Source organism: Sinohyriopsis cumingii, unplaced genomic scaffold, assembly GCF_028554795.1.
Source record: "Sinohyriopsis cumingii isolate HCF-2022 unplaced genomic scaffold, ASM2855479v2 utg000160l, whole genome shotgun sequence".
Taxonomy (NCBI): Eukaryota; Metazoa; Mollusca; class Bivalvia; order Unionida; family Unionidae; genus Sinohyriopsis; species Sinohyriopsis cumingii.
The window spans coordinates 1,659,943-1,804,121 of NW_028315873.1; the positions used below are offsets into that span (position 1 = coordinate 1,659,943).

Genomic DNA, 144,179 nt, shown 5'->3' on the forward strand with positions numbered 1-144,179 from the left:
ACAGCAAGCATGACATTTGTTTATATATTTTATATATCAAGCATTAAAGTTGCCGGTATACAATTTCAAACAATACCTTTCTCACTGATTATCATACACGAAAGATTACTTTGCTGCTTTCTATCATACAACACACATACATTAATATGGAGATATATGTGATACACCAAGCATTAAATTTGTCACTGCCATTCTTAATTCAAACACTACCTTTCGCATTTAGTATCATATCTCAAACATTAACTTGATGATGTATATCATACAACACACATTACCTTTGTCACGACCAATCCGTTGGCGTAACTGCTTAGAGTGGCCAAAGGCTTATACACACCTTGGTTGGTGCTCAATATTATGCAATCATACATCAAGAACATCCTTTGCCACAATCAAACATCAAATATATCATATATATATATATATATATATATATATATATATATATATATATATATATATATATATATATATATATATATATATATATATATATATATATATATATATATATATATATATATATATATATATATATATAATGACAGATAGAGAGATAGCGAGAGACAGTGTGTGTGTTTTGAGGTGTGTTAGTGGGTGTGCGGTGGTGATGGGGGTTTAGTGTGTAGGTATGTGTGAGTACGTTATTGGGCGTATGGTTTTAATGTAATTACGTCTACCGTGTGACTTACACAACTGGGGTTTCGAGATTAAATATTCGAATCCAAAGTTAATACTTAGGAGCCGAAACCCTTACGAAAGTTAACGGAAACTGAAAAATCCTGAATCCGGAGAGAATGGTTGGAAGTATTAGAAACAAGGGACCGTAGACGTTAACTATTTTTCTGTCATCTTAACGGCATGGACGACTAAGTACAGCACACTTTTGATGCGATGATGCATATGATTGACTGAATGTTTACAACACTTTATAAATAACTATATAAATAGTATAGATTTATGCAGTTCTTAAAAAATGTAAAGTATGAGAAGCATTGAACTGCTGTTGAAATCACGGACATGTTATTACAGAGAGTTCCACATGCAAAACAACAAACATTAGTTTAACAAAGTAAAAACCTGATTTGGAGTAAAAGAACAACCCTTGTAGACTATATTTCGTTTGTGAAGTCATATTTTGCAGTAAGGAACGGATAACTAGATTGATACATCTGTTTGTGTTACGAAAACAATTGGCGCAATGACACGCCTCACTGAGGAAACAAACATTGCTCAACGTACAAATTCAGAATAAGTATAAAGTAGAAATACAATGTGAAATACTCCTTATCTATTATAGATTACACAACTTATGAATCATTCCAATTTTGAGGCACTATTGTAATTATGTTTCGTGAGCGTTGAAACCACAATGAGAATGGATTAAATATTTAAGTGAATAATTGGTCTTAGAAATATGAATATTTCCAGACAATTATAAACCATGTTAAATGATGTATGTGCATTTGTGATGTTTTTACTAAGCGTTTACAATATGTTTCTTATTGCTAGGATGTTTGAAGTGTCGAAGTTTAGGGTGATGTCTAACACTAGGATATCATGCCGTTGACATAAAACAATCACACCCAAAATCATTATTTGGATCACATTGCAAACAGTCCTAGCACTGAACTCTAAATGCTGGAAACCAAGCGAAGTAGCTACTTGTGCCATTTAGAATGATGCAAATGCTCTTTTAAATATAGCACAATAACACATCAGATGATAGAAGCACACACCATTTTGTTACCTAACATTTGGTACAGCCCTTCGTATATTTCTGATTTTGTTTTGAAACAAAACATTTTTGCAGTGTTCCTGGCGTCGACCATGATCAGGTTGCAAGTGAGATATGGTAAATCCACTTAGTGAAAGCTGTACAGCTAGGCTAAAGTATTCTCTTTTTTTTCGGGCGGGGGGGATATGAGGCTGTTTAGATCTGCGTTCGCCTTCAGAAAAGACGATCTCTGAAATCTGCGTCAATGACGAGTACAAGTGTCTCTTCCCAATCAAAGCTGACCAGCTGAACTGTCTATGTTAATCCTTCAGGCACATGTTCATCTGTATTATCTATGGTAGAGTCTTCAGGCAGTTGACCAGTAAAGATCTTAATCCGGGACACGTCCATTGAGATTTTCAACACGAACCATTATAAATACCACATGCTTGAATGAATCCGTTTCGATCACACCTGTATTGGTTGTATAACAAATAAAAACTGCTACCTTTAAATTTTACTTCGTTCAGTCTGTTCTTTAGTATTAAATGAATATAAGAGATCTGATATAATTTTGATGTAATCATCTTTGGAATTACCGAATAGATGCGTACTAAGCTCTTTATAACTTCGAATTTGTGGGTATATCAGGCACATACAGTTTTTGACGAAATATAAATACATAGGTCATTTTAGACGCTGGTTCTTGGACATAACGAAATTCAAATCTCTGGTTCGACTATATTCACAACAGTAGCATGTTATGTTCATTGATTTCATCAATCTTGTTTTCTAGATATGTGTTTATTTTAATGAGAAAGCAAACCCGCGTATGCGCCTAATTCAATACACATATATAAATAATATTTAATAAAGCGTTTTGGCAACAAATATATAAAGTGCCACAAGATTTGGTACATGTTGTGTGATTATAAATACATGACAATCAGACACTTTAACATAGCAGTACATTTATGAACTAGGTCACTGATATTGCCATTAATATTTATCTCTTCGGTCAAAACTAATATTATATATATATATATATATATATATATATATATATATATATATATATATATATATATATATATATATGTGTGTGTGTGTGTGTGTGTGTGTGTGTTTGTCTGTGTGTGTGTGTGCGCGCGATTTAAAGTTGCACCAGCTTGTCGGGATTATGAATTACTGTCGTTTCTTTGGAGGAATATACATAAGATTACTATAATTTATTTAATGGTTTTTATTGATATATTGTATTCATGCTTTATAAAACCTATTAATATTGGTACACACACAAATTATTTAATATTAAAATGTTCGGAGGTCGCTCTATCCTCTATCAAACATTATTGGGTGTATGTTGGTCAGGCAGCAGACTAAACGACCTGATAATCGATAGGACCGGACGGAGAGTCAACAAGTGTTGTTACCTCACTACCAAGACTCCTTGTATGCTAAACTGTATGTTTCTCTCGTTGTCTGTATGTCTCTCTTCTGTATAGACGTGTATATTTGTCTATTTCGCTCTCTCTCTCTCTCTCTCTCTCTCTCTCTCTCTGAAGTTATGATTGGTGGAACACTGTAGTCGCACGAAGTAACTGAAAGGAGAAAGTAATAAATATATAATGTAAATAACTATATATTCGGTAGCAATGTCAGTTAAATATGAATAATCATTTAGATGAACTGTAAATATATTTAAAGTTTAAAATGAATCTTGATGGTCCCTCATTTTGATTAGTATTTATTTACAACTCGTGTCAATAACCTAGCCTGTATTTGAAAATCGGCGTTTGCGATGTTCCTTTTGTTATCTATCAGCCTATTTTGAAAAACATACCGTATATGGTCTAAGCGATGTATCGAAGTAAACTGATACAATGGTACGATGTGTGGGTGCAACCGATTCTTAGCCATATAGTTTGTGTCGGAACAGGTGTGCCTGTGGTGTATTTGGAGTTTAAATGTTGCTTTAATAATGTTTCAGTCATATCACTACGATTTCTGCATTGTTGCTGTTTACAGTGGTGTCAAGCACTGGGGCATCATGCGGCATAATTCATGATTATGTCTCGCCCAGTATTATTATCCTGACACCAGGGCGACCAGTCTTAAAACTAACCTCTTAATGCTGAGCGCCAAGCGTGGTAGCTGTCAGTTCCATTTATGTAAGTCATTGATACGACTCGGCCGGGGATCTAAACCACGTCCTCCCGCATACGAGGCAGAAGTTCTAACCACTAGGACACATGAGCGGTTGTTCGGAATAGGGATACACTGATAAGGATGAACACATATTAATTACCTTCTCTATTAAATGTCCGTAATATAGTTAGAATAGATTACCAATGTAGTATTTTTGCAAAATAAGCACCTTTATCACTGATAAGCTATCCGTTTTACTTCTTCATTCCTTGTCGTTTTCGTTGTCCAATCTTCTTGCCTATCTGCCTTATTTAGTGTCCAGCATCAACGTCGACAACCCGTCTATTTTATAGTTTCAAAGCGAACACTATCATGATAAAAACATTTGTCGTTATCAGTATCTTCTATAATAAGAATTCAGCTAGGCAGAAACAAAACGAACTCCTATGTTGTGTAATATAAATGCTTGTGTTTGATCTAGTACGTGAACAAAGTAGAACAATGTTGCTCTTGTTATATGTGTTTGTTTGTGTACCAAAGTCATGGAAGCTAGGTATGGATTGGTGAAGCTTGGTGGGACTTTTCGTATTATACTTATTTTTTTAGGTTTGTAGTAATAAATGTTCCAATGATATACATGTTACTTTCACAAACTACATTCTTCCCCCCTTCTGTGTGCCCCGAAAGGCCCAGTGGTCTAAAGCGCTCTCAGTTACAAATTACTGCCATATCCCCTCTGTCTGCGTGGGGTCGAGTGTCGGGTTCGGCCAATGTGGGTATGTGAGAAAGCTTGCCAGTATCTTTTCGATGGTAGGTGGTTCTTTCTAGGGATTTCCCGGGTTCTTCCTCCGACATGTATAGCCTATCACATGCTGAAAACAATGGCGTTAAACAATACAACAACAACAATTTACTCCTCTATGTTTTTCTGTGCACAGTACACACACACACACACACACACACACACACACACACACACACACATATATATATATATATATATATATATATATATATATATATATATATATATATATATATATATATATATATATATATATATATATATATAATAACAATCATAATAATAATGATAATAACAACAAAATACATATAGCAACATCTGTCCTTATTGGTCATTGGTTTCTAGGTCAATACAAATATTTTCCAGCATCCCGAATAAGTTGTGATAACTAGTTGAAACAAGATAGGTTTAAAACTTTAATCCATGTCCACACTCTCAGATTAGTCAGCTACCAGTTTTGCGTTGTTCATTGCCAGGTTATTGGATATATATATATATATATATATATATATATATATATATATATATATATATATATATATATATATATATATATATATATATATATCAAGATCTTTATAACTTATCTTCATTTTAAAACAAATGAAATATATTATGAAAATAACTCCAAACGTGTACTTTGGGACCGTGGACAAAGTTTATCGGAACGATTGCAATGGGAATTTTATCATTTCCAGTATGAAACTGAATCAGGGAAATCACAATGTTTATATATTCTTGTTCTTATTTATTTAAAGGTCACCTGCCATACTCCAATTTTGTCCTATTTATATTAGATTTGCATTACATGATTAAGAATTGTTATACTCGCACATGTTTTTATCAAGTGTAAAGAAGAAATAATTTAATTGATGCAGATATATGTAATCAACGCTGTTACTTCGCTTTAGTTACAATTTCCCACCTATATTTATTTTTATTTGCAAGATACCGACTTATAGTTAACCTGGATATCGTATAATCTTGGTCAGTTTGCAATAAGCAAATTACCATGCATCATCGTCATCATCTTTATTTCCTTCCATGGAACATCACATGATATAAGATTAACTCTTATAAACATAATCAATATATAAGTATATAAAAAAAATTAAAAATAGAAAAATATAATAATATTAGAAAACAAATTCTTACACTATATCAGTCAACAAAGTGTTCGCCAAATGAATCAGTTGCAAGTTTAAAAATACGTTCGAATGACGAAAGAAAGAATAGATGATAACAATGCAAGATAATTTGTTTTTTTCATTTTATTTTCAAAGCAGTGCATGTTTATCAATTTATTTTGTACAGTCTGCGTGTGTGTAAGTTTATGTGTCGGGCACAAATGAAACACAAAATTATTTCATTTCTAATTTGTACGGAATAATGGAACAAATATGAGTGCGATATTGACCAGCAATTACAAGCTTTCAATTTACGCGCTCAAACACTAAAACAATTTGAAAAATAAAAGCAAACAATACAATTCACTGTTGGGAGCTTCGGATTTCAGCAACTAAATACTGACAAAATGATCAACATTATTATCTCTCTCTCATGTGTAATCTAGTATGTATTTCATGCAGTTATGCTACAACGTAAAGCCTAACATTAAGTATAATTTGTATACAATCTCATGCACACTACCCTTAGCAAAATGTTTACTTATTATTTAGAATATTAACTGTTATTTATTTTTGTTTTATAAATGCTTATTTATAATTTGCCGAAGGACTTGAGAATGTCGTTGTGCAGATGTATATATGTGTTAGCATAACAAATGTATATAACTATTTTAATTAAAACAAGCAGGATATGACAATTTGTGTTTTCTCTCATAAATATGTACGTTACGAAGCACGATTATTTTCTTTTAAAGAAAATCAAAATTGTTTATTAAAATTCAGTTTTTTTCCCTTAAAAAATATTTGACATACTATTCACTTTTTTGTTGAAGAATATAAACGTAAAAACTATTGTTAGGTTTGGCAGAATTTGTATTTGGGAAAATTCACTATGATCCTGCATAAAAAAAAACTGTTCCATCCCTCCCCTGTTTGATCAGACATATTAAAAACACTTTTATTCTGGTAAACATGTCTTTTCGGAAAAAGAAAGAACGCTTTTTCTCAGCATCATCCTTTTAGTTACATCCGTATGCAACACAGTGCACCATATTTGCTTTACAAAGGCACGATATTACGCTTTATCACATAGACTTTTACGTAGTGAAATTAATAATTCGAATGGCTAAATTGAATAAATGAACGTCATATATGGTATGTGCACGCAAAAACAACCTATTATTTACGGAGATTGCCAAATATCTTTTTTTTTTATTTTATAAAGCAGAGTTTTAAGTCTAATTAAACATTCGTATGGTCTGCATGCATAACCAATGCGTTTCGTTTACAACTATGATAATATCTCACCTTTGTACAATATAGGGCGGCCGGTGACCTTTAACAACAACAAATACATATCGAAAAACAATTAACTAACTCTAAACAGTTCAAATTGTTTCTTCAAATTCGTATCACATCGGGATGAATTAATTTGTCTCAGCTATATAGAACTAATATATGACTATTGGTTAGCACGTTTTACATTATCACAGTTGACCATGCATTAATTTTGTTTCAAACATCGCCCAGAATGTCATTTGTTTTCTGGCAAAAACTTCATTTCTTAGAATTCCATCTAGTCATGCGAGCGTCTATTTCAACACTTATCTGAATGTATGATTCTATTGATAAATATGTCCATGAAAATATACTAAAGAAGATTTAAGGGCTGTGTGCATGGTGAAGGGAAGCTATTAATTTCTGCACTAGGTTAATGAGTCTCGTATATATATATACATATATATATATATATATATATATATATATATATATATATATATATATATATATATATATATATATATTCTTTAATGCAATTAGTAAAAGATTCAAGAACTACTGTAAACTGCACCGTATTGTTCAGTGGAAATATAAGACATCTCATGTGATACAGTGAACTGGATCAGTCCACAGATTCGACATTGTCAAATTTCAAACTTTAATTTCACAAGAAAAGTTAAATAACTTCTTTTCAAATTGACCGTTGTATCCCGTTAGATAATGATAGTAACATTTGTAGACCGATTGATTGCGCTTTGGAAGAAACAACACATTATCGGATTCATCCATCCTACCATCACCCGTATATAGCTATACATGCATTAGCTCATATATTTGTTACAAGATCAGGTATGGTAACTATGGAAATGATGCCATTAAATGAATTCACAGTAATTGGAAAAACCTTTCTGAATTATCTCATTTATGAAACACTTGTAATTGTACACATTTTTAATACTTCCATAAATAAACAGAACGCAACTAAGTGGCTCAGCTAGAAATAATACTCAAAAAATCAATAAATAATACCCTAAGACGTAACTTTATACGGCCTTGACCTTAACATCCATTTAGTTGAGGCGAGCGTATTAAAACACATGTCCAACAATGTAACATAAGCGCAGCAAAATTCAAATTAAGCTAAAGTAATTGCTAATTTTGTATCGCTGAGTAGATCTTATAATTTCTGAATGGCTCCCGAGTGATATTTCCACGTGTCAAGTTTAACAATTACGTGACGGATACTCCAAAGATTGTTTTTTTTCACAAATGTAGACTCTGAACTATGTATATTATTATATATGCTATTTGCTTGTGTTGTAACATCTTGAAACAATATATCATTTTCTCTTGAAAACTAGATTACTGTCCTCTTGTGTTAGCGGTTGCCACAGCTCCTGGTCTAGATAGTTCAACATTTCTGAGTACCAAACATTTCAAAAACAGTCACCAAACCCCTTTGCCATGAGGGTGATAGGAATAAGATTCAAACTGTTGGATGTCTAAACAGTCCATAACTTCCGAACACTTTCCGGATATAAAATTGACCTATGATCAGACTGATTATAAAGGGAGAAAAGTGTTATAAACAAACTTTTTCAAAATATCTACAATATTTTTAGTTTTAATATGTTCACAAAGGTATAGCCTCTGGAAACCTTTCGGACCAAAATATTATAGACAACGTGTATTTGTTATCTGATTTTGGTTTCAGGCAAAGGACCGATACGGTCTAACCACATTTTAACTAATGGTTATCAAATGCTGTAATCGGTTGCATATAGCCTTAGGTATCCTTTAAATGGGTTTTCCTGTCCTTTCACAAGTGTGTTAAGACGTAAATGCGCGGAACCATTCTTTTTCAGTTTTGATTCGTGTAAATGATTTCACACCTTGTGCTAAATCTTTATTGACGCCTGAATGACCAGCCAAGGGCGTTTCCTGTGCATATAATACAAATGTAATGTCGCTGTGACTTAGGTAAACATGATCATGGCTCATTGACCATTCATCATTAGAGAGTATCTATTATGTCCGCCATTTGCTCAGAAGGATCCCATATTTCACAAAATGTCAAGATAGTCATTGTGTGAATTCAGTGTCGCTAATATCCATATGAAGCAAATAGGTGCTCTCAGGATCTCATTTTGCTTGCGCATTGAGTGATCGTGGTTTATAGCTCTGATTAAAATCTCGAGAATAAGTAGTAAATATCGGATCACGTAGAATCATACCCTAGCAACAATAGACAAAAACAAGTAATTAACTAAAAATATTTCGAGTTTTTTGTGTACATTTCTGATGACATCGGGCTGAATTAATTTCTCTCAGGTACAAAGAACAAATGTATGATTATATGTTAGCAAATTATACATTATTAGGCGGGACCATGCATACACTTTGTTTTAAAGATCGTACAGAATATTTTTTGTTCTGGCATAAACTGCATTTGTTAGAATTCCACTTTCTTTTTGTCACGTGACGCAAGAATGTCTATTTCAACCCTTATCAGTAATATTGATAATATTGATACATTTGTCCATGAAAATGTACTAAATAAGATTTTAGGACTATGTGCAGGGTGAACGGAAGTGATTATTTTCTACACTAAGCTACTGATTCTCGTATAGTTTTACTCTTTAATGCAATTAGTAAATCGTACAAAAACTATTGTAAACTACACCGTATAGTTCATTGGAAATATCACATATCTAATGTGTCACCGTGAACTGGAAATGTCCACATATTCGTCATTGTCAAATTGAAAACTTTAATCTCACAAGAAAAGTTAAATTACGTCTTTTTGAATGACAATTGTAATCACTTAGAAGTAAATATGAGATATATTTAGACCGATCGATGATTCTTTGGAAAAGAAGCAACGGCGAAAATGAGCTAGTGAAGAAACAGCAAGAAAATCGATTCAGCCATCCATCCATCCCCGCAATTAGCTAGAAATGCATTACCTCATATATTTGTTTCAAAAGCGAATATGGTAACTATGGCAACTATATAATTTTCAGTGTAAGTGTTTGTGATGCAGACTAAATATCATTGATAAACTTTTACATTAATGATAACCTATAACGTTAGTATTTGCGTGAATATTTTTTTTGTAAACTGTTATCTACTGACTGGGAAGATGTTTAGCATATTGTCATTAATTGTATTTTAAGTATTAATAATTTTAAATAAATTATTACCATTTGTGCAAATGGTTAGTATGCTGTTTCTATCTGTATCAACAGTGTATACTGATACCACCTGTGTGAATATAGGTAGTGTGAATGATATTTCACCGCTGCATCTAGGTAGATGAAAATGGATTATGTTCCATTTTTGTAACGCAATTTCGTTTGCAGACATTTTATAGAGCTTCCGCTATTTTACGCCATGTCACTTACATATCCGCATACTCGTGAATAGAGATAATTTTAGTTCTTTTATTGTGACGACGATATATTATTACAAATCTTATTGTATTCATACGTATGTGGAATAACTTAAACTAGGAAATGCTATATTTTAAAATTAACGTATTTATCATGATCACAGACACATACATATGTCTTTGATTTTTTGTTATTTTAGCGTGTGAAGAAACCATAAATACAATACGATCATATGTAAAATATCAACGAAAAAGTAATCCACTTATTTAAAACACAGATACACACAAACGCACACATACAACGACACATTTCATTGTGCGGTCAAGATACGAATTTGTCAGGCGCCATCCAGATTTAGTTAATTCATAATAAAGTAAGTCCAATATTGACATATAATTTCGACAAACTGATAACAGTTTTTGTATCGACATATTAATTTTAGATAGTATGGTATATGGTAACATAATGTGCTAATTAGGACATCTTCGTAAGGTCAGCCGATGTAGCATGTTTGGCCTCGGTTCCTTTTTTCGATTCACCAATCATACATTTTTGTAAAAATAATTGAACCATATGGTTAGTTTTATTTTTTCTTCATTTTTCAAACCTAACATATACCATTTAATATTACTATTAGATCAAATGGGTTTAGAAACGGTTCCTGTAAATATAAGTCATCTCATTAATATATAGATAGATAAATAGATATATGGAGAATATTTGATTTTATATGGTTAATAAGTGACAAACGCAACGGTTTGCTAAAACCAGTCAGCGTTTTTTACATCGAAAATAAGACTGGTAGTGCAGATACTTTCCCAATCAAAACTCTGTCTCTTTAACATTTTTTTAAATACTAATTTATGATAGAGGTTCCTGATGTTAGTAGGTTTTGGGAATTCAGAGTTCAGTGATTCCTTGTAGGCGAAATTCTCTGCAAAGAATGAGTTAAGGATATTTGTAATTTACTATATGAACATACCTCAAAGAAGCTATCAACTGATTTTTAATTGGTTGTTTTTTGGTCTAGATAGTTCAATATTTCTGAGTTCTGATCATTGTTTAGACCAAAGTTAGTGAGGTCTGATTTCACGCCACCACTTAAATCTTTACTTGTGGGATACGTACAGAAAATGATTTATAGTTGTGTCAGTTTATCCTGACAGAGTGTTAATTGTGTAATTTAAGCCACTGACATTTGCCTAGCTTGATAAGGTACACACTACTTGGTCTGACGAGGAACCGGAGGTATAGACACAGAACTATATCACTGAGCAGAATACTCATTTCTTTTGTATATATATCATTCCTTCATTTACAACATTGTCAAGACGATTAATTTCTGAATCTTGGACTGTAACAAGTTTATATTTTAAGAACTTCAAAAATGTCAATGGACATTCAGTCAATCCACGAGTTTAAATGTAGTAAATCCTAAAGATTCGGGAAATGATTCAGTAACAGCAAACAGGAAGAAAGACCCTCGTTCCATTATTTCCCTGCATTAATGCAGCACGACATATACCATATTTTCCAACATTTGAAGTAAACATAGCCATACCAGTGAGCCATGATGGTCATATGAAGATGATTTAAACTGTTATATGACTAAATCATGCATTGCATGCTAAAAATGTCCTGAAATGAAATTGACATAAGATCAGACTAGTCAGATTTTGAAAGAGAGAAAATGTTTTAAAGCAAACTTGTTCAAATCATTTACCATAGTTTTAGTTGTAATATTCTCACAAAGGAATTACCTCTGGAAATCTTTCTGACCAACAGATTATAGTCAACGTGTATTAGTTATCTGATTTTGGTTTCAGGCAATGGACCGATACAGTCTAACCACATGTTAAGAAATGGTTATCAAATGATGAAATAGGTTGCATATAGCCTTAGGTATCTTTTAAATGGGGTTTCTTGTCCTTTCACATATGTGGCAAAAGGTAAATACGCAGTAACATTGTTATTCGTTTTTGATCCGTGTCAATGATTTCACACCTTGTGCTACATCTTTATTGACACATGAATGACCAGCTAAAGGTGTGTCCTGTGCGTAAAATAAATGTTTCATGTCGCTATGACATTTGTAAACATTTTAATATATAATTGACCATTCGTCAACAGCGGTTATCTCATATGGTCTACATTTGCTCATAATAATGTCATTTTTCACAAAATGGCAAGCTGGTAATTTTGTGAATTCATTGTCGCTAATATACATGTGTAGCAAATATGAGATATCATGATATCTCAGGATATCCTATTGCTTCCACAGTGAGCGAGCTTGTATCACCCTGATTAGAATTGTACTAAAAAGAGGATCACTTAGATTTATACCATATATATGATCAAGTGTCGGACCGATAAATGCGTGAACGAGAGTAATACATTCCTGATTAACAATATTATTTCCAACTGTGTATGTCGGAAGAGTAAGCTATGTTCATCCAATATCTTGAAAGATTGTAATACATATCGAGGAAGAGTATTGCTCACCATTGTGTAAATGGTGCTCAATGGTTTCATGCCACTTTAATGAAAATTCGTTCAGCGCATTCCGATTATTTCTGCCAACATTTCTAGTGTGTAATGATATTGCATTCGTTTAGATTCACCATCATCAACATCGCCTCTCATGTTGCTATCTCCCCAATCCATATTAATCTCATAACCAATGATGTCGCTGATAGTAATTACGACAACGTTTCCGTAATCTCAGTCAGTAAGGTAAGAGTATTGTCTTTATCAAAACTATGAGTGACGATGAAGATGTCATCTTTAGCCAAAACAAATGCTCTTCAGCAAACTAAGTTACACATTTTGCAGCAAATATTTAAAATAATGTCTTTGAATAATGCATTTTCTGTCTATCTCATTTTGACACTAACACACACTCGAATTTAAGAAAATTAATTTGATCGATATTAGGTGTTTTATTGACAAAACCTATTTATTCGGTGTCTATCTTTTTTGATATGTATAATCGGTGTGGTATGCTGCAATACAACATCAGGCCTTTTCAATATACAGAGTAAGACTGCATCTGTTTATGCTTGCGTGGCTGTGTCGGGGGGGGGGAGGTGTTTGTCCGTATATGTAACGTATAGATTAAAAATGTCAATTTTAGTCTTTTATCAGCAATGTTTCTCTGTAAAGAAGACAATGCTTTTATCGTTCTAAGATAAGGGCATTGATGTCTCGTTTGACATAGTTGTCTAACTTTGCATAAAGATAACATACAGGAAAGCTTTATCTTCTTGACGTTCTTTATTTTAAGTTTGGGTATCACGAGTTTCACTAAAGTTTTGAGAACTTCCTATCAAGTGCGTTATTATTCTTGTGACTACTTACTTACTCCAACTGAAATTGCTTTTCCTAATGTGTATAAGATTAAACATATACGTCCTAATGTGTTACTCATAGCACATATCAATATTATGCGTGTGTGTGTGTGTGTGTATGTGTATGTATGTCTGCAGATTCATGATATATGTAAAACGAACAACCCAGTTGATACTCAGACTGCATGTATATACATTTCAACATTTCACATTCATTGGCATTCTGATCCATTATTCTTTATTTCTAATTTTGTTGGTATATCGTTAGAATCTCATATCAATTCATAGATGTAAAAAGTGAGTACCCTGTTACGTCTTCTAATCATCTTCGTAATGGAAGCGGATACATTTATTCCGTTTGGTCAAGAAAACCCCACATTTCGGAAACGCTAAACATCACAATAGGTATAAGCTAAATATGTGTTTTGCGTTATTCTTTCGTTTCCAATTTATATGTATGGACAAAGTTATAAAGTTATTTTGCTAGCGTAACGTAATCAAGTACACCGAGATTCACGCGTGTGAAAACATGTAACTAAATGCATCGAAGATCAGAACTTATGTGCTATATCTAAAGTACAAAAACACATAAATCAGCAACTGTAATGGTAAGTATACTAGCGTTTGACATGCATAAGTGTACACTAAAGCTTTTTGTTTCAGTGTGTGTGTTGTACAGAAGGCAGAGAGACAAGCGTGTTACGTACGCATTCTCCAAATAGGTGCTTCTAATGTTGCATTTTCAGAGACACTGAGGACAATGCGCAAGAAGAAAACGGTGCAGCGAATCATATTATGCAAACCGTCCCAAAATCACACATAATGAAGACTGTATCATATGATTGGGAACAAAAAAAGAAACATTTCATAGTTTGATTTTCATAATATCTATCACAAAGAATATGCACACACCTTACATGTTTACGGCACAGCGAGGTTCCTTTAACGACTTTTGTGTTAGAGACAAATATGTATCTTTTAGATGCCCTGCTCTTCTCACTTGTCAAGGATATGATTACGTTTTCTTTTGGTTTTACAATATGTTATGTATTTCTACATTTTTGTCATTCCTTGTCGTTGATGTTGTCTAACGTTTTGTACTTTTTATTTATGAATGTTTACTGAAGTGATAACCACCGATGTACCTCTTGACAGCGACTATTGATTGAGCTACCTCATTGTGGTTCCAATGTCGTATAGACAAACATTTCATAGTTTAGGCCATGAAACTCCCTTGCTCATTTAGGAGTCAATACAACCTATTACATGAATTTCACCATTTGCATCGGCCGATACTAGAATGTTATGTCCAAAAATACAGTAGATCCTGTCACATTTGTCTCATTGTATGAAACCCAAACCAAACTATACATTTGGTTCATTAACTACCTATTCCTGAGTTTCAAATCATTTAGCAGCATAATGGTGGATTGTATGGGTCCCTTACGTAATAAAAAGTTAGGCAACCAATGCTTGTCAAACGCAATGTGTTCGTCGACAAGGTCTCCAGAAACAATTAATTTAGGTAATATTAAGATTAAATATATAGTCCTAGCTTTTATGAAGTTCTTTATCCTGCTGGCCTGCCCAGATCCAATCTGATCTAGATCCTAATTTCATGTTAGTGTTCTTACGATAAGTTGTGTATGAATTAGGTAAACAGGACTGTAAGTCCTTTCATAATACCCCTGAAAGCTAGGGACGTTGGGAAGATGTCACCAGACCTTAAAGAATATTGTAGTCATATTGCTTTGATACCAGAAATGAATGGTTCCAATGTATTCCATTACTGTTGTTTTCACGTTTGGGAAACAGTACAAGAATCCCTAGGAGTTAGATCACTTGGACTTGTTGTTTGGACACACTGTTTGTTGACCGTCGCGATGTTCTTAAAACATAATCTTATTTTAACAGATGGCTCAGACATTAATTGGTTTGATTATTTGTCTGATTTTTAATAAACAATGTCGAAAACATTATATGTGTCACGAAATAAACGTCAGTGTGCCCAATACAAAATAAATTACGCAAAATAGCACTTGAGAATAAAGCTGAATAATTCAAATTTATGACATTAGGTTGCAACATCAAGTTTTTTCCAAATAGGAAACAGAAAGTAAAATTAAGGCTCGCAGAATTACTACCTTTATAAACACAACTTAACTTAACTTAAAGACCTGATAATGTTTCCTACCTTAAATATTATCAGTATGTTTTTATGTTTTTAATTTCATGGTGCTTGTTTTTTGTAATCATATGATTATATTTGGTTTTATGTTATAAATGTTTTCTAATGTTGTAAAGTGCTTAGAGATTTTACATATTAGGACCAAAACAAAGTCCTCCTTATTATTATTATTATTTGTATTAGTATTATCATTATTATTATCATTATTATCATTATTATTATTATTACTAGTATTATTAAACCTTTCGATTTTTAGCAGATATCACGAAAATTCTGCTAAGACATTGGTCATGGAGGAAAGAGTTAAAACATAACAGGGCAATATATTAAAAACATTAAAAAGAAGCAAACAGAGTCGGATGTAGATCTTTGCTTCGAAAGACTTAACAAAACGAATAAAAATGAACGGAAGGAGGAGAAACCCAAATTTTAAATAAGATTACATGAACTATATTGCTTTTGAAAACACGTTAATAAAAAGGTTACAACTCCATAATTCAAGCAAAACAGATCAATATTGAAGTTACTTATATGAAATGACAGTTGTGTCTTACATTGCATACATGTCGTCAATATCTACTATAAGATCTAATTGTTTTGTTTGCAAACAAATACTATTACTGGCTAGGTTTACAGGCATATGTGATTCTTAAATATGAAGAACACATATGCAACTTGTTTCTAAAAATAAGCGGGATATTTGTAGTGTATACGGAAATTGCATGTTGCTAGAAAAATACTAAAATCTACGACATTAAAGTAGAGCATAATGACCACAATACAAACTTGATTTTGTGTAGGATGAATATTTATCTGAAAATAATATATAGTCATATGAACTATAGCAGGAGAAGGTTGCACACGAGACATGTACAAGTACATGTGACCTACTATTTGCAGGGACACATTTGCAGGTGTGTCATGATCAAGCGAAGTTACTGGATAGATCAGAGGAGATTGCGGAGATACTGTTTTGGTGACCGAAGATGATGTTTAAGAGATGTTACCGGCTCTTCAACAACACAGCGGGATTCAATTAAAACACGACTGTCTGTGTCCTTCGTAGTTTGCTGGAATCCTATCGCAATTAGTCTTACTATGTATTATACATGTATTTCTCAGTATCGGAGTTTGTATTGTCTCCAAATCATTCGAAATCATGTTTTTATTATTATAACGTACCGTCAGCGATACACTCCGTGAAGTTCCTGTCACAGGTTATCAGTATGTTTCGTTATGATGGACTTAAAACAAAGCACCGTACATTGGGTGACATATTTCGCTACCCGTCATCAATGTGTCCTTACGTACAGTGATTTGTCGGTGAAATAGACACAGACAACCAAACACAATGCTCACAATCTAACGAATAAACAATTACCTTTAAATCCACACCAATAATGCCAAAATCTAACACTTGTAGCACAAGGAAACAGTGGTAGAATAAATGTCCTAACGATAGACTGGTAATACATTTGTGGATATTGAACAGGAAATACTAATTGTGATATGATTCCCAGTGCGGTGTATAGCTCACTAAGCAATTGCATTATAGGTCCAGTACAATTCACCCATGTGGAGGAGATGTAACTTACCAAAATGTGGTTTATCAATAGAATTTGGATTAATGTTCAATATCCTATTTTCCGTTGATGTTAATTTTATAAAATATAAGTGCTTGGTTTTAAATAATTGTCATGTGTACACATGTTTCTAATCTCCAGCCCACTCGTGCGTTTCCAACAATTTTCAAAATTCTCCAATATGAAACACAATTGTCTAGCTAACCTCCAACTGTAACGAATTTAAACCTTATGAATGAAGCCAGCGAACTGGTGTACACTCGCGGAAACTACGGAGCATCACAAACCTAGATTAGTTTTGTTGGTAGAGCAACATTGCATAGTCCGGATCAAGAGGTAATAAAAGAAGACAGTAGTTTATACCGTAATGTTATGTTTAAGCTGCTTCTGTACTTTATTTAGAGTTTATTTTGGACATATTTTGATCGTAATATCCATTTCCTTAGTTAAGGAAACCATTAGTGTGGCCCTTCAATTTCTCATAGTGTTCTTTTAGTAATTTTCATTGCATACATATTTTATGACGGTTACATTTGTATAAGATTAAAATATTTAGTTATTGAAAATTAAGTCCCTGTCGTCTGAGGAAATTTGCTTGCATCTCCCGGTTGCATAATGGTTGAACGTTTAGACTTGGCATTGTAATACACTGCTGTTGCCAAGTTTTGTTTGGGTGATCATTGATCAAGTTTTTTTCTTACTGATTGTGCGTGGTCATTGTGTTTCTCGTGTATGCTCAAAAAAATAACTATAAGCTATATAGTAGGCATTGGTTTAGAACGCATTATTCTATACGTTTAATTCATCTCCCTCTTCCTGCTATATAAGTATCATAATCTGGATAATACGGAAATGCATGAAATTTAAAAATCTATACTATTAAATTTATCTCCCCTTTCTTTTCGTATCTTATTTCTAAAATCTATAACGAAAGTGTTTGCTTTAATTTAAATTTATCTCCATTTCCCTGCTGTATCTTATTTCCATAAACTGTATAGCACGTGTTTGCTTATAACATCTTAATCTGTACATTTACACTTATCTCTCTATATCTGCTATTTATTATTACTATAAACGGTTATGTACGCGATTGGTTATAGCTTTTTAATATGTACGACTAGATTTATCTCCCATTCCCTGCTGTATTCTGTTCCTATGAAGTATATATTTAGTGTTTGCTGAGAGCATCCTAATTCTTAATGTTAATTTTATATCCATTTTCCTGCTGTATTTTGATAAAATAGACTGAATTATACGTGTTTGCTTAGAACATACTTTAATGTTTCTTTAATTGCATCTCTGTTGCCCTTGGTTTGCTTATTGCTATACACTGTAGAGTACGTGCTTTTATATACTTCTGTAATCAATCAGATTCATTTAATCTCACATTTCCTGCTGTATTATATTAATGTAAACTGTATGGCACTTGATTGCATGTAACTTCTTAATGTATACTATCAGATTATTGTAATCAGATAGAGCAAGATAAGGGAGATAAATATAATATTATAAATTAAGATATTTTAAGCAAACACGCACAGTACAGTTTAGATCAAAATATTAGAACATCAACAGGAAGATAAAATGAAACGTATGTATTAGAACATCCGTATATGTCTATTTTATTGTATACCATTGTCCTTCTTCATCTTATTAAAATAAATTATATTCACCTTGTTTGCTTCGAACATCGTACTCGATATTGTTAAAGTTATCTGCCTTTTATTGCATTAGCTTATCATTATAAAGTAAATAGTACAAGCTTTTGTAGATTATCTGCATCATATTACATATATATCCCATTTCCTACTGTATTGTATTACTAAAAATTATATAGTACGTATTTCCGTAGAACATCTTAATAGATATTTAATGTTATCTTGCTTTGGCTGCTGTAATTTATTGCTATAAACTGTATTATACATGTGTGGTTGGAACTTCTTAATATATACAGTACTCGTAAATGTATCTCCCTTTCCCCGATGCATTGTACTTCTATAAGCTGTACAGTAAATGTTCGTTTAAAACATACTAATCAATAATAATAATATTATCTCGCTTTTCCTTTGTATCTTATTGCTATAAATTGCATAGTACGTGTTCATTTAGAACATCACTTTCTATTAAATTAAATGTATATCCCTTCTCCTGCTCTAGTTTAAAAAATAAAATAAAAAGTGTATGTTACGTGTTTGTTTAAAATATCTTGATATATACGGTTCAATTTAGCACCCTTTTCCATTTCTGTCGTATTATTATAAACTGTATATTACCTGTTTGCTATGAACATCTAAATATATAAGACTAATTATATCTCCCTTTCCCTGCTATAGTGGATAGTATGTGCTTGCTTAGAACATCGTGAACTATAACACGAAATGTATTTTCCTATTCATTCTGTATTGTATTACTACAAATTGTAGTGTACTTGCTTCATTATAATATATCAAACTATAATAATAAATTTGTCTCGATTTTCTTGCTGTACATTATTAGTATAACTTGAATATTAACTCCCTTATCCTAGTGTATTTTATTTCTATAAAATGTATAGTGTTTGATTAGAACTTATGAATCTATCAGTTTAAAATTAACTCCCATATCCTAATGTATCCTATTACCATAACCTGTATAAACATCTTTATCTATAATATTACATTTATCTCCCTTTTCGTACTGTATCTTATTCGTATAAACTCTATAGCAGGTGTTTGCAGAGAACATATTAATCTTAAAGTTTAACAGTATCTCTCTCTATCTTATTAATATAAACTGTCTTGTAGTTGTTGCAACATGATAACCGGGTTGGATATCGGTCTTACAACATAACTATTTTGATGGTCATACAATTCTAATGTTTATAACGAAAGACTTGAATGATCAATCAAGTACGATTAATATCTGGGTGAATATGATCCACATATTTGATAAGCAAACATAAAACGCACGGACTTAATAAAGAAAATACAAATAAATGACATTGCACAGTACAGCTACAAGAGATGCATGATTCACAGCGATATCACTACGTAACGATTGATGTGTTGTACTCAAATAGTAAACCAAATGCTATATTTTTCTCATATAGTAAAATGTATTCAGTCAAATAGTGAATTAGTGTATACAAATGGGACAGATATGCAAATTATCTTAACAGTCCCAAAACACACACCGCGTTTTAGAAAGCCCCAAAATTGTCCCACAGCTAAAAATTGACATACATGGTGTTACACACTCCGTCACCAACACACCCGGGTACCAGTCACAGTGGCCAATCAAGCCGTCAGTATTACTGATAGTCAATCAAGTAGTCAGCGCCCACCAATCTCGGCCAGCAACTCGCGATCACCTGCTCCTAGACCAGCAAAATCTTCCTCACCTCCACGGCTGCTATGGTCCAGCTTCACAGCTGCTACTGTCAATTAATAGGCTTACAGCAGATACCAAAACGACTCCGATCACTCCAACATTTGGCATCGCTCCGGTCACTCGGGTCACTCTGGTCAACTGAAAATACATATATCACTATGTAATATGCATGACACGAGCATATACGATAAAACGTTATGACCTTTTATACGGTAAGTTATACAGATTACATTATGTTCACAATAATTACAGAACAAAAGACAGGTTCTGGAGTAAACCTAACCCTACCCGACAAAAAGCCTACGGTACTAAACATTTCTTCACAAAATGCAGCTTTATATTGCTAATATGAATCCCTTGCTAAATTGCAAGCAAGAATGTACAGTCGCTAACCCTCCCGTCCTAAAATATAACCGATGTATAGGTCGGTTAAAGGTTACAAAAATTGAAGACTTGAAACCACTTTCGCCTCTTGTTTAGATCAGCAATATCTCAATAATCATTGTCATAAACATCATATTTTATTTCACGTTCGTAACGAAAGCTTGCCAAGACAAACATACTTTTCTCTTTTTCAAAATATCTTCCATCACTCGCACTTCCTTGAAAAAAATCGTGTCAGCATAGATCACTGAAACCTACTTATTTTGAAAATAATGCTTTGATTTTAAATTTACAGTTTATCATATATATAGCCACACACGCCATTTGAACTTAAAAATATTTATAATTATATTCATAATAATCATAATGATAAACATCAATTTCGAATTCTGAAATGGATTTTTTAAATATATTTACTAGGTATTTTGTATTTAATCTTAGGGTCAAATGATTTCAAATGTTATGCCTACGTTTTTAATTATATATCACATAGTCTTTATGAAACAGTAAAACATAGACTTGCATTAGGGTATGATAGTAGATGTCACGTATGTTTCAGATAATTTGAGAATCGTTGATAAATTAATATTTTATTTATTCGGGGTTTCCTTATAATATGAAACCTCATTTTGATGAGAAACCGTTGATACTGCAAAACTAAATTTAATTTCCACTGTTTTAGATGTGTGTTATGGGGTGTGTATAATTTGAGTCTAAGAAAAATCAGTCATGGTGATAAACCAGTTACTGAAAATAAGGATTCTTACATTTCGACCCAACCTAATGGCTTTCAGCGATTTATTTAGTTTTACTTTGTCACTGAATACCCTGTACCACCCGCTAGATTCGTTCATCTGAATATTGGTGTGTACTCTAATATTTAGTTACTTTGTTGGTTAAGCCTGCTGACTATATAAACAATATAATTAATGTTTCTAGAACAGAATAATAAACAACTTGCTTGACTTTCTTCGCCAATATACCCTGATTTTTTTAAATGAAACTTCTAATGGAACTGCCTCATCCCAAATTAAATAAAGTCGATGCAGTATTCTTACATTTGATAATATTTTAATATACAAATATAGAGGAATATATATAGGAAAGTTAATATTTGTTACATTCTGAATAGCGCAAAATAATACAGTCTAGGGAAGTGACTATTTGTTGACTTGATGTCATGCATGTAGAAGCTAGAAATGTTGCATACAGATTACATATATTTAACAATGTATCAATCTTCTGCTTGTTTTTTTATCTTTGTTGTCATACTTTTATTTAGCATGAGTGATGTTTTTACGATCGTCTGATCCTAATGTGTTTACAGGTAACAGAGGTAAGACAAGAGAGAAAATTTATATGTTCATTTCAATCTCTGATTTATAGGTAACGCGTAATTTTGAATGACAATTTAGTTTATATAATAATGAATTATGTTCTTTTGAGTTATGGCGTTGAAAAGAGCAGCTCTGGTTTAATATAGTTATTCTACATGGATCATACAGTCCCTTAATCACAACATATATATAGTTAATAGTTTGGCGTGAAGGATAATTCAATGCATGTATTATGGAAGTATATCACAACATATATATAGCTCATAGTTTGGTGTGAAGTATAATTCAATGCATGTATTATGGAAATATATAACAACATATATATATATATATATATATATATATATATATATATATATATATATATATATATATATATATATATATAAATATATATATATATATATATAGTTAATAGTTTGGCGTGAAGTATAAGTTAATGCATGTATTATGGAAATATTTCCCAACATATATATTTCTAATAGTTTGGCGTGAAGTATAATTTAATGCATTTATTATGGAATATATATCACAACATATCTATAGTTAATAGTTTAGCATGAAGTATAATTTAATGCATGTATCATGGAAATATATCACAACATGATATAGTTAATAGTTTGGCGTGAAGTATACTTTAATGCATGTATTATGGAAATATATCACAAGATATATATTGCTAATAGTTTAGCTGTGAAGTATAATTTAATGCATGTATTATGGAAATATATCACAACATATGTATAGTTAATAGTTTGGCGTGAAGTATAATTGAATGCATGTATTATGGAAATATATCAAAACATATATATAGTTAATAGTTTGCGTGAAGTATAATTTAATGCATGTATTATGGAAATATATCACAACATTTATATATATATATATATATAGTCAATAGTTTGGCGTGAAGTATAATTTGATTCATGTATAATGGAAATATATCAAAACACATATACAGTTAATAGTTTGGCGTGAAGTTTAATTTAATGCATGTATTATGGAAATATATCACAACATTATATAGTTAATAGTTTGGCGTGAAGTATAATTTAATGCATATATTATGGAAATATATCACAAGATATATATTGTTAATAGTTTGGATTTGAAGCATAATTTAATGCATGTATTATGGAAATATATCACAACATATATATAGTTAATAGTTTGGTGTGAAGTATAATTTAATGCATGTATGATGGAAATGTATCAAAACATATATATAATTAATAGTTTGCGTGCAGTATAATTTAATGCATGTATTATGGAAATATATCACAACATATATATATATATATAATCAATAGTTTGGCGTGAAGTATAATTTAATGCATGTATAATGGAAATATATCAAAACATATATACAGTTAATAGTTTGGCGTGAAGTTTAATTTATTGCATGTATTATGGATATATATCATAACATATATATATAGTTAATAGTTTGGCGTGAAGTATACTTTAATGCATGTATTATGGAGAAAGTAGCGTAAAAGGTTTTGTACTTAATGAGGACTATCTCCTTTAAAATTATACAAATTTTACACAAAATCTAACTGAATGGGAAACAAAGTGTATATAAATTAATAGTATTGCTTTAGCACATTCATGCTGGACACACATACACACACACAATATATATATATATATATATATATATATATATATATATATATATATATATATATATAATTTCCTTTAATGTGTTTGTAAGAGGTTTACTAGGTTTCTAGATGTAGATTATACGAAACAATGATAACACAAATGAAATGTACACACCTATTACTTTACACACTCATATTATAAGTAGTTACAACCAAATATTGTACAGTGAAACAAGCAAATATAAAAAAGCTTTCTTTTTGCATAAACATCGTGAATTATTATGCTTTAGTAAGCGTGCCTAAGTGTTTTGTATGAACATAATACGACAGCAGCAGGACAACGTAACATCATGGTCTATTTTCAATAAATATAGATTTCAGTACAAGCGCAATATATGTGTGACGTTTATCATTTTCTGAGACACTGTTCAAGGGTGATACTTCTGTGTCTTATTTAAGTGATCGCAAGATATTTAATTTTTTTTTCTTTCGTCATGTTTCTCTTTATGTGGGTCACAGCCTTAGTTTTAGCATTTGGCGTAATATAAAAGCATCACAACTAACATGGCCAGCTATATTAAATCTAGAATTTCATGGTTTGTCCACCATTTTTTGCGAGACAGTGTTCGCCGGGAGGGTGTTCCTGGTGCTGTTTATTTATTTACAAGTAGGGGAAACGTCCTCACCACGCAGTCTCCCAAACAACGTTGTTTCATATGGCGCCGCCTTTGTGACAGCCTGCTCCACTTTGGCTTGTTCCTCGTAGTGATTAGGCGTTTCCTCATCTGCACTTTGACTTAGTCAATGAAGTCAACTTGCAGACAAATGGATTCAAGATGAGCTAAACGATCGTGTGATCAGGGCCAGGGCGTTCCTCTTTATATCAGTGGATCAGATTTTTGTTCATCTCCCAGGTTGTGTCGTGCCCTTGACATACCACATGAAGACAATTAACGTTTCTTCCATACCGGATCGGTCGCAGCTCGGGTCAATAGTGACCGCGCCTTCCACTGCACACCATGACGGAGGTGACAAGTATGTTACTGGTGTATCCACTACCAAGATCCGTGATAGAGACAACATTATCATGGGTACATGAAACGTTATAACACTGAAGGCTGTGAGAAAGTTGAAATAACTTAGACATTAATTGGAGAGGAACAACTGGAACATTATTGATCTCGGCGAAGTTCGCTGAGAAAACGTCACAATCAGATTGATTACATTTTGGAGATAAAACAATTCTGCAGTTGACTTTTTCTCGCCTTAACACGACACTTTCCATGAGCAAATATTGGAAGTGACCTTGACGTATTAATGACAACATTTCGCCTCCACCTGAATACGGTCAACATTCTTAACCAACAAACAATCCGAGTTTTACTTGAACGACTGAAAGATCCAAAATTCGTTGTAGCCTTCCAAGCTAAGTTAGGATGTAAATTTGCAACTATGATAACTCTTGGCAGCCAAGATACCGACTGAGAGTCCTTAACAACCACATTCAACATAGTTGTGACTGGCACAGCTAGCAAGATCATGGGCAAATATCGTCGAAGAAAGAAAGATTGGGAAACAGCATTTCTCTTTGAACTATGCGACAAAAGAAAACGATTGAACTAAAAGGAAACAGAGATCAGTAAAGAGCTATAAAGTACAGAGAGATAAACAACATGATCAGGACAAGCATCAACATGGCAAGGGAATCCGGCATATATAGGCAATGCTGCAGAATTGAAATCTGAGTAGACGTGAAGACAAAATGGCATATCAACTATTAAAATATCTCACAACCCATTAATAAGGGTAAACTACCAACATCCAAGACAAGTCGGAAAAAATGGCCCACATATAGAACTTGATTCGATGGACATAATACTGTTCAGAACTGTGCAATCATAAGACCAAAGGAGATCCCGCAGTAGTAAATTGCCCTCAGACAGAATTAATTGATGCCAACCCAATTCTTCGTGAAAAATTTTAAGTTGCATTTAGGTCACTAAAGAAGGAATGTCAACCGGCATTGAAAACATACTAGCAGAACTAGTTTGAAGCATGAGGAAATGAGATAGTCACATTCCAAACAGCAATCTGCAACAATATTTGGCTGACAGGAGAATGGTCCAAGACAAGGACTCAATCCTTATTCATAGTGCTCACCAAAACAAAGAACCCTACAGCTTTGCCAAAATTGCAGAATCATCCGTTTGATCAATCGCATGCTGAAAATAATTCCCAACACACAAAAGCTTTAAGCAGAGAAGATTATTGCTGAAGAGCAGGAAAGTTTCTGAACAAGAAGGAACACCAAAGAACAATCTTCAATATCAGACTCGTTTGCAAAAAAATATCTTCATCTTCAAGGAATCTATATCAATGTCAATTTATTTTGAAAATTCCCGTTAATACAGGTAAAAAACTCAATGCTGGCTTTCCTGTGTAGGCAGACTTTATTAAAAAAAGATGAAAGAAATCGTCACACTTAAAGAATCCAAAGGAACCAAACTTGACTTCCATTTAGTCTGCCGACTTCAGAATACAAAATCGGCACTCTAAAAAGATGTCAAAGTCAACATTTTTCGCGGCTGGATTGCATTGTAATAAAATAATCTATCTATTTGATATCCTGCCTCTAAGTTTAAAAATTGAGTTTATTGTTTCATGCCGTTGTGTTTATCACCCAGGCTTCTATATGTTTGCCATATGCATTCATAATTGATGGTTGAAGGGCAAATAATATCCACAATAATAATTTGCTTTAATAATACTTTTGTAACCCATGCTAGCAAAACGATTAACATTTGCACTCGCATAGAATGTATTTTAAAATAATGATTCTTTATTTTTTTTATTTTCGAGATACCGACTTCTAGTTAACCTTGATACAATACAATCTGGGTCAGGGTGCAATACGTAACTTATCATGCGTAAATGGCACGTGCCTTCAAGCAATCGGGTGATAATTTCCTATCAATTGCGATTTTGTTATTTGACATAAGCGATTCACACTCCAGGATGAATACGAAAGCTGGCATCCACTACAGTTACGGATTTCTTGGATATATATTCTTTTAAAATAATTTGCGCATGATGAAAAAAGAAGGAATATATGAAAACAATGCAAGGTTATTTCTTTCAGTTTTCTTTCATTGAGGACAATGTATTTTGTACAGTGAGTATGTTTGCTTGTGTGTGTGGGGGGGGGGACGGGCACAAATTAAACGCAAAAGTATTTCCTTTCTAATTTGTACGGAATAATGGAGCAAATAGTATTGACGATATTGACCAGTAATGACAAGCTTTGAATTTACGAGCGCAAGCACTGACACAACTTGAAAAATAAAAACAAACAATACAATTGACTGGTAAGAGCTTCATATTGCAGCAATTAAATACTGACAAAATGCTCAACACTATTCTCTCTTATCTCTCATGTGTAATTTAGTATGTATTGTGTGCAGCTGTGTCAAAACGTGAAGCCTAAAATTAAGTATATTTGTTAAAATATCCAATCTACACTACCATTGGAAAATGTATACATATTATGTAGAATGTTATCTGTCACGGATTTTTATTTTATAAATGATTAATGATAATTTGACCGGAAGACTTGTGATTGTCGTTGTGTAGATGCATATATTTGTTAGCAAAACAATGTATATAAATATTATAATTAGAACAAGCACGATATGTCAGTTGTTGTCTTCTCTCATAAATAGTTATATTACGAACTATAATTATTTTCTTTCTACGAATATCAAAAAGTGTATTTAAATTTAGTTTTTTCTCCCTAAAACCTCTTTTACATAGCATCTACCTTTGTGTTGAAGAAGAAGAACGTACAAACAGTTGTTAAGTTTAGCCGAATTGTATTTCGAGTTGGGCCTAATTGTCTTTAGACCATATTCACTATAATCCGGCATAAATAATACAATTTTTCCCTCCCTCCCCTATTCGATCCCAAATATTATATAGAATTGTTGCGGCAAAGATGTTTTTTCGAGAAAAAAAAGAACGATTTTTTCCATCATCAATCTTTTGGTTACATCCGTACACAATTGTGCACCATATTTGCTGTTCAAAAGCTCGATCGTACGCTATATCACATAGACATTCACGTGGGCAAATTAAGCATTTGAATTGCTAGGTTTAATAGAAGGGATAAATGTACGTCATATCCGGTTTTGGTACACGGAAACTACTGATTGTTTACGGAGATTGACGAATATATATATTTTTTCATTTTGTAAAGCAAAGTCTTAAGTCTAATTAATCATTTGTATGGTCTGCATGCATATCCAATGCGTTTTGTTTACAAATATAATACTATCACACGTTTGTACAATATAGGTGGCCGGTAACCTTTAAGAAAAACAAATACTTATAGAAAAACTTTTAATAAACTCTAAATATTTCAAGGATTTTTGCAAATTTCTTATAACATCTGCTTGTATTAATTTGTCTCAGCTATATAGAACTAAAGTATGACTATTTGTTAACACGTTATACATTATCACAGCTAACGATGCATTAATTGTATTTTAAACATCGCCAATAATGTCATATTTTCCTGGTAAAACAAATTTCATTTGTTAGAATTACATCTGGTCATCCTAGTGTCTATCTCAGCTCGTATCCGAATTAATGATGATATTGATTAAAATGTCCATGAAAATCTGCTAAATAAGAATTAAGGGTTTTGTGCAGGGTGAAGCAAAGTTCTTAATTTCTGCACTTATGTAATGATTCTCGAACATTTTTACTACTTAATGCAATTAGCAAATCGTACAAGAACTACTGTAAATTGCACCGTATTGTTCAGTGGAAATATGAGACAGCTCATGTGATACCGTGAACTGGGTCTGTCCCCAGATTCGACATTGTCAAATTTCAAACTTTAAGTTCAAAAGAAAAGCTAAATAACTTCTTTTTAAATTGACCATTGTATTCAGTTAGATGATAATATAAATATTTGTACACCGATTGATTATGCTTTGGAAAAGAATCAACGGTGAAAATTATCATTTTAAAGAAACAACAAAAGATGGATTCATCCATCCAACCATTCCCCGTATACTGCTATACATGCAATAGCTCATAGATTTGTTTCAAAATCAGGTATGTTACCTTTGGAAAATATGCCATTAAAAGAATTCACAGAAAAACGTTTCTTAATCCTCTAATTTTTGAAAAACTTATAACTGTAAACAGGTAAAATACTTCCATAAATAAACAGAACGCAATTAAGTGAGTCAGCTAGAACTAATAATGAATAAATCAATAACTATTACTCAGGTAAACCCCACTTATAAAATACCCTAAGATGCAACTTTATTCAGCCTTGACCTTAACTCCCTTATAGTTGAGGCGAGCGTATTAAAACAGATGTCCAACAATGTGACACAACGCTGCAGAATTAAATTCATGCTAATTTGATTGTTATATTTCATCACTGAGTCGGTCTTAGAATTTCTGAATGGTTCCCAATGATCGTTCCATCTGATATGTTTAACGATGACGTCATGGATCGTCTAAATACTTTTGTTTCACAAGTGAAGAATCTGAAATATTAATATTATTATATATGCTACTTGCTTGTGTTGTAACATCTGGAAACAATAGATCATTTTCACTTAATAACTAGATCTCTCTCCTCTTGTGGTCTCGATTGCCACAGATCCTGGTCTAGATTGTTCAATATTTCTGAGTTCCGAGCATTGGTTAGACCATAATCAGTACGGTCTGATTTCACGCAACCGCTAAATCTTTACGTGTGGCATATGTACACAAAATGTATTGATGGATTAAAAGTGTTACCTTTATCTTCATACTCCATTAACATATTTGTATGTAAAAGATGTGTTAGTTTCGCCTGAAGGAGTGTTAAATGTTTAACTTTATAAGGATCATACTACTTAATATGAAGATTAACCCGATGTATGAACACGAGAGCCAAAATTATATGACTCAGCCGAAAACTCATTTTCTTTGTATTCATATATAAATCCCTCATTTCCAACAAAGTCAATAATATTAAATTCTGAAACTTAGTCAGAAACACGTTTCTATTTAAATAACTTCAAAAAGGTCAAGGACAGTAAGTCAAATTACTTGTTGAAATTGAGTAAGATCCTGGAACTGATTCACTAACATGAAACAGCAAGAAACAACCTCGTTCCACTTCTTCCCGGCATCAAGACAATATCTTATACTTAAGATAAATTTTCAAAATTTGAAGTACAGTTACCTAACCCCCTTGAAAATGAGGTTGATAGGAAGAAGAATTAAACGGTTGGTTGTCTAAATCATCCATAACTTGCAAAGAATATCCGGATATGAAATAGACCTATGATCATACTGCTTAGAAAGAGAGAAATTTGTTAAAAACAACTTAAAAAAATAAATATGTACAATATTTGCAGTTTTAATATTCTCACAAATGTATAGCCTCTGGAAATCTTTCGGAACAACAGATTATATACAACGTGTACTTGTTATCTGATTTTGGTTACAGGCAATGAGCCGATACGGTCTAACCACATTTTCATAAATGGTTATCAAATGTTGTAATTGGTTGCATATAGCTTTAGGTATCTTTTAAATGGGTTATCCAGACCATTCACATGTGTGTTAAGATGCAAATGCGCATAAACACTGTCTTTCATTTTTGATCCATGTACATGATTTCACACTTTGTGCTAAATCTGCATTGATGCCTTAATGACCAGCCTAGGTGGTTTTGTTAGCATATAATACAAATTTAATGTCGCTGTGACTTAGGTAAACATGTTGATGGCTCATTGACCATTCGTCATCAGAAGGTATCTCTTATGTCTCCCATTTGCTCAGAAGGATCCCATTTTTCACAAAATGACAAGATAGTAATTGTGTGAATTCATTGTCGCTAATATCCATATGAAGCAAATAGGTTCTCTCAGGATCTCCTTTTGCTTCCACAATGAGTAATCGTGTTCTATAGCTCTGATTAGAATCGCTAGAATAAGTAGTAAAAAGAGGATCAATGAGATTATACCCTAACACAAATAGATAAAAGCAAGTAATTAACTCAGAACATTTCGAGTTTTTTGCGTAAATTTCTGATGCCATCGGGTTGAAATAATTTGTCTCTTTTGCAAAGAACTAATGTATGATTATTTGTTAGCACGTTATACATTATTCCGGGGGAGCATGCATGCACTTTGTTTTAAACATCGCTCAGAATGTTAGGCTTTTCTCTGGAATAAACCGCATTTGTAAGAATTCCACTTTCTTTTTGTGACGTGACGTATCAATCTAGTCATACTAATGTATGTTTCAACTCTTATCAGTAATATTGATGCTATTGATACATTTGTCCATTAAAATGTACTAAATAAGAATTTAGAGATATGTGCAGGGTGAACGGAAGGCATTATTTCTACACTAAGCTACTGATTCTCGTATAAGTTCTATCTTCAATGCAATTAGTAAATCGTACAATAACTATTGTAAACTACACCATATAGTTCAGTGGAAATATGTGAGATCTCATGTGACACCCTGAACTGAATCTGTCCACATATTTGTCATTGTCAAATTAAAAACTTTAATTTCACAAGAAAAGTTAAATTAAGTTTTTTTTAATTGACAATTGTATTCCGTTAGATGAAAATATGGAGCATTTTTAGACCGATCGATGATGCGTTGTAAAAGAAGCAACGGCGAAAATAATCTAGTGAAGAAACAACAAGAAGATCGATTCATCCATCCATACCCCGTACTTAGAAATAAATGCATTAACTCATATATTTGTTTCAAAAGCGTATATGGTAACTATGGTAACTATGTCATTCTCAGTGTAAGTGTTTGTGATGCAGACTAAGCATAATTTATAAACTTGTACATTAATCATATAATATAACGTTACTATTTGCGTGAATATTTTTTGTGTAAACTGTTATAGACTGATTGAGTTGATTTTTAGCATATTGTCATTAATATTATTATAAGTATTACTATATTTTAATAACTTATTATCATATGTGCAAATAGTTTGTCAGTATACTGTTTCAATCTGGATGAACAGTTTTTAGTATATTGATACCACATGTGTGAAAATATGTAGTGCACATGATATTTCACCGCTCCATCTAGGTGGATGATAACGGATTTTGCGCCATGTCATGGTGTCATTTTTTGTTTTAGTAAATCATTTGCTGTTAGTATGATACAGCTTATTAAATATCGTTCCAACGGTCGCCCATCTTCATTTCCATCAATCTGTTGCCACAGGGAAGTTTGTAGTGATTATATCAGATGCCGTTTGGGATTTGTTATCAACCATATGATTAAAAACATTCATATGCATTTATTTGTTTAGTAGATGAAACAGTATGAATTTGTACCTTTTTCCTACTTGTCAGTTTTCTACACGTATAGATTACGCTTTACATTTAAATTGAATATATATATATTGTTACGTATGTTGAAAAACATAAACTATGAAATGTTATATTTTAAAATTGACGTATTTAACACGATCACACACATACATATGTCTTTGATTTTTTTTACATTTTAGCGTGAAGAAGTCATAAATATAATACGATCATAAGTACAATATCACCTAAAAGCTAAACCACTTACTTAAAACGCAAATACACACAAACGCACACATACAACGACTCATTTCATTTTCAGGTAAAGATACGGAAATATCATACGCCAACCAGATTTAGTTAATTCAAAATAAACGAAATATAAAATTGACATATATATATATATATATATATATATATATATATATATATATATATATATATATATATATATATATAGATTGATGGATAGAAAGATAGATAGATGTATAGATAGATAGATAGAGAGATAGATAGATATATAGATAGATAGAAAGATAGATAGATGGATGGATATATATATATATATATAGATGGATATATGGATTGATAGATAGATAAAAGATGTATATATATATATATTTATATAGATACATATATAGATAAATATAAATAGATATCTTTATATATAGATATATAGATAGGTATATAAATATATATATATATATATATATATATATATATATATATATATATATATATATATATATATATATATATATATATATATATATATAGGTATATAGATGGATAGATATATAGATTCATACATAGATATATAGATAAATACATATATAGATATAAAGATAGATACATATATACATAGATAGATAAATATATAGATAAATAAATAGATATGTACATATATAGATATATAGATAGATAGATAGATGTACAGATAGATAGATGGATAGATATATACATATATAGATATATACATATATATGTATATATATACATATATATATATTTAAATATATATAAATATATATATATATATATATATATATATAGAGAGAGAGAGAGAGAGAGAGAGAGAGAGATAAATATATATGGAAAATATTTGATTTTATATGGTTAATACTTGACTAACGTAACGGATTGCACATATCAGTTAGCGTTGTTTTGCATCGAAAATAAGATTTGTAGTGCACAGTTACTTTCCTAATAAAATTGTGCCTCTTTAACATTTTTTAAGTACTGATTTATGATAGTGATTCCTGATGTTGGTAGATTATGGAAATTCTTAGTTCAGTGATTCCTTGTAAATGTTTAAGGATGAGTTAAATATATGTAGTAGTCACTAAATGAACATACCTCAAAGTAACTATCAACTGCGTTTTACTTTGTTTTGTTTTTGGACTTGATAGTTCAATACTTATGAGTTCTGATCATTGGTCAGACCAAAGTTGGTACGGTCTGATTTTACGGCACCTCTTAAATCTTTAATTGTGGGATAGGTTCACCAAATGATGTACAGGATATACTATATCTATATACTCCATTAACATATTTATCTGTCATAGTTGTGTCATTTTATCCTGACAGAGCGTTAATTGTGTAATTTAAGCCACTGACATTTGTATAACTTGATAATGGCCATACTAAATGGTCCGACGAGGAACCTGAGGTATAGACACAGAACTATATCACTGAGCAGATTATTCATTTCCTTTGTATTCATTTCATTTCTTCATTTACGACATAGTCAAGACGACTGATTTGTGAATCTTGGGCTGAAACAAGTTTCTATTTTAAGAACTTCAAAAATGTCAACGAACATTCAGTCACTCCACGGGTTCAAATGTAGTAAATCCTAAAGATTCGGGAAATTATTTCCCTGCATCAATGCAATATGAAATGCATCATTTTTTCCAATATTTGAAGTAAACTTACCCAACCCGGTTGGCCATGAGGATGATAGGAAGAGGATTTAAACTGTTGGATGACTAAATCATGCATAGCTTGCTAAATATCTCAGTAAATGAAATTGACAAGACTGGTAAGATTTTGAAATAGCGAAAATTGTTATAACCAAACTTTTTTAAATCATTGGCAATAATTTAATTTTAATATTCTCACAAAGGAATAACCTCTGGAAATCTTTCGGACCAATAGATTATAGTCAACGTGTATTATTTATCTTATTTTGGTTTCGGGCAAAGGACCGATGCAGTCAAACCACATTTTAACAAATGGTTATCAAATGCTGGAATAGGTTGCATATAGCCTTAGGTATCTTTCAAATGGGGTTTCCTGTCCTTTCATATATGTGCCAATGAGACAAATACACAGTAACATTGTTTTCCGTTTTTGATCGTGTAAATGATTTCACACCTTGTGCTAAATATTTAATGACATACTATTGAGCAGCTAATACAAATTTCTTGTTGCTATGACATTTGTAAACATGTTGATGTCTAATTGACCATTCGTAACAAGCTGTTACCTCATATATCCTATATTTGCTCAAAATAATCCCATTATTCAGAAAATGGCAAGCTGGTAATTTTGAGTATTCAGTGTCGTTAATATCCATGTGAAGCAAATATGAAATCTCAGGATATCTCAGGATATCCATTTGCTTCCACAGTGAGCGATCTTTTATCACCTTATTAAAAATGTACTAAAAAGAGGATCACTTAGATTTATACTCCGCACATGATCAAGAGTCGGACCGATAAATGCGTCAGCGAAATGAAAACATTCCTGATTAACAACATTATCTCCAACTGTCTGTGCTACAGCCCTAGTCACTGCACAAGCTGTGCATGAACCAGTGATTACAACTTAAATTGGATAAACTGTTTGATACAGACAGGCCCCCTGCTTCATATTTACCTAGTCATAAATTAATATTCTTATTGGGCTTTGAAGTCACCGCTTCTACAAACACAACGACTAAGTCTGGTTTCAAATTATCACAATGGATAGGAATATTAATAAAGCCACATTCTATTCTCTCAATAAAAGTACTTTTATTGGAAGAAACTTCTCAGAACATGGCAAAGCAACTGATACTAGAAAAACACCAAAATTTAGCACACTCATGTGTTTAGTATTATTTTAATATAATTTGATAATGATTTTCTAGGCTGAATCATAAGCAGTTGATAAAACACATATCGATATGAATGGTTCCTAATTATCTACAATAAATTCGGATTCCTTTATTTTGAGCGAAGAAAGGTTTTAGAGTAGCTTTAAACAAACACAGCGTTTCCTTTCTTCTTACAATGTTTTGATTCATAAAACTAGTGTCATATAATTGGAAATTTTCTGTTCAAATTACTTGTTAATACTTGGATACATAACATGTGAACCCGACAAAGAATGAACCATCTAATACTTTATCAATCTACATGAAGTGTAGTCATTAGGTAAGAGTCCGTATTCAACCCTTTATTCATATACACACATTGGCTTGATAACAATGATAATAATAATAATAATAATAATAATAATAATAATAATAACAACAATAATCATCATCATATTTTGGATACTGGGCATTTATATAACCCATGTAACACCATTATACGACGTGCCTTATAGTTTTTGTAAATGTGTTACGCACTATGGGCATATATCATTTCCATTTTTGTACTCTATATATTTCCATGTGTATTGTATGACTCAGAATAGTATTACCGATGTTCTGGTAAGAGCATTCCAGATATACGGTATATCTCAGAAGAGAAGTCAATATATATTGGGTAACTAGGAAGAGTATTATAGATGTACCGATACATCGGAAGAGTAATCCGTATAGTATGTATATCCCGGACGAGTATAAAAGAAGCACCATATCTCGGAAGAGTAAGCTATGTTCATTAAATATCTTGAAAGTGTGTAATAAATATAGAGGAAGTGTATTGGTCGCCATTATGTAAATGGTGCTCAATGGTTTCACGGCAGTTTAATGAAATTTCTTTCAGCGCATTCATATTATTTCTGCCAACATTTCTAGTGTGTAATGATGTCGCATTCGTTATGATTCACCACCATCAACACCGCCTCTCATGTTGCTATCTCCCCGATCCATATTAAAATCATAAACTCATAATGTCACTGATATTAATTACGACAACGTTTCCGTAATCTCAGTCAGTAAGATAAGAGTATTGTCTTTATCAAAACTATGAGTGACGAGAAAGAAATCATGTTTATCCACAGCAAATGCTCTTCCGCAAGCTAACTTACAAATTTTACAGCAAATATTTACTGAAAGATCCGATATTTCCTTTCCAAGCCAGATCCATCTTTTTCAACAAGGTATTAAAGCCACGATACGAACTGTACAGTTTATGTGAATAAGATAAAGCAGGAAAAGGGAGAAAATATGATATTATAGATTAAGATTTTCTAAGTAAATACTTACTATATAATTTATTTCAGTACATTACTGTTATGAAAGGCAGATACATTGAATCCTATATATTAAGACGTTCTATGCAAACACTTACCATACTGTTTATGGCAATTAAATACAGCAGGAAAAGGGAGATACAATTAAACTTACACACTTATTTATAGGTTACTGCATTTGTATGGGAAAATATGAACGAGTTTTTGCATCGAAATGTGTAATCCAGATTGAGAACCTATGAATGGCTCGTATAATTCGGATTTCCAGAATTAAGAAAATACTTTTATTTTCTCAGGAAATTCAGGATGCAAAGCTGTAATTATATTTTATTTTGGCATTCTTATCTCCAGATAAAGAAGAGAGCATATGACTTGTCACTTGTATGTTATTTGTAAGGACCTTATTTTGCGTCTGTTATATACTGTAGCTAGCCTAAATCCGAAACATTGTACCAACGCGGAATGTGTCAGTCCATGAAAATTCTGTTTTAGTTCATTCAGAAACGAATTTGAAGGGACATAAAATGAATCGTATATATCAAGTCGTTCTATGCAAATACGTGATATACAGTTTAGAGCAAAAAATACAACAGGGAAAGGGAGAGAAAAATTAAAGTGTAGATTAAAATGGTCGAAGAAAACACGAATCATACAGACTCTTTTAATACGATGCAGCAGAAAATGGGAGATACACTCGATATTATAGGTAAAATGTTTTATGCAAGCACGTACTATATAGATCATACAAACAAAATAAGTAGGAAAACGCACATACATCATATCTTATTGATTAGGATTTTATGTAAAACACGTATTACAAATTGTACAGTAAAAAGCTGACTGAAGAAAAAGAAGACAACATTATAAATATAGATTAATACGTTCTAGGGAAACATGTAATATACAGTTTATGGTCATAAAATGCAGCATGAAATGGGAGACAAAATTAAACTAACTAATTATGATGTTCTAAGAAAACACTTACTATTCAATTTAAATCAATACATTATAGCCTGGGAAGGAAGATAAATTTATTCGTATATATTAAAACGTTCTAAACAAACAGGTACGATACAGATACAAGCCATAAACTACGGCAGGGAAAGGGAGATAATATTAAACTTATATATCTAGTTGTTCTAATGACTCACTGACTATACAGTTTATTGCAATAAGTTACAGCATGAAATATACATTTAATATTATAGATTAAGATTTTCTAATCATACACGTACTTTACATTTTACAATTATAACCTACATTTGGAAAAGGAAGCCAAACTAAATCTTATATATTAAGATGTTTTATAAAACAAGCACTATACAATTTATATATTTATTTTTAAAATATGAAAAGGGAGATAAATTTGAACATAAAGAGTGTGCTGTTATAAATTAGCACGTAACTAAACACTATATAGTAATAAGATTCATCAGCAAAAGGGAGATAAAGATAATCTTTGAGATTAACATGTTCTATAAAAGCACGTGCTATACAGTCTATACTAATAAGTCACGGCAGGAAATGGGAGATAAATTGCATATTCTAACAATACAATGTAGCAGTGAAATAGATAAAAACACCGATAGATTAAGATGTTATATGGAAACACGTACTATACAGTTTATATTTCTAAAATATAGCAGGAAAAGGGAGATTCATTAAACTCATACATTAAATTTCTTAGAAACACGTATTTTACAGTTTATTGTAACAAACTACAGCATGGGAAAGGAGATAAACTTAATCGTATATATGAAGATGTTCTAAGCAAAGGCGTAATATTCAGGTCACGGTGCTAACATACAGCAGGAAAATGGTGAAAAAATTAAACTTGCGTATTAGGATATTCTATGCAAATACTTCACATTCAGTTTATAGCAATACAATAGGAATCTTAGGAATCACGTACTATACAATTTTTATGAATAAACTACAGCAGGGAAAGGCACATACAATGAAACCTACATAATCATCATGAACACGATGTTCTAAATTAACACATATTTTTATGTAATATGACACAGTAGGAAAAGGGAGATAAATGAAATCTTATCGGTTCATATATTCAATATAAAAACGTACTATACAGTTTTGAGCATTAATCTAATGCAGTAAAAGGGAGAAAAATGTAAGATATAGATTAAGGTGTTCTAATCAAACACATACAATATACACTTAATTAACTAACTACATCAGTACAAGGGACATAAACTTAATTATATAGAGTAAGATGTTCTATACAAACACGTACTATACAGTTTATAGTAAATGGATACAAGTGTAATCGCATATAATACGATGGTCGAAGCAAACACGTGCTATTCAGTTTAAAGCGATAGAATACAGCAGGGAAATTGAAATTAAATTAAAATTATAAATTAATATGTTCGAAGGAAACAAGTACAATTCAGACTATAGAAGTAAGTTACAGCAGGAAATGGGAGAGATATGTAATGGTGTTTGTCAACATGTTCTAAGGAAACACTTACTATACACTTTATATCAATAACATACATCATGGAAAGGGAAAGGAACTGAATCTTATATATATAAAGTCGTTCTATGCAAAGACGTAATACACAGTTTATATCAATAACATACGGAGCGAAAGGGAGAAACAATTTAACATGTCGCATAAGATGATCTAAGAAAATACATACTATACAGACTATAACAATACGATACTCGAGACATTTGGAGATACTTTAAATATTATAGATTAAGATTTTCTAAACAAACAAGTAATATACAGATTATACTTATAAACTTCAGTTGGAATATGGAGTTAACCTAAATATTAATGGTTAAGTTATCCTAAGCATACATTTACTATACATTATATACGTATACAATACAGCAGAAAAAACAAATACTTAAAAATATATTTTATAGCAATAAATTACAGCTATAAAAAGTGATTGATTTAAGCGTATGTTCTAAGCGAAGACGTACTTTTCTGTTTATATTTAGAAAATACAAGAGGAAAAGGGAAATACTTGTAGACTTACATATCAAGATGTCTTAAGCAAACACTTACATTACGGTTTATAGGAAGAAAATAGAGCAAGGATCGGAAAATCAAATTAACCTTCTCGATTAAGATGTTCTAAGGAAACAAATATTGTACAGTTTTTAGTAATAAGTTATAGCAAGAAATGGGATATAAATGTATTCTTACTAATTAAGATGTTCAATTAAAACCCGTTCTATACAATTTATAGAAATAAGCTAACATAAGAAAAGGGAGATACATTACATTTCTAGATTAAGATGTTCTAAGCAAAGAGGTAGAAAGCACATCATAGCATTTAATAAAGCAGGAAAAGGAGATAAATGTAATCTTCCAGATCATTATGTCTAAGAAATCACATCTTATAACGATTATGGTAATATAATACAGCAGGAAAGAAGAGATAATGTAAATCATATCGATTAACATGTTTTAAACAAACACGTATTATAAAGTTTATAGTAATACAATACATATTGAAAAGGGAATTAAAAATTAAATGCATATATATGATAGCGTAAGCAAACACGTACTATACAGTTTATAGTGACAGGAACCAACAAATAAAGGGATATAATCGCAAACTTACATATTAAGATGTTTCAAGCATACACATATTATACAGATTATTGTAAAACATATAGCAGGTAGAGGGAGATAAAATTTTCGGCTCTGATTCTTCAAAATATTTTAAATGGAACACATTTTTTTTCACATCGTTTGCCTATAAAAGGTTACCTCTATTTGCATAGCCTATAATAAAACATAAATTTAGATTGTGTTTTGAGAGGAATATTTTGAATGTGATTATTATAACAACGTGACATTTGGAAGGAGAGAGTCTCAAGTCTATCTCTCTCTCTCTCTCTCTCTCTCTCTCTCTCAAACACACACACACACACAAGCACACACAATCACACACTTTCATACATACATACATACATACACACGCAAACAAACACAAGTGTGTACTACTATATTACGTTCTGTTTGTTGTTGTTGCTATTGTTGTAGTGTTTAACGCCATATGCAGCCCTGGATGTGCTATACATGGCCGCCAGTATAAATGGTGTGAGAAGAAACCGGGAAAGCCCAGGAGAGATTGACCAACCCTCGAGAGGCTGCTGAGAGACTTTCTCACAAACCGACAATGGCCGAGCCAGAAACACGATTCACAAAGAGTTGAGATGTCGTTGATCCGTAACGGTGAGCTTTGTAAAGCATTCATCTCTTCCGGGAACTTCTGGCGTTCTGGTGTGTCATATCCGATGATTGTATGAACATAAAAGCAATCTGCCTTACGTCATGGCATTTGTAAAAGCCACCTGAGCACATTTCTTGGTGTTATATGTTGACCTCTCCAATTTTCATATAAACCTCTTACAAACTATATGTATGGGTTGGTGTGCTTGCAATATTGTAGTTAAACTATTATATAAGTCCAACCCAGGCTATATTTCGTTGGAAGTTAAATTCAGTGAACGATATATGTAAAGCTCCGAGCCTGTAGTCAGCAATGACGACGGTTAGATGGTTAAATATACTAAAAATGTTGACACTCAATGAATAACGGTTTAACAACAATTTAATAGTCAAATAACTCAAATGTCCAATTAGACTTCTTCCACTCGACTCCTTAATACGACTATTGCGTCACTTGATTGGCAGTGTGAGATGTATTCCACTTGACCTTGTATTTCTATACAACTGTTGCATCCTAAATCTACCATATTTTGTTCCAATTCCTTATCCACGTCCTCCCCGACCCTTCTCCATATTCATTCTCATTCGCTAGACTCTTCCTCCTAGTCCACTTTCTCTGCTGCGACTATACACCTGTCGACTTCGACTGTCTCTGCAACAGTCGCAATTCCGTCTCCAAATCTTGAAGACTTTGTGCCCCATGGAACCAGAAGTGCTCTACCCTCTAAATGGCTTCCTGTACAAAAATGGACGGTACAATATTGTATTATTTGTTTGTCTTGCCTGTATTTGTTATTTGCCTTTGGCAAAGACTCATTAAGAGGCTCGGCTAGCTAGATACTACCTTTGCACTGTTCGTTGTCAGTTTTTTACACACACACACACACACACACACACACACACACACACACATATATATATATATAGATATATATATATATATATATATATATATATATATATATATATATATATATATATATATACACACATGTATATATTTATGTATATATATATATATATATATATATATATATATATATATATATATATATATATATTTATTTATTTATATTTACATGTGTATGTGTGCGTATGATTGTGTGTGGTTAATTGTCTCCAGTTCTAATGAATGTAAATAATGATGCGTCTTGGAAATTTCGATATGATTAATTTGTTTTTTTCTACTGCATTATTTACCTTATTTTTTAAGAAAAAACAACCTTGGTACATCACCTTTGTATACAGCTATATATTATTTTGATATGGCCGTCAATATATATGTTACAAATTTAACTATTGAAGTACTTATGGATGCCTCCATCAAGGTGAGTATTATTTTATATTGCTTACTATGCTATTTTCTTTGATTTAGGAATGATAATTAGATAGCACATGCTTTATAATAATATTATAATGACAAGAATTACAAAACACAGGATAACATTCGCAAATGGCCCACGATAAGACCTTTGAACATATAATGAAAATACAATGTTGTTACTATGAACAAATAATGAATATACTCCATCGTGAGTCGATAAGGCTGCATAGTACCTGTGATATGCTGAATTCAACTCCTGAATCCCAATTAGTTTCTGAATTTAGTTTTATTACGAAAAATGATTTTTTTCCTTCATTTTCGTGATTTGCATTAATTTGTTAAGTTTGTAACGTTGCATGCGTTCCACATGGCTGCATTTATATACTGGAAGGATTGCGAGTGTATTGCTTGTTGATAAGGATGACTTGCGTCGACGTAAAATCTATAATGATAATTCAATGCCCCATTATGACGCAACGTGATCAATCAAGGTTTTAGAATGTCTATTCGACAACATTTGCCATGTGGTTATTTCGTAAGCAGCTAACGTCACATTCAATCTTGTTTTGCGCATAAATAGTGACATTCATAATTTAATAAAGAAAATTCAAAACTCCTATGCAATGAACATTAATATAAATATTTTAATCTGATTTTTACCAATATATTTTAATGTAAATAGACAAAAAAAAAAACATTCATACCCTTTAAAATTGTTGAAAGAAATAATACGAAAAAAGTGCCATTTCTGGAGACAATATTGTCAAATCTTGAACAATGTTACTTGTATGACGATATCCTGCATAGTTGCAAATATACTGTTAGACGATGTCCTTATGGCAAAGTTAAAAAATACCCTATTAGATGAGGTCCTTATGGCATAGTTCAAAATATGCTATTTGATTATGCGAAGAGCCGCATGTACTCTTAGATGCACTGTCTACCAGTCTGATCCGCAATAAGATTAAATTAGAGTTTAGAAATTTGTTTGTGGTATTTTTCTTCATGTATCGGACGTTCAACGCCTTTAGCGTAATCATCATGTAAAATAATGCCACTACTATTCCTACTACTACTGAAAATAATAATAATAATAGCAGCGCTTAATTTATTTGCCTTTTTAATCACAATAATATAGTGAAGCATTAGTTTATGCAAATACTCAGTACCATTATATAATCAATAATATTAAAATATAACTTTTGATGATTCTTATGTAAGATCTCCTGGGTGATTGCTTCAATATTAATAATTTAAGACATCACGATGAAGTGAGGCTTGTCTATACTTTAAAAATTGATGAAGTGATGACAGTTTTAAATTTCAGCTGTAGCGAAATAATTTTCTGTGAATGACTTATACAATTCTCTCCAGGACTCATTGCATCCTTATGACATAAGCTATTATTATTAGATATGGTTTAATAATCATCGAATTTAACAGATATTAACTGATATAACTTGATACAAATTGCTGTGGTTTAAAGATATCCTATGCCATTGGTTATCTATATAACTATGCATTCTTGATCGTAGTAGTTGGTGAAATCGGAACCCAATATACCCGTAACGTCCTTTTGACGCCAAATAATACACTGGTATAAACAATTGGTGTTCTGACTGGCTTAGACAGGCTATATAATTCACTGCATGTGAAATCTCGTCTCAAATTGTATCAATGTAAACCTTAGGACGGGAGAAAATTTCATTTAGTATAAAAACATAAAGATCGGAAATACGTTAAACAAAAGACCAAACCAAATTGCTTTTCTTGCGAAACGCCAACATCTCAACTTTGAAAATGTGATTATGGTGAGATACTGTTTCGATATAATTCATTTGAAGGCTAATATTGTTATTAATCTGGAACATTTTACAAAATAGAATTAGACTCTCGAAGTCAATGCAGATTAATACGGAAAGTGAAAACAAAAAGCTTTGTAAAATTTAAGAAAAAAATTATTTCCCTATAATATGAAGAGAAAATCGAAATAAAAAGAACTTACGGTTTTACGATCAAATCCAAAAATAGCCCCGGAGTTAACAAAAAAATAAAAATGAAAATGTCTTTTAATCAAATTGCATGTGTTGAAATCCTGATGAAATCCAAAATGCAAGACGATGACGTCATTAATCGTCGGTGAAGTGCTGCACAGTCTCTTGTTGAATCATATAAAATAGCATTCTTTCTTTTGAATTATATATAAATTTTGATAACTGTCCCTTTTCAAGAATCAGTTGAGACCACAAAAAATGATTTTCTCGGAATTCGAATAATTTGAAGAAAGATACAATAATGAGTCCAAAAACTGGTTGCAACATACAACTCTTTATCTTTTCAAGTGCCATGACACTACTGACTCTTCTTTCACAAAACACCAATAACAAATCTTGTTACATCGCAAAACAGATGCACGGATGTTTGTCAATAATTTGCATATACCTGATTGATGCATTGCTATGTGTCACGTACTCCAAGTATGGACTCGATTTCCCTTTATGAATGTTACCTCGAGGACGAAAATAAAAGTTGTTTACTACAACTATCACTGGTTCTGAATCAAAGTCAGGAACTAGGTCAGCATTATAAACAAAGTTTCATTTTTAACTTGTTTTAAGAAAATGCAGTCAGATCGAACTGAATTTCTAGACAATGACAAATCCAGTAAATAAAGTTACATTACAATATCATGTAATAGAATAAAAACAATTTAAAATGTACAAACAATTAAATCAAATCAAATATAAATTAAATTAAATATGCATAACAATCCCCCATAAATAAAAGTAAACATTAATATAATAAAGCTTTCTTTTTAACATGGAGCTATTATGTTTGAAGAGGCATCAGGAATGGTGGACCCTACAAAGAGTCGGTGGTCCATCCGCGAAAATAAAACTTCCTACGAAAATGAAATTGCATGTTCAATTACGCCAAAACGAATCCTCTAACCTACCGAGAATGTTTTAACTGCGTTAGATCATTTTTTGAGTTTGTATTTTCGTTTTTGTTTACACACCGGCTAACCCAATATTTGTACTCACCTTTCCTGCTGCTGTCTCTCAACTGAAACCTGGATCAATACCTAACCGATATTGGGAGCGACATTCAGGTACATGTATCGTCATAAATCCATGTGGGGTTGCTATTGCACGGGAAAAGAAGCTTTTCAACTTGATTATATCCATATTCCCGGATAACCAATTCTAATTAATGTTTCGTAGTAGAGCATGTGTATCGCCTCCATTAAACACAAATATGATATGACAGTTATCTCTAATTAGTTTAGTGTATTTGTGTAATTCGCTGTGTAACGTATATAACATCAATGTTTTTGCGTCTGCTTGGAGAAAATATCCAAGCTGTATTGCTTGTCGAGCATCACGTTATCGCATGCTGCGAGATTATAAATAAATCCATTCAGATTATTTACAGATGGGACTTCATCAATATCGATCTTAAAATCAATAGTATTATTAGCATCCTTGTGCAACCATTATGCATTTCCATGTAAGTCTTTGAGCAGATCGTGATATCGTTGATCATCTAGGGATGGTGTCACTAAATATAACTAATACCATCGTAGACATCTATATCATATGAGGTAATACTTGCGTCTTACCAGGCCCAGATGTGCCTATGATAAGTGATCTGATATTGGTAGCGCTGGATGATGTTTGACTGGCTCTTGCTTTTGTGTCGCTGAAAAAGTAACAATATTTATGTTGTAGATGTACAATAATTACTATGGATTTATATTGTGTTGCATAACTACGTAGGTCTCAATGCACACTAGTCTTACTGTATTAAGTTACAGTAAGTTTGGAGTCTTGTGTTTTGTGAGATTAGCAGACAAACTTGGCAATGCATATCAGATACAAAGATACAATGCTAAAGAAGCAACACAGAAACAATGCAGACAATTTTTGGTTCTGCTATTTTTTGCTATATTACAGGACAAATATAATTAGGAGAAACATTCATTATATGTAAAATATGTGCATTGGTTTCATTCAGTCATCAATTTCATAAAATGGTAGTGTGATATTTATTGTCGACTGACTGCTTAAATTTGCGTAAATATATGCCAGATTTGAGAGATGTCACGTTTCTCGCTGCACACGCTACAAATGATCTTGCATAGTTTTCAAAAATCTAAGGGCGGGAAAAAAGGATAAAGCTAGTATATCTGAATTGTACAAGCTCGTCAACTCAAGATTTGTTTCAGCCAGCGACATATTCATTTGCAGTATGCAAGGGTGTAAGTTTTTTTGTTTTAAAGCAAATACAAAACAAACAGAAAAGATCACATAATTCTGGAAACTTATGATCACATTTTTGGATAGGCATTTTCAAACGGAACAAGTACCATTATCATTTTAATCGAACTTATTACGACGTAGAGAGAGATTAAGACTGATAATTTGTGTGTGTGTATGTGTGTGAGAGAGAGAGAGAGAGAGAGAGAGAGAGAGAGACTATCTTATTTCTGCTTTCAGAAATTATCACGACATAATTTTTCGTCCTATTCAGGCCCAATATTCCCATGTTAATGACACATTATCCCCAATGTGAAGGTCCTTTGTTCCTCATCTTAAATTACATTCGTCGCTAGACAGACCTATTCCATTGCCATTCATTATCCCTATCTTAAATTCCCTTTGCCCCTATACAGTCATAATACATTATATATCCCTATTAGACCAATCTGGTGTCCTGGTGGTTAGAGCACCTTCCGCGGACTCTGACGGTCGTGGGTTCGAACCCCGGCTGTTTCATGCCAAGATCTTCTCAAAACTATACGAGCAGGTGCCTCCCGTTGTCAGTGTGCGCGCGTATGTGTGTGTGTTTGTGTGTGTGTGTGTGTGTGTGTGTGTGTATAGTAGTAGTAGTATTAGTTTGCATCACCTCAGCACAAAAGAGTCTACATAGTGCAAACTAAAATTTAAGTTTTGAAAATGTTAAAATGAGTTGCACAATAATGGAAGACAAATCATTCTAAACAAATGCAAAGTTTAGTTACAAAAACAATAATACATAAAATGTAAACATATCAGATTTCTGTACAATATGTATAAAATAACGTATTAGGTAACACATGTATATCATTATAACGTGACTAAAATTCCTCGCATCCTTCAGCATGTACTTTAAACGTTTAAGGCTGTATCGAGTGGTACGTCCTCGTAAAGTTTCTTCATGCAGTTCATATTAAACTAATTGTGTCCCATAATTGTACTTAACAGTGAAGCTTATGTTAAGTTCACCACTCGATTTGATGGCCTTTTTGGATGCGAGTGATGTTCTCCAATTTCAAGAATTATATTTAAGCAGCGACTAAAGTCGTGCGCCAACCTGGTGTATGGGCTTAGTGATGATTGTATTGCTTACAACTGCATGCTTAGCAATAACTAATTTTGAAATAAACTTTTTTTTAAAAGTTCCATAACATAGTATTTTGGTATTTCAGGTCAAGTATTAAGTAAACTGCTTCCCTAAAAACATTATCGTGGTATTGGTAAGAAATATTGAATATCTAATCATGCTAAATCCTTAATATTTTCAATATTGTATCAGTTATATTATATTCTATCAGATACGTTAGTGAATTTCATGAAATAAGTACACTTGAAGGAAAATTGTGATATGATATATATTTTTTAAATCTAAAATGTAACACATTATGTACATGCATTTCAATACTCGGACTGTGACTCTCTATTGCAAACATTATTTATTTTCAATAAAACAGTTTTCCGTTGGGCTTCATGATGATAGTTACCGTTTTCTTTTCAATACGCACACGAACTTCTCTCTCTCTCTCTCTCTCTCTCTCTGTATCATCAGCGGTGTCAAATCATATCATCGGTAGAGTGACAATACCGTAAAGGAGTAAAATTGTCACCTTTCTATCGATCTGATTGTGTCCGCCACCAAAGTCTGGTCACCATGAAGAGTACATGTCCATAAATCATCATCCGATAATAATGTTTTGAAACATAATACGTATATGAGAAAATATAATTTCATAAAAAGTAATGAGAACATTCCCTTCATGATACATCTACCAACTCTTCTAACTCCAGGTATTGCATTATTTACAGGTTAACACAGTGTAAACGTTTAGTCGTACTGGCATATCTCCAGCTGTATTAATGATCTATAAACGAAACTTCTTAATGTAATGTCGTACGAAGGTTACCCCTGTGTGAAACATCTGTGTATATGCATACGTGATTGTCCTTTGAATATATATTGTCATACTCCCAGTGACAGTTCACGCATTTTACGGTCATGTGTATTCAGATGACATTACATTGCACGTGCATTTGAGAGATACAGTACTGATTGGTAAAGTTTTGTCGATATCTATATTCAGTTTAAACTTGTGAATATAATGGAATAAAAACTGTTGTCGAGAATATAAAAATCCCACTTGAGTAATTGAACGAATTATTAGATACCGTATTGTTTTGATGTAAACTATTTGTAAATGTTATATCGCAGCAGATTTGTGGTGGTTAGCTTGACAGGTAACAATACAGATTGACATAAGGGCTATGCTCGCAATATATCGGAAGATTGCAATGCTTAATCACTCACTGTTTGATGGCATTTTTATTTTTTACTTAGGAATCTCTAGGATAACGTTAATCAAAATGACTGTAATTATGTGACGCATTTATTAGTTTAAAAATTCATACTTTAATTTTCATTGAGCTCCCATGGTAAGATGGTATTCATTCGTCTTTAATGTTATATAACTCATGTATTATAAAATGTCATTCACTATTATATTGATATGAATGCGTTCTTAGTAAGTTTCATGCCGAGATTGCTTGAATATATGTCTTAAATGATATCGATCTTGTATGCTAAAATAGTGATGTCATAGTGTAACTAGACGTTTCTAGCAGTTGCCACATACATTCCTTTTTTGGTAATGAGGAGATGATGTGTATATCAGTTGATAGGCTGAGAACGGATCGCATTGGCCTTACTCTGATGAATTACGATAAGACGGCATCTGACATAACGGGAATGGAAATAAAGTTCGACGAAAAAAAATAAAATAATGACAAATACTTAGGATAAATTTCATTTATTTGAAGATAAAAGTAGCCCCATATGTGTATCACACGGTGGGAAAAGAAGACATACAGTCAAAGTACGGTTGGTGACCCGAAGAGGATGAGCATGTAAAGAGAAAACAAGAAAAACACTACGGCGACTCTGACTTGTCATCAATTTTGAATTGGTGAGAACCGGAAGCAACCAGGTTATTAATGCATGCTGAGCTAAAGAGTTTGTTAATTCACTTTAGTATGTGATGAAATTGGTATTTTTTTTAGAAAAGCAGAAATGCTAATTCAATTTCGTATGATTTTTTTAGTTCTATTTCCAAAAGAAGAATTATCATATATTTGTCATGTTCAATTTTATTTTGTTTATGCAATTTATTAAATTGTTATATTTTGTATACGGGGGCTCGTGCTGTTCTAGAACATATCCGTGTTAATCAATCCATTATTTCATATCTTATTTTATTATTTACTCGATCAGAGTAATACCACCAAGGTTGGTAATCTCCTAGATAATAACAACCAAAGCACCATAAATAGGGAACATATCTCCCCGTAATGCGGATATTCTCGCTTAATGATCGTCTCAAACTGCAAACAACAAAGATCCTGGTGTGCCGTAGTATAATGCATACTCAACAATAATTCTTTTTCTCATTACTCCAAATATCTGCAGAGACCCATACCTGCCAACACATTTCCGACGGCAGATCTGAAGCCGTGTCGGTTGCAGTTGTATTCGACTTATAATTGTAGTTGTTGAGAGCAATCAAAGCTAATTTGTTGAAGATTTGTTATATTTTTATATTCAGATTAGAACTGAGCATAATAATTCTAGAGGCAAATAGTGTTGTTCGTTCAGAAGACATCCACGAAGGCGACATATTAAATAACAACACATACAAAAACGTCAATGTACGACAAATATATACACAATTCTGGCAAGCAGGACAAGAAGATCGCTTCGTAAGTTAAATACCGTAATCCCACACATCATTTTATCACATGCACACAGAACATCTTTAAATATGAAGAGACTTTACATAAAACAGTTCCAAAGCGAAGCCCAAATATACTGATTGAAACCGGTAATAATGTAGTTTCAGTGATATAAAGGTAAAACGATATGCTGCAAATTCGGTAGCACGCAATTGGGGTAGAATGGTATTGAACGACGTCCCCATATTCCACATAAGTGATAAGCTTCTTAAGTTGTGACTCATGAAGGATGCAAACATGTATCGTTCAAAACAATTAGGATAGAACAAAGTATTATATATGGTCACCTAAGCTACGAACAGGGCAAGTCAATGCAAAACATAGTAGTTCTGACGATTTACAGATCGCGGTGTATGAAAGGGGGTTTAGAATAGCATATGATCGTTAGATACTTGCATATCATTATCAACTGTGTCTTTGTTTTCAACAGGAATCAACATTATCATACTTCCAAACCTACCTAAAGTTATAAGGGTAAAAATGGAGATTGGCAGCAACTAAATATCATTTGTTTCGAATACGATGTAGTTACTATGGAATAATTTGCAAACTTAGTCAATGAATGGATTTGCTTTTTTATTACTTCATGTTGTGAGAGGGAGAGAGAGATACACAGAAGAGAGAGAGAGATTTACAAACTATACGTTTGATTTTCCCGTAATGAACTCAAGGAATTTTCGATATTGTCCTAAAAAAGCGATTACAATGATTAATAAGAGTTTCATCTCCCATGAGATCTGCCTTTCTTCCGCGAGGGTGTCCAGCTGACAAATCAGTGTACGGAAGGAACCAACATTGTTCAACGACACAATATACATACATTTATACCGTACATAGAGCAATGTATACATGTTTTAAACTGCTGGCTAATGCATCAGGTTCGCACATATGATAATATATTTATTAGTAGTGTACTTAAAACAATTCACATTCAACAGCGTACAAACGATCACAAAAAGCAAATATGTTCCTTCAGATGCTTTGAGAGACAACAAAACCAACAACTTAATCTAATAATATGTACATTTTCGTCGTACACGCGTGCAACGTTACTTAGGGTCAATACTTGTTTTATAGGTAACCAACTGAACTAACATGTATCTCCTCGTAGATACGATTGCGGAAAGATTCACTAAAACCACAGAAAGCACGTTTACTTTAACCTAACTAATACTCATTTTCATGTGGATTTATGGCATGTTCCGTTTCTAACTGACACTCTGGTCTATGGAGCTTGTCAATTGTGTGGACGCTATCCATTTGTGTTCTCCAGCCATAGGGGTACGTGTTCAATTTGTATTGCATTTGAAATGTGAAGCCTATTCGGTTTTTAATGTCGTATCGTGAAAAGATGCTTTTATTACCAGGTAGGTTTGAATCGTTGTGAACTTCTGAATTGCATGTTGCTATTGGTTTCATTTTGTAGCATACATATAAAGATATTAATTCCGGATCAGGTTTTATGACCAGTTTGGTTTTATCGTAGCTGTTATGGGCTGTCTGAAGCTGTCAATATATGCATAGGGCTGTATATAGCTCTGCACGTATGTCTATCCGTGAGTCTGTGCGAATGGTGGATAAAATAACTGAGGGTGTAGCCAACACAAGTTTGCCAACCTATAATAGGAAAAGTTTGTGCTGTCGGTGCATATGCGTGCGGGTATCTCAATATATCTGTCTGGCAGTCTGTTTGTCGATATGGAAGATGATGCAAGACCATACGAAGAGGAAACCTCTAGCTTGCAAACTTGTGCGCATGGTCTATACATGAAGGGTGTGTACTGTCTACACAAGTAAGGGCCAACCCAATAATTCTGGAGAGCTGTGGGGTTTGGCAGTGAACTAATTTTACAACTTTTATACACACACACACTAACACACATACACACACACACACACACACACACACACACACACACACACACATATATATATATATATATATATATATATATATATATATATATATATATATATATATATATATATATATATATATATATATATATATAAATATAGATATATATATATATTAGTTCATTTTATATAAATTATCATCTTTCATTACATTGTGCTGTGTTGTCATTCGATCCAGGGATCCATTTATTTCTATCCTGTGACACAATGAACTCTTCTTTTTTTGATCAACGAAGTTTACAATTCATTTGTGAACTTGAATATAATTTTTACCCACTATTCTTCGTCCTGAAGAATGCTCGGTCTGTATCAGAAAATACGTTTGGATGTCGGATGTAAATTGATGGAAATACGTCCTGCTCGTCACCGTCACCTCCAACAAAAGAAGCGATCTCTAACTGATTACTGTACCTCGGTTTTTTTCCTGGACTATCTGATGGTGTTATAGGGTTTAACTCCATGTTTAGTACAATATATGAGGAACCCGGAGAAAATCCCGGAAAGAGCACTGATCCACTATAATCTACTGGCAAGATTTATCTCCTATCAACATTGGCCGCAGCTGAAAATCGAACCCACACAGACAGAGGTGAAACGGCAGTAATCTTTAACTTTGAGAGCTTTCGACCACTATGCCATTCGAGGCCCCTTGACAATCTGCTTCTCAAATCATTTTAGATAATCTAAAAGTTTTGGGAAATGCAGTGAAGTCATTCAAGGAATAAATCTGAATTGTACTGCAATTGAATTGTTTTATTTGTGAATTACTAGTATCCATTATGTAGCAAATATATTGCAAAGTAGAGATATTTATTGATTACACTTATCCATTATGATAAAACAATTATGCAGACTGAAGTTATAAAAAGTTCAGATTAGTGAAATATAGTTTGTATTATCTTACATTATTCTCATCTTATAACAAATCTACAACAGATGTTCCTCAAGGCGATGTGGCCACATCCCTTTGAGAATTATGTATATCTCATACAGATATGAGTAACGGTACAAACAATTTGTTTCATGATTAAGTAAGACCCGACATCATTTATTTTATTATAGCTTCATTTTTGCTTGTATCCATGTCAGGAACTCTGTGACCTTTGCATAGACTCCGGGCTTATTAGCCAAGGCACATCCATCCCCCCATGATGTGGCTCCTATAACTGTGTATTTACCTGAAAACAATAGTTTCAACTGTAAAATAACAATATAATGTCTGTTTTGAAAACTATAAAGAACTAAATGATATTTTTGAGCTCTCAGGAGATGATGTATGAAGCAGATTACATCGTAATACAATGAGTTCTTCAAGGTACTTTGGGAATTGGTCTATTAGATATACTGCCTCAGGAATGCAATGAATGTGACGTCTCTATATTACATTTTCCTAAGATAATGATCACAAATTTAGAAAATGATTTTCTGTGACATATAGGTGTTCCATTCTTGAACTTGTAAATTAATTTTAGAAGCCTGCCATAAAAAGGTGATTGTCATGGGTGTTCTCCATTACATTCACACATGATTAAGAAAGGTAATTCACAATTGCATCATAAGGAGCAAATCATTAGTAGGAACAGACTGAACGGGATCATTGATAAAATGCTTGACTAACTGCGTGCAACTGCATGCATGAGTACGTTTAGTAGTTGCATTATCTATGCTAAATATGTCAAGAACTTTGCTTATGTCCATAAAAGCATATATATATATATATATATATATATATATATATATATATATATATATATATATATATATATATATATATATATATATATATATATATATATATATATATATATTTCCTTCAGAACATACTTCCTCCGCCTCTGGATTTTCTGAATTAATACTACCCCCCCTTGTCACCACTTGCCTGTAAGCCATATGATTTTCTTTCAGTTTAAACTTGTGCTGTACCTCATTGAGAATGTCATGTGCTGTACATCATTGAGAATGTTACTGTGATGTACCTCACTGAGAATGTTATTGTGGCTACATGACAGTAGCAACCATTGCAATTTAAAGGAATTAATGTTGTAATAACTACTGTTTCTTTTCCTTTAATGCTGGACAGTGTAAACGTCTATACTTTTATGATCATGTTATACGATTATGCTCAAACCTTTTTCGTGTGTATTTGTGTTAGCATGGAATTTTCAAATGTAAGGCTTCTATTATCTAATCAATCCTAAATGAAAATAGAAATATGATACCAATCTGACATCCAATTTGGCCACCATGGCAGTCAACTATACAGACTAATTTCAATGTTACGTAGCTATTTATAGCACTTTGGGTTGTCCTGATTTATCGTAATAAGGTCATCATAATACCAGTCCTTCAACCAATGAAAGCCAAATTTATTCCTTTATTTTTTAAAAATATTGTTAGAATGATGTTTTCTTTTAACACATACTTCATATCTGCCTTCACTGACAGTGTATGTCTTATGCTGTACTCGTGACTATTTATAGAAGTGGTATTCTTAAAAATATAGTAATCCTTTCAGTTCGAATAGAAATAAACGCAATTCATTTTGATCACGAGGTAACATTCTGACCAATGGAAATGTTACTTTCCTTTACCAGCTACTGGCATTGCAAATGCATAGGGTTGACACCATAAGACAGCATATTCTATTTAATTGGTTTTAAATGAAAATAGTGCCAGTCTGATGTCAAACATGACCACAGCAACAGTCATATTGAAATCCTTACATTTGAACTCTTTCGAAATGAAGAGTCAGATTTTTATAGGATTTCAAATGTAGTCTTTGCTAGCTGTCTTGTTGATCCTGGATGGAATATATACAGCTCGTGTATCACAGGAGCCATCTCGAAACTTGTGTTATTACACTGACTCGAATATAAAAACCAAGATCCAGACAAAACTTTGCAAGGCAATATGTGGACTTTAAATCATTGATGATATGGTTTTGTATTTCTCGCTTTTGTTCTGTAAGATTGTCACCGAAGGGTTGCTTCTGTAATTGTTATAGTAAAATCCTAACGGGTAGCAGATCTGCCACTCAAAGAACTGACTACTCTAACTGTAGATGACCCCAATGCAGACTCCCACATCAAAACGGAATATATTAGCAATACATTATTACCGTTTATGTTACACACAAAAGGTCCCCCACTGTCTCCACTACAGCTATCCACACCTCCAGTATACAAGTAACCAGCACAAAACATCCGTGGAGTTATGCGATCTTTGTATACACGCTTACATTCACTATCACTGATGATGGGAACTACGGCAGCTTGTAGTATGTCTGGAAGCGATCCTGGAAAAGTATAAAAGCCATATCATATATTTTCCTATAAACTGCTCAACTACATGAATCATTAGACATTCAATTACTCAGAGCATAATTATCTTAAGAATTCGAACTTATCGGTAATAACAATGTTTTTTGTCATATAATGGTCACGTTATACAATGAGACTTGTGTCGATAGGTGGTAATTCAGTCCCCATATCCCTGTTTAGTGATGAACTTCGTTGTTAAATTCTGAAGATAGTTATGCTCTGAGTATGAGAAATTACTAATGAATTATCCCGACCAAGGAAGCAACCTATTTCAGTTGAACATCTAAAGCGCAGAATAACAGCTAATTCGGTCCACACTGTGAAATATATATCACATTGTGTTTATTTGGAAAGCTGTTGTCACCATGAAAACTATAAGATCTAATTATCATTCAGTTTTTAAATCTAAATTACCTAGTATAATATTCTCAGTATAATGATCCACACAGCTTTGAGATAAGTGTATAGACTCGATAGATTGAATCTAATTTGGGTATTTTGACTATTGTCTTCCAAATTCATTCATATTCTTGCAATCCCATATCCCAATATTTTACTGCAAGCAGGATGTTCTTCCAAACGTAATAGACTATCATTGTCATCTGTCACTCTCCTAGAGTTCTGAGTTTACATTTTCAGAAAACATGTTGGTATAAGAATCAAGCTTTAATAAGGAACAAAAGCCTCTTATATACCTTTCTTGGTATTTTTTGCTTTCTGCTATCATTATCATAACCTACAACATTTTTAGTATTAACTTATTTGGATTTCCTGATTAGATGCCACTAAAAGGTTCATTTATTTGTAAACTACTGAAACAGGTCAAATTATCTGAAGACTTTGTAACTCAAAAATACAATTATATATACAACACCCATAAAAGTTTATTCATGGTATTTTAATTTATCGCATCTTTCTAGCATATATATTCATGGCAAACTGTATTCAGCCACTATACCTGTATATATATATATATATATATATATATATATATATATATATATATATATATATATATATATATATATATATATATATATGCAAATGTATACAGTACATCAATATCCACACCTATATATCGATGGTAAACTGTATTCGTTTTATCAATATCTATACCAATATCAATATATACATGTATGAGCCACACCTGGTAAAATTCTTTCAAGTAAGTTTCGATAATTACTTTCAATAATTATCTATTTTAATTATTGGTAGCCACTGCAGTTGGAAAATCAACGTCATGGTACAAACCTGATAGATACCGACACTGGGTTGATACATGTATGATTTCTTCAGGTTCAGTCAAGCAGACAAGTCATTCCAATAATGTACTATTCATGGTAATGGAAGCCATATTTGTTGGCAGATTGGCATAATTGATATACAATAAATTTGAAAGATTTAAATTTGAAAGATTTTACTACTTTAAATCTTTGACCGCTGGCCTCATGACCACCTCTGTTTATTTTATCTAATATCGGTGTAATGTCTTCAATGGTGCAAGAATACTAGTCTAAAAATATGATAAGATTCTGCAAAGTTGCTGTTACAAAGATGTTATATAAAGGATTTCTCTTGTATTAGACAGGTCGCCAAGTGGTGGCTGGGTGACTATTACAAAGATGTTATATAAAAGATTTCTCTGTCTTTTAGTCATACGGCCAGTGGTTGCTGAGTGGCTACTACAAAGATGTTTTATCAAGTCATATAGTTAGTGGTTCTGTTGTGACTCTTGAACACTAATAGCGAAAACCAACAAGATTTGTAAAATTTAGCAAATGAATTTTTTCCTAGATTATAATTCAAAATGAAACAATGAACTTACATCATTCTAAATTAAATAACACTATATAATTAGTTTGTATCACACATCCAAATGTTAAAGATCTAACTGAATTATAGTGATATTCCGAACAAATTCCATTGTTGAATGTGTTCATGTTCCTGAATTCTTGAACATGGTGGTGTTCCAATGGCTTACATTTTCCTGATATGCTAAGTCTTTGAATTTGTCACAATACTATAATCCAAAATGTCCTTGTCTCAATTCAAGATAATTCCAAATACTCCGGTCCAAGAATATTATTGACGAGCAATTTGCATTTCCTATAAATAGTAATTTAAATACATTATTCCACAAAAATGAATAACCCGATATAACAATATAACCAATTCTACTTCAAGATGTTAAGAAAAGAATGAATCATGTTCAGATCAACAAAATTATATACCCCTCTTCTTGCCCTACGTCATAATTACCATTTTCTGGAGATACTCTGGCATTTATGGAAACTTCCATTCTAGAAGTGTCTAGGGTCAGAGTCAAAATTGAATATTTTAACTCAAATTATGTTAAACATGGTTATATTGATCATGATTGGGATATTTAGTCCGCAATCGCACAGAACATATTAACTATATATTATTATTGAACTTGACTTTAGCCTAAGGTCAATTAAGCATTATATATATATATATATATATATATATATATATATATATATATATATATATATATATATATATATATATATATATATATATATATATATATATATATACATATATATTACAAAACAACATTAAAAAGGTCAACAAATAATACAAATTAAATATTAATACCATTTTAGGAGAAGCAGAACAAAACAGATACAGCCTATTACAAATATTGAAAACTTGTTTCTGAAGTGTCACCGTCAACTCACATCATCACGAACCCCCGTGTTGGCAAATATGTTTCAAATCCATGTTGTTATATATTCTATTTGTTAAACATAGTATTAACTATGATCACTATCCCTCAGTTATTGCATCTGGAGTTCAGGTTACAGGGAAGCGTCCTTATTACATATGAAGTTGTAAACTTTGACCTCCTCTTTAACCTAGGGATGCAGCATCTGAAACCTGTATTGTCGTTCATCCTTTCTCATAATATAAGAATAGCATACATTATCACAATATCTAAATTAATGTAAAAGCTTAAACTGGTGGATATGATTGATTGTAATGATGGATATGATTAATTTCAATGATGCATATGATTAATTAAAATACGGATATGTGTTTACATGTAAACATGGATCCCTACACGGCTAAGGCTCATTTGGAGTACCTGACAGTGCACCTGCTTATGGAAATCTTGATGTCATGCAATGGAGTTAAGAATGTTCTAAGGGTAAAGCCGTGACCGTTATTTCCGATTGGCTTGGATAGGATTTAAGCCAATGGTTGTGTGTCTAGGTAAATGACTAAGTCTCAGATTAGTGGGTAGCACTTAACATTTGTGTATGTCTCGCCACTGGGTAAATGCCTACTTCATCCAGGTTTTCCACAACACAGTCAGACATGTGATATCAGCCACCAATGGGGAAAAGTCAAACGGGTCATTGTATATAGGCAACTCCTTATTACAAACCTAAGGCATTATAATAAGTACTAAAAATACTCAAAAGCAACAAGCTTTGTATAATTCAACAAATAATTTATTTTCCTAGAATAAAAAGTGACAATACAAAAATAACTTACTGTGACTATTCTAGAATTTTTAACACAAGTCCTAATGAAAACAGTCTAAATAAACTTTAGCGGTATTCTAAAAATCTAAAAATCTAAAAAAGTTTGTGTTGTGACAATGTGCGAATAGGCTTTTATGGAATCACAAAAATATAATCAAAAAATATATCCTTATTTGAACTTCATTATAAATCCAAACCAAAGTCCAGGGATATTAATTTAAAGCACTTTTTATTTCCAATACAGAATACTTTGAATAAAATAAATTTGTTCAAATCATCATTCTGCACAACAATATTACAAAAACGTGATTCTGCTCAGGTGTTAATATAACACTGAGTAATTGTCCAGTAAAGAAGATTTACATAAAAAACTAAGACTACAAAAAACGGATGATGGTTATTTTATATGTGTAAGTATTGACGGTCTAACAAATGAAAGGTTGATTGTATAGAGGGCTATAATTGTATATAGTTACGTTTTTTATGTTAATATATATCCACATACCAATTATTTATGAGCACCAGTGTAATAGAATAAAGGGTATTAAGAGTGTATTGAAACAATGGATGACAACTTACATGCTACCTAACGGCAGCTTCAGAAATCAGGTCACACTAAGTTCTTTATTAGTTACTCTTGATGAGATACATCAATACAAATGTCATATGTGTAGGTAGAAAAGGTTCCAATATACAACGGGCATAACGAAAAAACAAACGCAAGAATTAGCAACAAAAAAAAAAAAAACGCAATACACCTTATCCCGTAAATGTCGATTGCGTGGGGATGAAACACACAAAAATAATCGGGACAATACCTTATGGACTTGAGAATTCCAGGTAACTATGTTAGAACTATCAATATATCGTACCTACCTTTCAACAGAAATGTAAGCAGCAAATGTTTTGAGCACCAGCAAGCTTTTACTTACTCATAGACGTTTTCCCCCATCCTGTAATGTGGCACTGCATTCCCGCTGTGTACTCAGTGTTACTTTGTGGGAGGCATGCTGGCTGTACATAGTCATTGAACACAATGCCTCGCCCATCCTTGGGTCGAATCTTAAGAAGTGCCAGGTCATAATCATGATTTACATCTATAATTAATGCAAATTAGTATCAATACATTCTGGACTCAAACACAGGATGAAACCCGTTGTACATTTCTTATCAATTGAAAATACTTCATATCTTTTGTACTGACCATCTTAAATAGAATGTGGAAGTGTTTTTCAACTAAAATTTACTGCAAATATAAGTCCAATGTGCAGCACCGCAGAGAGCTGTTTGATACACTAATAATACACTACTGATGCATCACACTAAAATCAGTCCCGTTGCAATATATAGTTTGCTTATAATGCATCTCTTCCAAGAGTCATATATGAAAGAGGAAATAAACATTCAAACAAATAAATTTGGTAGCTGACAGTAACATTAGTAAATATATGGCGCTTTGACACATTTGATCTACATTGCTTCCAGCCTCAAAGACGGTACTTTTTGCAATTAAAAGACCTAATCATTGGACTTATGGTGTCATGTGCTTCAGTATATCCAAGGAAATATTTTTAAAATTCAATCAGAATAATGGCAGGGTAAAATAATAAAATTCCGAAAGATCATTAAAAGGTACTACTATAAAAGACTTAACAACTGCCATAATGTCCAAAATGTATAACAAATCAACCTATTTTGCCCATCATAATCACTAAAATGAAACATGAATGCGTTTCAAAAATAAAATATTTTACTTGCTTAACTTGCCATGTTTCTATCATAATAATTATACTTTTCCAATGTATGTACTTCTTACTAACACATTCATGCACTAATAATGAAAGCTAATGCTTTTTCTAGTTATTAATGTTGTTGTTGTTGATGGATTTAACGCGACCAGTATTAATGTTGAAGAACGAACCCGGGAAAAACCCAGGAAGACCCACCGACCCACGAGAAGCTACTGGCAAGCTTTCTCACATGCCCACATTGGCCGAATCCTAGACTCGATCCTACGCAGACACAGGTGAGATATCAATGATCCTAACTGAGAGCGCTTTAGACCACTGGGCCACACGGGGCTCTCTAGTTATCTAGTTATGGACACCCATTCACGCATTGATCATGCAAACACATGAATGTACTAATCGTACGCACTCATGAATGCACTAATCATGCACACAAAAACATGAACTTATCATGCACACACATGCATTCACTAATCATGGAAAAGCATGCTTGTTCTAGATATGCCAAACATACATTCAACAAGCATGCACACATATGCCTGTAATAATCATGCACAAACATACATACACCAATCATGCACACACATGCATTTACTATTCGTGCATATACATGAATCCAGTAATCATGCACACACATGAATGCATTATTTATGTACAAATATGCATGCACTAATCATGGAAACGCATGTTTGTTCTAGTTATGCACACATATGCATGCATTACTAATTCACATATATGCATGTACTAGTCGTGCGCACCCATGAATGCACTAATCGTGCATACACATACATGCACTAATCAGGCACACATATGTATGTGCTAATCATGGAAATGTGATTAATGATGTGCACACAAGAAAACACTAATCATGCACACACACATGCTCATACCAATCATGCACACACATGTATGTACTAATCGTTGACCCACATGCATTCACTAATCATGCAGAGATGGTAGAGATCCGTAACGGAGAGAGCTTTATACATCTCGGTCACACGGGGCCCTCTAGTTATCTATTTATGGACACACATGCACGCATTATTCATGCAAACACATGCATATACTATTCGTACGCACCCATGAATGCACTAATACTGCAAACACATACATGAACTAATCATGGAAACGCATGCATGTTCTAGTTATGCACAGACATAAATGCAATAATCATGCACACACATTAATGCACTAATCATGCACACACACGCATGGAATAATCATGCACACACAGGAATGTACTAAACATGCACACACATGTTTTCGTTAATCATGCATCATGAAAAATGAGAACATCTGCAAATAATGTAAAGTAAATACTGGTAAACGTATATCTAATGAGGGAAAACATGTCACTCAGTTATACTAATGAATTGACAATGGTTTTGTCATAAGAAGTAATTGAAAAGAAGCATTATAATTTCACAAAGATTAATTGTTATATGTATTTATTCCTGCTTCAAGATTAGTTCATTCATCTCCTAAATCCCTATGCAGTCTTTACCTTTTACTGAGTTACATTCATCCCATCAAATTAAAAACACAGATGTACACATAGCTGTAGAAATATGATCATTTTTGGTTATACTAGTTATGTGATGTTATTTTCACTGAAGATATCTGAGCAGAGTATGAGTGCATTTGTTCAGAAAAATACCCATCTTAAACACAACTCTAAATAAATGACCTAGTAATGTTTTTTGAATATCTGTATCTCTGATGAATGATGAATATACTTGATGAAGACATGAAACGTGCATTAAATTAAATCATTTTTTTTTAAGTCTAGACATAAAATGACCATGATAATGTTTCCCTTATAGATCATAATACAGCAAAATGTAGAACTCAGTCTTTTAATTTACATTTCATGTTACAGATGCTTGTGATGACATTAAATACAACAAAATGAAAATCATATTGCATGTGTTGGCTTGATTTATATTCACACATGATTTTTCTTTTGAATTTTGAATTGATCTTTTCCATCATTGGAAATGCTTTCATATTATTCATTTTGAGGTGCTACTTTGAATCATATGACATGCTTTTACGTTATTCATATTGAATTGTAATTTTATTCCATAAGACATGTTTTTATATTATCAATTTTGAATTGGTCTTTTATTTTATAGAATATGGCTTTAGCGACGTATTCCTCCTCAACTTCCATAATATATGCCTTTTTTAAGCTTTGTATATCCAGCTAACTGCATATGTCTCTAATATGGGTCATGATTAGAAATGGTCTTACAAAAACTATTATCTATGTAATTGATAGAAAACTATCAAACGTATATACCAGTATATTTACACTATAATGTATATTTTAATCCTTTTGAATCAATGTTGGAAATATTCTTGTAATATATATGGATACGGGCTACAACATGTTTATCCTAAAGCAGGTACAGCATCCAATATATATTATAATGCGATACAGCGAAGTGTGAGATAGACATCCGCCGTTACCATTATATCGCTCATGGGTGAAGAAAGAAGCAATCCTAAACTCCTTCTCATGGCTATCATAACCCGTGTTATCGTGGTCACCTGTTCTCACAATGATTTCATCACTCCTGAGACCTCTATGGAAACAGAAACATAAAATTATACATGCTATTTATACAAGTAGACATCGCCTTTATGGCAGAAAAATGGGAATGGGAAACCTAAAACTAATGTCCAAAACAGTTAAAGCAACTCAAGAGAAGTCAGTGTATTTTACTTTTCTGTTCTTCTTAAAAACTCACTAATATTTTTGAAAAAATTAAAAACACCAACCCGTATGTCTGGAGTAGCATGCATGTCTTGATGCCCAATAAGTGGTACGGTCAGACATCATATAAAAGTCTTATTTTGAAAACACCATGTCAGTATGACAATCAGTTTAAGGGAAGAGGCATTAACAAGACTGTCACGATGGCCATTATGTTAGCCATATTGATTGTGAGATTAGAACAATTAACTATAACTATAACTGGACATTATAAGAAGTAATCCAATAACATTTTTAAGCCATAGTGAATGTACAATCTGCACCACTTATGACAAACTAAATATCATAGGTCCTTTATTACAAGTAAACTTTCCAATAAAATATTTTTCTCCTAGAATGCTTACCTGATTACATTGAAATCAAATATATATGCCTACTATTTCCTCATAACTGCCCGCTCAATTATGGAAATTTGGCTGTTGTTATGCCCATGTTATGTAGAATTTTACATAGCTGTTTGATTTCTCTTTTTCAGTTGCTTAATTTAACTACACAGCCATAACAACAAACTTGTTCTGAAAACAGTTGCTCTAAAAATGAAGACGTTCATGATAACGTTCATCTCCAAGATATTGACATGAAGGCCTGTGTCCTACTGGTTACTGACAGTGTCGAAGTTTGGTAACAGATGGGTTTTGCATCCAATGAAACTTGCATGTATATACACAGTCACATCCTTTTTAGTGGCAGCTTTAATGATATTTATGTTGTTCGCCAAACTTGGTTGCACCATTCATCCAGGAATGATACTATTTTGCTCGTTATGCTGATATTGTAATCGAGTGGCATGGAATATGAGTACACGTGTGAGCTGCAAATGGCACACGTTTAAGTGATACAGTAGGACGATTTGCATCGTTGAGATAGCAAGGCCATCTGCAAAGGTCACATGTAGAGGTGATCCAGTAGGATAAGATCTGCTGCAGCATTACACAGTCTGAGGAGAAACTCCCTCGTTATGATCCACTATATGTAGGAAATGGATTACTTGAAAATGACAATTCAGATGAATGTGAATACGTAAGTGATTACGATATATAAGAAATCCATATTTTGATCATTTAAGATGAATTAGAGCTGATGGATATAGTACTCTTCATATATGCGATATATGAGACGTGATATTACTTGCTAGCTTTGAATTTTTGCATTCAGCATACCTTGTTATTATAGTTGATTTTGAAATGACACGGCAAGAAATTAGAAACAACGGAATTTCATATTAACTACATTAAAACAATGCCAAAAATATCTCCACTAAATTCAGGGTGATAAAGAAAAATATTGCCTGTATGATCATGAACCTAAACATGTTCTATTAATATGTGGCCTTGTGTAGGTATGCAATCAAATAACACATAACCTATACAGAAAAAGTGCATACAATATGATGAAATTTCCATAATAAATCTGAAAAATAACAAAATCTTTCAATATATGGGCATGGATTTTGAAAGTCAAAGTGAATACTAATTTCACTTCACTAGTGGGAGCTTACAACTAGCAGTACTAGGCGGGATATATTGCCCTTTGTCTATATACAAAGCTATTACCTTTGAGAGGGCTGGATTTTGTTATATAGTAGGACTTACGTAGCTAGCGTTAACGGAAATGGGTAACGTATTTGAAGGAGAAGATATCAACAAGACCATCTGATAATAAAGAGTTGTGATGAAAAACGTTCAACTTGTCCATTGTGATAGACATACTGTGTGTCAGATCAGTCATATTTTCATTTAGAACCAACTAAACGGTAACATAGTCTCTTATAGAAAATCCCATTCTGTTAATTTTATGACAATCAATACAGAAAGAGTGGAAACAATGCTACTTTCCAAAATCGTCAGTGTGGTTTTCATATTGGATATACAAGTTTTACCGTTTTATTGTAGAACCCAATCAACATCATTATAAGTCTCTCAGTGAAAATCATATATTGATATCACCATCTGTTCAGTACAATAGTGATAAGATGTTCCAATGGTCGCTATAGAGGATTCATTAGTTCTCAAATCAACTCCAACGTCATTTAGGACCAAATATGTTTCATTTTTAGTTTTTTCATGAAACGTACATCTTGATATTACCATCTATTTGGGAGGGTACTGATAGCAAGACATTCACTATATTGGATGCATGAAGGGCACCATTTCGTTGCACGACCTTCAAGAAGAATAGTGTACAGTGTAATGGCAATCGTCCCATTAGTTTAAAGGTGATAATATATTTTTGCTAATGTATTTGAATCCCAGACAGGCTCATGATGAATGACAGAATGACGTTTGACTAGACGGCATTGAATAACTCCTCTGGTAAATGACTAACTGAGCACATCAAGTGAACAAGGCAACTGCTTCACCTCAATCTGTTATGCTTCCCATTACAGTAATCTGCTTCCCATCAATGTGATTTGCATCCCATCAATAGGTTATCTTTTTCATCAATGTGTTATATTTCCCATCAAATTATTTGGCTTTAAAATATGCTTGCAAAATAAGAGGAAAATGTAACCTACGTTTGTAAACTAGGACTATTAAAATGAATATCGATAGACCTATCAAGTTGCATCACTATGTAATTCTTTGATATGGTGTCACAAGGGACGATACTGTACCAAACAATAAAATGTCGATGAATCACACTGAAATAATGAAGACACTGCCCTAACATGTCTTTACATTTAAACAATTAACAACACCTTATTAAGATTAAATCAATGATAAAAAGTACGCTATTCAAAATGCATGTGTCTTTTTTAATGTAATCGTAATTAAAGCGGTGTATATACTCCATTAACATGTACGTTGTTTTCACATTGATTTATGTTACACATCAAAACAATTTACTTATGTTGTCAACGGGAAGTGACAGTTTTAATTCGCCGTAATATATTCTCCTAGCAGCTAATCTGTTTTGACCTGTTATTTTAGAGCAACATAGAAAATAAATCGTTTTTTTTTATTGTGTAATGGATTCGTAGAGTCACCTCAAATCATTACCATGTACAAATTTCCGTTTACACTAAACATGTACTGTCTCTCTCTCTCTCAACTAAAAATCAATTAATGACCATGCGTTGGGACTATTTATTTGATAACTAAAGTAATGGCTATACATTAATATTTTGAATTTTCTTTGCTAATATTACCAGTGAAAAATTGTGCGAAACATCAAACAATCAGATTCGAATTTCGTTTATTATGAATGCGGTCTAACAATGAAAACATTTGTTTTTGTGTATTAGGTTTTAAATAAATACATATATAGTATGATATCCATTGAAGGAAAACGTTTTCAAAATAAACGAAACTCTATTTGCTGACCAGACAATACATAACATATTGACTATAATAATTTTTAATGTTTCTTCAATTTTTAAATGCCTCAAATGACTGAATATTGTTCATTTTTTTCATTTTCTCGATATTGATGCGTTCTTATAATTTACATACATGGTGAAACCTGGATCAAAAGATGCAGAAAATCTGGATCATCGATTACTCAGATTGGATTTGAAATGTGATAGAATCTTCTATATTGTTCCAATGTTTTTCCACCTTTTATAAATTAAATTTATTTAAATTGTAGAGGTGAAATTTAACCGGCTTGCGCATTAGCTGGTTATCTTTATGTTTTAATCTAGAAAACTTGAGCTGTTACCAAATTAATATGTGTAATGGATCAGTGTCTTAAAGCCTTGCCAACTATTTGCAGAATACACCGTAAAATAAGTGCTAGTGATCCATCTGTAGGTGTGAAAACTTTTCATTCTGGATAAAATTTTATATAGCAACTGTTGGTGTTTTGAAATTAGAGCCAACGCTAATAGTCTCCACTTTATCTTAAATACTAAAAGGTAGGTCATAATGTTGATGCGTGACACATTTTCAACCCATGAAATACAAATGTGTACCTTTCGTCTTAATACATCGACGATGCATGTAATTATTGTTTTTTGCAATTTAGAATACAATCTGAGAAGTAGGTAACAAGGACCAATCTTTGCTTTAAATCATGCCCATCTGCAGTTGCACTCTCATCAGAAGTTTGATCACAGTAGTAAGGTGTTAGTATGGACATCATTGGTACAATTTTGAGGTAATTTTTATCAAATTCTGGACAGTGGGGTACAGTGACTCAATCTTCATGTACGACATATGTTAGTCTCATGTCCAGATATACAGACTATGGACACAGTTTAATTTTTAATAAATTCTGGTAATTGTATCACATAAATCTACTGATGCTAAGCAACAACTCTCTTTCCTAAAAGATAAAGCTAGCATAAATTTGGAGGTAAGATGACAAAATCTAGAGACGTTATTTCAAATAAAAAATGTTATATGATTTAAAATCTTGAAATGACTAATTCACAATCAAGTCAATCAAGTTATGACACCAACCGTGGCTGAGCTTTCTCAACTTCTAGTCGGTATCACTAAGTCATACGAATTTGATACATTAACAAAAATCAATGTAGCTTTCACCAACATGAATATTATCTATCTGACTTATTGAAGTCATCGTATTCATAATTGAGATGATTAAGAAACGAGAAAGTGTTAAATGAAATCAACGGCCTCTAATCTGGAGAGTGGAAAATCCGATTCAACATATTACATCTATATATTAAACAGCAATGATGTGATGTAATGAAATGATCTTTTACCTAAATGCCTGTATTTTGTGAGAGAGTGTTTTCAAATGAAGATGTCACTCTGATAACAATTGTAAAATATCGTATGTTGGCAATACGGACAATTGCAGCAATGTTGCAAATATATAACATATACTTATGCCAAACTATACACTTATGCAAGCAAAACAACAGACAGACCACTACTCACTGAAAGCAATGAGCAGCACTCAGGATCCAGTATTCACTGAGAATAGTACCACCACAGAAGTGGCTATCATACATGGTGCCTACAAGACGTCTGATCCCAACCTGCCATGGGTTTGCTCCTTGGACTGCATTCTTTCCTCCAATTATCTTCTCAAGTTTTGGTCTTGGAGCTACTTGCTTCTCCTCAGTCACATCCCGCTTGCCGCGCTCCATCAATGGCCTTTTCCCACAAGTTACAGGTCCTGAAGGAGATGGATTATAGTACAATTGGTGACATCCCTGCCTAAATAGAAATTCGTGTGCTTGTATTAAGTGATGACTGGAGAAAAATGTGTCTCTTAATACAGTAAGTGAATGTGATTCATACTAATAATTCAAAATACAAAGCATTTCGACAGTAAGTAACCACCTATATCCATTTGTATATCAGATCAACATAAGGCATGTAGTATGTCTAGACGTTTGTGTTTGTGAAAAATTCAAACTGTTTGAAAGGCGATTGAGACTGACCCTTATCACAACATAAATGTTGACAGATGAGTCTTATGAATCTCATAATAATATTTCAGGTGCTACTAACAAGATCGTCTTCTCCTGGTCACACAATGATCCTGCTATATCCGCTTACATTGCTTTGGCTACCCCAGTTGTCTATGTTAAACCCGGTTATTTTATCCACCCTCCCCCATATATATATATATATATATATATATATATATATATATATATATATATATATATATATATATATATATATATATATATATATGTCACTGTGTGTGTGTCGGTATATACTGACTGGCCTACCAATATTGTGTACAATGCATTTAAGGTGCATATCCCTGAGGTAAGGTGATGTTGCTACACTGCATTGTATGTGCTATCCCTGTTTTCACTGTGATGGAACTACAATTCAGTTTAGGTGCTATTCCTGTGTCTAATTTGTTGTAGCTACAATGCATATTGGGTGATATCCGTGTGCTTAATGTGTTGTAGCAAAAATTACCTTCAAGTCCTATGGCTGTGCTCACTGTTTTCAATATACAATACATTTTGATAGCTACTCTTAATGTGTAGTAGCAACTATGCATTTTATGTGTATATACCTGTGCTTAAAGTGTTGTATCTATAATGTAGCTTAGGTGCATATCTCGGTGCTTTATGTTTTGTCCGTGCAATGTATTTAAGGTGCTATACCTGTGCTCACTGTGTTGTAGCAGCTATGCATTTTATTAGCTATCTGTGTGCTTAATGTGTTGCAGCAAAAATTTATTTTAGGTGCATATACCTGTGCTTAAAGTGTTGTATCTACAATGTAGCTTAGGTGCATATCTCTGTGCTTTATGTTTTGTCCCTACAATGCATTTTAGATGCTATACCTGTGCTTAAAGTGTTGTAGCAACAATGCATTTTAGGAGCAATCTGTGTGCTTAATGTGTTGTAGCAACAATGCATTTTAGCTGCTATCCCTGTGCTAACTGTCCTGTAGCTACTTTGCATTTTAAGTGATATGCCTGTGCTGAATGTATTGTATCAAAAATGCATTTTAAATGCAATTCGTGTGCTTAATGTATTGTAGCAACAATGCTACCATTAGGCGATGTTCCTATCATATTTCCTTCTACTATTGTTTACGACAGTTAGGAATGTATCATGTGAATTCTTGCAGATGAAATGTCTGTCCCTCATTTGATATCGTCATTAGTCTTCTTGACTATTATCACAATATGTAGCTAAGTCCAACAATCGGTTAAAATACAAACGAATTCCACCATTCTGATTGCAGTGTTAAACTAAATTGATGGTGAGCCTATTCCCCTTTATTTCGTGGATTGCACGTGGGAGGTTGATGTGAAGTGAAAAGAAAAGTCTTTTTTGGTTCCATTCTATGTGGTTTATGTTCAACGTCGTTTCGTAGGTTGTTATAATTTTCTAAAATAAATAGCACGGCTGATTTAACATTGAGTTGTTCCTAATTGGTTGGGTCTTTGGTGCAGCTCCAGACTGATCAATATTCCTCCCTTGAATATCTTTTTTTTGTCACCTGTTGCTTTTAGTTTTCACCAATATTCTGTCTCAACCTAATATCTGTATTGTGAACTTTCGATCCACAACATACCCCCAGTACAAGTGCGACATGAATAGAAGACTTAAGCAAATTATCTACGTCAGAGATTCGAATGCATGCGTCCTGATGTACTTCATGAGAGAACTTTTATTATAACATTATCTTTTCAACAACGTGAGGTTTTCTTTAATACTTCAGATACATTTCTAGTGCCAGAATGTAAAGAAACTTCCTTTTATATTTAAGCTGTGAAACATGTCTTAAGAGATTACCCAATACAATGGGGGGGGGGGGGGGGCGGGTCTGACTTCCTTTTGACCCGGACTATTGAACAAAAGCTCTTTATGTCAATAAACATATTCAACATGATTCAATATCTTGATCACGATTTCACTTCACTTGAACATGAAACGCTAGGTTCTAAATACAAAATGGACAGGTCAACATTGAACACCAACAAATGAACCTTGTCGAAGTGTGCATAGGTGGATTTTTTAAAAGAAATTTCATGAAATAAGGTTGATTACATAATGCTCAAGTTATTGTCGGATATGGAACACCAAAACGTCAATAGTAGTACACAAGTTTGATTGTATACGTACGCATGTATGCATGAATGTGTGTATGTGTGTGTGAGGGAAAGAGAAACGTAAAATTCTCTCCAGATATAATTCACAATTATCAGGTTGTTTAAATTATCTCATTCTTAATATTCATATCATAATCCAAACTACATTTATATGTTCTCACCTCACAGGCAAACAATGTGGACAAGCATTTGTCCAATTTCAAATAGTTCGAACAATTGGACATTAAAGATACATTTTCAGCCTATATATATATATATATATATATATATATATATATATATATATATATATATATATATATATATATATATATATATATATATATATATATATATATACAGTTGTAACAGCTATTTTAAACCACATTATAGTATATGAATGATTGATACAATACAGACATTTGAATTTCAACTCTTTACTTTAACTAAATATATATATCTACTGATTTTCTGAAGATATCGTATTTCATCATCCGATGTTTATATACAAACATGATATTCAAGGATAACATAACCTTTGCCACTGGCTATTTACATATTACAAAATTACAGAACGTAAGCAACCATATCAAATTACTCGATTCCTCAATATGCTTGACATGAGATTGTTTTATAATAAAGTTGTTTTTATGAAAGATTAAAAGCAGAATAGTTCATTCAAAGATGATAATTCATTACAGATGTATGATTATTTAAACTTTAAAAGAATAACATACGATGCAACATAACGGCATATCGTCAGAAGATAGTTCAACAATCCTGGAATCATCTGATATTGCTTGACTTGTTTCTTAAGTTTGACGTGAGGCCAATACACGCTCAAAAATAGTACCTGTAATGTTACTTACCTAGACTGACGGCTCTCATGGTGTGTTTATTCTGGCTGATGTCACGGTGGGAGGGAATGTTAAGTGCAAGGTGAAATCTATTCCCCTCCAATCCATGCCTTTCATGTGACATTTTATTTCCAACAATTGTCTCTTCCAACCCATTGCCAGTTTTGTGAACTACCGATTCACAGCAAATGCATTTGCACCAGTGCGACATGAATGCCAAACATGCGAGAATTATCCATGTTTGAGATCTCACGGCATGCATCTTGATGTATTTTATTTTACCTAATTCGTAATAATACAACCTCTTAATATAAAATTATCTCTTTCGTCTACACGAGTTTCTCTAATACCGCACATATGTTTCAAGTGCCTGGATATGAAGAAACCTCAGGTTATATTGACGTTGTGTGACCTGTCATAAACTTACCAGCCAATGAATTAGAAGGGAAGGAGGAGCTTGAGTTTTGCCTGGAACCAGAATTTGGACCGAAATAACTTTTTGTCAATGACTATAATGGGTATCATCATAACCTTTCTTTAACCTCACGAGAAGCATCCTTCAACAGTTGTTTTTCAGAATCATAAAATTGAAAACTGCGCCAACACATTATGGTCAAATAATTACATCCCTTCAGATATTAGATGCAAGATCTCAAATGTAAACTTTATAGGCAAACATAGGATACATATTTGTCTACCGTGTCTAAATCTGTTAAACTGGCTTAATATGGCCTATTTCACTGTGATCATTGAACGTTCTCAATTAGATTACACACGAACGTCATCAGTTAACCCTTGAGTGTATGTGTGTATGTGCGCGTGTGAAGAAGGGAGAGAGAGAGGATGTTAACTATCTCGAGCACGCTCACGCCACGATAGTAGGCTGGTCACAGAGTCTAGTCGTAGTGCACATTTTATAACCAAACTACGTCTATAATGTTTATCATCAACGGTTGATATAAACACATTATTTCTAGTCGAAATTTGGGTATACACTTTGAACGATGTATTTAGAAACTATTTTGAAGACCAAGAGATCAAGGTACATTTTCTTTTCGTTCATGCAATACAAATAATGGCTTTTTGCAAACCATATTTACCAAACTTGTCTCCATGATGCAATAACGTGATTTGCATTTTTAATAATACAAGTAACTTAGTCACGTTGATCGTTTTTCTCCAGTTTGATAGATGCAATTTGAAACAAATGGCTACCTTAAGTAGAATATACATAAGTTCAATACAAAATATTACAATTGTCAATCTCTATCTTACATCTTAACATTATGTTTGTCATTTTCTATCATACAGCAAGTATGACATTTATTTATATATTTTATATATCAAGCATTAAAGTTGCTGGTATACAATTTCAGACAATACCTTTCCCACTGTTTATCATACAAGAAACATTACGTTGCTGCTTTCTATCATACAACACACAAACATTCATATGATGATATATGTGATACACCAATCATTAAATTTGTCACTGCCATTCTTAATTCAAACACTACCTTTCGCATTTAGTATCATATCTCAAACATTAACTTGATGATGTATATCATACAACACACATTACCTATGTCACGACCAATCCGTTGGCGTACCTGCTTAGAGTGGCCAAAAGTTTATACACACCTTGATTGGTGCTCAATATTATGCAGACATGCATCGAACATATCCTTTGCTACAATCATGCATTAATTACATCATCGATATATATATATATATATATATATATATATATATATATATATAGACAACTATATATATATATATATATATATATATATATATATATATATATATATATATATATAATATATATATCGATGACGATAGCGATTGTGTATGTTTCGAGATGTGTTAGTGGGTGTGCGGTGGCGATGGGGGTTTAGTGTGCAGGTATGTGTGAGTACATTACTGGTCGTACGGTTTCCACGTAATTCACGACTACCGTGTGACTTGCACAACTGAGGTTTCTAGATTGAATAATCGAGTCCAAAGTTAATAATTAGTTACCGAACCTGTCACGAAAAGTAATGGAAACTGAAAAGTTCTAAATCCGGAGAGAATGATTGGAAGTAAGAAAAAAAGGGAACGTAGACTTTAACATTTGTTCTGTCATCTTAAAGGGATGCACGAGGGAAATTAACTACACTTCTGGTGCTATGTTGCATTTTCTTGGGTGAACGTTTATAACACTTTATAAATAAGTATATAAATATTATAGATTTATACAGTTCTTAAAAATATAAAGTATTAGAAACATTGAAATGCTGTTGAAATTACGTACATGTTATTACAGAGAGTTCATCCCCGTGGAAAACAACAAACATTAGTTTAACCAAATAAAAACCTGATTCGGAGTAAAAGAACAAACCTTACTGACTATATTTCGTTTGTGAAGTCATATTTTGCAGTAAGGAACGGATAGCTAGATTGATACATCTGTTTTTTGTTTGGCGAAAACAATTGGCGCAATGACACGCCTCACTGAGGAAACAAACAATGCTCAACGTATAAATTGAAAATAATTATAAAGTAGAAATATAATATGAAATGATCCTTATCTATTATAGATTGCACAAATTATGAATCATTCCACTTTTGAGGCATTATTGTAATTATGTTTCGAGAGCTTAGAAAACACAATGAGAACGGATTGAATATTTGAGTGAATAATTGGTCTTAGAAATATGGATATCTCCAGACAATTATAAACCATGTTAAATGATTTGTGTGCATTTGTGAAATACTTACTAAGCTTTAACACTATGTTTCATATTGCTAGGATGTCTAACACTGGGATATCATGCCGTTGACATAAAACATTCACACCCAAAATCATTATTTTGATCCCATTACAAACAATCCTAACACTGAACTCTAAATGCTGAAAACCAAGCGAGGTAGATACTTGTGCCATTAAGAATGATGCAAAAGCTGCTTTTAATCTAGCACAATACCTCATCAGATGATAGAAGCATACATTATTTTGATACCTAACATTTGGTACAGCCCATCGGATATTTCTGATTTTGTTTTGAAACACCGCATTTTCGTAGTGTTCCTGCGTCAACCATGATCAAGTTGCAAGTGAGATATGGTATATCCACTTAGTTAAATGTAAACAGCTTGGCTAAAGTATTCTCTTTTTTTTGGGGGGGGGGGTATGAGGCTGTTTAGATTTGCGTTCGCCTTCAGAAAAGCCGATATCAAAATCTGCGTCACTGAAGGGTACACGTGTCTCTCCGCAATCAAAGTTGACCAGCTGAAGTGTTTGTGTTAATCCTTCATGGCACATGTCCATCGGTACTATCTTTGGTACAGTCTTCAGGCAGTTGACCAGTAAAGATCTTAATCGGGGACACGTCCATTGAGATTTTCAACACGAAACATTATAAATACTGCATGCTTGAATGAATCCATTTGGATCACACCTGTATTGGTTGTATAACAAATAAAAATTCTTCGAACAAAGATATTGTGACCTTTAAATTTTACTTCGTTCAGTCTGTTCTTCAGTATTAAATGAATGTAAGAGATCTGAGATTATTAGATGTAATCATCTTTGGAATTACAGAATATATGCGTACCAAGCTCTTTAAAATTTCGAATTTGGGGGTATATCAGGCACATAGAGTTTTGACGAAATATAAATACTTAGGTCATTTTGGACATTAGCTCTTGGACATAACGCCATTCAGATCTCTGGTTCGAGTATATTCACAACAGTAACATGTTATATTCGTTGATTTCATCAATCCTGTTTTCTAGATATGTGTTTATTTTAATGAGAACAGCAAACCTGCGTATTTGCCTAATTCAACACACATATATAAATAATATTTAATAGAGTGTTTTTGTCGACAAATATATCAAATGCCACAATATTTGGTACATGTTGTGTGATTACAAATACATGACAATCAGACACTTTAACATAGCAGTACAAATAACCATACCCTTTGAATGTGCTACCAAGTATGTCTAAACGTTTTAGTAATATGTATCAGCAAATCCATTTATGAAATAGGTCACTGATATTACCATTAATGTGTATATCTTCGGTCAAGATTAATATTATATATATATATATATATATATATATATATATATATATATATATATATATATATATATATATATATATGATTTAAAGTTTCACTAGCTTGTCTAGATTATGCATTACTGTTGTTTCTTTGGAGGAATATACATAAGATTACTATAATTTATTTAATGGTTTTTATTGATATATTTTATTCATGCTTTATAAAACCTATTAATATTGGTACACACACAAATTATTTAATATTAAAATGTTCGGAGGTCGCTCTGCCCTCTTTCTACCATTATGGGGTGTAGGTTGGTAAGGCAGCAGACTAATCGACCTGTTAATCGATAGGACCGGACGGAGAGTCAACGAGTGCTGTAACCCCACTACTAAGACTCCTTGTATGCTAAACTGTATGTTTCTCTCGTTGTCTGTATGTCTCTCTTCTGTATATGTGTCTATATTTGTCTTTCTCTCTCTCTCTCTCTCTCTCTCTCTGATGTTATGAATGATGGAACACTGTAGTCGCACGAAGTAACTGAAAGGAGAAAGTTATAATTAGAGGATGTAAATAGCTATATATTTGGTAGCAATTTCAGTTAAATACGAATAATCATTTAGATGAACTGTAAATATATTTAAAGTTTAAAATGCATCTTGATGGTCCCTCGTTTTGCTTAGTATTTATTTACAACGTGTGTCAATAACCTAGCCTGTATTTGAAAATCGGCGTGTTCAATGTTCAATTTGTTTCCCATTTTGAAAAATATACCGTATATGGTCTAACCGATGCGGCGAAGTAAACTGATAAAATGGTACGATGTGTAGGTGCAACGGATTCTTAGCCATATAGTTTGTGTCGGAACAGTTGTGCGTGTGGTGGATTTGGAATTTAAATGTTGCTTTAATAACGTTTCAGTCATATCGCTACGATATCTGTATTGTTGCTGTTTACAGTGATGTTAAGCACTGGGGCATCATGGGGCAGACATTGATCATTATGGCGCACCCATCATTATTGTCCTGACACCAGGCCGACCAGTCTAAAAACTAGCCTCTTAATGCTAAAGCCAAGCGAGGTAGCTGTCAGTAATACTTTTGTATGTCGTTGATACAACTCGGTTGGGGATGGAACCCACGCCATCCCGCATACGAAACGGAAGTTCTAACCACTACGCCACATAAACGGTTCTTTCGGAATAGGGATACACTGATAAGGATGAACAAATATTAATTACCTTCTCTACACAATGTCCATTATATATATAATAGATTACCAATGTCGTATTGATGTAAAATAAACACCTTTATCAGTGATAAGCTATCCGTTTTACTTTTCCATTTCTTGTCGTTTTCGTTGTTCCGTCTTATTGCCTATCTGCCTTATTTAGTTTTCAGAATCTACGTAGTCATCCCGTCTATTTGATTGTTTCAAAGCGAACAGTACCATGATTAAAAAGTTTGTCGTTATCAGTATTCTTACACTATATCAGTCAGCAATGTGTTCGTCAAATGAATCAGTTGCAAGTTTGAACATACTTTCGAATGATGAAAGAAGGAAGAGATGATAACTATGCAAGGTTATTTTTTTATTATTTTATTTTCAAACAAGTGCAAATTTATCAATCAATTTATATTGTACCGAGCGTATGGGTGGGGGGGAGGGCATACATTGAACACAAAATTATTTCATTTCTAATTTGTTCGGAATAATAGAGCAAATATGATTGAGATATTGGCCAGTGATCACAAGCTTTCAATTTACCCGCACAAACACTAACACAACTTGAAAAATAAAAACAGACAATGCAATTAACTGATCGGAGCTTCATATTTCATGAACTAAATACTGACAAAATGCGCAACATTATTATCTCTCCCTCATGTGTAATCTAGTATGTATTTTATGCAGCTGTGTTACAACGTGAAGCCTAAAATTAAATATATTTTGTATAAAATCTCATGTACACTACCCTTAGCAAAATGTATTCGTATTAGAATATTATCTGTCATTTATTTTTGTTTTACAAATGATTATTTATAATTTGGCCGGAAGAAGCAGGATATGTCAGTTTGTGTTCTCTCTCAGAAATATATACGTTACGAAATATGATTATTTTATTTAAAAGAAAATAAAAAATTTTATTTAAATTTAGTTTTTTGCCTTAAAACCTATCTTACATACCATTTACGTTTGTGTTGAAGAAAAAGAACGTACAAACTATTGTTAGGTTTGGCAGAATTGTATTTGGGAAAATTCGCTATAATCCGGCTTAAATAACACAACTTTTCCATCCCTCCCCTATTTGATCCCACAAATTGGACACACTTTTATTCTGGTAAACATGTTTTTTCGGAAAAAGAAAGAACGCTTTTTCCCATTAATGCACTTTAAGTTCCATCCGTATGGAACACAGTGCATCATATTTGCTGTACAAAGGCACAATCGTACCCTATATCACAGAGACATTTAATGGCTCCCAAGTGATATTTCCACGTGTCATGTTAAAGATGACGTCACATATCATCCAAAGATTGTTCTTTCACAAATGTAAAATCTGAAATATTAATAGTATTACGTATGCTATTTGCTTGTGTTGTAACATCTAAAAACAATATATAATTGTCACTTAATAACTAGATCACTTTCCTATTGCGTTGGCGGTAGTCACAGTTCCTGCTCTAAATAATTTGCTTGTGTTGTAACATCTGGAAACAATATATCATTTTCACTTGAAAACTAGATTACTGTTCTCTTGTGTTAGCGGTTGCCACAGCTCCTGGTCTAGATAGTTCAATATTTCTGAGTTCCGAACATTTCAAAAACAGTTACCAAAGCCCCTTTGCCATGAGGGTGATAGGAATTAGATTTAAACTGTTGGATGTATAAATCGTCCATAACTTGCTAACAATGTCCGGATATGAAATTGACCTATGATCAGACTGATTACAAAGAGAGAAAAGTGTTAAAAACAAACATTTTCAAAATATTTACAATATATTTAGTTTTAATATGTTCACAAAGGTATAGGCCTTGGAAACATTTCGAACCAACATATTATAGACAACGAGTATTTGTTATCTGATTTTGATTTCAGGCAAAGGACCGATACGGTCTAACCACATTTTACTAAATGGTTATCAAATGCTGTAATTGGTTGCATATAGCCTTAGGTATCATTTAAAAGGGTTTTCCTGTCCTTTCACAAGTGTGTTAAGACGTAAATGCGAGGAAACATTGCTTTACAGTTTTGATCCGTGCAAATGATTTCACACCTTGTGCTAAATCTTTATTGACTCCCGAATGACCAGCCAAGGGAGTTTCGTGTGCATATAATACAAATGTGATGTCGCTGTGACTTAGGTAAACATGATCATGGCTCATTGACCATTCATCATCAGCGGGTATCTCTTTTGGCCTCCATTTGCTCATAAGGATCCCATTTTTCACAAAATGGCAAGATAGTAATTATGTGAATTCATTGTCGCTAATATCCATATGAAGCAAATAGATGCTCTCAGGATCTCATTTTGCTTCTGCAATGAGTGATCGTGTTTTATAGCTCTGATTAAAATCTCGAGAATACGTAGTAAAAAGAGGATCACGTAGATTCATACCCTAACAAAAATAGGTAAAAACGTTTAATTAACTCAAAACATTTCGAGTTTTTTGTTTACATTTCTGATAACATCGGGTTGAATTCATTTGTCTCAGTAACAAATAACTAATGTATGTCTATATGTTAGCTCATTACACATTATTAGGCGGGACCATGCATGCACTTTGTTTCAAACATCGCCCAGATTATTTTTGTTCTGGCATAAACTGCTTTTGTTAGAATTCCACTTTCATTTTGTCACGTGACGTATCATACGAATGTATAGTTCAACTCATATCAGTAATGCTGATGATATTGATACAATTGTCCATGAACATGTACTAAATAAGTTTTTGGGGCTATGAGCAGGGTGAACGGAAGTGATTAATTTCTACACTAATCTACTGATTCTCGTATATTTTTCCTCATTAATGCAATTAGTAAGTCGTACAAAAACTATTGTAAACTACACCGTATAGTTCAGTGGAAATATGAGACATCTAATGTGTCACCGTGAACTGGAAATGTCCACATATTTGTCATTGTCAAATTAAAACTTTGATTTCACAAGAATCGTCAAATTAAGTCTTTTTGAATTGACCATTGTATTCCGTATGATGAAAACATGGGGTATATTTATACCGATCGATGATGCTTTGGAAAAGAAGCATCGGCGAAAATGAGCTAGTGAAAAAACAACAAGAAAATCGATTCATCCATCCATCAATCCCCGTACTTAGCTAAAAATGCATTACCTCATACATTTGTTTCAAAAGCTTATATGGTAATTATGGTAGGTATGTAATTTTCAGTGTTTGTGATGCAGACTAAATATCATTGATAAACTTGTACATTAATGATAAACTATAACGTTATTATTTGAGTGAATATTTTTCGTAAACTGTTATCGACGTATTGAGTAGATGTTTAGCATATTGTCAATTATTGTATTACAAGTATTAAGAGTTTTTAATAAATTATTACCATATGTGCAAATAATTAGTATACTGTTTCTATCTGTACCAAAATTGTGTTTAGTATAATGATACCCCCTATGTGAATATAGGTAGTGTGAATGATATTTCACCGCTGCATCTAGGTGGATGAAAATGGATTTTGTGCCCTTTTTGTAACGCAATCTCGTTTGCAAACATTTTGCAGAGCTTACGCGATTTGAAGCTATGTCACTTGCAAATCCACATACTCGTGAATACAGATATTTTTAATTGTTTTAATGTGACGACGATACATTATTACAAATCTGATTTGATTTATACGTATGTTGAATAAATTAAACTATGAAATGTTATATTTTTAAATTAACGTACTAAAGATGATCACATACACATACATATGTCTTTGATTTTTTTTTTTTTTTGGCGTGAAAAAACATAAAAGTAATACGATCATATATAAAATATCACCTAAAAGGTAATCCACTTACTTAAAACACACATACACACAAACGCACACATACAATGACGCATTTTATTGTACGGTAAAGATACGGAAATTTCAGACACCATCCAGATTTAGGTAATTCATAATAAATTAAATTTAATATTGACATATAATCTCGTCAACCTGACAACAGTTTTTGTATCGACATATACATTTGAGATTGTATGGTATCTGGATAGCATAATGTGTTAATTAGGACATGTTCGGAAGGTCAACCGATGTAGTATGTTTGGCAACGTTTCCATTTTCGATCCACCAATCATACATTTTTGTAAACATATTTTAATCATATGGATAGGTTTTTTTTCCTCTTCATTTTTCAAACCTAATATATACCATTTAATATCATTATTAGATCAAATGGGTTTATAAACGGTTCCTGTAAATTTATGTCATCTCCTTAATATATATATATATATATATATATATATATATATATATTGATATATAGTTATAAAAATAGATAGATAGATAGATAGATAGATAGATAGATAGATAGATATGGAGAATATTTGATTTTATATGGTTACTAATTTATTGGCGAAACGGATTGCTGATACCAGTCAGAATTGTTTTACATCGAAGATAAGATTGGTAGTGCACATTTACCTTCCAAATCAAAATTTTGTCTCCCTAATATTTTTTGTATATACTGATTTATGATAGAGTTTCCTGATGTTATTAGGTTATGGGAACTCACATTTCAGTGATTCCTTGTATATGAAATTCTCGGTAAAGAATTAGTTAAATATATTTAGTAATCACTAGTTGGTGAACATACCTAAAATAAGTTTTCAAATGCGCTTTAATTGTGTTTTGTTTTCGGGACATCGGTTGCACCAAAGACAGTACGGTCTCATTTCACGCCACCACGTAAATCTTTACTTACGGGATAGGTACACAATATGAAATGTATCATATTTTCCACTATTTGAAGTAGACTTACCCAACCCCGTTGGCCATGTGGTTGGTTGGAAGAGGTTTTAAACAGTTGGATGACTAAATCATGCATAGCTTGCTAAAAATCTACGGAAATGAAATTGACAAAACTGATCAGATTTTGAAAGAGTGAAAACTGTTAAAACCAAACTTTTTCAAATCATTTACAATATTTTTAGTTTTAATATTCATACAAGGTAATAATCTCTTGAAAACTTTCGGACCGATAGATTATAGTCAACGTGCGTCATTTATCGGATTTTGTTTGCAGGCAAAGTACCGATAAGGTCTAACCACATTTTAACAACTGGTTATCAAAAGCTGTAAAAGGTTGCATAGAGCCTTAGGTATCATTTAAATGGGGTTTCCTGTCCTTTCATATATCTGCCAAGAGGCAAATACGCAGTGACATTGTTATTCGCTTTTGATCCGTGTACATGATTTCACACCTTCTGCTAAATTTGTATTGACACACGAATGACCAGCTAAGGGGGTTTCGTGTGCGTAAAATACAAATTTCATGTCGCTATGACATTTGTAAACATGTTGTTGGCTAATTGACTATTCTTCACCAGCGGTTCTCTCAGATATCCTACATTTGCTCAAAATAATCCCATTTATCACAAAATGGCAAGCTGGTAATTCTGTGAATTCTGTGTCGCTAATATGAATGTGAAGCAAACATGAAATCTCAGGATATCTCAAGATATCAGTCTACAGTCAGCAATCTTTTATGACACTGATTAGACATGTACTAAAAATAGGATCACTTAGATTTATATCCTGCACATGATCAAGAGTCGGACCGATACATGCGTCAGCGAAATGAATACATTCCTGATTAACAACAGTATCTCCAAATGTCTGTGCTACAGCCCTAGTCCCTGCACAAGCTGTGTATGAACCAGTGATTACAAGTTAAATTGCATCAAGTGTTTGATCCAGACAGGCCCCCTGCTTCATATTTACCGAGTCATAAATGAATATTCTTACTGGGCTATGAAGTCACCGCTTCTAGAGACACAACGACTAAGTCTGGTTTTTAATTATTACAGAGGATATGAACATTAATACAGTCACATCCTACTCTCTCAATAAAATTACTTTTATTGGAAGAAAACTTTTCAGAACATGGCAAAGCATTTGATACTAGAAAAACACCAACCTCTAGCACACTCATGTGTTTAGTATTATTTTAATATAATTTGATAATGATTTTCTAGGCTGAATCATAAGCAATTGATAAAACACATATCCATATGAATGATTCCTAAGTATCTACAATGAATTCGGATTCTTTTATTTTGACTGAAGAAAGGTTTTACAGTAGCTTTAAACAAAATTAGCGTTTCATTTCTTCTGACAATGTTTGATTCATCAAAATATTGTAAGATAGTTGGACATTGTCTGTCAAATAATAATAATAATAATAATAATAATTTTATCATTATTATTATTAATCACCGTCATATTTTGGATACTTGGCATTTATATAACCCATATAAGCCCATTGTACAACGTGTCTTATAGTTTTTGTTAATGTGTTACGCCCTATGGGCACATATTATTTATATTTGTTCTCTATATTTTTCCATGTGTATTGTATGACTCGGAAGAGTATTACCGATGTACTGTTATTTCGGAAGAGCATTCCAGATATAAGGTATATCTCAGAAGATAAATCAAGATCTACTGTATAACTAGGAAGAGTATTATATATGTAGTGACACATCGGAAGAGTATTCCATATATTATGTATATCCCGGAGGAGTATACCAGAAGCACCATATATCTCGGAAGAGTAAGCTATATTCATCAAATATCTTGAAAGAGTGTAATAAATATCGAGGAGCAGTATTGTTCGCCATTTTGTAAATGGTGCTGAATGGTTTCATGGCAGTTTAATGAAATTTCGTTCAGCGCATTCAGATTCTTTCTGCCAACATTGCTAGTGTGTAATGGTATAGCATTCGTTTTGATACAACACCATCTACACCGCCTCTCATGCTGCTATATCCCCATTCCATATTAACATAATAATCAATAATGTCACTGAGAGCAATTACGACAACGTTTCCGTAATCCCAGTCAGTAAGGTAAGGGTATTGTCTTTATCAAAACTATGAGTCACGAGGAAGAAATCATCCTTAGCCATATCAAATGCTCTTACGCAAATTAGCTTACAAATTTTACAACAAATATTTATTGAAAATTCCAATATTTCCTTTCCAAGACAGATTCAACTTCTTCAACAAGGTATTAAAGCCACGATATGAGACGAATGTTTTATCGTGAGTCAACTAACTTGTACAAAGCAGCATACTCCGCACAGGCTTTACTCTGGTCTATAACTGTAGGCTCTCTTATATGGCAAGTTGTGAACAGCTATTCCTAATACCTATAAAATAAATTATTATTTTGTAAAATAATGTCTTGGAATGTTCTCTGTCTATCTCATTTTGACAGTCACACACACTCGCGTTGAAGAAAGTTAATTTTTCCGATATTAGTTGTTTATGGATAAAAGAAAATATTTATTCGGTGTCTATCCTTTTGATACCTGTAATCGGTGTCTTATTCTAATATACAAAATCAGGTCTTTTCGATATACAGAGTAAGACTGTATCTGTCTATCTTGCGTGTGGTTGTCTGTTTATCCGTATATGTAACGTATAGATTAAAAATGTCATTGTTATTCTTTTATCAACAACGTTTCTATGTAAAGAAGACCAAGCTTGTAACGTTCTGTAGCAAAATATAAGGATATTGATGTCTCGTTTGATATATTTGTGTAACTTTACATAAGAATAACATACAGGAAAGTAGATATTCTTGGCGTTCTCTATTTTATGTTTGGGTATCACGAATTTCACTTAAGTTTTGAGAAATTACCATCCTAGTTCCAGAAACTAAAATACATGTGTCTAGCTGCAATCGATTGCTGTCACCTCTACTATTGCAGCAAACATAATCCTGGATCGTGTTACCGCCTGAAAGGAGGAGGGATGACTGTGAAGTTATCATGTGCATTATTAGGCGTGAGAGTACTTTCCTACTCCAAACTACAAATGCTTTTCCTACTGTTTATTAGATTAAAATGATACGTCATAATGTGTTATCATAGCAATACATTTACCTAATATATATATGCTGATTGATGATACGTGTAAACGACCGAACCCAATTGATACTCAGACTGCATGTATATATATTTTAACATTTAGAGGCAGTCATAAAGATTCAGAAATGATGTATGTTTATCAGCAATATGATAAAATAGCAAAAGACAGCTGCACTATTTTACTTGTATTTAATAGAGTTGATGTACATTCTCTACGAAATATTCATCAAACTTGGTCTAGAGAAGACATGCACATAATTAAATTATAAATATTTTGTTCCTAGTACAGTCAACTAAACACGGAATTATAACGATACATTTACATGATCATCGATCACGATATCGTATAGGCCTTGATGACATGTTTCGATGAGAGGATGAGATACTGATGTATTTATTACAGCAGATTGGTGCAACCTCAATGAAGCATCCCATTGGATAACCTCGAGCGCATACATTTTGCAAAACACTAACGAGAAAAAAAAATAACCAAAAAGTTCCTAACTATTTCGAGAAACTCTCAGTCAGTTAGAGGCTTTGGTTTAGCGTTAATGGCCTTATTTTTTTTCTGTTTCTTAGGAAGCCTTATTTTTTCATGAATTGCGCTCCAGCAAAAGGTATGTTCACCTATCGCTGCTGCCGATCACATTAAAGTTATAGATGAACATGCTCTAAACAAGCACGTACAGTACAGATTATTGCTGTCAGTTACAGTAGCCAAAGGTAGATAACTTTAGAATAAGAGATGAAGATGTTCAAAGCAAACGCGTACTGCATGTTTTATAGTAAAACGATACAGCAGGAAAATGGAGAATAATTTGATATTATAAATAAAGATGAAAAAACGTAATATGCAGTATATATTTATACGATTCAGCAAGAAAAGTGAAATACAATTAAAGATATTCATTAAGATGTCCAAGGTTTATAGTAAGAAAATACGGCAGATAAAGGGACATACATTTAATCTTATAGATTAGGATTTTTTAAGCAAACATGTACTATACTGTCTACAATAATCAGATAAAGTGGGAAAAGGAACATGAAAGTAAACTTTTAGCTAGTGATGTTCTATACATTGCATAGAGCAGGAACATGTAAATACATTTTATATTATTAATTAAGATGTTAGGAAACAAGTACTATACAGTTAATCATAATAAGATACAGCAAGAAAATTTAAACAAGTTTAATATTATATATTAAGATGTTCTAAGGAAGCACGTACTATACATTTGACAGCAATCTGGTACAGTATGAAACTAGATATCAATTTAATATTATAGTCTGAGATGTTCTGAGCAAGCACTTACTATAGAGTTACTAATACTAATACGATACAGCATGAAAGGGGAGATAATTAAATCAAATAGAGTAAGAGGTCGTACACAAACACGTAATATATTATTTACAGAAATAATATACAGTAGGAAAAGAGAGATAACATTATACTAATTTAATTAGGATGTCCTAATCAAGCAACAAATATACAGTTTGCAGTAATAATTCACTGTAGGAAAAGGCAGATTAAATTATACTTAGATAAGAAGATGATCTAAGCAAACACTTATTATACTGTTTATAGTAATGCGATACATCAGGAAAAGGGAGAGACAATTAAACTAATGGTGTAATATGGTCTTTGCAAATTATTAATATTCGGTATATCGTAATAAAATACAGTTGGAAAAGAGAGATCAATTTAATCTTATATAATTAGGTGTTCCAAGCAAACACATGCTATACAGTTTAAAATAATAAGATATAGTGAGAACATATCTTCATCTATAAGTTTGTCTACATTTTCTTCCTCTATAGTATTACCATAAAGTTTATATTAAGATGAAACAGCAGGAAAATGGAGATAAAATGACACCTATGCATAAATATATTATAGGCAAACACGTACTAGATTTTAAAGTAACGAGATACAGAAAGAAAATGAAATCTGATAGAATATGATATTTTATGTAAACACTTACCTTACATTTTATAGCAATAAAATAAAACATGAAACGAGGCATAAATTAAATCATATAGATTAAGTTGTTTTATAAAAAAATAGTAGTAAAATACGGTAGACAAGAAGGGGTGATAATTCATATTTTATAGATTGATATGTTCTAAGGAAACCGTACCATACAGATTATAGTAATACAATGCAGTTGAAAAGGGAGTTACATTTAATCATGAAGACTAAATAAATACGTGCTATACAGTTTATAGTTATAAGGTATAGTAGGAAAAGAGAGGTACTATACATTTTATATTAATAAGACACATCTTTGAAATAGAAATAAATTTAAAGACATAGATTATGACGTTCAAAACAGACACGTAGTAAACTGTTTCTATCAATTAAACAGTAGGAAAATGTGAGATAGATTTAATATTATGTATGAATATATTGTTAGGACGCACGGTTTATAGCCATAAGATACATCACTAAAAGAGAAATAAAATTATTCTAATGGATTAAGATGTTTTAACAAAAAAAAAGTAAATGTACAGTCTATAAGAGAGAGCATGAAAACATAAATAAAATTAAACTTATATAATAAGATGGTCTAAGCTAAAAGGTACTATAGAGTTTGTCATAATCAGATGCATACTGTAAAGGGAGATAAATTTTAACTTATATACTAAGATGTTCTAAGCAAATACGTACTGTACATTTTATAGTAATACAAAAGGACACGGGAGATGTGTGTATGTGTGTGTGATTTGGATTCTTAACGTAGCTTTAACACTATTTCAGTCATATCGCTACGATGTATGTAGTTTGGCAGTTTATAGTGAAGTTTAGTACTGAGGTATCATGCCACGGACATGAGCATGATGTCGCACCCAGTCACATTATCCTGACACATGGCCAACTAGTCGTAATTCAAACATCTTAATGCCGAGAGCCTAGCGATTCAGCTGTTAGTACCATTTTGTTAAGCCTTTGGTATGACTCGGATGGGGTTCGAATCCACAGCCACCCGCTTCCGAGGCGGACGCTCTAACCACTAGGCCACTGGAGCTGTCAGGACAAAGGAGATAAAATTAATGTTATAAATTATGATGTTCTAAGCAAACACGTATTATACAGTTTTTAATAATGCAATTCATTAGATAAACAGAGATACATGTAACATTATAGCATAAGACGTTTCGATGAACAAAGAAGATAAAATTAACGTTATAAAATAAGATGTTCTAAGCAAACATGTACAGTTTGGTCAAAAAGTACAGTAGGAAAAGGGACATCAATTTAATATTATAGGATAAGATGTCTCAATCAACACATACTATACAGATTACAGTAATAAGATGCAGCTGAAAAGGGGAGATAATTTAAATTATATCGATTAAGATCTTTTAAGGAAACACGTTCTATACAGTTTACAGTAATACAATGCACCGGGAAAAGGAAGGTAAACTTAAACCTATAGATGAAGATGTTTTAAGCAATATGCAGTTTATACAATTAAAATCAGCAAGTAGATTGAGATAAATTTAAATCTATTGACTAAGAGTTTCTATTCAAACTATTACTACACAATTTATTGCAATACAAAACTGCAGAAAAGAGAGATAAATTAAAACACACACACATATATATATATATATATATATATATATATATATATATATATATAGTTGCTTTTATTTAGAAATGACTTTACCGTTTATAGTAATACAATACAGTAGAAAAATGGAGATAAATTTAATTGTATGGATTAGGATGTTTTAAGCAAATGCGTGCTAAACAGCTCATAGCAATAACAATAAGTTGAAAAGGAAAATACCTTTAATCATGCATAAATGAAGACGTACCACACATTGTATAGTAACAAGATAGAGCAGGTAATGGGAGATAATTTAATCTTAGAGATTAAACTGCTCTAAGCAAACTCTTATTATACAGATTATAGTAACAATATAAGCAGGAAAAGGGACATAAATTTAATCTTATACAGTATGACGTTATAAGCAAACAAGGACTATACAGCTTATAACAATACAATCCAGCAGGGAAAGGGATGTTCAATTAAACTGATATATTAAAATGCTGTAATCAAACACGTAGAAGAAATATGATAGAAAATTTGATATAAATTTAGCAATATAGTGTAAGATGTTTTAGCCAAAACGTTCTATACAGTTTGCAGACCAATAATACAGCAGGACGTTTAATTTTATATATTAATATGTTCTAAGAGTACATGTAATAGTATGATTATAGTGATTAGATACAACAAAAAATGTGGAGATCATTTAAATCATGTCGATGAAAATGTTTAAGCAAGGACTTACTGTAAAGTTTACTGTAATACAATCAAAGGAGATAAAATTAAAGTTACTGATGAATATGTACTTAGAAAACACGTCATATAGAGTTGTTATTAATAAGATAAAACACCTAATTGGAGATTTTAAAAAAATGCAGAAAGACCGAGATAAATTTAAACTAATACATTAAAATGTTCAAATGAAACATGTACTCCACATTTGATAGTGATAAAGTAGAGCAGGAAAAGGTAGATAAATGAATTCATACACTTTATGTAGTTCTAAACAAACACGTATTATATGTTTTATGGTAACAACATGCATGAGGAAAAAAGAGATACATTTTATATTAAAGATGACGATGTTCTACTGTACTATACAGATTGTATTAATCAAATAAAGTAGGACAATGCGGATAAAATTAAACATATAGAAATACGATGTCAAAAGAAAACACGTACTATACAGAATATAGTAGTGAGATAGATCACGAAAAGGGAGATAACATACCAAGTATGAATTAATATCTTCTTTGCAAAATATTGCTATACGGATTATATTAGTAAAATACAGTAGGAAAAATGAGATACATCAAATATTACTGATTAAGATGTTCTAAACGAACAAGTACTCTACAGCTTATAGTAAGAATATACACCTGGAAAATGGAAACAAATTCAATCGTATATATTTAGAAATTCTAAGCAAAAGCGTGCGAAACATTTTATATTAATAAGTTAATACGTTACAGCAGAAAATAGGAGATACATGAAATCGTTTCGATTACGATGTTTTAGAGAAACACGTACTATATAGCTTATAGGAATAAAACACAGTTGGAAAAGGGAGATACATTTTATCAAATAGAGTGTGATGCTCTAAATTAGCACGTACCATACATTTTATAGTAACAAGATACAAGAGCAAATGGAATATAAATTTAATATCATAGATTAAGATGTTCTAAGCAAACACGCTCTATACATTGTTTAGTAATACAATTAGGAAAAGGAGATTAATTAACATATATATTTTAAGCAAATACGTTATATACACTTTATATTATAAAGATACAGCAGGGAAGGGGAAATAAATTAGATCATATCGTTTCAGATATTTTATGCAAACATTTACTAAACAGATTATTTTAATAAATACACCAGGAAAAGGGAGATTAAATTAAATATATATTTTAAGCAAATAAGTTATATACAGTTTATATTATAGAGATAGAGCAGGGAAGGGGAGATAAATTAGATCATGTCGTTTCAGATATTTTATGCAAACATTTACTATACAGATTATTTTAATAAATACACCAGGAAAAGGGAGATTAAATTAAATATATATTTTAAGCAAATACGTTATATACGGTTTATATTATAGAGATATAGCAGGGAAGGGGAGATAAATTAAATCATATCGTTTCAGATATTTTATACAAACATTTACTATACAGATTATTTTAATAAAATAAACCAGGAAAAGGGAGATTAAGTTAAACTTTAATCAGACAAGTACGATACAGTTTATATAAATAAGATACAGCAGGTAAATAGCGATAAATTCAGACTAAGGTGCTTTAAGAATCCACGTACTATACAGTTTATTGTATAGCAATTAGAGGGAGATAAACTAAATATATAGATTATATAGTACGATACAGCCATAAAAGGGAGGAAAAATTATCTTACAGATTAATATGTTCTATGAAGGACGTACATTACAGACATTAGTAATACAATATGGTAGGATAAGAGAGGTAAATGTACCATTATAGATGAAGGTGTTCTATGGAAGGACGTACAATACAGACAGTAGTAATTCAATATAGTAGGATAAGGAAGATAAATGTACTATTATAGATGAAGGTGTTCTATGGAAGGACATACACTACAGCCAGTAGTAATTCAATATAGTAGGATAAGGGAGGTAAATATACTATTATAGATGAAGATGTTCTAAAAATGAATACGGATAAATTACATATTATAAATTATGACGCTTTAAGCAATTACGTACTATTTATTTTATATTTAAAATAGTGAAGGAAGAGGGAGATACAATTAAAAGTATACATTAAGATGCACTTAGCAAACCCTTAATTGACAGTTTATAGTAATAAAATAGAGTAGGAACAGACACATACATTTAATTTTATAGATTAGCATGTTTAAACAAAACGTTATTATACAGTTTAAAGTAATAGAAAACAAGTTGGAAAAGAGAGATAAATTTTGTCATACTGACATTGATATATATACACATGACTCATATATACACCAGTGTATGTGTGTGTATGATTTTGTGTGGTTGCTTGTCACCAATTCTAATCAATGCTAATAATGATGCTTCCGAAAAATTTCGATATTATTAATGTTTTTTTCTAGTGCATTATTTACATCATTTTTTTAAAAAAAAACAATGTTAGTATATCACCTTAGTATGCACCTATCCATTAAATGTATATGGCCGTCAATATACATGTTACAAATTTAACTATTAAAGTATTTATGGATACCTCCATCAAGGTGAGTATTCTGTTATATTGCTTACTATGCTATTTTCTTTGATTTAGGAATGACAATTAGAGAACACTTGTTTCATAATAATAATATAATAACAATAATTACAGAACACAGGAATGCATTCGCAAATGGCCCACGATAATAATTTTGAACATATAATGAAAATATAATGTTGTTACTATGAATAAATAATGAATATATTCCATCTTGAGTCGATAAAGGTGCATAGTACCTGTACTATGCGGGATTCAACTCCTGCATCCCAATTATTTTCTGAATTTAATTTTATTACGAGAAATGAGTGTTTTCTTCATTCTCACGATTTTTATTAATTTGGTACGTTTGTAACGTTGCACTCGTTCCACGTGTCTGCATTTATATATTGCAATGTTTGCGAGTGTGTTGTTAGTTGATAAGGAAGATGTAGATAAAATGTAATATTATAGATTGGGTTTTTCAAAGTAAATACTTACTATACATTATATATCAGTACATTACTGTTATGAAAGGGAGATAAATTGAATCGAATATATTAATACGTTCTATGCAAACACGTACTATAATGTTTATGGTAATAAAATACAGCAGGAAAAGTGATATAAACTTACACTTAAAGACCAGAACGTTCACTAAAAACACGTACAATACAGAATATACAATAATATACAGCTGGAAATGGGAAATATACGTATAGGTTACTGCATTTGTATGGGAAAATATGAACGAGTTTTTGGATGGAATATTGCACGACCTCGGGAGAGCAGTATATCCATACGACAAAACGAATTCATATTTTCCCATAAATTTGAATTGACCTTTTCATTATATGCTAATTTTTGCATTCTACCTAAGGCTTAATTACAATACAATACACTAAAATAAACAAAGTTAATGAATGCATGCCGCATGCCAAACTCAATACACAAGCGCATACACATCATTACACAAACCAATATTATTACTGCGCATATAACTCCGCCCAAATAAATTTGAGCTTAGTTGCGCGCTCGACATAACGTTCGAAAGAAAATGGCGTGTCAAGTTAAAATAGCATTGCAACAAATTTTCCCTTTGATCTGGAATTAACATATTTTGGTATTTTTCTCGATTCTAGGAAATCTTGCTATTATGAACTGTATATGTATGTAAGAATTCCACATGAAATACTTCAGATTGAAGAAGCTAGGGAGAATAGTGTTGACATCTGCAAACGTGTTTCTATTTCTCTCATTAAATGTTTGAAATCATGATGTGCAAAAATATGAAGTCTTCTAATTGCAATGATTAAACAGACACTATGGAATTAACTCTTATTTCATTTTGAGAGCAGTAAAGAGGATGCAATTGCACGTATCATCGAACTTAGAGTACAATTTCGAAATGTGTAATCCAGTTTGAGAGCCTATGACATGGATCGTGTAATTCGGATTTCTAGAATTAAGAAAATAAATTTTGAGGAAATTCAAGATTTAAAGCTTTAACTATGTTTTATTTTGTCATTCTTATCAACAGCTAAAGAAGATAGTATATGACATGTCACTTGTATGTCATTTGTAAGGACTGTATCTTGCGTGTGTTATATACTGTAGCTAGTCTAAATCCGAAACATTGTATCAACGTGGAATGTGCCATAGCAGCTGCTATTTAGGAATCCACGAAACATCTGTTTTAGTTCATTCAGAAAGGAATTTAAAGGGAGATAAATTGAATCGTATATATGAAGTCGTGCCATGCAAATACGTGCTATACAGCTTAGACCAATACAATACAACAGGGAAAGGAAGAGAAACATAAAGGTGAATATTAAGATGTTCGACGAAAACACGAATCATGCAGACTATTTTAATACGATACAACAGAAAATGGGAATTACATTGGATATTATAGATAAAATGTTCTAAGCAAACACCTACTATATTGATCATACAAACAAAATACAGTAGGAAAACGCACATACATTATATCTTATTGATTAGGATTTTATATGAAACACGTATTATACATTGTACAGTAAAAATCTGACTCAAGAAACAGGAGACAAAATTAGAGATTAATACGTTCTAAGCAAACATTTAATGAACAGTTTATAGCAATAAAATACAGCAGGAAAAGGGAGACAAAATTAAAGCTACTCATTAAGATGTTCTAGAAAAAACACTTACTATTCAGTTTAAAGTAATACAATATAGCTGGGGAGGAAGCTACGTTTATTCGTATGCATTAAAACGTTCTAAAAACAGATCAAGATGTTGTAAGCGAACACGTATTTTATAGTTTATAGCATAAAGCAATCTGCCTTACTTCATGGAATTTATAAAAGCCATCTGAGCACATTCATTGGTGTTATATGTTGACCTGTTAAATTTTCATTAAGCCTCTTACAAACTATATGGATGGGTTGGAGTGCTCGCAATATTGTATTTAAACTATTATAGAAGTCCAACTCAGGCTCTATTTCGTTAGAAGTTAAATTTAGTGAACGATATATGTAAAGCTCCGAGACTGTAGTCAGCAATGACGACGGTTAGATGGTTAAATATACAATAAAGGTTGACAATCAATGAATAACGATTTAATAACAATTTAATAATCAAATAACTCAAATGTCCAATTAAACTCATTCCACTCGACGCTTTAATACGCCTATTGAATCACTTGATTAGCATGAAATATAGTCCACGTGACCTTGTAATTCTATACAACTGTTCTATCCTATATCTCTCATATTTTGTTCCAGTTCCTTGATAGATAAATATACATGCGTATGTGTGTTTATAATTGTGTGTGGTTACTTGTCTCCAGTTATAATCAATGGTAATAATGACTCTTCATAGAAATTTCGATATAATTAATGTTCATTGAGCTCCGATGCTAAGTTGGTATTCATTGGTCTTAAATGTTACATGACTCATGTATTCTAAGATATCATTTACTATTACATGAATATGAATGCGTTCGGAGTGAGTAGTTTTTAGTGCAAAATGAATATAATATGTATGAGTTTCATGCCGAGATTGCGTGAATATATGTCTTAAATGCTATTGATATTGTATGCTAAAACAGTAATGTCATAGTGCAGCTAAACATTTGTAGCATTTGCTACATACATTACCTTTTTGGTAATGACGATATAATGTTCATATCAGTTGTTAGATTGAAAACTGACCTTACTAGCCTTAATCTGTTGAATTACGATAAGAAGGTAACGAGAATGGGAAGAAAATCCTGCAAATATTTAGGGTATATTTAATTTATTTGAAGGAAAAAATAGCCACATGTGTGTATCCGACAGTGGGAAAAGAGGACATACAGTCAAACTACGGTTGATGACCAGAACAGGATGAATAGATAACGAGAAAACAAGACAACCACTACGGCGACTCTGACTTGTCATCAACATTGAATTGCAACCATGTTATGCCTGCATCCTGATCTAATGAGTTAGGTAATTCACTTTATTATGTGATGAAATTTGTTTTGTTAGAAAAGCAGAAAGGCCCATTCAATTTCGTATGGATTTTGTTATTCTACATCCAAAAGAAAGATTATCATTTATATGATGTTCAATTTTATTTTGTTTATGTAACGTATTAAATTCTTATATTTTCGATTCGGAGTCTCGTGCTTTTCTAGTATATATTCATGCTCAAATCGTTGTTATTCCATCCATTATTTCGTATCTTATTTTATTATTTACACGATAAAGGTAATAAGACCAAGGTTGGCAATCTCCTAGATAATAACAACCAAAGCACCATAACTGGGGAAGATATGTCCCCACAATACCGATAGTCTTGCTTAAAGATCGTGTCAAACTGCAAACAAAAACGAACCTGATATGCCGTTGTATAATACATATTCAACGATATTTTTTATACCGATTACTCCACATATGTGCAGAGACCCAGGCCTGCCGACACATTGCAGACGGCAGATCTGAAGCCGTGTCGGCTGCAATTGTAACTGACTTATAATTGTAGTTGTTGAGAGCAATCAAAACAAATTTGATGAAGATTTGGTCTATTTTTATATTCAGATTAGTAATGAGTATAGTCGTTCCAAAGCCAAATAGTAATGTACGTTCAGAAGACCTCCATGAAGGTGATATATTAAATAAAAATAAATACTGAAACATCAATGTACGACGAATGTATACACAATTCTGAAAAGCAGGACAAGAACAATATCTCGATAAGTTCAATACCGTAAGCCCACACAACACTGGATCACATGAACACGCAGAGCATCTTTAAATATGAACAAACTTTACATAAACTAGTTCCAAAGCGAAGCCCAATTTGACTGATTGTAACAGATGATAATGTAGTTTCAATGATATAAAGGTAAAACGAGATGCTAAAAATTCGGTTGCACGCAAATGGGGTAGAATTTTATTGAACGATGTCTCCATATCCCAAAGAAGTTATACGCTTCTCAACTTGTGAATCATGCAGGATGCAAACATGTATCGATCAGAACAATTAGGATAGAACACAATATAATATATGGTCAACTAAGTTACGAACAGGGCCATTTAATGAAACAAATAGTAGTTCTGACGATTTACAGATCGCGGTGTATGAAATGGGTTCAGAATAGCATATGATCGTTAGATACTTGCACATCATTATCCACTGTGAATATGTGTTCAACAGGAATCAACATTATTATACTTCCAAACGCACCTAAAGTTATACAGGGTGAAATTCGAGATTGTCAACTAAGCATCACTTATTTTTCGAATACGATGTAATTACTATGGAATAATTTGCACACTTAGTCAATGAATGGATTTGCTTTTTTTACGACTTCATCTTGAGAGAGGGAGAGAGAGAAAAACATAATAGAGAGGTGGAGATTTACAAATTATACGTTTGATTTTCCCGTAATGAACTCTAGGAAGTTACGATATTGTCCAAAAACAGTGATTACAATGATTAATGCGAGTGTCATATCCAAGCATTATAAAACAACTTCAGGTTAATCCCGATGGTGTGTGAGATCTGCTTTTCTTCCGCGAGGGTGTCCAGCTGACAAATCGGTGTACGGAAGTCACTAAATATTGATCAACGACAACATATACATACATTAATATCGTACATGAAACAATGTATACATGTTTTACACTGCAGACTAACGCATCAGGTTCGCACATATGATAATATATTTAATAGTAGTGTACTTAAAACAATTCACATTCAACAGCGTCCAAACGATTACAGAATGAAATTATGTTCTCTCAGATGTTTGGAGAGACATGGAAAACCAACAACTTAATTTAATCATATGTACGTTGCAGACATGATAACCGTATATTAGAACATATATGGTAACCATCCTTGTAGTTAAGAATGCATAGCTATAAAAAACTTGTGCTAACGGATGGATATAATAATGGACATATGACGGACAATAAGCCAGCCCATGACAACATAGACAACATGGAAAATATGCCAGCCCATGACAATATAGACAACATGGACAATAGGCCAGACCTTGTGTCCCATAATAAGGCGAGAACTAACTTGGTTTCGCCTTAGAAAAATTAGATCATTTTCGTCGTATATGTGTACAATTTTACTTAGGGTCAATACTTGTTTTCTAGGTAAGCAACTGAACTAGCATGTATCTCGTCGTAGGTAAGATTGCGGCGAGATTCACTAAAAACACGGTAAGCACGTTTACCTTACCCTAACTAATACTCATGTTGATGTGTATTTAAGGCATATTCCGTTTCTAACTGACACACTGGCCAAAGGAACTTGTCAAGGAGTGAACGTTATCCATTTGTGTTGTCCAGCTGTAGGGGTAAATGTTTTCTTTGCTATTGTATTTGCAATGTGATGCCGATTCAGTTTTTAATGTCGTATGGTGAAATGATGGCTTTATTACAACGCAGTTTTGAATCGTTGTGAACTTTTGAATTACTTATTGCTATTAGTTTCATTTTGTAGAACACATATATAGATATTAATTCCGGACCAATTATAATCACCATTTTGGTTTTATTTTAGCTGTCAACAGCTGTCTAGAGCTGTCAATATATGTCTGTACGTATGTCTATCCTTGAGTCGGTGCACATGGTTGATGGATCCAATAACTGAGGGTATAGCTAACACAAGAAAGCCAACCTAATACATGAGAAATGTGTGATGTAGGTGCATATGTTTGCGGGTATCTCAATCTATCTGTATGGCAGGCTATGTGTCGATATGGAGGATGGTGTAAGGCCATACGAAGACGAAACCGTTAGCTTGTAACCTTGCGTCCATGGTCGATACATGAAGGGTGTGTACGGCCTATACAAGTGAGGGCCAACCCCAATAATTTCGGAGAACTGTGTGGTTTGGCAGTGAACAAAGTTTACAAGTTGTATACATATATATATATATATATATATATATGCATCTTACTGCTGTACAAATGACGGAGTATGTTTGCTGCAATTGGTTGTGTCAATTGAGTATAAATGAGTCATTTTTGAGTCATTTTGTTTTCATAAGATTATTTGAATCTTTAATTTGGATTACAGGCGATTATGTAAATCTCAGGAGACTTTTTTAATCTCACTTTCAATTGAATCATGTTTTGTTTTCCAATTAGTGAATGTTTGGTTAGAGCATTTTAATGAAACGTATGTCTGAAGCGTAAAAAAATCACTGCATTTGTAATATATATATATATATATATATATATATATATATATATATATATATATATATATATATATATATATATATGTGCGTGCGTGTGTGTGTGTGTGTGTGTGTGTGTGTGTGTTAGTTGATTTTATATGCATTATCAACTTTCTTTACCTTGTATTGTGTTGTCTTTCGATCCATGCTTCCTGTTACAGCATGAACTCTTATGTTTGATGATCAAAGAAGATTACAATTCATTTGTGAACTTGAATATGTTTTTACCCACTATTCATCATCCTCAAGAATGCTCGGTCTGTATCAGAAAATCTGTCTGAAAGTCTGATGCATATCCGATGGAAAACGTCCTGCTCACCACTCTCACCGCAAACAAAAGAAGCGATCACTAACTAACTACTGTACCACGGTTTTTACCTGAACAATCAGACGTTGTAGGGTTTAACGCCATGTTTAGTACAATGTATGAGGAACCCGGAGAAAATCCCGGAAAAAACACCGACCCACTAGAAGCTACTGCCAAGATTTATCTCGTACCCACATTGGCCGAAGCAAAAACTCGAACCCACGCAGACAGAGGTGAAACGGCAGTAATCCGTAACGTTGAGATCTTTCGACCACTTTGCCACTCCGGGCCCCATGACTATCTGATTCTCAAATCATTGTAGATAACCTACAAGTTTTGGGAAGGGGAGTGAAGTCATTCAAAGAATAATTCTGAATTGTAATGCAAGAAATTGGTTTTATTTGTGAATTACTATTATCCTTTTTTAGCAAATATAATGCAAAGTAGAGATATTTATTGATCAGACTTATACATTGTGATAAAGCAATTATGCAAACTGGAGTTCAGATTAGTGGAATATAGTTTGTATTGTTCTCTTACATTATTCTCATCTTATTACAAACACACTATACATGTTCTACAAGACGATGTGGCCACATCCCTTTGAGAATTATGTATATTGTGTACAGATATGAGTAACAGGTACAAACAATTTGTTTCATGCTTAAGTAAGACCCGACATCATTTATTTTATTATAGCTTCGTTTTCGTTTGTATCCATGGCAGGGACTCTTTGACGTTGGCATACACATCCATCCCCCCATGATGTGGCTCCTATAACTGCGTATTTACCTAAAAATACTATTTTCAACTGTAAAATAACAATATAATGTCTATTTTGAATACTATAACGAACTTAATGTTATTTTTGAGCGCTCACGAGATGATCTATGAAGCAGATAACATGGTAATTCAATGAGTCATTCAGGGTACTTTTGGAATTGGTCTATTAGATATAATGCCTCAGGAATGCAATGAATGTAATATCCCTATTTTACACTTTCTAAGATAATGACCACAAATTTAGAAAATGATTTCATGTGACATATAGGTGTTTAATGCTTGAACTTGTAAATTAATTTTAGAAGCCTGCCATAAAAAGATGAGTGTTATGGTAGTTCTCCATTACATCCACACTTGATGAAGAAAGGTAACTCGCAACTGCATCGTAAGGAGCAAATGAATAGTAGGAACAGACTGAAAGGGATCATTCATAAAATGCTCCACTAACTGCATGCAACTGCATGCATGTGTACGTTTACTAGTCGCATCATCCATGCTAAATATGTCAAGAACTTTGTAAATGTCCATAGGATATACATCATAGAGAATGATACGGTTCTCTGGTCATAAACTAAGTAACAAAAGAAGCAAAGCCAGGTACGGTTAGTATTTGCATTATCCATGCTACATATGACAAGAATTTTGTAAATGTCCTTGAACTGAAACATCAGTAAGTAACATGTTTATAAATTACAAACAAGACAAAAATCATATACATTTTCTGCAACATTGTATGGTTAACAATCCAATTCAACAAGTTGTTATTATCTTAATGTGCAATCTACAATCATGGACAAAGGTTATACACAATACAATATTTCTGAATCATTCTTTAAACATGAATGACATTTCTTAGTCATCATCTGATGGATGTTTCTTTAAAGGATTCATGCGCTATCACAATGAGTTTTCGTCATTGATGACAGCTGATCATCTTTTTAGACACTACGTTATCATTATATTGGCTACATCAATGTAGTAACCATTTCAATTTAAAGTAATTAATGTTTTAGAAAAATAATGTTTCTTTTCTTTTAATGCTGGACAGTGCAAACGTCTTTAATTTGATGATCATGTTATAAGATTATGCTAAAACCTTTTTCGTGTGTACTTGTGTTAGCATGGACTTTTCAATGTACTTCTCCTTTACGTCTAATCAAACGTAGATGAAAATGGAAATATGATACCAATCTGACATCCAAGTTGGCCACCATCGCAGTCAGATATACCGTCTAATTTCAACTACTTCTCCTGAATGTAAAGTCAGATTCACTTTGGAGTTCAACGTTGTTTTTTGTGCGTTTATCGTGTCAGTTGCCGACTCAAACAGCAAAGTAATAATGCCCGAATGGCGTTATGTAAGCATTGTGAGTCGGCAACTGACAGTTTATACCACAATGAACTCAGAAAAAATAACATTAAACTCTTGTAATTGAAATTTCAATTATTGGATGTTATTTTGTTTGCATGATTAAAAACACCTTCTAATCTTAATTGAGCGTAGTAATACATGTTTTGGGTTTCATGTTAAGTAGCTATTCATAGCACTTGGGATTGTCCTGCTTTAGCGTAATAAGGTCATCATAATACCAGTCCTTCAACCAATGAAAGCCAAATGTATTCAATAATTTTTTTGAATATTGTTAAAATGATATGTTCACTGAAGGCTTCGTATTGTATCTCGTTGATTGTCAATGTGAAATGTTGCCTATATCATTGATGATACTGGCATCATATTTCCATCTTGAAATAATGTTACTATAACAATTCCAAAATATGTGGTTATCTCAACGCTGTGCTTTCATCAAAAGACTGTTAATAACATCTAATATATATATATATATATATATATATATATATATATATATATATATATATATATATATATATATATATATATTACTACACACACACACACACATATCACACACACATATATATATATATATATATATATATATATATTACTACACACACACACACATATATATATATGTATATATGTATGTATATACATATATATGTATGTGTGTGTGTGTGTGTGTGTGTGTGTGTGTGTGTGTGTAGTAAGTCTGCAATAAATGCATGACCAATTAAGCTATCTGAGGTACTCCTGTAAAATTTGTATGGCGCCATGACGAACTTCACCAACTCCACTGACTCGAAAATGAAAACCAAGATGAAGACAAAACATTGAAAGACCATATCTGGGCTTTACATCAATGATTTTATTTTTTATATTTTTCGCTTTTGTTCTGTTAGATTGTCACTTAAGGATTGCCTCAGTAATTTTTATAGTAAAATCCGAAGGGATGGCATGTCTGCTACTGAAGGAAATACCTACTCTAACTGTAGATGACCCCAATACAGACTCCCATATCAAAACCCAATAAAATAGCAATCAACTATTACCGTTTATGTTACACACAAAATGTCCCCCACTGTCTCCACTACAGCTATCCACACCTCCAGTGTACAAGTAACCAGCATAAAACATCAGTGGAGTAATGCGTTCTCTGTATGCACTCTTACATGCAATGTCACTGATTATGGGAACTTCGGCAGCTTGCAGTACGTCGGGTATCGTACCTGGACAAGTATAAAAGCCATGTCATATATTTTCCTATAAACTGCTCAACTACATCAATCATTAGACATTCGCATTCTCAGACCATAAATATCGTAGGAATTCGAACTTGTCGGTAATAACAATGTTTTCGTCATATAATGGTCACGTTATAAAAGGAGACTTGTGTCGATAGGTGGTAATTCAGTCCCCTCATCTCTGCTTAGTGATGAACTTCGTTGTCATATTCTGAAGTTATTTATGATCTGAGTATGGGAAATTACTAATGAATTATCCCAAGCAAGGAAGCAACCTATTTTAGTTGATCATCTACAGCTCAGAATAACAGATAATTTGGTCCACACTCTAAAATATTTCTCTCATTGTGTTTATTTGGAAAGCTTTTGTCACCATCAAAACTATAAGACCTAATTATTTTTCAGTTTTTAGATCTAAATTACCTAGTCTCATAGCTTCAGTAGAATGATCCACCCAGCTTTGATATAAGTTTATAGACTCGATAGATTGAATCTAATTTGGGCATTTTGACTATGTCTTGCAAATTCATCAATATTCTAACAATCCCCATCCCCATATTTTACAACAAAGAGGATGTTCTTCCAAACGAAATTTAATAGCATGGTCATATGTCACTCTCCCAGAGTTATGACTTTACATTTTCAGAAAACAAGTTGGAATAGAAGTCAAGCTTTAATAAGGAACAAAAACCTGTTATATGCCATTCTTGGCATCTTTTGCTTTCTGATATCATTATCATAACTTACAACATATTTGTTATTATCTTATTCAGTTTTCCTGATTAGATGCCACTGAAAAGTTCATGTATTTTTGAACTACTGAAACAGTTGAAATTATTTGAAGACTTTGTAATTCAAAAAGACAATTCTATATAAAACACTCATAAATGTTTATTCATGGTCTTTTAATTTATCGCATCATTCAAGCATATATATATATATATATATATATATATATATATATATATATATATATATATATATATATATAGATATACATGGTAAACTGTATTCAGTCGCTATCCATACATATATCTATATGCACATGTATTTAGAACATCAATAGCCACACCTATATCTCGATGGTAAACTGTATTCATTACATTAATATTCATACATATATCTATATGTGCATGCATGAGCCACACCTGGTACAATTCTTTCAAGTACGTTTCGACAATTAGTTTCAAGAATTATCTATTTTAATTATTGGTAGCCACTGCAGTTGGAAAGTCAACGTCATGGTACAAACCTGATAGATTCGGACACAGGGTTGATACATGTATGATTTCTTCAGGTTCAGTCAAGCGGACAAGTCATTCCAATAATGTACTATACTTGGTAATAGAAGCCATATTTATTGGCAGATTGGCATAATGTATATCAAATAAATTTGAAATATTTTACTACTTTAAATCTTTGATCTCTGGCCTCTTGATCACCTCTGCTTATTTTATTAAATATCAATGTAACGTCTTCAATGATGCAAGAATGCTAGTTTAAATAATATTGTAAGATTCTGCCAAGTTGCTATCACAAAGATGTTATATAATGGATTTCTCTTGCATTAGTCAAGTCGCCAAGTGGTGGCTGGGTGACTATTACAAAGATGTTATATAAAGTATTTCTCTTTTTCTAGTCATATGGCCAGTGGTGTCTAGTGGCTACTACAAAGATGTTTTGTCAAGTCATATGGTTAGTGGTTTTGTCATGACTCTTAAACACTAAATAACAGAAATATCGAAAACCAACAAGATTTGCAAAAATTAACAAATGATTTGCTCCTAGATTATGATTCAAAATGAAACAAAGAACTTATAGCATTCTAAATTAAATAACACTAATTAATTATTTGATATCATACATCCAAATATGTAAAGATGTGACTAAATTGTGGCATTCCGAACAAATTCCATTATTGAATGTGTTCATGTTCCTGAATTCTTGAACATGGTAATGTTCCAGTGACATAAATTATCATGATGAGCTAAGGCTTTGGAGTTGTCACAATACTATAATCCAGAATGTACTTGTCTGAAATCAGAATAATTCCAAATGCTCTAATCCAAGAACATTATTGACCAGGAATTTGTATTTCCTATAAATAGTAATTTGAATACATAATTCCACAAAAATTAATAACCCAATATACCAATAGAACCGATTATACTTCAAGATGCAAAGGAAATAATGACTCATGTTAAGATCAACAAAATGATATACCCCTCTTCTTGACCTAGGTCATAATTACCATTAATCATGAGCGGGATATTTGGTTCGCAATCGCGCAGAACAAGTTAGCTATATAAGTTGTTTTTAAAATCAATGCCCTTTCTCATGTAAAAGGTGGACTTGACTTTAACCTAAGGTCAATTAAACATTATATATATATATATATATATATATATATATATATATATATATATATATATATATAAAACAAACCATGATTAAAAAAGGTGAACAAATAATACAAATTAAACATTATTAACATTTTAGAAGAAGCTGAACAATACAGATACAGCCCATTACAAATATCCAAACTTGTTTCTGAAGTGTCAACATCAACTCACATCATCACCCACCCTCGTGATGGCAAATATGTTTCGAAACCATTTTGTTATCTATTCTATTTGTAAAACAAAATTTTAACTATGATCACTATCCCTCAGTTATTGCATCTGGAGTTCAGGTTCTAGAAGTGTCTAGGGTCAGAGTCAACATTGAATATTTCAACTCAAATTATGTTAAACATGGTTACATTGATCATGATTGGGATATTTAGTCCGCAATCGCACAGAACATGTTAACTATACATTATTATTGAACTTGACTTTAGCCTAAGGTCAATTAAGCATTATATATATATATATATATATATATATATATATATATATATATATATATATATATATATATATATATATATATATATATATATATATATATATATATATATATATATATATATATATGTTAATATATATTACAAAATAACATTAAAAAGGTCAAAAAAAAATACAAATTAAATATTAGTAACATTTTAGGAGAATCAGAACAATACAGTTACAGCCTATTACACATATTGAAAACTTGTTTCTGAAGTGTCAACGTCAACTCACATCATCATGAACCCCCGTATTGGCAAATATGTTTCAAATCCATGTTGTTATATATTCTATTTGTGAAACATAGTATTAACTATGATCACTATCCCTCAGTTATTGCATCTGGAGTTCAGGTTACAGGGAAGCGTCCTTATTACATATGAAGTTATGAACTTTGATCTCTTGCTTAATTTGCGGATGCAGCATCTGAAACATGTATTGTCATTCATTCTTTCTCATGAAATACTAACACCATACATTATCATAATATTTAAATTAATGTAGAAGCGTCAACTGGTGGATATGATTAATTATAATGATGGATATGATTAATTTCAATGATGGATATTGTTATTTACAATACGGCTATGTGTTTACATGTGAACATGGATCCCTACACGGCTAAAGCTCATTTGGAGTACCTGACAGTGTACCTACTTACGGAAAACTTGATACCATGCAATGGAGTTAAGAATGTTATAAGGGTTATTTCAGATTGACTTGGCTAGGATTTGAGCCTATGGTTGTGTGTCTAGGTCAATGACTAAGTCTTTATACTCAGATCAGTGGGTAGCACTTAACATTTGTGTATGTCTCGCCATTGTGTATATGCCTACTTCATACATGTTTTCCACAGCACAGTCAGACATGCTAATATCAGCCACCAATGGGGAAAAGTAAAACGGGTCATTGTATATATGCGACTGCTTATTACAAACCAAAGGTATTATAATAAGTACTAAAAAGACTCAAAAGCAACTAACTTTGTACAATTCAACAAATATTTTATTTTCCTAGAATAAAAAGTGACAATATAACAATAATTACGGTGAATATTCTTGAATTTATAACACAAGTTCTAATGAATAAAGTCTAAATAAACTTTAGCGGTATTCTAAAAATCTAACACTAAATGTGTTGATGCGCTTGTGATGGTTGGTTTTGTGACACTATGCGAATAGTCTTTAATGGAATCACACACATATAATCTAAACATTTATCCTTATTTGAACTTCATTATAAATCCACACATCTAAGTCCAGGAATGTTAAATTCGAGCACTTTTTGTTTCCAATAAAGAATAATTTGAATAAAATAAATTTTGCCCAAATCATAATTCTGCACAACAATATTACAAGAACGTGATTCTGCTCAGGAGTTAATACAACAATGAGTAATTGTCCAGTAAACAAGAGTTACATAAACAACTAAGACTTACAAAACCCGGATGATGGTCATTTTATATGTGTAAGGGTTGAGGGATTAACAAATGAAAGGATGATTGTATATGGGCTATACTTGTATACAGTTACGGTTTTTATGTTAATATATATCCACATACCAATTATTTATGAGCATCAGAGTAATAGAATAAAGGATATTAAGGGAATATTGAAACAAATGGATGACATCCTAAACGCTGCCTACCGGTTGGAACATAAATCAAGTCACACCAACCAAGTTCTTTATTAGTTACTCTTGATGAGATGCATCAAATACAAAAGTCATGAGTGTAGGTAGAAAGATTCCAATATACAACAGGCATAACGAAAAAACAAACGAAAGAATCAACAAATAAACACAATATATCTTATCCCGTAAACGTTGATTGTGTTGGATGAAACAAAGCAAAAATCAGGTAAATACCTTAAGGACTTGAGAATTCCAGGTAAAGATGACGAACTATCAATATATCGTACCTACCTTTCAACAGAAATGTAAGCAGCAAATGTTTGGAGCACCAGCAAGCTTCTACTTACTACTAGACGTTTTTCCCCATCCTGTTATGTGGCATTGCATTCCCACTGTGTACTCAGTGTTGCTTTATGGGAGGCATGCTGGCTGTACATAGTCATTGAACACAATACCTCGCCCATCCTTGGGTCGAATCTTAAGAATTGCCAGGTCATAATCATGATTTACATCTACAATTAATGAAAATTAGTATCAATATATTCTCGACTCAAAAACAGGATGAAACCCGTTGTACATTTCTTATCAATTGAGAATACTTCATATCTTTTGTACTGACCATCTTAAATAGAATGTGGAAGTGTTTTTCAAATATAATTCATTGCAAATATACGTACATTGTGCAGCACTGCAGAGAGAAGTTTGATACAATAATAGTACACTACTGATGCATCACACTAAATACAATCCTGTTTCAATATATCGTTTGCTTATAATGTATCTCTTCCAAGAGTCGAATAGAAAAGAGGGAATACAAATCCAAACAAATAAATTTAGTATCTGACAGTAACATTAGTAATTATATGACATTTTGACATATTTGACCTACAGTGCTTTCAGCCTCAAAGATTGTAATTTTGCAATTCAAAGCCTTAATCATTGGACTTAAGGTGTCATGTGCTTAAGCATGGCCAAGGAAATATTTTTAAAATTCATTCAGAATTAGGGCAGGGTAAAGTTAGAAAGATCATTAAAGGTAATACTATAAAAGACATAACAACTGCCATAATTTCCATAAATGTATAACCGATTGACCTACTTTGCACGTCCTAATCAATGAAATGAAACATGAATGCATTTCAAAAATAAAATATATTACTTGCTTAACTTGCTATTTTTCTATCATTATAATTATACTGTTGGAATGATTGTACTTCATGCTAACACTTGCATGATAATAATGAAAGCTCATGCTTGATCTGGTTATGGCTGTTGTTGATGTTGATGGGTTTAACGCCATTTTATAGCACACAATAGGCTATTCATGGAGGCCAGTATTAATGGTGAAGGAAGAACCCGGGAAAAACCTGAAAAGAACCACCGACACACGAGAAGCTACTAGGAAGCTTTCTCACATACCCACATTGGCCAATCCTAGACTCGAACCTACGCAAACACAGGTGAGATGGCAATTATCCGTAACTGGGAGCGCTTTAGACCACTGGGGCACACGGGGCCCTCTAGTTATCTGGTTATGGACACCCATGCAAGCATTTTTCTTGCAAACACATGCAAGTACTAATTGTACGCAACAATGAATGCACTAATCATGCACACATATACATACAATTATCATGCACACAATTTCATTCACTAATCATGGAAACACAACTTGCTCAAGTTATGCACAAAATTACATGCAATAAGCATGCACACACATACATGTAATAATCATGCACAAACATAATGTACTATTCATGCACACACATGCATTTTTATGAATGCACTAATTATGTACACATGTGCATGCACTAATCACGGAAACGCATGTTTGTTCTAGTCATTAATACATAGGCATGCACTAAAATGCACATGTATGCATGTAGTAATCGTGCGCACCCATGAATGCACAAATCATGTAAGCACATACATTCACTAATTAGGTACACATATGGATGTACTAATCAAGGAAATGTACTTAACCATGTACACCAAAGAAAACAGTAACTATGCACACCCATGCTCACACCAGTGATGCACACACATGTATATACTAATCCTTCACTCACATTCATTCACTAATGATGCGCACACATGCATGCACGTATTATGCACATAAATGCATGCACTAATCATGCACGCGCATGCTCAAACCAATCATACACACACATGTATGTATTAATCGTTCACACACATGCATTTGCTAATCATGCTCACACATTCATGTAGTAATCATGCATACACATGAATGTACTAAACATGCACACACATGCATTCATTAATCATGCATCATGAAAAATGCAAATAATGTAAACTATACACTGGTAAATGTATATTTAATGTGGACGAAAAGAGCACTCAGTCATACTAATTAAATGACAATGGTTTTGTCCTAAGAAGTAATTTAAAAGAAGCATACTAATTTCACAAAGATTAATTGTTATATGTTTTTATTCCTGCTTCAAGATTAGTTCATTTATCTCCTAAATCCCTATTCGGTCTTTACCTTTTACTCAATTACATTCATTCCATCAAATTAAAAACACAACTGTACACATAGCTGTAGAAATATGATCATTCCTGGTTATACCAGTTATGTGATGTTATTTTCACTGAAGATTTCTGAGCAGAGTATGAGTGCATTTGTTCAAAAAAATACCCCTCTTAAACACAACTCTAAATAAATGACCTGGTAATGTTTTTGGATATTAGTATCTCTTATGAGTGATGAAAATACTTGATGAAGGCATGAAACGTCCATTAAATTAAATCATGCTTTTATTTTTTTTTTTTTTTTTTTAAGTCTAGATATACAATGCCCATGATAATGTTTCCTTTATAAATCATAATACAGCAAAATGTAGAACTCAGTCTTTTAATTTACATTTCATGTTACAGATGCTTGTTATGGCAGTAAATACAACAAAATGAAAATCATTTTGCATGTGTTGCCTTGATTTATATTCACACATGATTTTAATTTTTAATTTTGAATTGATCTTCTCCGTCATAGGAAATGCTTTCATATTATTCATTTTGAGTTGCTCTTTTGAATCAAATGACATGCTTTTACGTTATTCATATTGAATTGTTCTTTTCTTTCATAAGACATGTTTTTATATTATCACTTTTGAATTGGTCTTTTATTTTATAGAATATGCCTTTAGCGACGTACTCCTCCTCAACTTCCGTAAAATATGCGTTATTTGTTTTAAGCTTTGTATAGCCAGCTAACTGCATATGTCTCTAATATGGATCTTGATAGAAATGGTCTTACAAAAAGTAGTATCAATATAATTGACAGAAAACTGTAAAACGTATATACCAGTATATTTACACTATAATGCATATTTTAATCCTTTTGAATCAATGTTGTAAATATTCTTGTAATATGTCTGGTTACGGGCTATAACATGTTTATCCTAATGCAGGTACAACATGCAATATATATTATAATGCGATACATCCAAGTGCGAGACAGACATCCGAGGTTACCATTATATCGCTCATGGGTGAAGAAAGAAGCAATCCTAAACTCCTTCTCATGGCTATCATAACCGGTGTTATCGTGGTCGCCTGTTCTCACAACGATTCCATCACTCCTGAGACCTCTGTGCAAACAGAAACATAAAATTACACATGCTATTTATACAAGTAGACTTCGTCTTCATGACAGAAAGAATGGGAATGGGAAACCTAAAAGTAATGTCCAAATCAGTTAAAGCAATCCAAGCAATCCAAGAGAGGTCAGCGTATTTTACTTTTCTGTTCTTCTTAAAAGCTGTCTAACATGTTTGGACAAAGTCAAAACACCAAATTGTATTTATGGAGTAGCAAGCATATCTTGATGACCTATAAGTGGTAAACCCAGACATCATACAAAAGTATTTTATTGAAAACACCATGTCAGTATGACAATCAATTTAAGGGAAGAGACCTTGAAAAGACTGTCACGATGGCCATCATGGTAGCCATATTGGTTGTTAGATTAGAACAATTAACTATAACTATTTACTGGACATTATAAGAAGTACTCTAAAACCATTTTCAAGCCATAGTGAGTGTACAAAATGCACCACTTATGACAAACTAAATATAATAAGTCCTATAGTGAAAGCAAACTTTCCAATAATTTATGTTTCTGCTAGAATACTTACCGGGTTACATTAAAGTCAAATACATATGCCTACTATCTCCTCATAACTGCCCCCTTAATTATGTAAATTTGGCTGTTTGTATGTCCATAGTATGCAGACAAGGGCAATAACTCTGTACATTACCTCTCCTTGTCACCTACAGGTGCCGCTAATCGTGTGAATGTATGCTTGCATTGTGGGGACGATGGGAGTGTATTCAAATAATACGACTTGGTGAGCATTCTAGAAGCATCCTGGCAGAAAAAAAAAATGCAAAACACTGGGTGTCGCCTTCAAATACGTTTCCATATCACATTATATTTGGTGAATTGGTAATAGATCAGTCCACTTTGGATAACACCTGAGCTTACATAATAGTTCCTGTTTGAAAGCCTTTTGAATTTTGCCGATACAAGAGTGAAGTCATAAGACGCCTTTTCTACTGGACAATTATGGCAACCGATTCTTGATGATGAAACTACATTGCATCATAAGGATTGCTGATCCATTTCATCGAAACGGAAGGCTGACTGGCTCAATAGAGAGTGCATGGAATTAATTGCATACCAAGGCAAATGCTATCAGGAGAAAGGATTTGTGTTAAAGAACCGTCAGCAAGTTCAGTGAAGTTCAGTGAAGGTTTGAAGTTTTGAAATTTAGGCTTAACATAACAAATGATCCTTTCCAGTTTGGAAAACAAACTGAATGATCAAGGTATATGAAGGTCAAATAATGAAATGTTAGAGAGGTCTTTGTTATGACCAAGATGATCATAGCCACAATGACCGAAGAATGTTCCACTATGAGAGAATTGTAGTCAACATCTTGTCCTAGAATTATACAAATAAATTATAGCTACCTAAGTGACTGATGCACTCAAATGGACATTTTGTATTAATTTAGCTCGTAGCCAGTCCCTGAAAACAATGGAAGAGGGCTCATCCAAGGCTTTTGATACATCAGCACATTCAAGACTTTGAATTCATTCAGAATACCACTGGAATCCATTCTGTATGATCTATACCTGTTGACTTGTGATATACCTTTTAGGATTATTTGGGATTTAGCGCACAATACTCAGAGCTACTTTTAAATTTTCACATGGTGTCTTAAGCAAATACAGTATTTGTTGAATTTTACATACCTGTTTGATTTATAATTTTCAGTTACTTAATTTAACTACAGAGCCATAACAACAAACTTGTTTTGAAAACAGTTGCTCTAAAAATGAAAGGCTTTCATCATAACGTTGATCTCCAATATATTGACAGTACGCCTGTGTCCAATTGGCGCTACTGGTTACAGAGAGTGTCTACGTTTGGCAATAGATGGTCTTTGCATTCAATGAAACATGCATCTATATACACAGTCACATCCTTTTGCGGCAGCTTTAATAGCATTTATGTTGTTCGCCAACCTTGGTTGCAACATTCATCCAGAAATGATACTATTTTGCCCGTTATGCTGATCTTGTAATCGAGTAGCATGGAAGATGAGTACACTTGTGAGCTGCAAATGGCACACGTATAGGTGATACAGTTAGAAGATTTGCATCGTTGAGATAGCAAGGCCATCTGCAAAAGCCACATGCAGAGGTGGTCCAGTAGGATAAGATCTCCTGCTGCATTACACAGTTTGAGGAGAAACTCCCTCGTTATGATCCACTATATGTAGGAAATAGATTATAAGAGAATGACAATTCAGATAAATGGGAAGACATAACTGGTTACGATGGATAAGAAATTCATATTAAGATCATTTCAGATGAATCAGAGATGATGGATATAGTACTCTTCATATATGCAACATATGAGATATGAGATTTATTGCTAGCTTTGAATTCTTGAATTCAGCAAACCTTGTTATTACAGCTGACTCTGAAATGACAAGGTAAGAAATTAGAAACAAAAGAAATGCATAGTTTACTACATTAAAATAATGACATATATCCCGGTCAAACTCAGGGTGAAAAAGAAAACGAATGCCTGTATGACCATGGACTTCAACATGTTCTGTGTAGGTATGCAATCAAATAACACATAACCTATACAGAAAATAATGTATACAACATGCTGAATAATCCATAATAAATCTGAAAAATAACACAATCTTTCAATAGGTTGGCATGGATTTGGAAAGTCAAAGTGAATACTAGTTTCGGTTCACTAGTGCAAGCTTAAAACTAGCAGTAAGGGGATGTACTAGGCGGAATATTTTGCCCTTTGTCTATATAAAAAACTATTGCCTTTGAGAGGGCTGGATTTTGTTACATAGTATGACTTATGTAGCTCACATTAATGTGAATGGGTAACGTATTTTAAGGAGAAGATATTAACAAGACCATATGCTCAGAAAGAGCAGTGATGAGAAACGTTCAACTTTTCCATTGTGATATACATATTGTATGTCAGATCTGACCTATTTTCATTTAGAACCAGCTAAACATTATAGAGAAAATCCCATTTTGTTAATTTTATGACAATCAATGCAGAAAGAGTAGAAACAACAATACTTTCCAAAATGGCCACTGTGGTGGTCATATTGTATATCCAAGTTTTACCATCTTAATGTCGAACCCGGTCGACACTATTATAAATCTCTCAGTGAAAATCCTATAGTGATATCACCATCTGTTCAGTTAAATAGAGATACGACTTTCCAGTTGTCGATATAGAGGATACATTAGTTATCAGATTAGCCCCAACCTCATTTAGGACCAAATGTATTTTATTTTAAGTTTTTTAATGAAAGGTACATTTTGATATTATCGTCTATTTGGGAGAGTAGTGATAGAAAGACATTCAATATAGTGGATGCATGAAGGACACCATTTGAATGCACGACCTTTAAGAAGTACAGTGTACAGTTTAATGGCAATCGTCCAATTAGGTTAGGAGAGATAATAATTTTGTGCTAATGTATTTGAATGCCAGATAGGCTCATGATGAATGACAGATGGACATTTGACATTGGCATTGAATAACTCTTCTGGTAAATACTAACTGAGCACATAAAGTGAACAAAGCAACTTCTTCACATTAATATATGCTTCCAATAAAACTATTGTGCTTCCAATCAATGTGGTATGCTTCCCATTAGAGTAGTATGTTTCCCATGGATGGGTTATGCTTCCCATCAATCTGTATTGTTTCCCATCAATGTGTTATGCGTCCCATCAATCTGATTAGCATCCCATCAATGGGTTATCTTTTCCTTCAATGTGTTATGTTTCCCATCAATTTATTTGGCTTCAGAATATGCTTGCAAAATGAGAGGGAAATATAACCTACGTTTGTAAACAGTGATTATTTAAATGAATATCGATATACCTATCAAGTTGCATCACTATGTAAGTCTTTGTTATGATGTCATAAGGGACAATGCTGTACCAAACAACAAAATGGCGAGGAATCCCACTGAAATTATGAAGACACTGCCCTAACATATCTTTACATTTAATCAATTAACAACACCTTTTTAGGAACTAAACCAGTGAAGAAAACTACGCTATTCAAAATGCATGTGCCCTTTTAACGTAATCGTAATTACAGAGGTGTATATAATCCTTTAACATGCATGTAGTTTTCACATTAATTTTTGTGACACAGGAAAACAATTTATTTATATTGCTAAAGGGAAGTGATATTTTTAATTCACCGTAATGTATTATCCTACCTTCCAATCTGTTTTGAACTGTTATTTTAGAGCAACATACCAAAAAAATCGTTTGTTTTGTAATGGGTTCATAGAGTCACCTCAAATCATTACCAATTAATAATTACCGTTTACACTAAACATTTACTGTCACTCTCTTTCTCAAATATAAATAAATTAATGACCATGATTTGCGTATATTTATTTGATAACTAAATTAATGGCTATACAAACATAGTTACAATGTTCATTGCTAGTATTACAAGTGAAATCGTGTGCAAAACACTAAACAAGGAGATTCAAATTTTGTTTATTATGAATGCGGTCTAATCAGTGAAAAGCATTTGATGTATTTTAAAAATACATATATAGTATGAGATCCATTGAAGTTGTTACATGCCAGCCAGGATTGATGCAAGGAAAACGTTTTCAAAATAAATGAAACTCAACTCATTTCTTATAAAATATCATGTCCTGTCCTCTATAAATATTTGTTGACCAGACAATACATAACAGATTGACCCTAACGATGTTTAAAGTTTCTTCTTTTTTAAATGCATCAAATGACTGAATATTGTTCATTAATTAATTTTCTCGATATATTAAAGCGTTCCTACAATTTACATACATGGTGAAAACTGGAACAAATGTTGCACAAAATCTGGATCATGGATTATTCAGATTGGATTTTGAAATGTGATAGAATCTTCTTTATTGTTCAACTGTTTCTCAACCTTTTATACAGTAAATTTCTTTAAATTGTGGAGGTGAAATTGAACCGGCTTGCGCATTAGCTGGTTATCTCAGGTTTTAATCTAGAAAACCTTGAGCTGTTACCAAATCAATATGTCCAATGGATCAATGTCTTAGAGCATGGCCATTTATTTACAGAATACAGGTCATATAAAACCACGGTGACAAAACAGATCCATATGCGGTTGACATATATGTTTGATGGAAACATGATAAATGCTCTATAATGTGGGCACATACACCATCTTTAATTGCTGTTTAAAGCCACATGCGTGTTACTTAGGTGACCAACTTTTAATGTGTAACATGTTTTCATTCCAAGATGCATTATTGGTGTAGTTGTTAAGTTTAAAAGTGAATTTAAAGGTGTTATAATCTGACCAAAGGCATCATAATCATACTAACTACACTCTAAAATCAGTCTCAGTGACCCATCTGTAGGTGTGAAAAGATTTCATTCTTAATCAAATGTCATATAGCAGCTATTGGTGTTTTGAAATTAGAGCCAACACTAATAGTCTCCACTTTATCATAACTACTAAAAGGTAGGTCATAATGTTGATGCGTGACACATTTTCAACCCATGAAATGCAAAATTGTACCTTTCATGTTACTACGTCGACGATGCACGTAGTTAGGTGACAATGACCAATCTTTGTTTAAATCATGCCCATCTGCAGCTGCACTCTCATTATAAGTTTGATCACAATGGTAAGGTGTTAGTATTGACATCAATGGTACAATGTTCAGGTAATTTTTAACAAACTATGAACAGTAGGATACAGTGACCCAATCTTCATGTACGACATATCTTAGTGTCATGTCCATATATGCATACCAGACAGGAAGAATGGAAACAGATTAATACAATGTTTAATAATTCCTGGTAATTGTATCACATAAATCTATTGATGCTAAGCAACAACTGTTTTTCCTAAGAGACAAACCTAGTATAAATTTGGAGGTAAGATGACAAAATATAGAGACGTTATTTCACAGAATAAATGTGATATGATTTAAAATCTTGAAAGAACTAATTCACAATCAAGTCAATGAAGTTATGTCACCAACTGTGGTTGATCTTTGTCAACTTGTTACGTTGGTATCACTTAATCATTCGAATTTTATACATTAATAAAACTCAATGTAGCTTACATCAATATGACTATCATACATCGTACTTATTTAAATCATCGTATTGATAAATGTAACGATTAATACACGAGAAAGTGCTAAATGAAATCAAAGACCTCCAATCTGGAGAGTGGTAAATCCGATACAACAGATTACATCTGTATCTTAAACAGCAATGATGTGATGTAATGAAATGATAATTTACCTAAATGTCTGTATTTTGTGATATAATGTTTTCCAATGAAGATGGCACCCTGAGAACAGGTCTAAACTATTGTATTTTGGCAATACGGACATTTGCAGCAATGTTGCAAACATATAACTTATAATTATGCCAAACTATACACTTATATAAGGTAATCAAAAGAGAGACCATTACTCACTGGAAACAATAAGCTGCACTCAGGATCCAGTATTCACTGAGAATAGTACCTCCACAGAAGTGAATATCATGCATGGTGCCTACAAGACGTCTGATCCCAACCTGCCATGGGTTTGCTCCTTGGACTGCATTCTTTCCTCCAATTATCTTCTCAAGTTTTGGTCTTGGAGCTACTTGCTTTTTCTCAGTCACATTACGCTTGCCGCGCTTCATCAATGGCCTTTTCCCACAGGTACAGGTCCTGAAGGACACGGATTATATTACAATTGGTGACATCCCTGACTACATAGAAAATCATGTGATGACTGGGGAAACATGTATCTCTAAATACAGTAAGTGAATGTGATTCATACTGATAATTCAAAACACAAAGCATTTTGACAGTCAGAAACCACCTATATCCATTTGTATCTAAGATCAAAATAAGGCATATATTATGTATAGATGTTAGTGTTGAAAATGTCCAACTGTTTGAAAGGCCATTGAGACTGACCCTTATCCCAACACAAATGTCCAAAGTATGTCATAAATGGTGTCAGATGAGTCAGAGGAAGCTCATATTAATATTTCAGGTGCTACTAACAAGTTCGTCTCCAGATCACACAATCAGTCCGATATATCCGCTTACTTTGCTTTGGTTACCAAACTTGTATATGTTAAAACTGATTATTTTATGTGTAATCGTACAAGATATGTCTTTCAACAACATAATTGCGTCACATTAACTTGAATATAAATAACATATGCCGCTAAATATAAGGTCATCAAACTCAAAGGTTCTCAAGCTGAATGTATCGAGACTGACTCTTTCGCTTCATCTTATCTAGTGGAGGATAATGCAAATTACCTCAGGGTTCGATCTATACATACCCAAAAAATTAGTTACTGTGGCAAAATGCAAAACAAAATACAAAAGTGAAATGCCACTAACCCCCACCATCCCCCATATATATATATATATATATATATATATATATATATATATATATATATATATATATATATCACTGTGTGTGTCGGTATATACTGCCTGTCCTACCAATATTGTGTACAATGCATTTAAGGTGCGTATCCCTACGCTTAATGTGTTGTAGCAACAATGACTTTCATGTGCTATCCCTGTTCTCACTGTGTTCAAGCTACAATACATTTTAGTAGCTATGGTTAATGTGTTGTCGCAACTATTCATTTTAGTAGCTGTCCGTGTGCTTAATGTGTTGTAGCAACAATGTATTACAGGTGCATATACATGTTCTTAAATCGTTGTATCTACAATGTAGCTTTGGTGCATATCTCTTTGCTTTATGTTGTCTCTACAATGCATTTTAGGTGCTATACCTGTGCTTCATGCGTTGTAGCATCAATGATTTTTAGCTGTTATCCCTGTGCTCTCTGTGCTGTAAATAATATGTATTTTAGGTGATATACCTGTACTCAATGTATCGAAGCAAAAATGCATTTTAAATGCTATCCGTGTGCTTAATGTATCGTAGCAACAATGCTACCATGAGGCGATATTCCTATCATATTTCCTTCTACCATCATGTGAATCCTTGCAGTTGAAATGTTTGTTCCTCATTTGGTATCGTCCTAGTCTTCTTGACTATTTTCACAATATGTAGCTAAGTCCAACAATCGGTTAAAATACAAACGAAATTCACCATGCTGATTGCAGTGATAAACTAAATTGATGGTGAGCCTATTCTGCTTTATTTCGTGGTTTGCACGTGGTGAGGTTGTTGTTATTTGAAATGAAATGTAATTTTGGTTCCATCCTATGTGTTTTATGTTCATCGTCATTTCGCAGATTGTTATAATGTTCTATAGTAAATAGCACAGCTGATTTATACATTGAGTTGTTCATAATGGGTTCAATCTTTCTTGTAACTCCAGACTGGTCAATATTCCTACCTCCATATCTTTTGTTGTCACCCTTATCTTTTAGTTTCCACAAATATTCTGTCTCAACCCATTGTCTGTTTTGTGAATTTTCGATCCACAACATACCCCCAGTACAAGTGCGACATGAATATAAGACTTAAAAATGTTATCAAAATCAGAGATTAGGATGCATGCGTGCTGATGTATTAAATGAGAGAACTTTTAATATAACATTATCTTTTCAACAACGTGATTGTTTATTTAATACTCTAGACACATTTAAAGTGCCAGTATGTGAAGGAACTTCCTGTTATATGTAATCTGTGAAACTTGTCTTAAGAGATTACCCAATACAGTGAGAGGGGGTGTCTGCTCTGACTTCCTTTTGACCCGATTATTGACCAAAAGCTGGTTATGTCAATGAACTATTGACCATGATACAAATTCTCGATCACGATTTCACTCCACTTAAACATGACACGCTAGGTTCTAAATGCAAAATGGACAGGTTAACATTGAAACATAACAAATGAACCTTGTCGAAATTTGATCAGGTGGTTTTTTAAAATAAATGTCTTGAAATAAGGCTGATTACATACTGCTCATGGAATTTTCGGATATGCAACACCAAAACGTCAACAGAAGTACACAATTGTATACCTGCGTATGTATGTATGAATGTATGTACGTATGTGTGAGAGAAAGAGAAACGTGAAATGCTCTCCTCCAGATATCATTCACAATTATCAGTTTGTTTAAATTATATCATTCTTTATATTCATTTCATAATCCAAACAACATTTCAATATTCTCACAGGCTATATAAATACGGATGACCTTTTTGTAAGCAAACAATGTGGACAAACATTTGTTCAATTTCAAATAGTTCGAACAATTAGAGATTAAATAAACATTTTCAATCTATATATACACAGTTGTAACAGCAATTTTAAACCACATCACAACATATGCATGCTTGTTACAATACTGAAAAAACAAGAAACATTAGCTTAACAAAAGAAAAACCTGATTTGGAGTAAAAGAACAACCATTAGTGACTATATTTCGTTTGTGAAGTCATATTTTGCTGCATGGAACGGATAACTAGGTTGATACATCTGTTTTTGTTACGAAAACAATTGGCGCAATGACACGCCTCACTGAGGAAACAAACAATGCCCAACGTATAAATTGAGAATACGTATAAAGTAGTAATATAATGTGAAATACTCCTAATCTTTTATAGATTCTACAACTTATGAATCATTCCAATTTTGAGGCACTATTGTAATTATGTTTCGTGAGCTTTGAAAACACAATGAGAACGGATTGACTATCTGAGTGAATAATTGGTCTTAGAAATATGGATATTTCCAGACAATTATAAACCATGTTAAATGATGTATGTGCATTTGTGAAATTCTTACTAAGCTTTAACAATATGTTTCATATTGCTAGGATGTTTGAAGTGTCGAAGTTTAGAGTGATGTCTAACACTGGGATATCATGCCGTTGACATAAAACAATCACACCCAAAATCATTATTTTTATCCCATTGCAAATAGTCCTAACACTTAACTCTAAATGCTGGAAACCAAGCGAGGTAGCTACTTGTGCCATTTAGAATCTATCATAATAACTCATCAGATGATAGAAGCACACACTATTTTGATACCTAACATTTGGTACAGCCCTTCGTATATTTCTGATTTTGTTTTGAAACAACGCATTTTTGTAGTGTTCCTAACGTCGAACATGATCAAGTTGCAAGTGAGATATGGTAAACAGCTTGGCTAAAGTATTCTCTTTTTTTTCGTGTGTGTGTGTGGGGGGGGGGGATATGAGCCTGTTTAGATCGCCTTCAGAAAAGCAGATCTCTGAAATCTGCGTCATTGAAGGGTACAAGTATCTCTTCCCAATCAAAGTTGACCAGCTGAACTGTCTATGTTAATCCTTCAGTCACATGTTCATCTGTACTATCTATGGTAGCGTCTTCAGGCAGTTGACCGGTAAAGATCTTGATCGGAGACACGTCAATTGAGATTTTCAACACGAAACATTATAAATACCACATGCTTGAATCAATCAGTTTGGATAACACCTGTATTGGTTGTATAACAAGTAAATACTGCTACATTTAAATTTTACTTCGTTCAGTCTGTTCTTTAGTATTAAACGAATAAAAAAGATCTGATAATATTTGATGTAATCATCTTTGGAATTACAGAATAGATGCGTACTAAGCTCTTTATGACTTCGAATTTGGGGGCATATCAGGCACAGTTTTTGACGAAATATAAATACATAGGTCATTTTGGACGTTGGCTCTTGGACATAACGCCATTCAAATATCTGTTTCGACTATATTCACAACAGTAACATGTTATGTTCATTGATTTCATCAATCTTGTTTTCTAGATCTGTGTTTATTTTAATGAGAACAGGAAACCCGCGTATTTGCCTAATTCAATACAGATATATAAATAATATTTAATAAAGTGTTTTGGCAACAAATATATCAAATGCCACAAGATTTGGTACATGTTGTGTGATTACAGATGCATGACAATCAGACACTTTAACATAGCAGTGCAAATAACCATACCCATTCAATGTGCTACCAAGTATTTGAGAATGTTAATTGTTTTAAACGTTTTAGAAATATGTATCAGCAAATGCATTTATGAACTTGGTCACTGATATTACCTTTAATATTGATCTGTTCGCTCAAAACTAATATATATATATATATATATATATATATATATATATATATATATATATATATATATATATATATATATATATGTATATATATATGATTTAAAGTTGCACTAGCTTGTCAAGATTATGCATTACTGGTGGAATATACATAAGAGTACTATAATTTATTTAATGTTTTTTATTGATATATTGTATTCATGTTTTATAAAACCTTTTAATATGGGTACACACACACATTATTTAATATTAAAATGTTCGGAGGTCGCTCTACCCTCTATCAAACATTATGGGGTGTAGGTTGGTAAGGCAGAAGGCTAATCGACCTGATAATCGATAGGACCTGACGGAGAGTCAACGAGTGTTGTAACCCCACTACTAAGACTCCTTGTCTACTAAACTGCATGTTTCTCTCGTTGTCTCTCTGTCTCTCTTCTGTATATATGTGTATATTTGTCTATTTCGCTCTCTCTCTCTCTCTGAAGTTATGAATCGTGGAACACTGTAGTCACACGAAATAACTGAAAGGAGAAAGTTATAAATAGATAATGTAAATAACTATATATTCGGTAGGAATGTCAGTTAAATACGAATAATCATTTAGATGAACTCTAAATATATTTAAAGTTTAACATCATCTTGATGGTCCCTCATTTTGCTTAGTATTTATTTACAACTCGTGTCAGTAAGCTAGCCTATATTTGAAAATCGGCGTTTGCCATTTTCAATTTGTTATCTATCATCCCATTTTGAAAAAATATACCGTATAGGGTCTAACCGATGAGGCGAAGTAAACTGATAAAATGGTACGACGTGTGGGTGCAACCGATTTTTAGCCATATAGTTTGTGTCGGAACAGGTGTGCGTGCGGTGGATTTGGAGTTGCTTTAATAATGTTTCAGTCATATCGCTACCATATCTGCATTGTTGCTGTTTACAGTCGTGTCAAGCACTGGGGTATCGTGCGGCATAATTCATGATTATGTCTCACCCAGTAATATTATCCTGACACCAGGGCGACCAGTCTTAAAACTAACATCTTAATTCTGAGCGCCAAGCGAGGCAGCTCTCAGTTTCATTGTTCTAAGTCTTTGATACGACTCGGCCGGGGATATAACCCACGTCCTCCCGCATACGAGGCAGAAGTTCTAACCACTAGGACACATGAGCGGTTGTTTCGGAATAGGGATACACTGATAAGGATGAACACATATTAATTACCTTCTCTATTAAATGTCCGTTATATACTTATAATAGATTACCAATGTCGTATTGATGTAAAATAAACACCTTTATCATTGATAAGCTATCCGTTTTACTTCTTCATTCCTTGTCGTTTTCATTGTCCAATCTTCTTGCCTATCTGCCTTATTTAGTTTCCAGCATCGACGTAGACAACCCGTCTATTTTATAGTTTCAAAGCGAACACTATCATGATAAAAACATTTGTCGTTATCAGTATCTGCCATAATAAGAGTTCAGCTAGGCAGAAACAAAACGAACTCATATATTGTATAAGATAAATGCTTGTGTTTGATCTAGTACGTGAACGAAGTAGAACAATGTTGCTCTTGTTATATGTGTTTGTTTGTGTACCAAAGTCATGGAAACTAGGTTTGGCTTGGTGAAGCTTGGTGGGGCTTTTCATATTATTCTTATTGTTTTAGGTTTGTAATAATAAATGGTCCAATGTTATACATGTTACTTTCACAAACCACAATCTTTCCCACTTCTATGGGCCACGAGTGGCCCAGTTGTCTAAAGCGCTCTCCGTTACGAATCACTGCCAAATCCCTTCTGTCTGCGTGGGTTCGAGTCTCGGTTTCGGCCAATGTGGGTATGTGAGAAAGCTTGCCAGTAGCTTTTCGATGGTAGGTGGTTCTTTCTAGGGATTTCCTCCAACATGTATAGACTATCACGTGCTGAAAACAATCGCCTTAAACCCTACAACAACAACAATTTACTCCTCTCTGTCTCTCTCTGCACAGTACACACACACACATAATAATAATAATAATAATAATAATAATAATAATAATAATAATAATAATAATAATAATAATGAAATACGAATAACAACATCTGACGTTATTGGTCATTGATTCCAAGGTCAATACAAATATTTTCCAGCATTCCGAATACGTTGTGATAACTAGTTGAAACAATATAAATTTAAATCTTTAATTCATGTTGAAACAACCATGTAAATTTAGGAAACACAAAGGTTTTTTGCGCATAATTTGTTTTTCTTGTGTATGTGTTGTATTTGCATTTGAAAATGACTCATTAAGAGTCCAAACTCTAATATTTGTCAGCTACCAGTTCTGCATTGTTCATTGCCAGGTTATTGCATATATATATTTTTATAACAATATCTTCATAACTTATCTTCGTTTTAAACAAATCAAATATAACATGAAAATAACTCCTAACGTGAACTTTGGGGCCGAGGACAGAGTTTATCGGATCGATTGCAATGGTCATTTTTTCATTTCCAGTATGAAACCGAATCAGGCAAATCACAATGTTTATATATTCTTGTTCTTTTTTATTTATAGGTCACCTTTCATACTCCAAATTGTTTTTATTTATATCCGATTTGCATTACGTGATTAAATATTATTGTACTCGTACATTAGTTACGATTTCCCATCTATATTTATTGTTATTTTCAAGATACCGACTTATAGTTGACCTGGATATAGTACTATCTGGGTCAGTTTGCAATAAGTAACTTATCATGCATCGTCGTCATCATCATCTTTATTTCCTTCCAGGGAACATCACATGATATAGGAATAACTCTTATAAATATAATCAATATATAAATATATAAAAAAAATGTAAAAAATAAAAAATATGATAATATTAGAATACAAATTCTTACACTATATCAGTCAACAAAGTGTTCGTAAAATGAACCAGTTGCAAGTTTAAAAGGACTTTCGAACGATGAAAGAAGGAATAGATGATAACAATGCAAGATTATTTGTTTTTTTTTTTTCATTTTATTCTCAAAGAAGTTTATGTTTATCAATTTATTTTGTACCGAGCGCGTGTATATGTCTATGTGTGTGTGTGGGGGGGGGGGGGGCACAAATTAAACACAAAATTATTTCATTTCTAATTTTTACGGAATAATGGAGCAAATATGAGTGCGATATTGACCAGTAATTACAAGCTTTCAATTTATGCGCGCAAACATTAACACAACTTGAACAATAAAAACAATCAATACAATTAACTGTAGGGAGATTCATAATTCAGCAACTAAATACTGACAAAATGCTCAACATTATTATCTCTCTCTCATGTGTAATTTAGTATGTATTTTATGCAGCTGTGCTACAACGTGAAACCTAAAATTAAGTATATTTTGTATACAATCTCATGTACACTACCCTTAGCAAAATGTATACGTATTATTTAGAATATTAACTGTTATTTATTTTTGTTTTATAAATGCTTATTTATAATTTGACCGGAAGACTTGAGAATGTCGTTGTACAGATGCATATATGTGTTAGCATAACAAATGTATATAACTATTTTAATTAAAACAAGCAGGATATGTCAGTTTGTGTTTTCTCTCATACATATGTACGTTACGAAGTAGGATTATCTTATTTTCAAGAAAATCAAAATAGTTTATTTGAATTTAGATTTTTCCCTTAAAACCTATCTTACACATCATTTACTTTTTTGTTGAAGAATAAGAACGTACAAACTATTGTTAGGTTTGGCAGAATTGTATTTGGGAAAATTCACTGCAATCCGGCATAAATAACACAACTTTTCCATCCCTCCCTTACTTGATCCCACATATTAAACACACTTTTGTTCTGGTAAACATGTTTTTTTTTTTCGGAAAAAGAAAGAACGTTTTTCCCATCATCACTCTTTTACTTACATCCATATGCAACACAGTCCACCATATTTGCTGTACAAAGGCACAATCTTACGCTATATCACATAGACTTTTACGTGGTGAAATTAATACTTTGAATGGCTAAATTGAATAAATGAACGTCATATCTGGTTTTTGCACGCGAAAACAACCGATTGTTTACGGAGATGGACAACTATTTTTTTTTCATTTAATAAAGCAGACTTTTCAGTCTAATTAAACATTTGTATGGTGTGCATGCATAACCAATGCGTTTTGTTTACAACTATAATAATATCACACCTTTGTACAATATAAGGCGGCCGGTGACCTTTAACAACAACAAATACATATAGAAAAACATTTACGCGGTGAAATTAAGCAATGAAATGGATAAATTGAATAAATCAACGTCATATATTGTCTTTGCACGCGAAAACAACCGTTTGTTTACGGAGATTGCCGAACATTTGTCATCATTGTATAAAGCAGAGTATTAATCCTAATTAAACATTTCATGGTGTGCATGCAAAACCAATGCGTATTCTTTACAACTATAATAATATCACACATTTGTACCATATAGGGCGGCCGGTGACCTTTAACAGCAACAAATACATATAGAAAAACAATTAATTAACTATAAACATTTCAAGTTGTTTTTGCAAAATTCTTATGACAGCGGGATGAAATAATTGGTCTCAGCTATATATAACTAATGTATGACTATTTTTTAGCACTGGCTACGTTATCACAGCTGACCATGCATTAATTTTGTTTCAAACATCGCCCAGAATGTCATTTTATTCTGGCAAAAACTTCATTTTTTAGAATTCTATCTACTTATTCAAGCGTCTATTTCAACACGTATCTGAATTAATGATGCTGTTGATAAATATGTCCATGAAAGTATGCTAAATAAGATTCAAAAACTGTGTGCATGGTGAAGGGGAGCTATTAATTTGTACACTAGGCTAATGAGTCTCGTATATCTTTACTCTTTAATGCAATTAGTAAATCGTACAAGAACTACTGTAAACTGCACCGTAGTGTACAGTGGAAATATGAGACATCTCATATGATACCGTGAATTTGATCAGTCCACAGATTCGCCTTTGTCAAATTTCAAACTTTAATTTCACAAGAAAAGTTAAATAACTTCTTTTTAAATTGACCGTTGTATTCCGTTAGATAATAATAGTAACATTTCTAGACCGATTGATTGTGCTTTGGAAAAGAACCAATGGTGAAAATTATCATTTTGAAGAAACAACAAAATATCGGATTGATCCATCCAACCATCACCCGTATACAAATTATGCTAAACTAATTGTTAATGTTGTATCGCTGAGTAGACCTTTTAATTTTTGAATGGCGCCCGAGTGATATTTCCACGTGTCATGTTTAACGATGACGTCACAGATCATCCAAAGATTGTTCTTTCACAAATGTAGAATCTGAAATATTAATAGTATTATGTATGGTATTTGCTTGTGTTGCAACATCTGGAAACATTATATCATTTTCACTTAATAACTAGATAACTTTCTTCTTGTGGTAGCGGTTGCCACAGCTCCTGGTCTAGATAGTTCAATATTTCTGAGTTAGGTATATTTGAAGAACAGTTACCAAATCCTCTTGACAATGAGGGTGATAGGAATAAGTTTTAAACTGTTGGATGTCTAAATCATCCATAACTTGCTAACAATGTCCGGATATGAAATTCACCTATGATCAGACTGGTTAGAAAGAGAGAAAAGTGTTAAAAACAAACTTTTTCAAAATATTTACAATACGTTTAGTTGTAATATTTTCACAAAGGTATAGCCTCTGGAAATCGTTCGGACCAACATATTATAGACAACGTTCATTTGTTGTCTGATTTTGGTTTCAGGCAAAGGACCGATATGGTCTAACCACATTTTACTAAATGGCTATCAAATGCTGTAATTGGTTGCATATAGCCTAAGGTATCTTTTAAATGAGTTTTCCTGTGCTTTCACAAGTGTGTTACGACGTAAATGCGCAGAAACATTGTTTTTCAGTTTTGATTCGTGTAAATGATTTCACACCTTGTGCTAAATCTGTATTGACACCCGAATGACCAGCCAAGGTGCGTTCGTGTGCATATAATACAAATTTAATGTCGCAGTGACTTAGATAAACATGATGATGGCTCATTGACCATTCGCATCAGCGATTATCTCCTATGTCCTCCATTTGCTCAGAAGGATCTCATTTTTCACAAAATGGGAAGATAGCAATTGTGTGAATTCAGTGTCGCTAATATCCATATGAAGCAAATAGGTGCTCTCAGGATCCCCTTTTGCTTCCACAATGATTGATCGTGTTTTATAGCTCTGATTAAAATTTCGAGAATATGTAGTAAAAAGAGGATAACGTAGATTCATACCCTTACAAACATAGGTAAAAACATTTAATAAACTCAAAACATTTCGACTTTTCTTTGATACATTTCTGATGACATCGGGTTGAATTAATTTGTCTCAGTTACAAATAACTAATGTATGACTATATGTTAGCATTTATACCTTATTACGCCGGACCATACATGCAATTTGTTTTAAACATCGCCCAGAATATTTTTTTCTGGCATAAACTGCTTTTGTTAGAATTTCACTTTCATTTTATCACGTGACGTATCATAAGAATGTCTATTTCAACTCTTATCAGTAATATTGATGATATTGATAAATTTGTCCATGAAAATGTGCTAAATAACTTTGTTGGGCTATGTGCAGGGTGAACGGAAGTGATTGATTTCTACATTAAGCTACTAAATATGCTTGCTAAAGATGTCTTAACATGAAATTAACATAAGATCAGACTGGTCAGATTTTGAAAGAGCTGAAATTGTTAAAACGAAACTTTTTCAAATCATTAACAATATTTTTAGTTTTATATTCTCACAAAGGAATAACCTTTCGAAATGTTTCGGACCAACAGATTATAGTCAACGTGTATTAGTTATCTGATCTTGGTTTCAGGCAAAGGACCGATACAGTCTAACCACATTTTAAGAAATGGTTATCAAATGCTGATATAGGGTTGATAAATGGGGTTTCCTGTCCTTTCAGATATGTGGCAAGAGGTAAATACACAGTAACATTGTTTTTCGATTTTAATCCGTGTAAATGATTTCACACCTTGTGCTAAATTTGTATTAACACATGCCTGACCAGCTAAAGGGGTATCGTGTGCGTAAAATACAAAATTCATGTCGTTATGACATTTGTAAACATATTAATGTCTAATTGACCATTCGTCACCAGCGGTTATCTCATATATCCTACATTTGCTCAAAATAATCCCATTTTTGAGAAAATGGCAAGCTGGTAATTTTGTGAATTCAGTGTCGCTAATATCCATGTGAAGCAAATATGAAATCTCATGATATCTCAAGATATCCTTTTACTTCCACAGTGAGCGATCTTCTATCACCCTGGTAAGATTAATACCCTACACATGATCAAGAGTCGGACCGATACATGCGTCAACGTAATGGATACATTTCTGATTAACAACATTATCTCCAACTGTATGTGTTACAGCCCTAGTCACTACACAAGCTGTGTATGAATCATTGATTACAACTTAAATTGCATCAACTGTTTAATCAAGACAGCCCCCCCCCCGCTTCATAATTACCTAGTCATAAATTAATATCCTTATTGGGATATGAAGTCACCGCTTCTACAGACACAATGAGTAAGTCTGGTTTCAAATTATCACAGTGGACAGGAACATTAATAAAGCCACATTATATTATCTTAATTAAATTACTTTTATTGCAAGAAAACTTCTCAGAACATGGCAAAGCAACTGATACTAGAATAAAACCATCCTCTAAGACACTCCAGTGTTTAATATTATTTTAATATAATTTAATAATGTTTTTCATGGCTGAATCATAAGCAAGTGATAAAACACATATCGATATGAATGGTTCCTAATTATCTACAATACATTCGGATTCTTTTATTTTGACCGAAGAAAGATTTTTGTTTTCAATATATGTCCTTGACCTTAACATATTAGAAACAAGAACATTTAGAGTACCTTTAAACAAACATTGCGTTTCCTTTCTTCTTACCATGTTTGATTCATACAAATATTGTCAGATAGTTGTCATATGTCTGTTCAAAATACTTATTAATACATGGATATATAACATGTGAACCCGACGACGAATGCACCATATACTACTGTATCCATCTACATGAAGTGTAGACATTAGGTAAGAGTCCGCATATTCATATAGACATATTAGGTTAATACTACTACTACTACTACTAATAATAATAATAATAATAATAATAATAATAATCACCATCATATTTTATACTGGACATTTAGATAACACATATAACCCCATTATAGGACGTGCCTTATAATTTTTCTAAATGTGTTACATGATATGGGCATATATATTTTCCATGTGTACTCTATATATTTCCAAATGTATTGTATGTCTCGGAAGAGTATTACCGATGTACTGGTATTTCGGAAGACCATTCCATATATTGATTGACATAAGATCACACAGGTCAGATTTTGAAAGAGCGAAAATTGTTAAAACCAAACTTTTTCAAATGATCTACAATATTTTTAGTTTTGATATTGTTACAAAGGAATAACCTCTGGAAATCTTTCGGACCAACAGAATATAGCCAACGTGTATTACATGAAGAACAACGGACAATAGCATACATGTTTCACACATGCCAATCAACACATATGAACATACAATAATTTTCACACAATCAGATCCACAAATACAAATTATGCCACATGCAAATCCACATACTCGTGGATACAGACATGCGGACCTTTAATTGTTTTAATGTGACGACGATGCATTATTACAAATATTTTTATATTCTTAGTTAGGTTGACTATCATAAACTATGAAATGTTATATTTTGAAATTAACGTATTTAACATTATCACACACATACATATGTCCTTGATTTCTTGTTATTTTAGCGTGAAGAAATCATGAATATAATACGATCATGAGTAAAATATCACCTAAAAACTAATCCACTTAAAACACAGATAAACACAAACGCATATATACAACGACGCATTTCATTTTAAGGTAAAGATACGGAAATATCAGACGCCAAACACATTTAGTTAATTCAAAATAAAGGAAATATAATATTGACAAATAATTTCTACAACCTAATAACAGTTTTTCTATCGACATACAAATTTGAGACAGTATACTATCTGGGTAAATAGTGTGTCAAATACGACATATTAGGAAGGTCAACTGATGCAGTATTTTTGACAACGTTCCCTGTGTTCGATTCACCAATCACACATTTTTCTAAAGGTATTTTAACCACATGGTTAGTTTTTTTCCTTCATTTTTCAAACCTAATATATACCATTTAATATTACTATTAGATCAATTGGGTTTAGAAACGGTTCCCGTAAATTTAAGTCATCTCATTAATATATAGATAGAAAAATGGATAAATAGATAGAAGATAGATAGATAGATAGAAAGATAGATAGATAGATAGATACATAGATAAATAGATAGATGGATATATATATATATATATATATATATACACACACACACACACATACATACATATATATATATATATATATATATATATATATATATATATATATATATATATATATATATATATATGTGTGTATATATATATGTATATATATAGATCGATAGATAGATACAGATAGGAAGAGGACTTAAACTGTTGGATGATTAAATCATGCATAGTTCGCTAAAAATGTCCTGAAATGAAATTGTCATAATATCAGAGTGGTCAAATTTTGAAAGAGCGAACAGTGTTAAAACCAAACTCTTTTAAGTCATTTACAATATTTTTAGTTTTAATATTCTCACAAAGGAATAACCTCTGGAAATCTGTCGGACCAACATATCATAGTCAACGAGAATTAGCTATATGATTTTAGTTTCAGGCAAAAGACCGATACATTCTAACCACATTTTAATAAATGGTTATCAAATGTTTCAATAGGCTACATATAGCCTTCGGTATCATTTAAATGGAGTTTCCTGTCCTTTCACATATGTCCCAAGAGGTAAATGCGCAGTAACATTGTTTTTCGTTTTAGATCCATGTAAATGATTTCACACCTTGTGCTAAATTTTTATTGACACTTGAATAACCAGCTAAGGGGGTTTCATGTGCATGAAATGCAAATTTCATATCGCTATGACATTTGTAAACATGATGATGTTTAACTGACCATTCGTCACCAGTGGTTATCTCGTATATCCTACATTTGCTCAAAATAATACCATTTTTCACAAAATTGCAAGCTGGTAATTTTGTGAATTCAGTGTCGCTAATATAGACGTGAAGCAAATATTAGATATCAGGGTATCTCAGGATCTCAATTTGCTTCCACAGTGAGCGATCTTTTATCAATCTGATTAGAATTATGCTAAAAAGAGGACTACCTAGTTGTATACCCTACACATGATCAAGAGTCGGACCGACAAATGCGTCAGCGAAATGAATACATTCCTCATTAACAACATTATCTCCAACCATCTGTGCTACAGCCCTAGTCATTGCACACGGTGTGTATGAACCAGTGATTACAACTTAAATTGCATCAACTGTTTGATCCAGAGAGACCCCCCTGCTTCATATTTACATAGTCATTATTGAATATTATTATAGGGCTATGAAGTCACATTAAGTGTTGTCATTAGGTAACAGTGCGTATTGATCCCTAAATGCATATCCACATATTGGGTTGATAATAATAATAATAATAATAATAATAATAATAATAATAATAACAATAATAATCACCATCATATTGTGGATACTAGACATTTATATAACCCGTATAACCACATTAGGGTATTGTTCGCCATTCTGTAAATGGTGCTGAATGGTTTCATGGCAGTTTAATGACATTTCGTTCAGCGCATTCAGATTCTTTCTGCCAACATTTCTAGTATGTAATCATATCGCCTTCGTTTTGATACACCACCATCAACACCGCCTCTCATGCTGATATCTCCCCAATCTAAATTAACATCATAGCCAATAAAGTCACTGATATTAATTACGACAACGTTTCTGTAATCTCAGTCAGTAAGATAAGAGTATTGTCTTTATCAAAGCTATGAGTGACGAGAAAGAAGTCATATTAAGCCACAGCAAATGCTCCTAGGCAAGCTAACTTACAGATTTTAAAGCAAATATTTACTGAAAATTCCGATATTTGCTTTCCAAGCCAGATCCAACTTCTTCAACAAGGTATTAAAGCCACGATATGAGACGAATGGTTAATCGCGCGTTAACTACCTTTTAAAAGGTAGCATAATCCGCAAAGGCTTTACTCGGGTCTATAACTGTAAGATCTCTTATATGACAGGTTGTGAACAGCTATTCATAATACCTAGAAAACAAAGTATTATTTTGTAAAATAATGTCCTGGAATAATGCGTTCTCTGTATATTTCATTTTGACAGTCACTAACACTCGCGTTGAAGAAAATTAATTTTACCGATATTAGTTGTTCATGGATAAAAACCTATTTATTCGGTGTCTATCTTTTTTGATATGTATAATCGGTGTGGTATGCTGCAATACAACATCAGGCCTTTTCGATATACAGAGTAGGACTGCATCTGTTTATGTTTGCGTGGCTGTGTGGGTGTGTGTTTATCCGTATATGTAGCGTATAGATTAAAACTGTCATTTTTAGTCTTATATCAGCAACGTTTCTCTGCAAAGATGACAAAGCTTTGAACGTTCTGAAGCAAGAGATAAGGGCATTGATGTATCGTTTGATATATTTGTCTAACTTTACATAAACATAACATACACTAAAGTTTTATCTTCTTGGCGTTCTTTATTTTTAGTTTGGGTATAACTAATTTCACTTAAGTTTTGAGAAATACCTATCCTAATTCCAGAAACAAAAATAAATGTGTCTAGTTTCAATCGATTGCTTTCACCTCTAGTGTTGCAGCAAACAGAATCCTGGATCGTGTTACCGCCTGAAAGGAGAAGGGATGACTATGAAGTTATCATGTGCAGTATTAGGCTTGTGAATACTTTCTTACTCCAAACTGCAATTGCATTTCCAATTGTTTATTTCATTAAACATATACGTCCTAATGTGTTATCATAGCAGTACTTTTGAGTACTTTTATCTAATATATATATATATATATATATATATATATATATATATATATATCTGTGTGTATGTATGCAGATTGATGATACCTGTAGGACGACCGCACCCAAATGATAATCAGACTGCATGTAGATACATTTTAACATTTCACATTCATTGGCATTCTGATTCATTAATCTTTATTTCTAATTGTGTTGGTATATCATTAGAATCTCATATCATATCCTAGATGCAAAAAGTGAACACCCTGTTAGGTCTTCTAATCATCTCGGTTATGGAAGCGGATACATTTGTTCCGTTTGGTCAAGCAAACCCCACATTTCAGAAAAGCTTAACATCACCAAAAATATAGGCTAAATATGTGTGTTGCATTATTCTTTCGTTTGAAAGTTCATATATGGACAAAGTTATAAAGTGATTTTGCTAGCGTAACGTAATCAAGTACACCGAGAGTCACGCGTGAGAAAAAATGTATCGAAATGTATTGAAAATCGGAACGTATGTGCTATATCTAAAATGCTAAAACACATAAATTAGCAAATATAATGGTAATTAGACTAGCGTTTGAAATGCATAAGTGTACTCTGAAGCTTTTCGGTTCAGTGTGTGTGTTGTACAGAAGGCAGATAGACATGCGTGCTACGTATGCATTCTCTACATAGGTGCTTTTAATGGTGCATTTTCAGAAACACTGACGACGATGCGCAAGACGAGAAAGGTGGTTCGAATCATATTATGCAAACCGTGCCAAACTCATACACAATGAACACTGTATTATACGAGTGGGAAGAAAAGGAAACATGTCTCACAAAGAAGATGCACACACCTTACATGTTTATAGCACAGCGAGGTTCCCTCAATGATTTTTGTTTTAGAGACAAATATGTATCTTTCTTGATGCCCTGCTCCTCTCACTTGTTAACGATATGATACAGTTTTCTTTTGGTTTTACAGTCTGTTATATATTTCTACATTTTTATCACTCCTTGTCGTTGATGTTGTCTAAGATTTTGTACTTTTTATTTATGAACGTTTACTGCAGTGATAAATCCCCGATATACCTGTTGTCAGCGAGTATTCATTGGGCTATCTCATTGTTGTTCCAAAGTCGTATAGACAAACATTTCATAGTTGAGGCCATGAAACTCCCTTGCTCATTTAGGAGTCAACCTATTACATGAATTTCACCATTTTCACTGACCGATACTAGAATGTTATGTCCAAAAATGCTGTAGATCCTGTCATATTTGTCTCATTGTATGAAACCCAAACCAAACTATATATATATTTCATTAACAACATATTCCTGAGTTTCACAAATCATTTAACAGTATAATGGTGGATTGTATAGGTCACTTACGTAATAAAAATTCAGGCAAGAAATGCTTGTCAAACGCAATGTCTGCGTCGACATGTTGTCCTGAAACAGTTTATGTAATAGTAAGATTAAATAAATTAAGATTAAATCTATGGTCCAAGCCTTCATGAAGTGTTTTAACCCGTTCGCCTGCCCATATCCAATCTAATCTAGATCCTGATTTCATTTTAGTGTTCTTCCAATAAGTTGTGCATAAATTAGGTCACCAGACCTTAAAGAATATTATAAAGTCATTGTTTTGATACCAGAAAGGAATGGCTCAAATGCGTTCAATTAATGTTGTTTTGACGTTAGGGAATCAGCTCAAGAGTCTCTAGGAGTTAGATCACTTGGACTTGTTGTTGGACACATTGTTTGTTGACCGTCGATGTTGTTAAAACATAATCTTATTTAAACAGATGACCCGGAGATTAATTTTTCTTGATTATATGTCTGATTTTAAATAAACATTGTCGAAAGCATGTGAGGTGTCACGAAATAAACTTCAATGTATCCAATAAAAAATAAAGTACAGCAAAATAGCACTTGAGAATGAAGTTCAATAATTACATTTTATGAAATTAGGTTGCAACACAATATAAATATATATGTTTTTTATATTGTAGGTGTTGTCTAATGTTGTAAAGCGCTTAGAGCTGTTAAATATTAGGCGCTAAACAAAGTCCTCGTTATTATTATTTTTATATTATTATTATTATTATTATTATTATTATTATTATTATTATTAATCCTTTCGATTTTTATCAGATATCACGAAAAGTCTGCTAAAACATTGGCCACAGAGGATAGGGATAAAACATGACATTGCAATAGATTAAAAAACATTAAAAGGAAGCAGAAAGAGTCGGATGTAGCTCATTCCTTGTAAAGACATAGCAAAACATACAAAAATGAACGTAAGGAGAAGAAACCCAAATTTTAAATGATAATACATGAACTATATTGCTTTTGAAAACACGTTAAGAAAAAAGTTACAACTCTTTAATTCAAACTAAACAGATCAATATTGATGGTATTGCTATGAAATGGCAGTCGTATCTTACATTGTATACATGTCGTCAATATCTACTATAAGATCTAATTGTTTTTTATACAAACAAATATTATCACTGGCTAGGCTTACAAGTACACCTGATTCTTGAATGTGAAGAACACTGCTGCAACTTGTTTCTAAAAATGTACCACGGGGATATTTGTAGTTTATATGGAAATTGCATATTGCTAAACAAACACAATAATCTACGACATTCAAGTTCAGCATCATGACCACACTACAAACTTGATTTTGTGTAAGATGCACATTTCTCTGCAAATAATATATAGTCATATCTACGACTATCGACTATCGCAGGAGGAGGTTGAACACGAGTCATTTACAAATACATGTGACCTACTATTTGGAGGGACACATCTGCAGTTGTGTCATGATCAGAAGAAGTTACTTGATAGATCAGAGGAGATTGGGGAGATACAGTTTTGGTTCCCGAAGATACTGTTTACGAGATGTTACCGCCTCTTCAACAAAACAGTGGGATTCATATAACCAGAGCAGCAGGGAGGGCGAACAGACTCTAATAGGTTTACCCTGGAATTGTCATACCCTGGAATTGTAAAAAAAAAAAAATACCTAAATTTTCATACCCTGGAATTGTAAAAAAATAATCAGCATTGATTGGTACCATGTACTAGTCGCGCCCCTTTCTGCTGTTCATTTCATCAGAATATTTGATCAAGTCCGATTCGATATCTTGTTCGAGGATCGTGTAAATGTATCGTTATAAACCCATGTGGAGACAACTGAGCATGACTAAAGAGATTTCTGAATTGAATTATATCCATGTCACCGATGCGCCAAGGTTGATGAATATTTCTCAGCGTGTGTGTGTCAACTCCATTAAATATTACTAAAATAGTACAATTATCCCTGATTACCTTTGGAATATGTGTATATCGCTGAGTAAAATAAATAACATCAGTATTTTTATGTCTTCTTAGCTGGATTTGATTGTTCGTCTTATATCAAATCATCGTACACGATTAAATTATTAATAAGTCCATCAATAGAATCAACTGATGGCGCTTCATTAATATCAGTAATAAATTCGATAATATCATCACCGTTATCATTTAACAATCTTGCATTTTCATTAAAATCCTTAAGTATTTCATAACATAGCTGATCATCAACTGATGGTGCTACTAAATACAGTTTATCCCATTTTAACCATATCGTTACCAAATTAAGCAATACATGTGTATTTCCACTGCCAGATGGACCTATTAGAATCATTCTAATAGAATTTGGTAATGCGACATGATGTTTAACTGGTTCTTGTTTATTTTATTTTTTTTGTCGCGGAAAAAATCAATTACGTTCATTATATAATTCTATTATGGATTTATATTGCGTAAAATGTAAAGCGCGTACTCCAACAACTGGTCTAACTACGGTTACAACAAAACATAACATATCAGCTGCTATGGGTAAATGTACGCGATGTGGTACAAAGAAATTTAGATTTATTTCTACAGGTCAGGGACGAAAATCAGTAACAAAGTCAGTGTTAAAAAAAAATTAAAAATACGGGGCTGATATTGCGCAAAATTAGCAAAATTACCAGGAATTTCCTGGGCTAAATATCCAGGAGAAAAACATCTTCCAGGTTATAGTTATTGTGGTTCCCGGAAAAATCTTGATATTGGACTTGACAATCAAGATCAACCAAAATCAAGTGAAAAATGAATAAATGCTATTGATGAGGTATGTCTTGTTCATAATAGTGTTTATCGAAGTAATGATCTGCAACAAAGGCATCTCGAGGATGTAAAATTAAGTCATACATTAAATTCTGTTCCTGATAAATCGTTCAAAGAACATTTAACCAGATGGTTAATAAAATCCGCGATGAAAGGTAAATTAGTGCTAGGTGCTGGTAATATAAAAAATGGAATCAATTTATTATTTCCCAACTGGATTCTGGAAGGGTAAAACCGCAATTAATAAACTCGCCACTGCAGGGAAGGTCAAATATTATACTGCTAAATTATGGTTATCCAAATAGGCAATATGGCAAATGTATTATCCACCGCCTAAACGAATTCAATTTGCAAATTTTGATGTTAGTGTTCCTAATGAGGTTCATCAAGCTGATATTATGTTTTTACCGCATGATATTATTCATCAAAAAACATACAAATATGTACTAACAATAGTTGATATTGCAAGTAGATCTAAAGAAGCAGAACCTTTATCAACAAAAACTGCAGTTGAAGTAGCGGATGCATTTAGAAGAATTTATCAGCGAGGACCTTTACGATGGCCAAAGTTGTTACAAATTGATCCTGGCAGAGAATTTGTTGGTGCAGTATTATCATTAATGAAACAACATAATGTTAGAATGCGACGATGACATACCTGAATTCATAATGATCAGGCAATTGTTGAACGATTTAACCGAACACTTGCTGAGCGGTTATTTGGATATCAAAATGCGAAAGAATTTATTCAAGATATGAGATCTTATGAATGGGTTGAAAGATTACCAAATGTAATATCCGCATTAAATAATGAAACAACCCCAGCGATAAATATGAAACCTATTCAAGCAATTACAAAACAAAATATACCAATAAAACGATGTGATTTTTCAACACAACCGGTATTAGGTAATATCGCCGTGAGATATTTATATAAACCGGGTGAACTTGAAGGCGGCAGAAAAAAAAGCGACTGATCCTATTTGGAACATTACAACACATACAATATCTGGCGTTACAAGATCAACTGGTAGACCAGTAATTTATATACTTGATTCAGCTGCTCCTCAACGTGGATTTACACGCGAAGAATTACAAGTAATTCACAAGAATACTCAATTACCGCCTAAATCACTTAACTAGCACTAAAGGTGACCTCGACATCGATTGCATTCAAGACACGCCAACGTGATATTTTCTCGTGTATGACCAAGATGGTTATTTTTTCTATCTACGGTAAACTGTCTTGGATCAGTTTTCAGATATCGCCATAACATTATACAAGTACAGCTTGCGCAATGATTATTCTGCTGTTGTTTCAACGATATTATAAATTCAACGTCGAGATCAAATTCGTGATTATTTTCTTTTCATCTCGTTTATAACTAGATAATTTTTTCTTACAATAACACCGTGGAAATCGTCATTAATTGCTGATTTATCTAAAACGATTCTTCGTAATTGAGATATTTTTCTACCTCTAGATACTGCAGGATAAATTAAATTTGACCATTCGATGAGATCACCACCAATCCAAACAACTGTATCAGAAAGAGTTAATCCCTGATATGAATGAATCATCATTGCATATCCAAGTGTCCATGGAGATTTGTCCACATTTAGTGCATCTTCAACAACATCAATATCAACTGAAACAATATCATTTAATACTAAATTCTTTTCACCTTGTCCTGGTACATCAAGGTCAGTATTTTATCGTCGTGTATCTGCTGGTCGATAACACAGCGGAACTTGTAGCATTTGAAATTTCTCTCGTTGCAACTGAAATAACTCTCGATGAAGTGTGTCTTTGACTATTTTCTACTTGAACTATCAAATCATTTGGTTTCCATGATTGCAAAAATGATTTCATGAGTGTTTCTGAAATTAACCCGCTCATTACCATACCCTGAAATTTATTCGGCTGTAGTCTGATTAATTTTTTAATTTATTTAATTCTGCATCAAGTGATCTATAATCGGTATCAATTTCTTCGTAATAATCAACAAAATTCCTCAGCCAATCACGTGGATATGCTCCGTCGATAGGACATGGTTGACCGTGATCGCCGCACATTATCACAGCTGTATTTTTTAATAATAACCAATCAAGAAATGTTTTTAATATTTCCAACGACATAGTACATATTTCTCACCAAATAATAACCTTATTAATATATTTTTCTCCCATTCGATCAGAAGTCCATGTACCAACGTATATTTAAAAAAGCTATGATAAGTACACGAACTGACTACTCGTTGTTTCATTTCTCGCGCGAGTCTGTGTGTTGGTGTCAACACGATCATACCAAAATTTCGAAATAATTATATTACTCGTGTTGTATTACCAGAACCATCTAACCCATTTAAGTAAACTGTTTTATGTCTAGATGATGGATCATACACAGATGGCTCTAACGATAATAATTATCCTTAATTGTACCATCCGCTGATTCACAATAATCGAGTATATTCTGGCTTTGATTCTCCATGTACCCCATGATTCATCGGTGTTCGTGAAACTATCTAACAACGTTGAATTTATTTTGTCGATATAAAACGAATCCGTAGCAACTATGACTTCGTCACGAGGAAATTTGTTTATCATCGATAGTAAATTTATAGAAACATAAGCGAGCAACGAAGATCTTAAATGAGTATATTAAGGAGATTCTCCATCAATGTAACTAATAAATGTTCCTAATTTTTTCCATCTGGTGAGTAAATATTTTCTCGTTTACAAAATATATTTCTGGCAGCGGTATCAGCGATTATAAAATCCAATTCAACATCATCCATGATCAATCGTGAATGATGCCGTCGGTGATCGTATGCTCCACCTTGAGTAAATTTACCAGTTATTTTTCGACCGAGATGTTTTGCTGATTTTTTTCATCATGTGAATTGTGTTCAGTTGGTAATCAAACATTAGTTTGTTTTTGATACGATATAATTCCTTCACTAACTGTCAACGATGTTAACATTAAACAATCTATCATATATATCAATAATGCTATTTGAACCCAGCGTTTCTCAAAGAAATGTCTACCAATCCACATATAACAAATCCTATGGAGATCTTTAGTAAATTCAAATGATATTACAAGAGCGAATCCTGTCAATGGAAAATCTGGTAACGGACCATTAATTGATACTCGTGTCATTTCATTTGTAGGATGTCCGAATTTTTAAAGTATTCAGCACATTCAACCATTCCTAAAAAACTTCCTTGATAACACGCGACCATATCTACGGATATCATATTGTTGTAATCATATTTAGTATTTCACAAACCACCATGTCCTTATTCGATATAACTCATCCGGACATCCTCGAGAAATTCCCCACGTGATGGTTTCCAGAGTTTTTTTTTTCTCTAGCAGCATGAGCAGCAACAGTCGGAACTGTAAAACAATTATCTAACAATTTTTCAGCATTCATGGAATATTTTTCTGCGAGTTATTTTCATCTCATTATGTAATAATTCTTTTCGGTATAAATCACCATTAGGTCTTACAAATTGATCATATTCCTGTTCAGAGCTCTTAAACAACCATACTGACACTAGATCGGATTTACTTATTTCTTACATAAAGTTAAATATATTTTCTGACGAATACAATTTCACAACACGATTCCGTAGAAATATTGTGACCACGGATGTCCACATTTGGGAATTATGATGAATAATCATAATTGGTGTTCCTCTTGATTTATTTACTGATTCGTATAAAATTTCTCCCGATAGAGTTTTTACTGCCATGGGAAATTTTAATTTACTCGATAATTCAGCAACATCGTTTATTGATGCTTCTTTGTCCGCGATTGGTTCAGCCCATGTGATTATATTTTTACGTCGTAAATCTGTTAAACCTTTTCCGTGCTTCGCATTTGCAAAATATTCCATTACTCGCTCGGCCACACAATTTAACCCTGACGAAGTCAATGACGAAATTTTCATTGGAGCAATATCTCCAACATTAGGTTTATCATTTAGCTGATAAATTCCATAAACAACTGCAGTTACATAAGATAGCTCATAATACGGTTTATCAATGCCAGCCAATAGAACAGGTTTAGAATTCCCACTCAGAATAAGAGTTTTTTCCCACTAACTACAGGATCACGTTTATCACGAATAATCCATACATCAAAATCATTCATTTGTGCAATACATTTTATTCTAAAGACAAAATTCTTACCATAACTACCGATATAAGTAATGATTGTTTTCGTTCGTGCATCATTCATTGTATTATCAATGACAGTGTTATTCACAATTTTCCATGTAGACCAAACATGAGATGCTCCATCATCATCAAACTCTTTTTTGGCATTATTGACATCGGTTAGATTTTGTTCAACATCATTAAGATCGAATAGAGGCTTGTTTGTAGTCATATTATATTTTAGACAAATATCTAATATAATAATGATTCAATGCAAATGGTTCATGGTTGGTTCATTGACTTGCTGTGAAAAACCCTGCAAAGAAGAATTCTGCTGGCAACATTTACAGTGGATTCGTAGAGGTTGTTTAAGACCAGTACCATATCTGGAATATGGTGTTGGAGTCCTAGGAAAAACACGTTTATGCGCAAATCACCATGAAAAGCGATATAGATAACTTAACAGACATTATGACAAAAAATAATGACAATGATAACATTACCAAGTGCGAAAAGGACTTTCTAAATAGGTTCTCAGACAAATTATAATTTAAACAAATAGTGTCATTATAACGAACGAATTCTTTGTGAAGCATCCGATCATTGAAAAATACGAAACATCTTGCAGCGGCATGGTTAGACATTGCAGATTGAATAATCCTATTGGTCTGGTTAGTAATCGTGGTTATTTAATATTTAACGCGTTTCATAAAACTTGTCTTTGTCATCGTTTCGTATACGGGTGTTACTTTGGATTAATCAGAGATGGTCTTGTAATTGATCATATTGATGGAAATAAACTAAATAATTATATATATAATCTTCAGGCGGTTACACAAAGCGATAATCCTATACGGTGAAAAACTGGTAGATGTTCAAAAGTTCCTGGAGAATTTAAATCCACAAATATAGACACTAACGAAGAAATAATATTTCAATCTATGTATTCGGCTGGTAAATATTTTGATATTTGCACACAATCAGTACAAAGAGTAGGTTCGAACATATACAAATCTGCGTATTCGAAGAAATATAAACAAAAAAATCATTTTCAAATACTATTTGTAAAAATAATATTTATATATATATAAATACTATATGTAATGAACAATGAAAATATGAATGATGGAAATAATGCTATTGAAAAATTAATAAATAATGGAATAAAAATATCCGATGAACTAATTCCTGAAAAAATTGTTTTTGATTTTGAAACACTAATATAGAATATACACGTAGGAAGATATACTCTACCATCCGAATACAGATTTATAAAGAAAATTCAATCGGCAATGTATCAATCATTGGCTGCCGTAGATGAAATACAAATAAAAGAATTTGTTGATTTATCTCGAGCAGTTGAACAAATTAGACCATAATTATCTCAGGAATACGAAGCAAAGATAATAATTAATACTCGTGTGAGACAATTAAGAAAATATTAGATTATGACGAAAAGTAATTTCACTGAAAATTATTCATTTATTTTTTTACTGAAAAATCAAGGTGTTTAGTAGTCAAAATCATAAATAAAAAAAAATACTGGACATATTTACGATTTTACAAGTAAATTAATACTTAATACTTCATTTCTCAAATCCAGTAAATTCCCAGACTGATCTGTTAATCTGAAATTCATCCTTGATAATAGACGATTATAACATCGTAGATAGACCCGATTGATTGGTTCTTGTATGAGTAAATCATCCAGGTGGTTCTTTTGGCGTAAATGAATAAAGAATAATTCCTTGCTGAGCTTGATTTGATATGTCTGTGTTAATGTTGTAACTGCCGTCGACGATATCGCATGTAAGATTAATTGCGACTACGTACGTTTTATTTACGGTTTCTATAAATATATGCCGTCCTTGTTCAGATGGATCATTATTATATCTAAGGATAGTTGCTATGGGTAGTGATTTTTTCCACGCGGCTAGTATTTCATGAAATAAC

General features: G+C 32.7%; 1 protein-coding gene across 1 annotated transcript; it reads right to left on the bottom strand.

Moving 5' to 3' along the window:
* Window positions 1-20,896: 20,896 nt before the first annotated feature.
* On the bottom strand, window positions 20,897-72,409 carry LOC149774630 (chymotrypsinogen B-like). Its single transcript, XM_089944957.1, has 6 exons — window positions 72,298-72,409; window positions 68,794-69,034; window positions 63,640-63,755; window positions 60,352-60,516; window positions 55,703-55,879; window positions 20,897-21,000 (listed from the first exon to the last, which is right to left on the bottom strand). Exons 1-6 carry the CDS (start codon window positions 72,407-72,409, stop codon window positions 20,897-20,899), a joined length of 915 nt encoding a protein of 304 aa, XP_089801083.1.
* Window positions 72,410-144,179: the final 71,770 nt, after the last annotated feature.

Coding starts and splice junctions, on each gene's coding strand:
- LOC149774630 (XM_089944957.1), bottom strand. CDS start 72,409: ATGTCACATGAAAGGCATGGATTGGAGGGGAATAGATTTCACCTTGCA. Junction 63,756..68,793: donor AGTGCTGCTCATTGCTTTCA/GTGAGTAGTGGT, acceptor CTGTTTCCATAG/AGGTCTCAGGAGTGATGAAA. Junction 60,517..63,639: donor CACCCATGAGCGATATAATG/GTAACGGCGGAT, acceptor CATTAATTATAG/ATGTAAATCATGATTATGAC.